At 38.8% G+C, this 144179-nt stretch overlaps 1 protein-coding gene across 1 annotated transcript; it reads right to left on the bottom strand.

Annotated features, from left to right (window-relative positions):
* Positions 1-55451: 55451 nt before the first annotated feature.
* On the bottom strand, positions 55452-142876 carry LOC124616452. Its single transcript, XM_047144760.1, has 6 exons — positions 142455-142876; positions 141191-141452; positions 89177-89342; positions 61846-62008; positions 55586-55707; positions 55452-55468 (listed from the first exon to the last, which is right to left on the bottom strand). Exons 1-6 carry the CDS (start codon positions 142874-142876, stop codon positions 55452-55454), a joined length of 1152 nt encoding a protein of 383 aa, XP_047000716.1.
* Between the last annotated feature and the right edge of the window lie 1303 nt (positions 142877-144179).

Below are 144179 nucleotides of genomic sequence, written 5' to 3'. Positions count from 1 at the left end.
GGAAGTAAAAAGACTGTGGGTGTGTTAGTGGAATAGAGTATCGTGCTGGAATGGGAACAGGGAAAGTTGAGACCAGGAGGGTTACAGGAACATGGTTCATATTGCTGACAGACTTCCCATCTGTGCGATTCAGAAAAGCTGGTGTTGTTGAGAAGGACTGTGAAGCCCTTTTTGGCCAGAAGCTTACTTGTTTGACAGTCTTTTTGGTGTGCCTATCCGTGACTCAGCATCTCCTTTTCATTAATATTGTCGTGGTTTCAGCTCAGATGTTTAACTCATCCCCTTCTCCTTGAGGAAGCTAACTGGTCCTGCATTCTTGATCATCAGACAGAACATTTTGGACCTGTTCTTGGAAGCTGTGGCATGGAATGTCCATCAGGAAATGTGGTTGTGGTTTCAGCATGGTGGTTCACTACCTTCATTCCTCGCATGCGGTTCAGAGACATCTCAACGGACAATGTGGTGAAAGATGGATAGGCTGAGGTAGTCCAACGGCATGGCTGCTGTGATTGCTGGTTTTAACTCCTATGGACTACTACTTGTGGGCTCATATGCAAAGTTTGAGTTACAAGACTTCTGTAGAGACAGAGGAAGATCTGTTGGCAAGGGTTCTGGCTGCTGCACTACAAACTGAACAGACACCAGATATGATGGAAAGTGTGTACGAGAACATGCTTCATAGGTACAATGTCTGTAACACCAGTGGTGGTTGCTGCATTGAGCCGTTGTTGTAATGCATCAGTACTGTTCTGTACATGCATTATGCTAGGTTCCTTTTTGTTCTGGAATAATGTAAACACGTAAAATTTAAGTGTTAATACAAACAAATGTACGTAAGTGTGAAATGGATGTTTCATTATGTTTCCTTTAGAACTGTTACTTAATAATTGTACTGTGTCATTCCTAATTCAGTTTTTCAAGCAGGAGTGAATGACTTAAACATCTGAATTGAAACCATCATACAACGGAAACGGCACATTTCGGGGCACGGATTCCTATTAAGAATATTATGTACTGACTTCTGTCTACAAGTTCTAGAAGATTGTAACAGGAATTTCCGAACACCCTGTATAAAGAATGTAGATGTGGTACTCCTACCTACTTCATATGGATCCTCTAAAATGTTTATCATTGGCATATCCTGGGATATAGTACACTTCATTCCAATTTCATATTTTTTGCATGCCTTTTTCATGGCACTGTAATTTTAACTTACACGTAAGTAATTGCAGGAGACACATACATGCTTAAAATATCTTGCACACATTTAATCGTATCTTTTTACTATAAATTCATTACTTACTTAATGAGATACTAGGAATTAATGGACAGCGTCTATGAAATTGGTGGTATACCACTTGATTTATTTTAGTGACAATGATTAAAAGTAACTGGCAAATGCATGTTAGGTAGCTCAAATGGAAAACCAGTCCTAAGCAAAGAAAGGAAAGCACAAAGGTTGAAGGAGTATATGGAGGAAGGAGTACATAGAGGGTCTATACAAGGGTGATGTACTGGAGGGCAATATTATGGAAATGGAAGAGGACGTAATGAATATGAAATGAGAGACACAAGATTGCGTGAAAATTTGACAGAGGACTGAAAGACCTAAGTAAAAAAAAGGCCCCGGGAGTAGACAACATTCCATCAGAGCTACTGATAGACTTGGGAGAGCCAGCCATGATAAAACTCTTCATTTAGTGAGCAAGATGTATGAGACACGTGAAATACCCTCAGACTTCAAGAACAATATAATAATTCCAATCCCAAAGAAAGTTTAATTAGTTTAATAAGTCATGGCTGCAAAATACTAACACAAATCTTTTACAGACAAATTGAAAAACTGGTAGAAGTTGACCTCAAGGAAGATCTGTTTGTATTCCTTAGAAATGCTGGAACATGTGAGGCAATATTGACCCTACGACTTACCTTAGAAGATAGATTAAGGAAAGGCAAACCAACATTTCTAGCATATGTAGACTTGGAGAAAGCTTTTGACAATATTGACTGGAATACTCTCTTTAAAATTCTGAAGGTGGCAGGGGTAAAATACAGGGAGCGAAAGGCTATTAACAATTTGTGTGGAGACCAGATGGCAGTTATGAGAGTAGAGGGGCATGAAAGGGAAGCAGTGGTTGAGAAGAGAGTGAGACAGGGTTGTAGCCTATCCCCAATGGTATTGAATCTATATATTGAGCAAGCAGTAAAGGAAACAAAACAAAACTTTGGAGTAGGAATGGAGAAGAATAAAAACTATGAGGTTTGCCAATGACATTGCAATTCTGTCAGAGACAGCAAAGGACCTGGAAGAGCAGTTGAACGGAATGGACAGCGTCTTGAAAGGAGGATATAAGATGGACATCAACAAAAGCAAAACAAGAATAATAGAATGTAGTCTAATTAAATCAGGTTATTCTGAGGAACTTAGGTTAGGAAGTGAGACACTTAAATTAGTAGGTAAGTTTTGCTATTTGGGGAGCAAAATAACTGATCATGGTCAAGGTAGAGATGATATAAAACATAAAATGGCTATGGCAAGGAAAGCGTTTCTGAGGAAGAGAAATTTGTTAACATAGAATATAGATTTAAGTGTCGGGAAGTCTTTTCTGGAAGTATTTGTGTAGAGTGTAGCCTCGTATATAAATGAAATATGGACGATAAATAGTTTAGACAAGAAAAGAATAGAAGCTTTTGAAATGTGGTGCTGAAGATTAGATGGGTAGATCACATAACTAATGTGGAGGTACTGGATAGAATTGGGAGGAGGCGAAATTGTGGCACAACCTGACTAAAAGAAGGGACCGGTGTGTAGGACACGTTCTGAGGCATTAAGGGCTCACCAATTTAGTATTGGAGGGAATCATGGAGGGTAAAAATCATAAAGGTAGACTAAGAGATGAATATACTAAGCAGATCCAGAAGGATGTAGGTTGCAATAGTTACTCGGAGATGTAGAAGCTTGTACAGGATAGAGTAGCACGGAGAGCTGCCTCAAACCAGTCTCTGGACTGAGGACCACAACAACAACATATTAGGTGAGCTTTGCTTAGGAATGGCTCTCATGAAATAAGATGCATCTATCATACACTGAACTATCACATAATTCAGGATAAATTTAACAGAATTTTCTGACACTACGACTCGTACATCTACACCTACACTAAGGCATCTGATCAAGAACAGGTCTGATATGACTTTCATTTCCCCCTTCTCCTATTTCATTCAAGACTATTGTATGGAATGAGTTACTGTTGATAAGCCCCTGTATGAGCTCTTATATCCATGATTGTCGCATGTACTCATTTTTCAGGATGTACCAGATGGTTATAATTAAAGTGCAGCTAACCACAGAGGTCCAATGTGGGCTATAATCATCATATGCAGTGGAACGTGGTAGATATGCTAATGTATTAATGTGACAAAAACTTATGCTGGAAAAAAATTAGTTCCAATTTTGGCCACCAGGTGCAAAACTGGTGCTGAGAATAATAAAAAAAATGTATTGAAATGTTTCTATACGTAATGGAGTAGGAACGGAATGGGACATGGACAGAAAAGGTTAAGCAAATGAGAAAGGCATAATGTTCATTTTATTATTAACTTTTATGGTTTGTCAAATGTAGCTTGGAAGTCAAACCATTATACAAACAGTACATAGTGCCAGATTTGCACATGGTGGCCAAAATTGGAACTAATCTTTTTCCACTGTAAATCATTAACACATTAGCATATTTACTAAGTTTTGGTGCCTTATGATGATTTCAGCCCACACTGGACCTCTATGAGTAGCTGAACTTTAATTCTAACCACCCAGTATTTGGGACCAAGTAATATGCTGCGTGACTCTTCTTGGAATGTCTGCTCATTGTATTTTAACAGCAAACCTCTTCATGTTACATTTTTTAGAGTTCATGTAAATGTAGTAAATAAATTTGTACATACCCATTGTCATGAAGCTTATAATAATAAATGGAGTGGAACAAGTCATCCTCAGAAGAACTGGAAATGCTGTGTTCCCTATAATTGTTCCGAGCTGACCAAACATGAGAGATAAACTTACAGCTGTATTCCTGTAAAATAAGAAACATTGTTTGAAACAAAAAGTAGTAGTGAAGTTGTATAATATTGTTTTTGTACATATTGACCTTTATGGGGTGACTACCTACTGAAAAAAATTATAATGTTTCCATCAGTGAGATAAAAGAAGACAGCTTATAACAGATATGAATAAATACTATTAAAATGAGTTCTTTATTTGCTTCCCCATTAAATTTTGTGCAGTTAGACCACATAGCAACAGCCTAAGATAGGTTATAAGCAGTTTCTGGTGAGCATATTTCTCAGAACTGAATCTTAGATATGTGCATTCAAGAACTGATTCATTGAAGACACATATTATTTAGCAACTACTGTAAAGAAATGTAACAATTTGGGGAAAATGCAGTAAACCGTGTTGTCAATGTTATTCCATTTACGATAGGTGAATTCATGGCAACAAAAGTGCTGTTGTCTCTTGTTTTTTAAAGTACAAAATCAAAAATGTGAATGAAATGCATAATAAAGAAAATAAATATTTTCAAATTTGAAGGGAAACTGAGTTTTTTGGCAAACGTTAACAACAGCATTGAAACAACTGGCAGTGTTTTCATGAATGAACCATCAGTCTTTCAAAGGTTAGATACGTGCAGATGTGTGTGATCAAGAGAGATTGGAGCTGAGCTGACCTCTTGTAAACAATTACCTGCTTGTACTTATTTGAAAACAGTGGGCTCTTTTGTATAACAGCTGTATATAAAATCACTGTTGTATCATTCACTTATTTGTAACATCATTGTTTGAAGTTAAAAGAACCCACACAAATGTCACAGATGACAGAATTGAGGTATAATAAGATGAGTTATAATATTCCATTTTTTAAAGCATATGGCACAGAAATAACTGCAGCAAGTGTGCACTGAAGATATAGTACCTCATACTACAGTGTTTATGACTTTAAACATGGATGACTCCATAAATCAAGGAAGGTGGGCATGATGTTTTGGCTTCTGTTGTTACAGAGATAATTGATTCAGTAACTTTGTTTATTTGTGGCAACCAGTGGGCAAAATTAAATTCAACAAAATATTCCAAATGTAATTTTATATTGCCTTTATGATTGTGAATGTTCACCTTCATATGGAGTATACATGTAGATTTAATTCCAGATAAGGTTCTAGACCATATGATTTGATTACTCACAGAGTTCAAGAAATGTGTAGCAATTCTAAATTATCCATCAGAGTACAAGTCAAGTGCCAGGATAATGGTAGCATTACTGTAAAATTTTCATAGATGTGAAGAGGAACTTCCGTCATAAAAGGTCGCATAAACATTCTAAGTGTGAGCTTGGCCTTTTTAAGTCTCTTCACACCTGAGAGCAGACAGGAGCACTTGGCAGATTTAATTTAGTATAACACCACCATATCAGATGGTGATCTATAGATGAACCATAGTTCTGTAATAGTACACATCAGTTTATACATTTCCAGAATTTTCACTCTGCAGCGGAGTGTGTTCTGATATGAAACTTCCGGGCAGATTAAAACTGTACGCCAGACTGAAACTCTAACTCCGAACCTTTGTGTTTTGCGAGCAAGTGCTCTACTGACTCAGCTATACCCAAGCATGACTCACAACCCGTCCTCACAGCTTTACTACCACCAGTACCTCGGGGGCCTACCTTCGAAACTTCACAGAAGCTCTCCTGCAAACCTCAAAGAATTAGCACTCCTACAAGAAAGGATATTGTGGAGACATATCTTAGCCACAGCCTGGGGGATGTTTCCGGAATGAGTTTGAGTCTTAGTCCGGCACACATTTTTAGTCTGCTTGGAAGTTTCAGTTTATATGTTACTTTTTAAATGTTTTATAATATTCGTATTTAGCAAGTAGTGATAATTAAATTAATACACACATAATTAGCAACAACAAATGTGTGATGGTATTTAGCATACTTTAGCTTTAAAGATCATGGGCTATTGTTATGAAATAATAAACAAAAAATAAAAAATTGGAAAGATCCAAAGGTGAAGTTGTCTGTATCTTATAAGTGTAGATCAACAACAACACTCTTGTGACAGATTGTGTTGTTATTTTACCATTATTTACACTGTACAGGGATAACACTATTGCAGATTGTCTGTCAATGTAAATGTTTGTGACAGTGTAAATTATTTTCTAACAAGGGATTACAATGAAAGAAAGGATCGAAAGTCCTCTCTTGTCCACAGCCCAAATGAAGAAGATAAGCCAGTTACCATGTAATAAGTCTCATGGAAATCATCATTATGTAGTTTTACCATTCTATAGTTTTTGAAACATGGAATATACAGTAGAACTTATTATGTCTCAATCTCCTTCAGTGTATTCAGTGATGAGTGTTCTCCACTGATCTTTCTTTGACACTGCATTTAGAACTGATTTGTCTTTATGTTGTTTCTCTTGTATTGTTTGGCGCAAAGAAAGATACTAAAATTCAAGACTAGTTGCTACAATAGCAAACAAATTAGCACCTTTCAAAACTGTTATTCATTAATCCTATTTATGCAAGAAAATTGCTTGACATTGGTAAAATGAAGAACTCATTAAAAGCAGATTAACACAACCAACAAAAACTGAAGTAACATGTGAATACATTTTAATCAAAATGAAATACTAGTGCTTGTTAACTCATTTCACATTAAAAGGTACCGGAAAGAGAAGAATGGTGTCGATGATTAAAAGCATGAATATCAGAAGATGCAAATTCAGACGAAGTGAAACTGTGAGAAATGAGGAAGTGATCAAATGTTTTTATTGTTTTATGTGCCAAATACAAGGGGCATTCAATAAGTAAAGCAATACATTTTTTTCTGAAAGCAGGTTGGTTTTATTTAGGATTCCAATACAGCATATTATTCCCCTAAACTTTTGCCTACAAAATCCTATTTTTCAACGTAAACTCCATTCAATGTGATGGCTTTACACCACCTTACTGGGAGGGCTTGTATGCTCACATGATACCACTCTATTAGCCGTCGTCAAAGCCAATGTCTTGCTCTATCAATAACATCACCATCATCTATGTACTACTCTCCACAGAGTGCATCCTTTATTGGGCCAAACAGATGGAAGTCAGAAGGTACGAGATCCCGGCTGTAAGATGGATGAAGAAGAATATTCCAATGAAGTTTTGTGAGTCCCTCTCAGATGCGCAGATTTGTATGAGGCCTTGCATTGTCACAGAGAAGGAGAAATTCATTTGGATTTTTGTGGTGCCAAACACACTGAAGTCATTTCTTCAATTTTTTGTGGGTATCACAATACACTTCCGAGTTGATTGTTGCACTGTGGGGGAGGACATCAGACAGAATAAGACAATTGCCATGACTTTACTGACTGAGAGTGTAGCTTGGAACTTTCTCTCCAGAAGAGAGCTGATGTGATGCTTCTCCATGGATTGCCATTTTGTTTGTGGTTCGAAGTGATGAACCCATGTTTGATAACCTGTGGTGATGTTCAAGAGAAAATTGTCACGATCAGCCTCAAAAAGCACCAGCAATTCTGCACAGGTGGTCTGTTGTTGCTCTTTATGGTCTTCTGTTAGGCAGCGAGGAACCCAGCATGTGCACACCTTTGAGTACCCCATAAGGTTGATGAGTATGTCAGCACTACCAACGGAGATGTCTGGCTGAGCAGCAAGGTGCTTGATTGTGATCCATAGATCACCTTGAATGAGAGCACCTGCATGTTCCAACATTGGGGGGGGGGGGGGATCAGATAGGTTTACACAACCTTGTTGCAATTATGACACACACTTTGCCCAACAATTCACTGTGCTTTGATTCTCTGCCATGTCTCCATAGACATTCTGTAATTGCCTATGAATGCCTATGATTTCCGCCAAAAGAAACTCAATGACAGCTCTCTACTTGGAATGCACATTCATTACAGACGTCATTTTGAATGCTACCTCTAGCACCACCACCTATTGGTACTTCATGAAGCTAAAGAGACTGAATGTGTCACAACAAAATCCAAATTTTTTTCAAGTGAAATTGGCTGAGGAAAAAAGTGTTGCGTTGCTTACTGGACACCCCTCATAAAAATTTTGCTATTGTAAACTATTTCATGATTTGACATTCTAATAGTAATTTTTATTTCTTTACCTGAGAGATGTGGGGAAGGCATCTATGACCACTGCCATGCTGACAGTATGACTAACAGCAAGTAATGCTATGTAAATGGCCGAAAATATGATTGTCATGTCAGAATTGTGAGACCACAACAAAGCTAATGCACTGCAGCCTCCAACAGCATAACCTGTAACTGAGGAACAAATTACCATAAAAACTAAACCACGTTTAGGTGATGTGGATGTGGGATGGAGGAAATAGGGTTAGTTGCCTGCAACTGAAATTACTTCCAGTCCTTGTCAGAATAAATTTATATACTTGTTAAACAATGGAAAATCCAGGATGGGATAATATATATACACTTGTTAAATATATTTCACGTGCACAAGCAGGTGCACTTGTTCTTTTGTCAGTTTCTTATCCAGCTTATGTAGTCAGTATTTGCAGCTATAGTGTTACATGGAGTATAAACAACAAAAATATTAATACACACAGTTGGACTGAAATGTCAGGACAGTGTAGTAGGCTGGACAACGTGGTCATATATATCTAAGGATGCTTTGTATTAGCTAACTCTGAAGAAGGACATTGTCTGAAACCTCAGCAAAATTTTCAATTTTGTTAGTGTCCTATCAACTGCCCTATGCTTCATTGTAGGATGAGGGCTCACTGAGTTCCGTTTTTCCCATGTACTCAAGACTTTGTTAAAAGTGAAAGATGTTATCATGGTAAAGTATAGCAGAAATTTAGGCCTGGGTAGAGGGCTACCAATAGTGTTTTCTTCCAACTTGCCTGTACACGACATGGAGTGGGTTGTTGAGGCTGGCAACTTGGATTATACATACCATCCATGAATGCAACTAAGGGAGGGGGGAGGGGGGATAAAATAATACTGATACAGTATTTATTCTCTACCACACAGCATATGGTGGCTTGTGAAGTACAGGTGTAAATTGAAATATAACAGACTGCAGTCCACATGTTGTACTTTACAGTACATCTGATTACTAAACATCACAATTCACTGTAATTTTGTTGCATAAACTTATACTTTTGATCATCTCTGAATTTTTTACATATGCTAATCATTGTATAACAACACTGGGAACCACATTTAATTTTAAAGAACAATGTAGATTAATAGAATTTTAGCAGTTAATGGAACTAAGTGATCATTATGTAAACGTATTTCACAATACTAGTCTTTAGTAAAAAGTGGAACACTGTTTTTTGTATAGAATGATTAAATTTTGCCATTGGAGTTATCTTTATTGTGAGGAGCTGAAATACTAATTTAATTTTCATGAAAATTGAGATATTTCAGTATTAATTGTTTAAGAGGCTCATTTTGTGAAGTTTAACATACAAAAGCTTTGCATTTCATGGAGTAGTTAATTGGATACTTGTTTTTATTTTCTGCTGACCTTGATATCAAATTGAAATTATCTATATTAATCTTGTTGACACCATAATTAACATGAAATAATAATTGTAATAAACTGAAGAGATGGTACATTGTCAAAATTCTACACAAGGGCCAGTGTTAGGCAAAAACAGTCAGTAGTTAGTGGTTACAAGATAGGGATTGTGAGCAAGGTTTACCAGAAGATAACTCTTATAAGTCTTGTAATTAAGGTATTGAAAGTGGAGAAACCATAAATAAGTCAAGAATGTGTGAGGTTTGATTGTGAGAAGATTATGTAGGAAAAATAAAACCCCTACTACCACCTAAGACTGGAGGAAATTCCAAAAAGTCATCCCAGAACATCTGAGGCAAACAAGAATGATTTACTAGTTTGATCAACATCATGGGCAGCCCCAGTCCAACAAGATAAGTATTTATATGTCAACAAATGTTTTTTTGCTCAAAAAAATATTATTTGCAAGTGACTTGATGTATTACAGAGTACACTGCAATGTGTGAGCTGAAATTTACAACTAATTTACATTATATTTGTGAGCAGGAACTTTGAAGATATGAAATGAAATGAAATGACCGTGTGGCACTGATGGCCGGGAGGCCCCATACCAGGAATTTTGGCCACAGGGTGCAAGTCTTATTTCAGGTGATGCCACATTGGGTGACTTGTGCGTCAGTGAGGATGAGATGATGATGATGACAACACAGCACCCAATCCATGAGCAGAGAAAATTTCCACCACAGCCGCATTATCAGTTCACAAGAAATTAGTTTATTTGTACTGTTATTAACTTTTTCCCCTCAGTAATCTAAAAGAATTGTGTTTGCTGTAATTAACATGTTCTGCTATAATCCCATATCATTTACTATGTGCTCTGTACGTACTTACATAATTTAAAAAAATATATTAGATATACCATTCAGTGATGCTTACTGCATCCACACTAATGAAGATGATGATAAATTAATTTTTAAAACTCTCCCGATACTACCAAGGATTTTACTTGGTAAGAAGGTTCTAGAGTGGGGTATTCTCAATTTTGGAAAGACAACAGTGGCACTGCCTGAAGAAGAAATAAGGTGTCTGAATGGGAGAGCAGACGTTGAAGGAGGGTTGGCAGTGTGCTAACCATATACTCCAGCATATCAGTCTTGTTAAAGGATCACATAGTGGTTGGCCAGCAGCTCATTTGTCCATGAAGCCTGATCTCAGAATTATCAAAACTACAGATATGATTTTAAGAGATTTTTTGTGTTTTTGATATTATTGATATGAAATATTCCTTGTACCATGTGACTAACTGGATAATTAACATTCAAGGATGTTTCTTTCTGTGTTGGTATCTGATAGTACAGGTTTTTGATTAAGTATTTATTGTTAACTGCTTTGATCAATTATGTTTTGTGAGAGATAGAGCTTATGTTTTGTGAAAGATGGAGCTTATCAGTTTTTGATGTTGCTGAGCAACAGTAATACAATAATTTTTAAATGAACACACCACCATTTGACTGTATTGTTGATTATTTAATTAAGACCCAGGTTTCAAACTTTTACGCTATTTTCGGGTGATTGCTAAAAGCAAAAATTGCATACAGTAAGACCACATAAAATTTCAAAACATGTAAAATTTCTTAAACAATGAATGTAAATTAGTGTATAATTACAAAATATGTATGTGTAGTTTATGTCATTAATATATTTAGCAGGACATCAAGCTCAAAATTGGCTATAAATTAAGACAAATATTCGCTCCCAACAAAATTCCAGATGTAAAAATCATCTTCTTGTAAAAGGATTAGTAAACAATAGTGGGAGCATGTCATGTGTAATAAAAACGGGTTTACTTCAGTATATAAAAGATAACACATGTCCTTGAGTCATAATGATAGTGAAATGAAAGAGTATGCATAATAGAACAACTGAATATTAAAATGACAGATGTCAAAGATATAAGACTATTAATGTTAAATATCTTCAGGCTATATATAATTATCTTTGGGGTGGCACTATGTACCATCATCTTTTCAATAAACGTTTATACAACAGAATAAGATTTTTGCTCTGCAGCAGAGTGTGTGCTGATACTAAACTTCCTGGCAGATTGAAACTGTATGCCAGACCAAGACTTGAACTCGAGACCTTTGCCTTTCACAGGCAAGTGCTCTACCAACTGAGCTATCCAAGCACGACTCACAATCCATTCTCACAGCTTCAATTCTGCCAGTACCTAGTCTCCTACCCTCCAAACTTCACAGAAGCTCTTCTGCAAACCTCGCAGAATTAGCACTCCTGGAAGAAAGGATACTGCGGAGACATGGCTTAGCCACTGCCAGGCGGATGTTTCCAGAGTGAGATTTTCACTCTGCAGCAGAATGTGCACAGTGAAGATGGGTTACGAGGTTCTGAGTTTGAGTTTCAGTCTGGCACACAGTTTTTATCTGCCAGGAAGTTTCACATTCAAAGACAATTAATCACAAAACAATATAGTAAGTGCCATTGATAATAAAAATATGAAAGTTAACAATAGGAGTAACACTGCTAGGGGAGTGGTCGTGGGGGAGGGGGGGGGGGGTCGGTGGCAGGTGAGGTGGGAAGGAATAAATTGATGCTGGAGAGGTGGGTATATGTTGGGGAAATGGATGGGGGCTGGATAAAGTGACACTAGGGATGAGAGTGTATATTTGATTAAATGTTAAAGCAGGAAAAATCAAAGTGAGTGTGTAGATGTAGGTTAAAGTTGGGGTGTTGGATGGGGCTGGGGGAAGAGAGGGTGCAAGAAACCTCAAGGGACCTACCAATAGGTGAGTGGTTGAAGCTCCAAAATGGGGGGACAGAGGTAACAAGAGATTGCGATACATACTGACAAACAAAGCATTAAGAAAGGGAAGGGGGATAGGGAAGAGTGGTAAACCATTAGATTAGGTTGGTATAGTAATGCTGGCAGAGTGGAGGGCTGGGATTAAGGGAAATGGGGAGAGACCATAAGATATGGGAGGGGAGGGGGGGGGGGGGGCAGCACAAAGCAATATTTATGAAATATAGTAAAAGTTAGAAAATATATAGCAATCACATTGTGCTTATAGAAATGTAAAAATGCATTGCTCTTGCATAAAATAGTTGCCCCTCAGTAGGAAAACCTCCAAATGAAAGCTTCTTTGGTGTTACATACCACATATAGAATCATGTATGTGCATAATCTATCTTAATCACAATAGATACAAATCTTATTTATTACAAGGATGTTAACTAAGGACAGTATGATGACAGAATTTCCAGGACATGTTGATAATCTTGACTTGACTTAGGGGTTATGTTTATAAAACTTGCAGCATGTTTAGGTTATGGGTGTAAGAGTAGTAGCAAACTGGAAGGGTAGGAAATGTAGTGTTAAAAGTAGGTGTTAGAGTTGGGGGTAGATTAAAAATGTGTGTAGAGTAGGAAAGGCATTGTGCAATTGGGAGGGGGGGGGGGGATAAATGGGAATAGAGAATAAGGTACAACTGCACCACAACAGTACAGCATCCATGCATGCATATGATACACGATACACAAATAAAATGTACACTGAAGAGCCAAAAAAGCTGATACACCTGCATGTGTGCTGCAGCCGATGTAGAATGCACTCGACTAATGTCTGAAGTAGTGCTGTAGGGAATTGACACCATGAATCCTGCAGGGCTGTCCATAAATCCGTAAGAGTATGAGGGGATGGAGATCTCTTCTGAACAGCACGTTGCAAGACATCCCAAATATGCTCAATAATGTTCATGTCTGGGGAGTTTGGTGGCCAGCAGAAGACTTTAAACTCAGAAGAGTATTCCTCGGGCCACTTTGTAGCAGTTCTGGACGTGTGGGGTGTCGCATTGTCCTGCTGGAAGTGCCCACATACATCCAGAATTCACAATGGACACGAATGCATGTTGGTGATCATACAGGATGCTGTCAGAGTCATATCTAGAGTATCAGGGGTCCAATATCACACCAGCTGCACATGCCACACACCATTACAGAGCCTCCACCAACTTGAACTGTCCCCTGCTGACATCCAACTGCGCAATACAATTTGAAACGAGACTTGTCCGACCAGGCAACAAGTTTCCAGTCATCAACAGTCCAGTGTCGGTGTTTGCAAGTCGAGGTGAGGCGTGAAGCTTTATGTCAAGCAGTCATCAAAGTTACTCAAGTGGGCCTTCAGCTCCAAAAGCCCATATCGATGATGTTTCGTTAAATGGTTCACACACTGATGGGCCAGCATTGAAGTCTGCAGCAATTTGCGGAAGGGTTGCACTTCTCTCATGTTGAACAATTCTCTTCAGTTGTCGTTGGTCCTGTTCTTGCAGAATCTTTTTCAGGCCACAGCGATGTTGGAGATTTGATGTTTTACCAGATTCCTGGTATTCACGGTACACTCGTGAAATGGTCATATGGGAAAAATCTTCACTTCATCATTACCTCGGAGATGCTGTGTCCCATCACTTGTGTGCCTACTATAGCACCACATTCAAACTCACTTAAATCTTGATAAACTGCCATTATAGCAGCAGTAACCAATCTAAAAACTGTGCCAGACACTTGCTGTCTTATATGGGTGTTGCTGACTGCAGCACTTTATTCTGCTTGTTTATGTATCTCTGTATTTGAATATGCATGCCTATACCAGTTTCTTTGGCACTTCAGTGTATAACAGCTGTGATATGCCCGCAGAAATGTAATAGTGCATTATAAATTCCATAGTCTGGAGTAGTTGGTCCTTAGTAGGGAAATAACTAAATACAACAAATCTGGTTTAACTAAGCAGTAATATATCAGTACACATGTACATCATATCTTATTAGCAAATGTTTATAAAACCATTAAACATTGTAGACGGGTATGACTCAAAGAATGTAACGTTCGTATTGCCAATGACAAAAGCACCAAAATAGATCCCTTTGCACACACAAGCCACAATAGAGCATCCAATGTATACAACAGTCATACAACTCATGTACATGGTTTCTTTAACAGTGTACATTAATTCATAATATCTTTGTCACACATACTGATATGGGCAAACTATGGGCAACATAGAAGTAAAATGCCTCATACTGTTTCTTATTGTAACAAATAGCAAGACAGTTAAATATTGTAGGTGTGATGCAAGTCTACATGCACAGTATATTAGAAAATATTACAACATTTGCTGTGGATAAAAGAAGTAAGTTTGACTATTACTGCTAGTAATTAAATTAATGCTGGTTTTGCCTACTTTTCCCCTTTTTTCGCCAAAGCCTTCAATTGAACATTCTACATGCAGCATACTGAGAATAAATCAAATATTGGAATTGTATATAACTACATCATATAATGGCCATTAATGTTGATTGTGCACAATAAAGGTTTTGGCATTTTCCATCAGCTAGCGTACTTCTTTAATTTACTCTTGTGCGCATCTGTTGTTGATAAGATATGATGAACATTATTCACCGGTGTATACAGTTGTGTTAAAATACAGTTCTTTTATTAGGAGTTTGTCAATAAGGCTCTATTATCACACATCATACAGTTATAATGCGTTTATATGTTTATTCATGAGTATCATAGTTACCATACATGCCCAATTTCTGCAGTGTATTTCAGGTGCCCACATGGTGACTACATTGCAACATATTGATGTGAATGTATGTGAAAAAAAAAGAAAAGAAAGAAATGGTCTTTAAAAAGCCCTCATCTCAAAAGTTAAAATCCAAATAACTCTTTTACTCACAGCCAATGTTGTAATGTAATATTTTCTAATATACTGTGCCTGTAGGCTTTCATCATACCCACAATATTTAACTGCCTTGCTATTTGTTACAATAACATGACGCATTTTATTTCTATGTTGCCGACAGCTTTCCCTTATCAGTAAGTATGACAAAGATATTATGAGCTAATGTGCACTGTTAAAAAAATCCAAGAACATGAGTTATATGAATATTGTATATATTGGATGCTGTATTGTGGATCGTGTGTGCAAATGCATCTGTTTTGGTGCTTCTGTCATTGGCAATATGAAAATTACATGTTCTTTGAGTCACACCATATCTACAATGCTTAATGGTTTTATATTCATTGCTAATAAGACATGATGACATGTGTACTGCTTAGTTAAACCAGATTTGTTTTATTTAGGTATTTTCCAGCTAAGGAGCAATTACTCCAGACTATGGAATTTACAATGCAGACATATCACAGCTGTTAAATATGTTATATGTGTCTATTGTTTATCATGTGCACTCATGGATGCTGCACTTTTGTGGTGCAGTTACAGTACCTTATTCTGTATTCCCATTTATCCCCCCTCCCCCAATGACCCTCCCCCGTTTACTGCCCACCTTTCCTACTCTCCGTGCATTTTTAACCTCCTCCCTCCTCACTCTCCATGCATTTTTAACCTCCTCCCTCCTCTAAGACCTACTTCTAACACAAGGTGCAGCGTGGGAACTTCCTTATTTGAAACACGCAGCACTCAGTGGCTGTTACTCATTGTTGTGTGGGCTTCAGTGCAATCAAAAGTACGAGACTTAACTTTTTTTAAAAAAAGGTTAGTTTAGTAGTGATCAGGCACTGGGCAAGAGAGAAATGTGCGTTCCCCGTTGTGGCCTACTTTTTGAATGGACATTTGGTCATCAGAACTCAATCAGAACACATCGTGCTTGCAGGTCGTGTTCCTGATGGGAAATCAATTGTTATGTGGATAGACACCTTAATGGTTACTGGAAGTGTGCAGAAGAAGAAAACAGTACCTTCAAGAACCACCAGAACACCTGGAAACATTGAGAAGGTGAGGACGTCAATTTTGTCTTCTCCCAAGCGATCTGCATGCAAACATACAGCTGCCCAATTTCTGAATGCAGAGTGAGACGTATTCCTCATGAAGAGTTGAAATTTCATCCGTATAGACTGTCAGTGGTGCACACACTTCATCCACATGATTTTGTTTCACAAAAAAATGCATGTGAAGCATTGATCAATGAGCTGCGTCATGACGCCTTAGTGTTCTTCAGCGACAAGGCACATTTTCATTTGTCTGGCTGTGTGAATAAACAAAATGTGTGGTATTGGAGTGGCACAAACACCTGAGAACTTCATGAGCAGTCCCTGCATACAACCCGTGTGACTGTTTGGTGTGCACTATCTAAAGTTGGCATTATAGGCCCATGGTTTTTCGAATATAATGATAAGGTAGTGACGGGTACTTCTGAGCATTATGTTCAGATGATTGAACAGTTTTTTCTTCCAGAGCTTGAAGAAATTGATGTAGGTGATGTCTGGTTCCAACAAGATGGCACCACAGCTCACACGGCATGAATATTGTTGACCGTATTGCACGAACACTTCCCCGATCGTCTCATCTCTTTGAGGGGCTATCTGCAGTGGCCAGCATGTACACCAGATTTAGCACCATGCGATTTTTTCTTATGGGGCTATCTCAAATCCTTGGTGTATATCAATTGTCCGCAAACCCTGGCTGAGCTATGGAACAATATTCGTGTTGCTATTGCCAACATTGACAAAGACATGTTGGAAAAAGTGCACCGAAACTTCAGATTTTGACTCTTCAAAATGGTTCAAATGGCTCTAAGTACTATGGGACTTAATATCTGAGGTCATCAGTCCCCAAATGCATTGAGCAGAATGGAGGCCACCTTCAAGATATATTTTGGAAAACTTAATGCACAATAATTTAGATGTTACTCTTTGTAAAGAAAAAAAAATTAAATTGAGGTTTCTAATACTTTCTGATTTATGATTTTTTTAAATGAGAAAGTTCCTGCACCACACCCAAAACTACATTTTCTATCCTTCCAATTCACTATTGTTCTTACTTCCACAACCCAAACATGCAGCAAGTTTTATATACATAGCCCCTATGTCAAGTCAAGATTATCTACATGTGCTGGAAATAATGTCATCATACTGTCCTTAGTTAACATCCTTGTAATAAATAAGATCTGTATCTATTGTGATTAAGATAGACTATAGACATACATGATTCTATATGTGGTATGTAACACCAAAGTAGCTTTCATTAGGAGTTTTTCCTAATAAAGGGCAACTACTCTATTTTATGCAAGAGTGATGCATTTTTACAATTCCATAAGCACAGTGTGATTACTATACATTTTCTTACTTTTACTGTATTTCATAAATATTGCACTGTGACTGCAGTCTCATGTTTTCTATCCACCTTGGACACCCCTATTCATGCATCCCCCCCCCCCCCCTGCCCCCCCTCCCGCCGCCCCCATATTCTGGTTTCTCTCCCTTTCCCCTATCCCCATATCTCCACTCTGCTATACCAACCTATTCTAATTGTTTAGCACTCTTTACTCTTCCCTACCCATCCTCCCCTCCCCCCCTCCCCCTTCGCCCGTTCCATAACACTTTGTTTGTCAGTGTATACCACAGTCCCTTGTTACCTCCCTCCCCCCCTTTTTTTGGAGCCTTCAACCACTCCCCTACTGATAGGTCCTTTGAAGTTTCTTGCCCCCACTCTCCCCAACCAACACCCTTAACTTTATCCCACATATACACTCTCATTTTGATTTTTCCTACTTTAACATTTAATCAAATATACACTCATATCCCTACTGTTGTTTTATCCAGACCCCCATCCATTTCCCCTACATATACCCACCTCTCCAGCATCCATTTAACCCTTCCCACCCTACCCGTCAACCCGCCATGGCCCCTCCCATCACAGTTTTACCCCTATTGTTAACTTTTGTATTTTTATTATCTATGGCATTTACTTTATTCTTTTGTGATTAATTGTCTTTCAATTTTATTTCATTTTGTTCATTTTAGACTTGGGTTACTCATGCAACTTAATGTGGGTTCACTTACAGCTGTTGACGATTAGTTGTATACATGTTTATTGCAAAATGATGGTACCCAGTGCCACCACTCCAAAGATAATTATATGTAGCCTGAAGATATTCATTCAAGGACTACCACCTTAACATTGGTGGGGAGGTTTGTGTGTCTCAGTGATCCACTGAGCTGTGCTGCCAGAAGCTATGCTCCTGGCAGTGTCGCCCATGCTAGACAGGTCAGTTGGTGAGATTCCAGACAAAGAGTAGTCCCCCAAGGGGCGCCCACCTTGGAAGTATGTGGATGGCAACCACACAGAACATTAGTTAAGTCTGACATTACTTCCACTTACTTGTGTCTTTTTCGACCCCAACAGTGTTAGGTTTCTCGGCCTGAGGGTGTCTTTCATTTTTCTTTTCCCTCTCCAACAAAGAGGGCAGGGAAGTCTCTAGGGGCATGGTCAAGCCAGCATTCCTAAAGAAGTAAACTCTGAAAAGAAATCTTGCCAGCTCAGGGCAGAACAGTGGCAGCCCCACTACTGGGATAACCCTGCGCATTGCCTGTAACACGGCCAGGCAACAAACATATAACTGACCCCTCCCCCCCCCCCCCCCCCCAAAAAAAAAAAAAAAACTCTGGAGATATTCATCATTAATAGTCATATATGTTTGACATTTGTTGTTTTAGTGTTCAGTTGTTCTGTTACCCATTCTCATTGATTTCACTATCATTATGACTCAAGGACGTGTTCATCTTTTATACACCAAAGTAAAACTGTTTTTACCATACTAAACATGATTTGCTCCCACTATTATTTGCTGATCTTTTTACAAGGTGATGATTTTACATCTGGCATTTTGTGGGGAGTGAATATTTTTCTTTATTAATGTCCTGCTAAATATGTTAATAACATAAACTGGACATACATATTTTGTAATTATACACTAATTTACATTCATTGTTTAAGACATTTTACATCTTTTGAAATTTCACATGGTCTTACTGTCTGCAATTATTGCTTTCAGCAGTCACTTGAAAATGGCATAAAAGGCCAAAACCTGGGTCGTAATTAAATAAACCGCACTACAGTCAAATGTTGGTGGATTCATTTAAAAATTTTATCCAAGTACTTGATAATTTCTAAAAGAATGAAAAAGTGATTTCACCTTAAAGAAGGACTTTGAAGCTAAGAACTTGCCAAATTTCAGCAAAAGTACTTTCCAAGCATTGGGTAATTTTCAGTTACATGTCTTATAATTTGGAAGGAAAGACTTCTCTTGCAGGCACTGGGAAACTTCCCTCACATATCATGGTGCAATCATTCATCAGAAAGAGGGAAAAAATTATATATGACTTTCGGATCTGCTGCAGGACCATACTGTACACGGATGATATAACACTAATAACCTCAGGTGACAATTTACAAATTGTGCTGGATAACAACAGAGAAACAATGCAAATGACTAGTCACTGGTGTCAAGCCTATCAACTGTGCATAAACAATACAAAAACAGAAGAAATAATTTTTAATCTAAAAGCTACAAAAAGTGAAAATAAAGCAGTGAAACTACTTGGATTGCACATAGACCAAAAACTCTCCTGGGAAGAACACACCAATCACCTGCGCAGCAAACTAGCCCATGTACTTTTTTTACTGGACAAATTGAGAAACAGTGTGAGCAAACAGCTGTTACTCCACTCATATTTTGCTTTCTTCCATTCCCATCTGGAGTATGGAATTATGCTCTGGGGTAATTCCTCAGGGGCTAAATGTATTTTCATATGGCAAAAGAAAGCCATCAGATGTATACTAGGATTAGCACCCAGAGATTCCTGCAGAAACCACTTTAAATATCTCAGTGTAATGACAGTACCTAGCATGTACAAATATAACTTTTCAATGTATGCTAAAGAAAATTTGGACAAATTCAGCACGAGATGTGATGTACACACACACAATACCAGAAATAGACGCTTGTTGGATTTTCCTTTCTCAAGGCTAGCTGTTGTCCATAATAACTATAAACATTTGGGCCTAAATTTTTTTAATAAGTTACCATATTCAGCTTGTACAGCCCCATTTAATAAATTCAAGAGTGTATTGCAAAATTGGTTAAAATGCAGTGAATTCTATACAATTGAAGAATTCCTAGGAAATACTCATTATAATATAAGCTTTTAGTAAGTGATAAAGAAATGTTTTCAATTCTTAAATAAGCTAAATAATTCTGTGTATGTGTTTATTGTGCTTAACTGTACTCCATTGTAAACTTTGACAAAGCCAATTGTGTGAAAAATACTGAAAAGTGAATAAAAATATTCCATTATATTAAAAAAATTCTATTCTGTATTCTATTCACTATTGTGGAAGGGTGTACCAAGTTTGTGCTGGTTGCAGTTTGATGCAAGGTGATGGTTGATCTGGAAGTAATGCGAAAGCTACGACAACTCAAGTGGGACACACTCGAGCACCATCACTGTAGCCATGATCTCTCCCCATGCAATTATCATGCCTTTCATCCTTTAAGAAACGCATTAAAGAGTCAACAATTTCAGCCAGGTGAGGATGTGCTGCATACTGTTACAGACTTCTTCATCTGAAAGAACATGGTGTTCTACCCATCTTCAACCTGGTGCATCGGTGGGATGATTCTTTAAATTCTCATGATGATTTTGTCTGATTGGCTGATCTGAAAACTTATTGATCAGCTCTTATTTAATGATAACCTACATAAATTAGTATGTAATTTGCTCCAAATAGACTAGCTATAGTTAATAGTATTTGTATTTATATTTGAATGCACTACTGAATATGAGACATCATGACAAAAGTTGATAAATGATTTAAATACTAGTTCCTTTTCACTCACTGTGGTCTATCACAACAGCCTTTATTAATTTAATGTTCCTTGCTACAAATATGTACCCATTTGAAAATGACTGTCTCTGTATTGGATATTCATGAACCCATGTCACTTCCGTGTCAAAATTTATAACACGGCGGTTGATCAGTATGAGTCACACATGCTTATACATTGTCAGAACTGACAGAAAAACAATAAAACATTCCCCCTCTCACATCCTCTAATATTGCAGTGGCCATGCTAATTACCTGTCTGCCCCTGATTTAAGCGGCCAACTTAGCTCATGGGTGAGTTAACCAATGTCAACTAAAATTAATCCTGTCTTGAAACATTACTGCCTCTATAAATATTTTTGTTTGTATCTAACCAGAAAAATATACTCTAAAGAAGCTCTTGATGATTGTTGATGTTCTTGAATTTGGCTTTTAATTACTAGACATCTATTAGTATAAAATACAGCTGAGAACTACGGGCCACCCAAAAATTTGATTCAAACCACATGTGGTGCACGGGCTGCAGTCTGATGATCACTGATCTGGTTTCTTGACAGGGACAACCTCTGATCCTCTCTCAGATGGCCCCATAAATACATCAGTTTGTGTCAAGCACACCAACCATCAACAGTACCGCCACTCAGCTGTCGCATGTTCCCTGTCAAAAAGTCTTCCTCGCCACTTGTGGAAACTGCATCTGCAGTGGAAAGCAGGAGTTGTCGAAATATACCAATAACCTTTCCAGAGCCTTTATTGATGGACAATATTCTATCCAGCTCATCCATAAACACGCCTCCCATGCCATTTCCTCCTCTGACACCCATAGACCTGTACAACAGTTGCCGATGAGCAGTCTTCCAATTACCTAGTACCACATTGGCCTTGAAAAGCTAAATCACATCCTTCACCAGGGCTTCGACTACCTCCCATCATGCCCTTAGATGAGGGATATGCTACACACATTCACCCAAAGCAGTGTTCTGCCACACACCCAACCTACACAATATCCTTGTTCATCCCTGTTCCAATCTTGTACCCCATGGGTTGTTTACCAGGGCTTTGAATACCTCTTGTTGTGTCCTGAGATGAGGGGTACCCTACCTACGTCACCCGAAGCAGTGTTCCATGGCCCTCCCAATCTACAGAATATCCTTGTCCATCCCTACTCCAGTCCTGCCCCCAATCCCTATAGGTCATCCTCTTGTGGCCAACCTAGGTGCAAGACCTGTCCCAAACATCTGCCCACCAGCTCTAGTACAGTCCAGTCACAGGCATCTCATACCCAATAAAATGCAGGGCCACATTTGAAAGCAGCTGTGTTATATATCAGTAATGCTGCAATTGCTTTACAGTATTCTGTATGGACCTGGCAAGTAGCCAACTGTCCTCTTGCATGAATGGCCACTGCTAAGCTGTGGCAAACTGCACACTTGACCACCCAGGTACCAAACATGCTGCACCTCACAGTAGTAATGACTTCAACAGCATTTGGATACTCCCTTCCAGCACAATACAGCACAGGTTTCTCTGAACTATGCAGATGGGAATTACCTCTCTCAGCTCTCTGACCTAAACCTCCATTAACTTATTTGCCACTGCCCCACCTTACCTTTTCGCTTCTCTCTCCACTGTCTGAATGTGTACTGCCATCTTTCTCTCACCACTCTTCCTCCCACCTCCAATCAATGTGGTCTCTCTCTCTCTCTCTCTCTCTCTCTCTCTCTCTCTCTCTCTCTTCCCCCCCCCCCCCCCTCCCTCCCCACTTATGTGCTATACCCTTAAAATCCTTTCGTCCGTCCTGCTGTACAATCTGGCGAAAAACCTCCCTCACAATACCCTGCTATCCCCCCTTCACCTTGTGCGGCCTTCCCTACCCACTCCTTGTCTCCAACTACCTAGTTGACTGCTTTCAATAGCTGATATTCAATAATCAGTCTCACCACTACCGTAAGCATATACATTTGGTGCCTGGCTGATTGAGTGTGTGTAAAAGTGTATTCTTACTCGAGGAAAGCAAGTGCTCGAAAGCTGGTGTTCACTATTTTCTATTAATTGTTTCTGTGTGCCGCACACTATTCCTCCATACGTAAATGGTTGACTTTTCCTTCCACACCTGCTTGACCCGTTCATGTAGTTCTGTAAGAGTTGTTGGTTGACAAGTTGTATGAGTCACTTCTTATCTGATAATATCCCACACAGGCTTGACTGGAGACAAGTCGAGAGATCATACTGGCCAGGGAAGTTGTTGCATGTCTTGCAGGGCACATTTAGTTTCATGGGCAGTGTGTGGATGAGCATTATCTTGTTGGAACAACATGTCACCTTCGTGTTGTAACAGTGGCAAAAGAATGGGTTTAACAACGTTATGCATGTATTGAGTGCTTGTTAGCATCCCCTTTAGAAACAGCAAAAGTGAATGAGAGTTATAGCTTATTGCACCCCAGACTATAAAGCCTGGGTTGGAGCCAATGTGTCTTGGGACATATCATTTCTAGAAGACATACACACCAAGTCTATATTGTAAGTGCACATGACCATCACTTGCCTGCAGGCAGAATCTGCTTTCATTGTTCAAGAGCATATTGTGCCATTCCATCTTCCTGATCCTCTCATGGCTTCAGTTGAGCAGTGCACGTTGATGCTGTGGTGTGAGTGGAAGACAGGTTAGAGATGTACATGCTCGTAGCCCCAATGCCAACAACTGGTTCACAACAGTTCATGTTAGCATGTCTGTGTTTACAAGCCTTCTTAAATGTGCTGTGGTAGCTGTACAATCTGCCACTGCTTCCCATACAATATGATGATCCTGGCAGGTGTCTGTGCTGCATGGACTCTGGAACCTTGTCTATGGGTGTGAGTATGTTAACTTGACCACTGATACCAGCATCATTGCACAACTGATACAGAATGTCCAGTTCGTATGGCAGTTCTCTGTAAGGACCATCCCACCTTTCAGAAGGCCACAATTTGATCCCTTTTAGAGTCCACAGTTGGCTGCAGAAAGCACAAGTGCATCTCTGTGGCATGGTTGCCTGCTTGCTTTATGCACTCTGGTAGCTATGCCACTATGCTATCTGTTGGTTGACAACATTCAAACCTTTTTGGTACATCTACTATCCCCCAGGCGGCCATCACCGGATCAAAATTGACATCATCTTTCTAGGTGTACTGTTTTCTTTTCTTTTTTCTGCAGTGTATTTTTCTATCCAGGAATTTCCATTGTTATTATACTTATGTCTCTTTGTTATTTTAATAATTGCATTAAACAGTGTTATATGGGTTTATACTTAAAAATATTCTGTAATTACTGTTGTAGTGGTACATGTTGCTATACCATATCAACATGTCTCACTCTCCTTTTTCTAGACTGATGAAATATGTGTTGGTGAAAAACATGACTTTAATTGGTAGCAGCAAAAAGTGCATCTACTGTGCCCAGATTTATTGGAATTTACATGCAGATATGAGAAAGAAATAGGCGAGCACAGCATAGAAAGAGATGACGGATGTGTAATTTGGACACTTGCACTTTGCAGTCATGCTGTGGGGGCACAAAGAAGAAAGGGGCCTGATTACAGTGAGTGATGCTATGTAGACTCTGTGCTGTGCTATCTTGAGTTGGGTACGAACTTATGGTTTTGGTCAAGCATTGAGCACCATGTATGTAAATGTTGTATGAAAAGCTTTGTTAATTATCAGTTGTTATGAGTTGAGAACTTGTTTGAATATCAAATAATTATGGCAACTGTCTTTTGTGATTTTGTAGTGAGTTTTTTAAATGTAGAAGTCCGTCTGCAATCAGAAAAGAACTCAATGGTTAAATGTGGCACTGCATAACAGGACCACAACATCAATAGAAAACAAGACAATGACCTGGAAATTGAGAAATGAAGTCAATTGTTATTACAGGGAACGAATAAAGATTTGGCATCTTTTAATATATCAGTCCCTTAAAATCAATCCACAACAAGAAGAATGCCTCACTATTTATTATCCAGAAATTAAAAATTTATTAAGTGATGTAAAGAGGCATGTATTTTGTATACGGCATAAGATGCCTGGGACTTTTCAGTTTTTAAGAGTAATAAATTTTAGAGATCAATGGAAAATTCATGTGATATTTAAGAAGGAAGTATTAGCTGACTGTTGTACTATGTATGAAAATAAACGAGATACTTGCCCATAATCATCTTTTTTCCAACAATACTGATGGAGCAAGCTGCAAATAAAAATGCAATTCCTTGTGCAATCCCCACCATCATACTGTTGACATAAACTGTATTGTCAGCTGTTTTCTGAAAAATAGAAGAAACCCATATTTATAAATGCCAGGTCCAGCCTCAGTCAAGTGTGGTATTAGTAATTGAGAATTTCTGTTTGTCTGTCTTTAATTTAACTGTTAATTTGGTAAAGATTAGTCTAATAATGCTGTCTTATGTTTTTCATGAATTCACCATGTGCTGGTAACAAGTAGTTACGTATGTACCACTAGAAGTGCAGTTTGTTATAGAAACGGCCTTGTCTTCTCCTATTTATGTTCTTGTCTTTGAATTTAGCAGACTGGCTGCCCAGAGGCTGCTGGCAGCTACAGCAGAGCCTCACGCCTGATGGCATGGCCTGGTCTGGCACTGAAACATCTATCGCTATGTGTGTGGCACTCAGTGAGTTAACCAAACATATAGCATGCAATAAATAAATAAATAAATAAAACACCCTTGAGGATTAGTGTTTCTTCCACTGACTCCTTCATTCCTGTTGTGTAGTATGCTGAAAAAAATAAATTACACGTATTCTCTAGAAAACAACACCAACTAGGAGATCAGTGTAGTTTTAAGACAGACATAATTTTTATTTTTTTGCAAACTGCTAATATCACTTTAAAAATTTAGTGAAGAGTTCCAGTATGTCTTGTTTTCTCCGCCCTTCTTTCAAGCCAGTGAAGTTGGTTTGGGGGGGGGGGGGGGGGGGGGGGTCACCTGAAGTAAAAGCTGGTAAAGTCATCATGCCACACACTCCTAAAGAATATCACTGAATTCAACAGCCATTTAAATATCAAGTGGGAGTCTCTTCATAAAATGTGGACAAAATGGCAATTTTTAATTCACATGTCCTATCACCATAACAAAACTGAAATTTTTATATGCATATTTTTCCATGTCTGTAACGGCTAATGAAAAATTTGGAAATTGTGCTCTAGTTTTTTGTAATTCTACAGTGTTCGTCCTTTCTTGGGAATGTGCTGTGACTCAAGATAATTTACTTGCATCTCCAAATTTAATAGTCATGGGTGACTGGAATTCGAGTGTAGGAAAAGGGAGAGAAGGAAACATAGTAGGTGAATATGGATTGGGGCTAAGAAATGAAAAAGGAAGCCGCCTGGTAGAATTTTGCACAGAGCACAACATAATCATAACTAACACTTGGTTTAAGAATCATGAAAGAAGGTTGTATACATGGAAGAATCCTGGAGATACTAAAAGGTATCAGATAGATTATATAATGGTAAGACAGAGATTTATGACCCAGGTTTTAAATTGTAAGACATTACCAGGGTCAGATGTGGACTCTGACCACAATCTATTGGTTATGAACTGTAGATTAAAACTGAAGAAACTGCACAAAGGTGGGAATTTTAGGAGATGGGACCTGAATAAACTGAAAGAACCAGAGGTTGTAGAGAGTTTCAGGGAGAGCATAAGGGTACAAATGACATAAATGGGGGAAAGAAATATAGTAGAAGCAGAATGGGTACCTTTGAGGGATGAAATAGTGAAGGCAGCAGAGGATCAAATAGGTAGAAAGACAAGGGCTGGTAGAAACCCTTGGGTAACAGAAGAAATATTGAATTTAATTGATGAAAGGAGAAAATATAAAAATGCAGTAAATGAAGCAGGCAAAAAGGAATACAAATGTCTCAAAAGTGAGACTGACAGGAAGTGCAAAATGGCTAAGCAGGGATGGCTAGAGGACAAATGTAAGGATGTAGAGGCTTATCTCACTAGGGGTAAGATAGATACTGCCTACAGGAAAATTAAAGAGACCTTTGGAGAAAGGAGAACCACTTGCATGAATATCAAGAACTTTGATGGAAACCCAGTTCTAAGCAAAGAAGGGAAAGCAGAAAGGTGGAAGGAGTATATAGAGGGTCTATACAAGGGTGATGTACTTGAGGACAATACTATGGAAATGGAAGAGGATGTAGATGAAGATGAAATGGGAGATATGATACTGCATGAAGAATTTGATAGAGCACTGAAAGACCTAAGTCGGAACAAGGCCCCGGGAGTAGACAACATTCCATTAGAACTACTGACAGCCTTAGGAGAGCCAGTCCTGACAAAACTTTACCATCTGGTGAGCAAAATGTATGAGACAGGCGAAATACCCTCAGACTTCAAGAAGAATATAATAATTCCAATCCCAAAGAAAGCAGGCGTTGACAGATGTGAAAATTACTGACTTATCAGTTCAATAAGTCACAGCTGCAAAATACTAACACAAATTCTTTACAGACGAATGGAAAAACTAGTAGAAGCCGACCTTGGGGAAGATCAGTTTGGATTCCGTAAAAATATGGGAACACGTGAGGCAATACTGACCCTACGACTTATCTTAGAAGCTAGATTAAGAAAAGGCAAACCTACGTTTCTAGCATTTGTAGACTTGGAGAAAACTTTTGACAATGTTGACTGGAATACTCTGTTTCAAATTCTGAAGGTGGCAGGGGTAAAATACAGGGAGCAAAAGGCTATTTACAATTTGTTCAGAAACCAGATGGCAGTTGTAAGAGTTGAGGGACACGAAAGGGTGGCCGTGGTTGGGAAGGGAGTGAGACAGGGTTGTAGCCTCTCCCCGGTGCTATTCAATCTGTATATTGAGCAAGCAATAAAGGAAACAAAAGAAAAATTTGGAGTAGGTATTAAAATCCATGGAGAAGAATTAAAAACTTTAAGGTTCGCCGATGACATTGTAATTCTGTCAGAGACAGCAAAGGACTTGGAAGGGCAGTTGAACGGAATGGACAGTGTCTTGAAGGGAGGATATAAGATGAACATCAACAAAGCAAAACGGGGATAATGGAATGTAGTCGAATTAAGTTGGGTGATGCTGAGGAAATTAGATTAGGAAATGAGACACAAGTAGTAAAGGAGTTTTGCTATTTGGGGAGCAAAATAACTGATGATGGTCGAAGTAGAGAGGATATAAAATGTAGACTGGCAATGGCAAGGATAGCGTTTCTGAAGAAGAGAAATTTGTTAACATCGAGTATAGATTTAAGTGTCAGGAAGTCATTTCTGAAAGTATTTGTATGGAGTGTAGCCATGTATGGAAGTGAAACATGGACGATAAATAGTTTAGACAAGAAGAGAATAGAAGCTTTTGAAATGTGGTGCTACAGAAGAATGCTGAAGATTAGATGGGTAGATCACGTAACTAATGAGGAAGTATTGAATAGGATTGGGGAGAAGAGGAGTTTGTGGCACAACTTGACAAGAAGAAGGGATCGGTTGGTAGGACATGTTCTGAGGCATCAAGGGATCACCAATTTAGTATTGGAGGGCAGCGTGGAGGGTAAAAATCATAGAGGGAGACCAAGAGATGAGTACACTAAACAGATTCAGAAGGATGTAGGCTGCAGTAAGTATTGGGAGATGAAGAAGCTTGCACAGGATAGAGTAACATGGAGAGCTGCATCAAACCCCTCTCAGGACTGAAGACCACAAAAACAACAACTCCATCCTTTTCTGTATGGAGAGTGTAGATATACATCACATGGTCAGCAAGCTCAGGTTTTCCATTCTTTTTGTCCACATGTTACACTGCCTTGTGCTGACTGTCTGAGACCAGGGCATTTAGGAAAATTGATTTCTACTGGACACTATTCATTCTAACATTTTAAAGAACGTAGTTCTTACTATAGGAAACAGCAATCTATAATTATTATAAATAAACAGGGAGCAGTCTTGATCACATAAATTTTTTGATGTGGTGATCTGTTTTGATTTTATTATAAGATCATCCTCAGACCATAGATGTCTGCCGGAGGCGGTGGTGCAGGGCAACCATCTTGCTTGTGGCTGGTGGTGTACTGCGGGTATCATACAGGAGTTTGCACTAGAGGTAAAATTACCACTGTACATTAAGGAAAGCATTTAAGAAGATTAGTATTCAATGTTCCGTTGGTAACTAGGTCATTACAGATGGAACAATAGCTTATACAGATAGTAGGATAAAGAAATAAATCAACCATGCTCTTTATCATTCTAGCCTTCACCTCTATCATTTAAGAAAACCATGTAAAACCTAATTCTGGATGATCAGATGGAGGTTTGGTCCCTATTCCACCTGAATGTGAGTCAAGTACCTTCACCACTGTACCACCTCACTCAGTCAGTGTACTTATTCTTGGAAAAGTGTTGTATTGTATGTTTATTGTTCCTCTATAATGTTGGAGCAGTCAATTTGTGAACAGGATGTTGCACTTTGACACATATGACCTGAGGAGATAGCATTTTACTGACTGATGAGATGTTAACATAAACATATATATCTCACATTGTACTCTGTGTAGGTAGAGCAGTTTCTGATAACTCACACAGGTGATAACATAGAGAACACCTTATGCATATACAACAATCAAGAAAGCAATCCAGATCACAAATGTAAATCAGTCAAAGTTAAAATTCTGCTGTTCAATGGGTCATAACTAAATGCTTCAGTGAGTAGTGAGAGCTTGGGTAGCAATAGATGAGCTGCAATATATAGCGATAAAACTTGCCAGAGGACAGTGCCACCTCATATGCTGCCACAGTGGCTGCACCTCCCTCATGTGCAAACTGCAGCTGTCACCTAGAGCCCATGTATTTCTTCCTAGCAATACTTGGACTAGGTGAGGAACCTGAATCGCCATTGGATACTAAAATATACTACTTCAAAACACACGAGGCATTTCCAGAAAATAAGTACCATTTTGCAAAAACTCTTAAAAACATTTTTTCATACCAAAATGTATTTTCACAAGAAAGAGCATTTCTTAAACTATTTTTCTGCATAATGTGTATATGTAGACTGAAGCGATGAATGAAAATTTCTACCAAGGCTAGGATTCGAACTTGGTTCTCCTGCTTACTAGGCAGATGCGCTAACCAATACACCAACCTGACATAGTGGCTTTCGCAAATGCATGGACTACCATTGCATGCCTCTCTCCTCTTTCCAAACTCCCATTCCTGCCTCAGCCCATTTGGTTACCCCTAAACTCAAACAGCATTTTTCTACAAAACTGCCACCATTGTTCAGACATTTGTCACGGTGGGGAACCTCTTCATACAAAGGTGCTGTGAGTGAAGACAGCCACTACAGAATACAATTTTTTGTCATCATTGCTCTCAAAGCACCTTCCTCCAGAATCACTCTTCAAGTTCGAGAACAAGTGGTTGTCAGAAGATGCAACATTGAGTTTGTATGGTAGACAATCGAACTACTCTCAACTGAATTGTTGAATAAGGTTTTGTGTGACATATGCAGAAGGGGGACATGCATTGTCATCAAGCAACAAAGTGCCATGACAGTGCATTTCACGTCTTTTGTTTTATCATTATTCACAGTGTTGTACCACACTGATGGTTTCACCTTTGGGAAGGAACTCAGTAAGCAGAATGCCCTGCTGTCCTAGGACAAAGTGCACATGATTTTTTGTGCTGACAACACTGTTTTGAATTTTTGTTTTTTGGGGGATTGTGAGTGTCTCCACACTGTCAACTGAAGTTTTGATTCTTGAGTAACATGACAAACCCTAGTTTCATCATCAGTCACAATTCTGTTTAAGAATTCATCTCCCTCATCATTGTATCAGGTAAGAAATGCCAATCACTGCCAAGTGGCTTCATTTTAAGGACATCTGTAAGCATTTTCAGAACCCAACGGGAACACAGTTTGTGAAAATTTTAGCAGTTGGTGACAATCTCACGCAAAACTATTTTTGAAATTTGTAGCAACTCATCACAAAGCATTGGTATTGTGAACCATCTATTTCCACAAATTTTCTCATTCCCTTCCTCAACCAAACCATCAAGACAACAATGGCCTCCCACTCCATGTTTCATCATGAACATTCATTCATCTATCATTGAGCTTGTCTCACCCAAATTCTCACCCGCCATCAGTCATTAAATTTTCACCGTAAATCTCTACAAGTTGACAGTGAATTTCAGCTGGCTTAACATTCTTTGTGTTCAAAAACTGTATTACAGAACACAATTCACAGTTGGCAGGCTCAGAGATTGTCTTAAACATTTTGAACAATCACTAACAAATGTAAACACAACACGATCCAGCTGTAATGGCATCAATGGAAAGACTTCGAATCAGAGAGAAGAATGCGAATGTGCAGAAGTGGGACAGTAGTGCTGCAGTGGCAGTACAATGGAACATATTTAATTTCTGGACATGACTCATATAATGTTTCACATGTAATGTGTGTAAAGCTAATTTAATACTATGTAAACAACATAAATATATAAAAATACTCTCTCATTTCATAACAAAGTTAGGACAGATAAATTTACAGCATGAAGTTTTCAACTTGGTGCTCAGTACTGCACTTTCAAATATAATGGAAGTCATAATATCTCCACTTATGTGCAATGAATAAGCAAACAATGTAGGAAAAGATAAATTGCTTCTTACCATGAAGAAGATACTTAAACTGCAGACAAGTGCAATTAAAAGGCACCTGTATAAAGCTTTTGGCCACAGCCTTCACCAGCAAAAGAGAAACACACACCATTCACACACACAAGCACGCATACATGACTGCCACCTCCAGCATCTTGGGCCAGAATGCAACAATTACAGGGGATGCAAGCAGCAATCTGGAGGGAGCAGGAAAGGGGAAGGGATAATAGTTCCTGCACACCCTGCCAGATAGCATTCGTCTCTCTCCCCATCCATACACTACCATCCCTGCCCCCTCCAGACTGGTGCTTGCATCTCACATGATTGTCCTAAGATGCTGGAGGTAGTGGTCATGTGTACATGAGGTGTGCTTGCTTGTATGTATGAATGGTGTGTGTTTCTCTTTTGCTGCTGAAGGCTGTCGCCAAAAGCCCTATGTAAGTGTCTTTTAATTGTGCCCATCTGCAGATTAACATGTCTTCTTTACAGTAGTAGCAATCTACCTTATCCTACATTGTTGATATTCCTACCTGGAGTTTCAATTGTTCAATGAGTAAAGTATGTTTTCTCCAAGGTAGTTACTTACTATGACTTCATGAACATATGGATACTGAAGCATAGAGTTAAAAAAACTTTCAATTTGGAAGGTTTTAACCTTTTGGAATGCCATTTTTTGTTCACCAATGAGATAATGTCATTGTTATTTATTAAAACTTAACATATATTTTGGAAGATACTTGTCTATGACTGCAATACCTTTTAGAAATATGAGACAGAGTTGCTGGCTAGTGCTTAATTTAACAGGAGGCAAAATATTTAATAATAAAGACATAATTACACACATATGTAAAAGTACACAGCACTATCCTAAGCCTCTGAAACTATTTGTTGCTTCCTAGGAGGGGAGAGAGGGATCACTTGGGAAAGGTTAAAAATGAAGGACAGATCACTCAGACTCCAGGAGTACAAAGACCTACCTGTTGTGAGGACAATCAAAGCCTTTGTAAAAAAGGGTTTGGAATGGTTTTCAGATGGCAAGTTTTCCATGGTCCTACCCATCGTTTGTGAAACTGTTTCTACTGTTTGGTGCATTGCACTAGAAGATAATACTGTAGCACAGTAATACTTGTGTATTTCACATATTTTCTTTAATTACAGAAATGTTAGTCAGGAAACTGACGATCATCTTATAACCACTTTTCCTATAGGTGATCATTGACTATTGTTTGCATGGACAGTAATCTCTCTAAGATAGTTGTTGTTGTTGTTGTTGTTGTTGTTGGCAGTGGCAGTGCTGTGGCCTGCTTGTGTGATTTGATACAGCTCTTCACACTAGTCTATTCTTATGAGTTTTTTAATCTATGCCCAGTTGAACCTGCTTACTGTTCAAGCCTTGGGCTCCCTCTATAATTTTTAACCCCCCCCCCCCCCTCCCCAAATGCACATCCTTCCATTGCCAAATTAACTATTTTTGGTGGCTCAGATTGTATGCTAGCAATGTATCCCCACATTATGACATTTTCAGTACGCCAGATGAGAATCCCAAAAGGTCGTCATATCAGAACTAGCCCTAACAACCATTTCTTAAATATAGGAGGTCTTTCATCAAGCATGGAACAGCTACTACACAAGATATCAGTCAAGTAAATGTGATGTACTCAGCTTTGCAGAAACTCAAGGAGTACCCAACACCAGTCTCCCAAAATACCAGGAGTGAAAGTGATATTGGGACAACAACTTGCATGCTATGGAAGTGCAATTTTCATAAAGCTGGACATTCAAGTGTGCTCAGTCAAGCACCAAGAATGAAATGATACTAAAATCACCACAAGAGAGCTGAGTACCTGTATCACAACATTTTTGTACAAAACTCTGAATAAATTTTGACTTCAGCACACAACAAAACCTCGGTAATAAAAAAGCATCCATTATTATAGGCGACTTCTACAGCCACAGTCAAGTGTGAACATATCACCAAGATGATACATATGCAAAAGCTGGGCTAAGATGGTATAAAGTGTACCACATGTCCCACCTCCATGATAGTAAACTTCTCCAATCCTTTACCAGTGGGGGATGACAGCACAGCTGTGATCTGAACTTGCTCTTTGTGAGTAAACACACAGCACTGCAGTGATATATGTTAGTATGTACACCAATGCCAAGTACATGGTCCATTCGATTGTGTGTCAAAGTTTTGCAGCCATTTTTCCCAAAAATATTAAGTATGGTGCAGATACAACTTCATGAAAGCTAATGGTCCAAAGTAAACTCAAATGCTAGTTGAGGAAGTTCAGTCTATAAACACAGTATTGAAAGTGTATGATGATGTGTTTATGAAAGTCATTAATCCTGTTCACATACTGCTACTCCCTGTGGGTCAGAGTAAATTACATACTAGGACTTACTCCCAAAGCAGCTATCCAGGAATACTATGATTTCTAATAAAAAGATCTCTTCAGCTGAAAAGCTACCACAAAAGTTCAATAATTATTTCTAGTATATCAAAGACAAGGAATGCACAATGAATAAAACTAAAGGATTAATTTACTTTGGGAAATAACAACAAAAATTTGTTGCTCCAAAAATGCCTTACCAATGCTCTATGGGAGCAACAGTATAAACAGATGTCAAAGCTGATCAAGTCACACAGTAACTGTTACAGAATGGCAAAACTGGGAAAAATAATAACCAACAGATAACTCAACCAAGAGACAAAAGATCTGTCAAAACCATCTAACACAGATGATTTCAACAAAGTTATAAATAAGTGCAACAGGCTTCAGTCAAATTGGGCAAATTGCCAAAAATCTGGACAAAAGCACAAATCATTGAAACTGGGTATGGATCAGGATTATCCTAAGAATTACACAGCCATTTCATTGCTCTGCTGTATGTATAAACTTTTCTAAAGAATGAGACTCCATAGATTAATGGGCACTACTGAGTGATATTTAATACCATAACAAACCAGGTTTAGAGAGCATAAGAGCTACAAGTCATAAGTTATGAATCTCTCTCACAGCATACTGAGAACTGTTTTGAAGAACAGAAAATTATGGGACAGTGTAAGAGATGAAGCACAGAATACTGTTTATAAAAGTTTGTGAAATAACTGGACTTTAATTTTACCTACATTATAGAAAACTTCTTTTTAGAACTGCAGCCATTTTGTACATTTTCAAGGATGCAGAAGATGATGTAGAACACAAAGAGGTGGGCTGCCTCAAGAAAGTGTCCTTGATCCTTGTCAAATGGGACAGAGAGCTTCATTTATGTCGATGATCATGCTATTACAACCAAGACAGAAAATTACAAAAGTGTTGAGAAAAAACTGTCTGAATCCTTAACAGAACTGAGAACATACTTCCAGAAAAATCTATTGAAGCTAAATCCTGCCAAAACCCATACTTGTGCTTTGCACGTAAGAAACAAACAAGCATCAAGGACTCTGTAAATTGAATGGGAGGAAACGCAATTAGAACACTGCCCCACACCAAAATACTTGGGAGTGACACTAGACACACAGGTGATGACATTATGTATTCACATATTAAACAATCTCCCTTTATACCTGTCAACATTATATATGATTGACGGACATATTTTACACAACTTGACGATGTTCAGAGTGCATAACTGGAATTGTTATGTGTCATGATGAAGTTGTTGTTGGATTAATCACATACGAAAATGGCAATCAATTGCTGAAAATGGTGATGTGAACACTGTAGTTATTGAGTGACCTTGACATAATGAAGTATTATGTAATCCTTCTACATACTTTTCCAGAAATTTTCACCATTCATTATGCATCATTTTATATACTGGTAACCAAAACTTACGACACTGGCAATTTTAATGAGTTCAAAGAAATATTGAAAAACCTAAACATGACAGATTTGAAACAATGTGGGAAAGAGTCATTCATGGCAAACATATGGATGAACAAGTAACTAAATGCCCTAGGTATGATGCTGCAGTCAGTTTGGAAACTAGCTTCAGAATAATTTATAGTGAAATTTTAGACAAAGTGATTGGGTAGTTACAAGATAATTATATTCAGTAACCTGGACTGTCTGTAATTTTTGGAACTTTTAGATGTATATAATTTTGATCAGTGCAAACAGTATTTCCTTGAATTTGCATTACAATCACTAGTGGGCAATTATTGACCATTTTTTAAATTTTTTCTACTTAAGATGACAGCTGGTGGTAATATACATTTCAGGAGAAATGTAATGTAAAAGTAGTGGCGATTTGTTGAGGTATAGGAAGTCAAATGGAATCCAAATAGCATTCTGTGAAATTGTATAAAACTCTGTGAAATTATTGTGTTTATTTCTGCATCCAGTGATCCAGTACCTCAATTGAAAGAAGCTTTTCAGTCCCAAAAAGGATAAAGAACTATATCAATAGTTTGCAAATTGCTCTTGAGTTTGTGAACTATATACATAGTTATCTGTGGAAACGGACCTCCTGTGGTAGCTGACCTCTTAACACGAGTTATACAAACTGTTGATATACTAATTCACTAGAAAGGCACAGTGTGCAGCATGTAAAACTGGCCCATAAAATCAGCCTGTAAAGTCCTCTTCTGTCAAGTTTGAATAAAACTCGTCCAGTATTCCCAATTACACATCACTGTTCACTGTTGTCTCAAAGAATATGGACCTCACAACACATGTGGCAGAAATGGCCCTCCAGACACTAATCTTTGTGTCAAGCAAGGGTACCTGGTGGATTTTGTATGGATTTTCTGTCAACCAATATTGGTTGTTTTGGGAATTTATGTACGCAGACAGGTGGAACCATCCTTGTCACTAATGATGAGCCTCAGTGGGTCCAAGACACCACTGGCAAAATTTCTCAATGGCTATGAACAGAACTGCACTATCTTCTGCAGGTCAGACTCCTTTAGTTCTTGCACAATACTATCAGGTACAGTTTTAATTTCAGTCCCACTAAAACACACCTGCAACTTCTCTCACTCACTTGAACCTGTTGACTCAGTCTCCTTGTCGTCTTACAAGGTCTTCTTGTCATTATCTCCTGCACCTGTTTCTTTAATTCAGATGTGCAGACATATGGTGGCCTGTTGCTGGGAGCATTTTGAACAGATCCTGTACACTTCCATTTTTCAATAAATTCCTGTATGGTACTTTTTGCTAGCACAGAGTGTGATGGAAATTTATCCTGAAAGAAATTCTTTGTTTTCACAAAACATCGAGTGTTGATGGACGCTTCAACAATGGCAACATGCTTGGGTAATGAATACGGCATTATCACACACTCACACTAACCTGACTTCATACAGTGAGGCCTTTTCCTGAACTGGTCTCGACAAGTTTTAAGGGTGGAGTGTTGGTACACTAGAGGGAATGGTTAGTTCATGCACAACTGTTTGGAAGGCAGTTCTTGCTTTCCACTACTATCGAAGCAAGGGAATGCACTGGAACAGTATCATTGCATATAACGAGCAGGTTTTATGTGCCGCATCTTGTAGATGCACATTAAATGGTATTTTCTACTTGTAACTGCTTACCTTAACAAAAAGTTCAGTGCACACCAATGGCTATTATATATTCGTTTGGTTTATTTTGGAATGATATTATAACAATACAGCCTCCCCCAAGATTAATATGAAGTGTCTGATACCACCTTTTCCTTTTTTTATATGCATCCGGGTAGTTATCGGACGATACTGTGCTTCCTATCTTTATAGGTATTGACCTATCTAATTTGCTAAAACATGGAATTTTTGTGAAAACATATAGAATATTCTGGAAGGATGCATATTGTCGTAATTGTCAATAGATTGTTGTCATTAACAAAATTATGTACAAATGATAAACCAAATATCTAATTGAGAAATTGAATAATAAATATATAGCAACAAATGTTAAGAGGCTGTGGAAATGCTGGCATAAATAACTAACACCTCTAATTACCATAACTCCATAACTGCACTTGATTAATGAGTTAACACAGAAAACATTATCTTGAGAAACAGCTTAAAAGTTATTACTAAGCAATGTATTTTCATTTGTTATCTATTTTTATGTCCTCCTCTGTAATTAATATTCTTTGTCATTACATTTATAATCATCCCTCCAATTGTTTACATCACACATCTTTTCGATTTCCGGAATTTTAGGCCTTATTTGTGCATTTTATGTATGTAATCAGATAAAGTATGAGTTCTGTACTGCCATTAAATGTTAGTAACCAAATCCAAACTGTCATTAATCATGTTACTAAAATAATACAAGAGACATTATTGTAATTGAATTTCAGATGGATTTTCTTATGGCAAACTACAGATATTACTACAAAAAATTACGTCATTTGGTATTGTATTTTGTACCTTATTCAGCTGTAACATCAGTTTCTTTACATTTTTTAAATTTTAATTGTAACATCAAAATTGTACAAAATTTATAATGGGTTATTTTGAAACGTATTGTTAAAATTCTACATAAAGTGATGCAGCGATGCTGCAAGGAGGTCAGTAGGTCAGTCAGTCAGTGTTTTGTTTACTTGTGGAGTGTGTAGTTCGATTGTCAATAAATTTTGTGAAGCTTGAAACCTTTTTTTTTCACTCATCAATGAATCCCAGGAACGAAATTTAATTTAAGTGTTAATGATCCGAGGAGAACATTACAATGTGAAGAGTGAAACAAGATGACAGAGTATCTAGAAATGCCAGCAATGGGTGAAATCAGAAAAGTAAGTAAAAATATAAAGTCATTAAATCTTTCCCTAAGTTCATTTTTGAAACAATTCCTGTTGACATAAAAAATGGTGATGTTTGAGAGAATTTTTTAACTTTACTTTTCAATCAACAGCTGAAAACTTGAAACTTAGAAGTTACTTACAGAAGATCCAAGAATACTCTGGATAAGCATGATTATTTGTCAGTGATCAAGAACTTTCTCAAAGAACAACCTTACAAAATTTTGTAGTGAGAGTTAGAATTCTTTTAAGTTCAGGAAAGAGACTATGCGGTGTGAAATCATCAAGCTTGTGCATGAGACAGGGCATTGTGCTGTTAAGAAAACTGAAGAGGAGGTAAAACAAATCAGTGTATACCAGATTTGACCAACAGTGTGAAAAGAGTGATCTCCAGTCGTCCAAAATTTTAAATTGTGAATGAGAAATCAAGAAAGAAGGATGGTTTTTTCCACCCCTTAATTAAAGAGAGTGGGCCATTATCTTCTTACCACAAAGAAAACAACTATATTCTAGGTATTATTGATACATTTACGAAGTTTACGTGGCTGTATCCTGTAGAGATTACAAAATCAGTAGAAGCAATTAGTAAGACTGAATTACAGAAAAGTAATTTCAGATAACCACTCCAAGGGGACTTGCTTTACTTCTCAAGAATTCGAGGCATGCTGGAAGCCAGAGGGTGTTGAACACATTTTATCAATGACAGGACTCCGTAGAGCCAACAAACAGATTGCGAGGATCAGTTCTACTTTGGCTACAATAATCTCTAAGTTTAGTACTGTTAACCCTTCGAATGGTACAAAGTGGTACCATTACCTAAAATGCAATGACTTCAACGTACCATAGAAGTATTGGGAAAAAACACTCTGAACTTTTGATAGGAGTTAAGATGCACTCACAGACTGATCCTCATGAAATCATTAGAAGAAGAAATTGTTGATTCATATGAATAAAGACACAATGAACTGAAGAAAGATTCTAAATTAGAAATTAATAAGGTGCAAGAAGAAAACCATCCTATCTTTGACCAACATAGGAAGAAAGCCTTCAAGTACAAAGTTGGTGATCTTGGGGTGGTAAAAGGAACACAAATTAGACCAATTTTGAAGCTGAAGGCCAAGAATCTTGGCCCATAACAAACTACAAAAGTTAAAATAAATGCTAGCTATGATATGTGCCAAGGAAGCGTTATCACAAGGGTCCCAGAACTACAGCAACAGGTGCTGAATTTACACAACCCTAGCGAAGTTGCTACTCATCATTTCAGTCGGATTACAGTCAGTATGGTCAAACCTGGAATTGAGATGGAGGTTTAAAGATTTATATCCCAGTGAGGCAAGTGGTGCACCAGAGAAGACAAATATTGCAGAGCAGTTTGTGTGTGCAGGGGGAAACTATGTCAACAGATAACATTTGAAATTCATGGGACTGCTAATTTATTCCTGTTTTTCATTGACAGACTTGTTTCTTTGTGTTCATTGTTGTTAAAGTTTGTAACAGTCTCTGAGTAATAAATGTTTTATGTGAAAGTTGGACCTGGTGTTTTTCCAACATTATTGACAAATAATCTTAAGATATGTGTTTACAGGTTCACAGAAATACCTTTGTCACAAAAAGCTTAATGCAGCAATATGGATATTGTTGAAGTGCCCATTGAAGACTAAATAACATGTTCCTTGCAGGCCTATGTACTGCTCTTGTTTACATGACTGATTTGTTGAACAAGTGTGCAAGGAGTCTAATTACAAGAACAAATGATGAGGGGCCAGCAGATCAATTGCAAGTCATGTGTGGGCCATGGTCTGTGCATCCCTCCTGTACAGCATGGCTCAAGGGAGCTGAGTGCCTATTGTACCACACAGGTCATTTGTACCCTCTCATCCAGCATTAGTAAAACTAAAGCTGCCATAAGCCAAAGGGCAGTTTGAACTCTATAGTGCTTTACTAGGCAAGTTCCTATTGGAGGTGGTATGCCATTGCCTCTCTCCAACCTTTGAACTGACATACAAAGCCAGTTATAGGGTGACCTGCAGTTTAATATCAACTCTGAACCAAAGTGCTGTTTGGTATTTTACACATTAACATGCTGTTTGACATTTTTCACATTAACAAGCATCATCACAGGTGAGAGAAGTGATAGATGAGAATCCTAGGACAGGTGAGAATCTTAGGATTGACAAGGCACTGAACACCGGACCTCTGAATCAGCAGCTTGGCACCTAACTACTGAAATACTCCGACATTGCTTTCTCTGCGTTCTGGAGATGGAAATTTACTCTCCATCACATCCCTCCATCCTCTTTTAATTAACTTCATTTAGTCCTCCATTCATTCTCCTAATATGCCCTTTGTTGGAAGTTTTTAAATATTATTCACATACTTATCCTTCTCCCTCTATCTTTTCCTTTTTATCACCTTTTTCTTATTCCTTAGATGCATTATATTTTCCACTTTTCATTTTCTCTTACTCTTCTTATTCAGTCATCCTTGATTTCTGTCCCTTCCAACATTTCTGAATTGATGCTGGCACTGTGCTTACTAATGTGCTATCCATGACACATGGGTCTTTCTTGTCATAGGTCAGAGAGACGTACTATGCCTCACTTGCCAACCTCCCCCTACTATTTCTTTTTTCTCCATGAAGAGAGAACGTGTTGTTCCAAAAGTGAACAGTGTTGTGTTCTATTTTAAGTGTGTTTACTGGCAACACTGGGGGTTAAACTTCCTGGAGGAACTTCTTGTTGTTGTCACATTTTATGGCAGTTATTCAGTCACTTAATCACTTGGACTGTGTTCAGGTGAATCATTACTTTGTGTTCAGTGTTTTGTAAACATCAGTCTTCATTGGCATTGCATTTCTTTTCCTAATGTGCAATAGATGTCTAATACATTATCCAGATGAATGGTACTTACAAAAACACAGTGGACCTCGGGTTCAGAGATATCCTCAGTTACATTTGTAGACATTGTTATTTGCAAAATTTCACATATGCTTTTTATTACTGGAGAACTGTGGGTCATTTCTTGCTGTGATAGGTGCTCCTGCACAGATGTGAGCATTTGTGGCAACCACAAACGTAATGTGTTAAAACTGAAAATAAAAAAGTGTATGGATGACATCTCTGTCATACAATGAGATTATGAAATGTGGTCCTTAAACATTATTAAATTAGCTTGAACCTCATTATAGTTTTTGAAAAACAATAAAACATTTATAAGATATCTACCTAGTTTTCTTACTACTTGAATTACTGTATAAATAGTTTATTTAGTTTATCTGCATTGCACCAGAAGATAATTCTGTAAGATATCAGAAAGTAAAAGCACAAAAAAAGAAATTAACATCCATGTCCTCCAGTCTGCACCATCAGACATACTCTTAAATTCAACTCATGGTACTGGATAGTCCTCACTGTCTTATAAGTAATTGAATTTTTAAAGGTAATAAAAACTGCATTGCTGAGGCATTGAGCAGTCAAGATGCAATAACCAAGAGTAAATATTGCTGAGTTACCAGTCCATCTTCATAATTAACTAATACAAAACATTCATACAAACAGTGGATAATCCAGGATGGAATAATGACAATATTACATCTACATCTACATCTACATGATTATTCTGCAATTCACATTTAAGTGTTTGGCAGAGGGTTCATTGAACCACAATCATACTATTTCTCTACCATTCCATTCCCGAACAGCGCACGGGAAAAACGAACACCTAAACCTTTTTGTTCAAGCTCTGATTTCTATTACTTTATTTTGATGATCATTCGTACCTATGTAGGTTGGGTTCAACAAAATATTTTCGCATTTGGAAGAGAAAGTTGGTGACTGAAATTTCGTAAATAGATCTCGCTGTGACGAAAAACGTCTTTGCCTTAATGACTTCCATCCCAACTCGCGTATCATATCTGCCACACTCTCTCCCCTATCACGTGATAATACAAAATGAGCTGCCCTTTTTTGCACCCTTTCGATGTCCTCTGTCAATCCCACCTGGTAAGGATCCCACACCACGCAGCAATATTCTAACAGAGGATGAACGAGTGTAGTGTAAGCTGTCTCTTTAGTGGACTTTTTGCATCTTCTAAGTGTCCTGCCAATGAAACGCTACCTTTGGCTCACCTTCCCCACAATATTATCTATGTGGTCTTTCCAACTGAAGTTGTTCGTAATTTTAACACCCAGCTACTTAGTTGAATTGACAGCCTTGAGAATTGTACTATGTATCGAGTAATCGAATTCCATTGGATTTCTTCTGGAACTCATGTGGATCACCTCACGCTTTTCATTATTTAGCGTCAACTGCCACCTGCCACGCCATACAGCAGTCTTTTCTAAATCACTTTGCAACTGATACTGGTCTTTGGATGACCTTACTAGATGGTAAATTACAGCATCATCTGCGAACAACCTAAGAGAACTGCTCAGATTGTCACCCAGGTCATTTAAATAGATCATGAACAGCAGAGGTCCCAGGACGCTTCCCTGGGGAATGCCTGATATCACTTCAGTTTTACTCAATGATTTGCCCTCTATTACTACGAACTGCAACCTTCCTGACAGGAAATCATGAATCCAGTCACACAACTGAGATGATACCCCATAGGCCCGCAGCTTGATTAGAAGTCACTTGTGAGGAACAGTGTCAAAAGCTTTCCAGAAATCTAGAAATATGGAATCAACTTGAGATCCCCTGTCGATAGCGGCCATTACTTCGTGCAAATAAAGAGCTAGCTGCGTTGCACAAGAACGATGTTTTCTGAAACCATGCTGATTATGTATCAATAGATCATTCCCTTCGAGGTGATTCATAATGTTTGAATACAGTATATGCTCCAAAACCCTACTGCAAACCGACGTCAATGATATAGGTCTGTAGTTTGATGGATTACTCCTACTACCCTTCTTAAACACTGGTGCGACCTGTGCAATTTTCCAATCTGTAGGTACAGATCTGAGCGAGCGATTGTATATGATTGCTAAGTATGGAGCTATTGTATCAGCATAATCTGAAAGGAACCTAATCGGTATACAATCTGGACCTGAAGACTTGCCCATATCATGTGATTTGAGTTGCTTTGCAACCCCTAAGGTATCTACTTCTAAGAAACTCATGCTAGCAGCTGTTCGTGTTTCAAATTCTGGAATATTCCATTCGTCTTCCCTGGTGAAGGAATTTCGGAAAACTGCGTTCAATAACTCCGCTTTAGTAGCACAGTCATCGGTAACAGTACCATTGGCACTGCGCAGCGAAGGTATTGACTGCGTCTTGCCGCTTGTGTACTTTACATATGACCAGAATTTCTTCGGATTTTCTACCAAATTTCGAGACAATATTTCATTGTGGAACCTATTAAAGGCATCTCGCATTGAAGTCCGTGCCAAATTTCGCGCGTCTGTAAATTTTAGCCAATCTTCGGGATTTCGCGTTCTTCTGAACTTCGCATGCTTTTTCCGTTGCCTCTGCAACAGCATTCAGACCTGTTTTGTGTACCATGGGGGATCAGTTCCATCTCTTACCAATTTATGAGGTATGAATCTCTCAATTTCTGTTGCTACTATATCTTTGAATTTGAGCCACATCTCGTCTACATTTGCATAGTCAGTTCGGAAGGAATGGAGATTGTCTCTTAGGAAGGCTTCTAGTGACACTTTATCTGCTTTTTTAAATAAAATTATTTTGCGTTTGTTTCTGATGGATTTGGAAGAAACGGTATTGAGCCTAGCTATAACGACCTTGTGATCACTAATCCCTGTATCAGTCATGATGCTCTCTATTAGCTCTGGATTGTTTGGAGAAGGGTAGATTGCTACTCACCATGTAGTGGAGATGTGAAGTCGCAGACAGGCACAGCAAAAAGACTGCTAAACAAGTAAGATTTCAGCCAAAAGGTCTCCTTCTAAAGTAGACAACACATACATATTCACACTGGCGCAACTCACACACACATGACCACCACTGTTTCTGCTCACTAAAGCCGGACTGCAAACAACAGCACAAGATTCCACAATCTGGGGGCGGGGGACAGTTAAGTGCTGCTTGTAGGAGAATACAGGGCAACATTGGGGACAGTGTAGGGCAGCTAGGTCAAGTTGGGAGGTTAGACACAGGGGCTGGGAGTGCGGTGTGAGGGTGGTGGGAAGGGAGTGGAAATAGAGAGAAGTAATGAGACTGTGGGTGTGTTGGTGCAGTAGAAGGCTGTGCAGAGCTAGAGTGGGAGCAGGAAAGAAGATTGGTTGGTGAAGGACAGTGACCAGTGAAGCTTGAGGCCAGGAGAGTTATAGGAATGTAGAATATACAGCCAGGTGAGTTCCCCCCTGTGCAACTCAGAAAAGCTGGTGTTGGCAGCAAGGGCCCAGATGGTGTAGGCTATGAAACATTCATTGAAGTTAAGAATATTGTGTTGGCAGTGTGCTCAACAACTGAGTGGTCCAGCTGTCTCTTGGCTACAATTTGTCATTGATAATTCATGTGGACAGACAGCTTGTTGGTCTTTATGCTCATGTGGAATGCAGTACCAAAGGTTGTGGCCTAGCACTGCCTTTGATGGGATAGGTGATGCTTGTTGTCAGACTGGAGTAGCTTGTGGTGGGAGGATGTATGAGGCATGTCTTGCGTCTAGGTCTATTCCAAGGATATGAGCAATGAGGCAAGGGGTTGGGAGTAGGGGTGGAGTAGGGATGGATGAGGATATTGTGTAGGTTCAGTGAGCAATGGAATACCACTGTGGGAGAGATGGGAAGGGTAGTGGGTAGGATATTTTTCATTTCAGGGCATGATGAGGGTTACTCAAAACCCTGGCAGAGAGTATGATACAGTTGCTCCAGTCCTGGGTGGTATTACGTCACAAAGGGAATGCTCCTTTGTGGCTGGATGGCAGTACTTTGGGAGGTGACAGTTGCCTGCAGAGATAAGGAATGGGAGATCTGTTACTGTACAAAGTTGGGAGGATAATTTTGATCTGCGAAGGCCACAGTGAGACCGCTGGTATATTTGGATAGGTACTGCTCATCACTACAGGTGTGACGGCCATGGGTGAGTAGGCTGTATGTAATAGACTTCTTGGTATGGAATGGGTGGCAGCTGTTGAATTGGAGGCAATACTGGCAGTTGGTAGGTTGTGTATGAATGGAGGCACTGATGTAGCCATCTATCGAGTGGATATCAACATCAAGAAGGGTGGCTTGGGTTGAGGAAGATCAGGTGAAGTGAATGGGGGAGAATGTGTTGAGATTCTAGAGGAAAAAATGTGGATGGAATGTCCTCACCTTCAATGCAGATCACAAAGCTATTTTCAATGACTCTAGTTGTTCAGGAAAGTTTCCACTAGATGGCCCATGAACAAGTTTGCATAGGACGGGGCCATGTGGGTGCCCATTGCTGTACCATGGACTTGTTTGTAGGTGATGCCTTCAAAGGTGAAGTTACTGTGAACGAGGATATAATTGATCATTGTGACCAGGAAGGACGTAGGTTTGGAATCTGTCAGGTATTGCGAAAGGTAGTGTTCAGTAGCAACAAGGGCATGGGCATTAGGGATGTAGGTGTAAAGAGAGGTGGCATCAGTAGTGATGAGCTGGGCACCATATGGTAAAGGAATAGGAACTGAGGAGGGGTTGGCAGAGGAAATGGTTGGTGTCTTTTATAGAGGAGGGTAGGTTGCGTGTAATGGACTGAAGATGTTGGTCTCTGAGAACAGAGATCCTTCCATTGGAAGTACAGTAACTGGGCACAATGGGACATTCTGGTCACCATGACCAGTTATATCCTCACTCACAATTACTTCACCTTTGAAGGCATCCTCTACAAACAAACTTGTGATATGGTAATAGGCACCATCCTATGACAACCTATTCATGGGACATCTATAAGAATCCTTCCTAACTACCCAGAATCCCAAACCCCTCACCAGTTCAAATTCACTGAGAACACTTTTGTAATCTGGATCGAAGTTGAGGACACCCTATCCACATTCCTCCAGAACCTCAACACCTTCTCCCGCATTTGCTTAATCTGGGCCTACTCAATGCAACAAGCTATCTTCCACAATGTTGACCTCCACCTCAAAGGTGGTTACATCAGAACGTCAGTCCACAACAAACCTACCAACCACCAGCAATACCTCCAGTTCGACAGCTGCCACCCATTCCTCTCATACAGCCTAGCCACCCAAGCCCATTGCACCTCTATAATGATGAGGAGCCCATCTCCAAATATACCATGGGCCTCACTGGGGCCTTCACAGACCAAAATTACCCTCCAAACAGAGCTTCTGTTTGCCTTATGCCTTATGCCTTATCTTTCTAGCCATCCAGTCACTTCTCAAGGTCCTGCCATCTGGCTATAAAGTGGCATTCACTTTGTGACTCCATGCCATCCAGGACTGGAGCAATTGAATCACATTGTGGGCCAAGTTTTGACTACCTCTCATCATGCTCTGAATGAGGAATACCCTACCTACTATCCTTCCCACCCCTCCTGCAGCAGTATTCCACCACCCACCAAACCTATACAATATCCATCCATTCCTTCTCCACTCCTGCTCCCAACCCCTTGCCTCATGGCTCATATCCCTGGAACAGACCTAGATGCGAGATCTGTCCCATACATTCTCTCACCACCACTTACTCCAGTCTGCTCATGAGCAGCACCTATCCCATCAAAGGCAGGGCAACTTGTGAAAGTAGTCAAGTGATTTAGAAGCTAAGCTGCAAGCATTGTGTTGGATTCTACTTGGCCATGACAGTCAACAAGCTGTCTGTCTGCCTGCATGAATGATCACCAATAAACTGAAGACAAGAGACAGCTGGACCACCCAGTTGCTGAGCATGCGTACTAATGCAAAATTCTTCACTTCAGTGTCTGCTTTGCAGCCTGCACCATCTGGATCCTTGCTACCAGCATTTCTGAAATTCCCAGGTGAGAACTCTACCTGCAATATATCCTATGTTGCTGTAACCTTCCTGGTCTCATCCTTTGCTGGTCACTGTCCTTCATCCACTATTCCCTTCCCTGCTCCCACTCTAGCTCTACACAGCCTTCTACTGCACCAACACACCCACAGTCTCTTTACTTCTCTCCTTTTCTGCTCCAACCCCCCCCCCCCCCCCCCCTCCATCTCCAACCCTGTGTCCCCCTCTAACCTGCAGATTGCACCTAGCTGTCCTACGCTGTCCCAACCATGTACCTGTATGTTCCCACAAGCAGCACTTTACCATTCTCCACCCCTACCCTGCTATCTCTCTCCCTCCTCACCCCAACCTCCTCCTTACCCCCACCACCCAGACTGCTTCTCTCATCATGTGCTGTTGCTCACAGTCTGGCCTCCTGAACATTGAGAGCAAGTTTGCCAATGTCTGCACCATTTTGAAACCTTATCAAGAACTGACTGAATAGAATGAGATTTTCACTCTGCAGCGGAGTGTGCACTGATATGAAACTTCCTGGCAGATTAAAACTGTGTACCGGACCGAGACTCAAACTCGAGAGTCGTGCTTGGGTAGCTCAGTTGGTAGAGCACTTGCCCATGAAAGGCAATGGTCCCAAGTTCGAGTCTCGGTCGGGCACACAGTTTTAATCTGCCAGGAAGTTTCAACTGATTGAATAGTTATGCAGCTTATTTTAGATAGTAATTCATTATACAAGACAGCTGCATCATCTGTAAAAAGGCTGATTTTACTACTGATATTGTCAGAAAGGTCATTAATATGCAACATGAACAGCAAGGGTCCAAACACACTTCCCCCAGGGTACACCTGAAGTTACTTCTACATTTAATGATGACTCACCATCCAAGATAACATGCTGCATCCTTCCTACCAAAATACCTCAGTCCATCACAAATTTCACTTGCTGCCCCATATGATTGTACTCTTGACAATAAGCATATGCGTGATAGTGAGTCAAGTGCATTTTGGAAATCAAGAAATACTGCATTGACCTTATTGCCTTGATCCAAAACTTTGAGTATGTAATGTGAAGAAAGTGCAAGTTGGGTTTCACATGATCGATGTTTTCAGAATCCATGCTGGTTTGCATTGAGGAGGTCATTCTGTTGAAGATACCTCATTATGTTTGAGCTCAGAATACGTTCTAAGATTCTACAACAAATTGATGTCAAGGATATTGGATGGTAATTTTGTGGATCATTTCTACTAACCTTCTTGTAGATTGGTGTGACCTGTGCTTTTCTCGAAGAACTTGGTGCAGTTTTTTGTTTGAGGGATCTATGACAGATTATAGTTAAAAGAGAGGCTAACTCAGCTGCAAATTCAGTGTAGAATCTGACAGAGATTCCATTGGGCCCTGGAGGTTTGTTCAATTTGTCAACACCACTGATACTAATACTTGTTTCATTCCTCTTTTCAGTGGTAGGAGGATTAAATTGGGGCAACTGTTTAAGTGCCTATTGACCATTCAGTGCCTCAACTATACTTTGTTACTTCCATTATAATGGATAAACATCTCCAACTGAGCATATTGGTTCATTTATCTATATGTTGACTCAATTTTATATATATATATATATATATATATATATATATATATATATATATATATATATATATATATATATATATATATATATATATATATATATATATATATATATATATATTCAGCTGAACTTCATAGAAGATTTTTAGACATACAATTTCACTTAGTGTATGATCATGAATGTCTTTGAAATTGCACAGTATGTGTATGTACAAGATTACTACAAGATTATGAGATATAATTGCTGCCTAGTGCTTAGCTTAGGAGGCAAACTTATTTGTCCTGCTGGTAGACACATAGGACTGTTAGTTCCTTTCCCGAGAGAGAGAGAGAGAGAGAGAGAGAGAGAGGTCCTGGGATGAAATGGAAGATTAGAATTTAATGTCCTGTTGACAATGAGGTCATTAGAAATGGACTACAAACTCGGGTTATGGAGGGATGGCGAAGGAAATTGCCTGATCCCTATTTCAAAGGAATCATACTGGCTTTATTCTTAAAGTGATTTAGGGAAATTATGGAAAACGTAAATCTGGATAGCTGACTGGGGATTTGAACTGTCATTCTCCCAGCTGTGAGTCAAGTGAGCTAACCACTGTGCCACCTCACTCAGTCATACCAAGATGAGAGGGAGCGATCTATTGTGGGGGTGAAGGGAGACAAAGTTGCAGGATGTGGGGAGTATCTAACAGGTCAAAGATATATTGCTGGTAAGCACTGTGCCAACTTCAGCCCTGTGATGATGAGAACAAAGTAAGAAAGAAAGAGTAACAGGAGAAGAACTGAAATGAATAGTACAATAAGAATTTTGAAGAAAAGGAAATGGGGAAACCTCATATAGAGGATTGAGAGAGGAGGAGGAGAACAAACATGAGGAATTAAAAACAATATGAAAATTAAATATAAACGCAAATAAGTGTGACCAGTTACTTCTGAAGTACTTGTTTATATCCATAAACTAGATTTTGAGTCTTTTGATGCTCTTCTACATAAGCATAATGTAGAAATTACATACAGATTTTCATAGTGTGAAGCTGGGTACTGGCTATGTGACAAAAAGATAGGAAACACATTAATGTATCACCATAACTGATTTCTATGAGGCAAGTTGTGTCAAAAGGCAGATTTTTTCATTTAAATTGACGATAGAGATGGAATTGTAGGTATCCACTTGGTAGTTGCAAATCATGCCACAAGATGATTTTCTTCACTTACTATGTCAGTGAGGGTGGTATTAAGTAAATATCCACTGGGCAACTGCCAGACAGATATTAACTACAATACTACTACAGTTAGTAAAGAAATTCATCTTCTGACACAACTTGCCATTTAACTACCTATTCTGTAAAACTTAAGGTTGAGCTAGATAAAGTAACAAATCATATTAACTACTCTGTGAAATAACATACTAAATACTCTGTGGAAATGAATGAAAGTGTGGGAGCATGTTTCCAGAGGTTGCCCATTCATGCACAGAAAGATGGATGTTACATGCCGTGAGGTCAGTGTGACTATAGCGCCAAACGGGGCTGGCCCTGCAACATGAAGCAGTTGGAGGAATGGGAAAAAACAATATGTGTCAATCACTGAGGAGTTGCACTTGCACAATGTTCTCCATTACAGTGTGGCACAGAGGCAACATTTGGGTGATTTCACACGGGGAAGCATCACTGAGAAACTGGAAGCAGAATACTGTGATAAGTGCAGCCCAGAGTTTTGGTATTGCTCACAGCATTGTTACATGCATATGGGGTGCATTCTGAACACCAAACACTGTTACCTGGAGGAGAGGATGTCGTTGACCTTCCTCAACTATAACAGCAGATAATGACTACATTGTGCAGGACACAATAAAGGATCCATGTGAAACAGTGGCTGCAATTGCAACCACATTTAACAGGACTGGAAGGCACACAATATCACACTCCACAGTGAGATGGTGACTGCATGGGGGTGTCTCTTTGCCCAATGACTAGTACATTGTGTTCTGTTGACACCAGCAATTTGTGGCACTGTTTGCAGTGGTGGCAAGAGTGTAGGGATGGGAACAATGGGGAGTGGGATCATGTGCTCTTCTCAGATAGGAGCAGATTAACTTTAAGTAGTGATTCTGGATACACCCTCATATGCTGAGGGCTGGGAGCAGGTAATGTGTCCAGGAATATTGTCAAATGTGTTCATTTTGGTGGTCCAGGTGTTATGTTTTGGGGAGGCATAATGGCACATGGACATTCTGATCTTCAAATCTTGAAGAACAGTATAGTCACTGGTAAATGTTGTAACACTGCACTCCTTCCCCTTGAGCATCTTTTCAGTGGTGCATTCAGCCCTGACTTGACTTTTATGGAAGATAACATGTGACTGTGTTGAAAAGTGCAGATAAAGGAGCTTTAGGAACAAAAAGATATCCAGATAAAAGACTGGCCTGCCTATTCCCCTGACTTAAATCTCATCAAGCAAGTTTGAAATGCATTGGGGAGATGTACTGCAGCATGTCTTACATTTGCCAATGGCCATCCAGCTGCTGTCAACTGCACTGGTGGAGGAATGGACTGTCCTACCACAAGAACTGCTTTCCAACCTTGTGGCCAGGATGGGAGCATATTGCAGAGCTTGCACTGCTGTCCATAGTGATCACACATATATTAAGAACCATAGCTCAGCTTTCATAATGTCTGAGAAATCATCATAAATTGTGGTGACTTCAGGGTAATTATAGTGTTTGAATAAAAGTATCACTTCATCTTATTGTATATCTATTCCAAGTACCTTCTATAGTATATTATAACAGTTCTTTCTATGTATGGTCCTAGTTTCATTGTACACTGACACACCAAGTGAAAGTTAAGGTACTTTCATTACGCCTATGAAGATGAGCCTGAAAAGGCTTGATAACTAATATATGGAAATAAACAAATATTTGAAAAGTTACTGGTCACAGTTATGTGTATTTATATTCAATTAATACACAGTCATGTGTCTGGAATAGTAGCAGTGATGGAGGCATTCAAAGACTGGGTGGTACTGGGTGACAAGTGGAGTGCTTCTGAGATTTTGGATGTTGTAGCTGTATCATGCGGATAATGAGAGGAGGATAACACCTGGGAGATTTGTTTACGAATAAGATCTGTGGGATAGTTACAGGACAGGCTGTTTGTGTAGATGTTGAGATTAAGACTTTAACTATTTGCTGTGTAAGAAAGCTACCAAGATAGAGCACATAGGAGTACAATATTATAACGATTATGCTTTAGGGCAGATAAAGGTGGCAGATTTGTAATATTTTTGACTGTATAATGAGATGTGTAGTACGTAACAACAATTATCTTTGTTCTTAAACTTTTAAACAATACAACTGTAAATGGTAATGGAAAGTCCTTGAAAATATCAGTTCTTTAAATGTGTTAATTCATGCATATTCGTATAATATAGTATACCTTCTTCATTTTATTTACTCACCAGTAAACCATCACTCTTGAGTGTTTAAAGATTTGAACTCCTGCATTTAAAAGAGCTTCAAACATCTGATTACAAATGAGTTAATTTGTTAAATATTTTATGTTAATCAGGAAAGTCATAAAAATTTAGAAAGGTTGGAAATGATGTTTAAACTTTGTAGGGAGTCGATAAGTGTTCTCCTTATTGAAGAGCTAAATGAGAATAGTCTGAGTAATTTTCCCTCCTTTTGAAGCAAAAGCTACATCTTAATGTTTATGACACCACATCTCCTGAACTGCAAGTCATACAATGATATAATTTTGCCCATACATTCTGTGGTATATGTGAATATGTATGTGATTTGTGTTGTAAATACAGTTAGTAGAAATGAAATAGTATATTAAAAAGTCATGCCTGATGCTGAAGTTTGACTGCGTGACCAGCAAAAATATAATACAATATTGCAGTGCCTGCATTGTAAACAAGAACAATGCAAAGACATGGATGCAAGGAACAGGCACTGTAGCTACTACAACCATTATGAAATACAGGAAATGTATTTACAGTCACAAATACAGACAATCATCTGCTGTATAAGACAATGAGGACAAAGAAAATTTGTGCTGGACTGGAACTGAACTTGGAAATCCTGCTTTACATGAGCAGTCATCTTAACCACTTCGGCTACCCATGCGTAACCCATGGCCAGACCAAAACTTCCATTTGTCACTGTTCATGCATCACAAACTGTACTCGTGAAGCCATTATGAAATAAAAGGAATGTATTTGCATTTGTAAATACAAGTAATCATCAGCTGTGTGAGGGATTGACGGCAAGGACACAAACTCGGATGTGCATGCATGTCCAAAGGACATGGGCATTGAAATATCATATTTATCTGCCAACTGCAGGCACCAACTTTCAAATAAAATGTCCATCCCTGTATGGGAATTACATAATGTCTTTATGAAAACAGGTTATGAAGCTGGAATGAAGACATATGGAAGTTTGAGTCTGACCATGAGATGTGCACGGATAGCCAAAGCGGCTGAGCCAACCACTCACTTAAAGCAAGAAATTTGGGTCTGAGTCCTGGTCTGCAACAAATTTTCATTGCTTTCATTCCCTTGTACAGCTGATAGTTGTACATATTCACAACTGCGAGTAAACTTCATGAAAATGTAATAAATATGTTAAATTCAGAGCCAAAGTGACATTAATTAAACAAGTTAAATTTATTTGTTATGTTCTGTTCATTATTTTGTAGTTACATAACCATTTGGGGTAAGCTGTATTTTATGTAATATAACTTATTTTTCCCTAGATGCGTAAGAAAGGACTTCTATATCTTAAGACATATTGACCTAGTTTTGATAAAATTTGTAATAATTACCCATATAAAGTTGTAAATTGCATCATAAATGTAACAGCTGTATTTTTGCTGTGAGGAGGAATGAACAGAGGCTTTGCTTGTTGCCAACAAATTTTCATGATGGATAACAGACTTTTCTTCAAGTTTATGCTGCTAGTTGGTGGCTGAGATGGATGTATTTGATTTGAAATGCTTCTGACCTGTAATTTAAATAATTTCTTTAAAACACTGGCACTTACTGTGTGAGAAATTTTTAGAAATAAAAATAAACACTTACTGCATACATGTCTGGGTTATTTCCTGTATTATGGCTATAAATTATTTTGAAAGTTTTGAGAGCCTCATCATTTTGGCCACTTGCCATAAGGAATCTGGGACTCTCCATGCATTTGTAGATCAAACAAGCTGTTGTAAAGCTTGGTAGTGAGCTCAATGCCATAAATAATCTCCAAGATGAGATTGGAATTTTTCTGTCAAAAACTGTTATCGACCATTCCAAAGGTAATATCAGCCATGCAATTCCTGTATTAGCAAACATTAGTTATAAAGAAAGTAAAAACTTACAGTCATCATTTTTGAAACATTATTTGCTAATGACCTAAATTTGATAGTGAAGTCTTTGCAATTTGAAACTTCTATGAATGGTATTTTGAAACTGAGGTTTAAATTAGGTTATCATTTAATGTGAAAGATTACATCAGTTGGAATATGTTACCTTTCATTTTTAAGAATCAACTGTATGAAGAAGGTTTTGATATGCTGCCTGTAACATATATGCAATAGTTCTGGAAGAGTGAGGAGTTATGAGGTCAAGGAATAGGAATGACAAACTCCAATCAAGTGTGCTGGTCACCGGCCGGGATTCGAACCGGGTAGCGATAACCACATCATCTTGAGGGTAACTGAAATTTGTTTAATATCCATTGCATTAATTGTGATGAGAGCAAATATCTAGGTTAAACAAAAAATCAATTTTCAATTTATTGCATTTTACACCTAATTTAGCAAATGTATATTATTACAAAATGCTATAAGTAATCTCCAAGATGGGAATGGATTTACCACTGAATATTTCTGATAGCAATTCTAAATGTAATATCAGCCATATAATTCCTATTTTAGTAACAATAGTAAAAACTTTTAACTTTTGATTGTTATTATTTTGTAACTACTGATATTTTTATTGAAGTCCTTGCAGATTTGAAACTACAGAAAATGGTATCGCAAAATAGGTTTATCTTGGAACATGACTTGATTCCAAAGCTTACATAGATTGGAAGATTTTTACCTTTACTAAAAAAAACAACAGTATGTAGAATGTTTCTATATGATGATTAACATGCATGCAATTGTTTTGGATGCATGAGGAGTTATTAGGTCAAGGAATAGGAAAGAAACTCCAATCAAGTATGTTGGTCACCGGCCGGGATTCGAACCGGTAGCGATAACCACATCATCACATCTCGAGGGTAACTGAAATTAATTTAATGTACATTGCATTAATTGTGATAAAAATGAATACTCAAGTTAAGCGACAGAAATGTAATTTTCCATATACTGTATCTTTCTTAGTTCAGTAAGTATAAGTACCTGGTATCACAATATTAGCAAGTGACATAAAAATACCAGCCAACATAATTTGTTTTCCTCTATATTTAACACTGTGGAACTCTGCTTCATATGTTCTTTGAATAGAAAGAGGTCCACACATTCTGGAATGAAAAGACATTTTTACATTAAAAGAAAATAATAGTTATTAACATGTTCTTTTCAATAATTCCTGATTTGACATCATTCACTGATCTTCAGGTGATAGTATAATCTAGTTGGCTATATTTCTGTCTGTACAATAATGGGTCACTGGTGAAGCAATTATCCAGTGTTGGCATAGAAAGACTTTTCTGCTTACTGAGACACATCAATTAGGCTGATGACTGATAATGAGTACTTTGTTCATCTCAAAATAATAATTTACTTGATTTGTGGCCTGGTGAGCCATTAGTACCACAGAAGCTGGTCACTCAAAGCATGAAGTGAGAGGTGCTGCTGAAAGTCCATAAGCTTTATTTCATGAGTACATCTTTATTCTTCATCAGTAGGATGATGTAAAGCATGACTTGCGAAGGCAACTCAACTCAAAAACTCAATGCCACTCATGGCTATTCATAGTAGCCACATCCCAGAGTACAGGTCAATAATTATGGTTACAATTGCTGTTTCTGAGCACTTTGACTGGTCCAACAATTATTTTTTCTTGTTTTGAGCTAGAACGGAAAACAACTGTAGGATATCTATATCAGCATATTACAGTATATTAAGTCCGAAACTGTTCCCTGAGTATGATATAACAGAAAATTAGAATTTGCTTAATGTGTTATGTACTATACTCCAATTTGTGTGACTGACAAATTGCTTTGGCAGAGGCAGTGTTGCCAACATGCAACCAGTCATGCTTCACAAGGTACTGCACATACTTCTAAACAGGCAACATGGTGAGTAAGTGGCAGCTGGCCCTACTATTTGAAACACTGAAACATCAGTCATAATGTAATTTTAATCAGAGTATATTTGACCAAGTAATTATTTTGACCCACATTTGCCGTAAAATCTTCGTTTCTGTCAGTGAATAGATAATTATCTTTTTATAGTACATAGTATGGACATTAGGTAAGCTGTGTTAGGCAAACAGTATAACTAGAAAGCAGCAGCTTTCCAATAATTCCATTGTTCACTTATAAATATTTTAATATATGAAGATAATAGAGGGAAACATTCCACATGGGAAAAATATATCTAAAAACAAAGAAGATGTGACTTACCAAACGAAAGCGCTGGCAGGTTCGTTTGGTAAGTCACATCTTCTTTGTTTTTAGATATATTTTTCCCACGTGGAATGTTTCCCTCTATTATATTCATATCATTAATTTGAACCCAACAATTACGTTTAATATATGAAGAGTATAGTTACTACTCTCATTAGAAACAATGACCACAGGGTAGAAATGCTAATTAATTGTTGATGTGGCAAACAGCATTTCTGCAAGGAGGAGGAACAAACTCAGTACCATGGGTACATCTAGATTCTCACAGCTATCACCACCAACTGTTATGTCTGGCCATGTTAATCTTCAAATTGTCTTTACCTCAGCTCTTTAGTGCCACTATTTCACCTTAAATGACAAACAAAAAGACAGTTTTGTATCTATATAAAGCGAAGTAACACATTTAATATATGAACAGGTAGATGTTTTTAAATCACTGGCATTTCTATGTATTGTTGAGGATACACTTGCAAAATAATTTTATATGTGACTTGGAGAAACAAGTTGCTTGGTTGTTACAGCAAAAGAAGAAATATCATGAATACGAGCCATTAGATAATGTTACGTACAGGAGCTATCCTTCATTCTGTGGTCCACAGAACTTACTGTATGTGTAAAAGTGATAATCTTTTGTCTTGTCATTAACTCACTTAATGGATTTGGCTTACACTGTGAGTGTCAGCTTTTCACACTATGCACAAATACAAATAGTGAAAAAAGTAAATGCCTGAACAAGCCACATTCATTTGCATTCCATTCAGAGGAGACAGAGTATAATGCAGCAATTTGAGATGAGTCAGAAGATTTTTGAGGCTGATAATATTAACTTTGTAATATTCTTTCATTATTAATTAAAATAAAATCAATAACTGAACTTGGTTAGTGTGGAGATAGTTATGAATGACTAAATGGTAAACTACCTGACAACTAATACACAGGTCATAAAATATAATGTTTAATTCACCCCTATCTTAAAATATAGATGTAGCTTTTTTATTCTAAATGAGGTGAACAAGGGGATTTTTTATCCAATTGCATAGACACAGCGACCATCTTTTGTCTCAAATGTTAGATAAAGAGACTCTATACGTACATGGGTGTATTACTTGGACAAAGTACAGTATCAAGAAATGTAGACAAGTTTTCTCCTCCAAGGAAAAATGATCTTGACTGAATATTTACTCTGAATATCAGATTACAAACAGGTGAGAATTGCATAAAAAAGAAAAAAAGAAAGAGCTATAGAGTGAAACAAAAATATATGACAAAACATGTGATTTTCTGAAGAATTTTATTGTTTAAGTTGCAAGGAGCATTCATGTTGAAATAGCAATGTTATTATTCCACCATTGTGTTATCTAGTTTATGAAATATGAAACAATTTCATCTAATTTTTCTCAATATTGTGAGGAGGTTTGAAATTCTGTGGCTATTATGATGAATTGTGGCTTGAGTAACATGTGGTTTATCACATCTGTGTTACTTACAAACGGCTTTTAATATGGAAAACTGTGGAGAGGCTTGGAATTTAACCTAGGACAGTGCTGCAAACTTCAGTGGTTATGAATTTTATCCACCATCTCTCCTTCCCCTGCCACCAAAACACATGTGATGAATGTTTTTATATCATCAGGAGTCACTTCAGCTACCAACAAGTCAAATACCAGTACATAAGCAAGCATCAGCAATCTCTGTTAAAAACATTGGTGGAGAACAGAGAGTGTGAAGTGTTAGAGGTCAAATGATGTTGAGGTAGTTGGTAATAAAAATCCTAAAATTATTGGCAAAAGGGCTATATTACATTACAGGAGCATGTACAAAGGAAATATGAACTATTAGATATCTATTGCTGGAGATGCTGATACCATTGTTTTAATAAAATTTTATAACACCGAAAGTATAGTAGCAAAGAGACAAGTTAATTCTACTTACTTATAATGAAAAACACTATTTCTATTACATGTCTTAGAGGGAGGCAACATAGAGAAGAAAGAGGGAGAAAGGGAGGGAGAAAGAATTCAGCAGAGGTAGAAGGAGAAAAAAAACCAATTCCCTGGTCTGGGTTAAAATGGGAGGAACTGGAAAATGAAAGGTCGAGGAAGAGAGACAGAAAAAATGGAGAGTATGCAGAGAAAAACTTATGGATGGGAGAGGGAAAAGGAAGTTTGGGAGTGGAATGGGAGGGTGATGTCTGGGGAAAAAGAGTAGAAAGAAAGTAAATGGGAGCCTTGGGTGAAGCTATAATAAAATGGAGTACGACAGATAACAAGCAGAAATTGGACAATGATCAAAACTTGGAGTTATGTTGTTTGCAAGTAGACTGCAGTGAACAACGTACCATCAAAATTGTACTCTATAATGGGAAGTTTGAACTCCAGTAACTGACTGAAACAGAAAAATAAAGTTAACTTATAGGGGATCCCAAATTTTATCTTTCAGTTTTATCTCTGTAAGTCATTCCTGCCTTGTTTGTCTTACCATTAGTATAGCATCCTGTTGACCCATTCAATGAGAGAGTGATCTTAGAAGAATTTAGTTTTAGAGAAAGGAATTATCTAACAAGGATCATGGTATTAGTAAAATATGAAAAAAAGTGTATGTTTAGTATTGTCAGTCAATGACATTGCATTTGTATAATACAGATTTTAGTATCCATTTCATATAAATGTTTTCGTTCCATTTTATATGAGGGTTGCCCAGAAAGTAATGCACCACTTATTTTTTTTTCTCAGCTGAAATTGATGCTAAAAATATGAAACATTATGTATGTATTACTTGAAGTCTCCTGAGTGAGCATGCCAAGTTTCACTTCCAACAGATAGGATAGCTGCAGGACAGTTTCAAAATGGTGTCTGTAATAGAGACGGGCAAAACTGTTCTTTTCAGAGATCGGATCAGAACTGTTCACTCCCTGAAATGAACTAGCTCTTTTTCATGACTCACCACTCATTCACAATAGAAAATAAATGGAAGGCACATTGCCCTTTGGTTTATTCCAGTACTATACCTGTATTTTGATCTTATTTGATCCTATTTTGAAGTAACACAGATAATGAGTAAGAATTTTGTATTGTTTATTGAAATTTCCATGATAAGACAAAGCTTTTGATTATTGATTTATTTTGCACTATCGTGGTTTTTTGGGTGATCGGAAAATGTTGTAACTTGAGATTTACATTAACAATATATTTGGCTATAATGTATTAAAATTTCATTAACCTCTTACAAATACATCGCAAGCCATGTATTTTTAATGTGAATGTTTCTTTCCGAAGACGCCTAAAATCGCAAAACCCGTACCAGAATAAGAAAAAAATATATATATAAATTTGACTGTAAGACTAAAGTGCTGCATATAGCCTTACACAGAATAAAACAAGGAAAATAGTGGTGTATCACATTTTGCAATACATTTATCAGTTCGCTCGTAATTAAAGCGTAAATTCGAGTGTCCATAATAAAAATCCTATAGTAAGAGGAGTCGTCAGGAACCTAATCTGATCAGTTTAAACAAATAAAAATAAAATAAAAGCAAATGATGTATACATAACATAATAATGTAATATACATAGCGGTATTACTACGAAGAACAATATCCAGTAGAGATGAACTCCGATGCAGAGGCGCTGAGACAAGCAGGTCGAGCCGCGAGCTGTATTACTGCATGAGCTAAGACCGCAGAGACCAGAGTGACACTTGAGTTGCTTTGCTCAACACTCTGGCTAGAGTCGAGAATGGTGGGATGAGCGTTGAGCGGGCGAGTTCCGAGGGTGGGGGGAGCGGTGAACGGCCACCAGTCACCCGCTCCGAGACAAATCGTCCGTTCTCTTGCGAGCAGGTTGTTGCAAGTAGTTCTTATGTTCTCCGCTAGGAGGCTCTCTGTCCTGTTGCTCGCATCAACTGCCCAGAGGGCAGGACGTGTGACTGCAACGATCGCCGACGGAGTGCGATGCTAAGTTAAGCTGCGCCAGACACTGCATGCGGCAGAGGAAGCACAGAGACGGCACGGCATATATGAAACACAAAATCCAATGGGGCACTGCACAATGCAGGCAGCCAAGGCAGAAGCAGGGCAGAGGCCGGCGCTGGCTGTGTTGTGTGGCGTGCAGTGTGCTCTGACCAGCAGAGGCCACACTGATCTGCTCAGACTCTCTCTCTCTCTCTCTCTCTCTGCTGTGGGAAACGTTTGGAGCTACCGTTCTTTTTTTCTGAATCACTGATTGTTCACTCCTTTGAAAGATTCAACTCTATGAATCAGTTCAGGAGCGGATCCCCCATCTCTAGGCTGTAAGTGATGTATGTTACAAGCAACGTGCTGTCATTGAATTCCTCACTGCAGAGAAAGAAACATTGGAGAATATTCACAAATGCTTGTGCAAAGTCTATGGAGCAACTGCTGTTGACAGAAGTACAGTTAGTTGCTGGGCATGGAGGGTGACGTCATCAAGGCAGTTTGGTGGACCTCCATGATTTGCAGCTCAGCTGTCAATGTTGCAGCAAGCTGATGTTGTCAATCATGAGGACAGATGCATTATGAATTGGCAGTTGGCAGTCATTTTGAGGATGATGAGGAGGTGATTCACACAGTGAAGCACTGGTTCCACCAGCAGGACAAGGATTGGTACCGTCAGGGCATACACATCCTTGTTTCACGCTGGAGGAAGGCCATAGAACAGGATGAAGATTATGTGGAAAAATAGTATGGGTAGATAAAACACCATTCTTATGTGTATGTAATTCTCATTATGTTCAAAAAAGAATTGTTGAAGAAAAAAAATGCAGTGCATTACTTTCTGGGCAACCCTCATACTTCCAAAAGATTGTTACAGTGGCCTTAGTGGAGCAGCTTGTTGTCAGATCTTTCATTAATCCAAATTTTCATTCTTTAGGTGCCACTGGAAGTCAATACTCAACATAATTCCAAGTTTTCCAGGTATCTCAAGAAACTAAAACAAGCCTTCTTGAATTGCTGTGGCACAATTAATGAATTATAACTAATTAAAAGTAGCCTTACATATTTTTACTTACATTACTCCATTCAGCAATTTAAATGCAAAAAGAAACCAATAACTCTGAGCAAAGCTTCCAGTCAAGTTACATACTCCATCAAATAAGTAACCAAATACTAGAAGCCTACGTCTGCCAACTGTGTCTGATAAAAATCCCCACACGTATGCACTCAGAATCATTCCTGAAAAATAAATTCAGGAATAGACTGAGCATGTATGTAGAATGCCAATTTAATACACAAATTAATTAATCCTTTTGTACCACAAATTAACACAAAAATTCATTTTCTGTATTTATTCATTCACCTTTGTAATTTCCTTATACCTCAAACAATGGAATATCCAGGATGGAATAATGGCAATATCATGCCCTCAGGGGCCAGAGACAGTGATCAAGTGTGTGTGGGTTGTTCTAGTGCCAATGTGTGTGTATTTTCTACCTTAGAAGAAGGCCTTTGGCTGAAAGTTCATATGGATAGCAGCCTTTTTGTTGTGCCTCTCTGCAACTCAACATCTCTATATGAAAAGCTATTTCTGTGTATCTCATCTAAAAGAGGAACCTGTAGGGATGTGGAATTAGGAAGTGGTATATGAGAAAATACTGACTTGTTTATCTGAACAGAGCTTGTTAGATCCCTCTGAGAGAAATGTTCATAAAGGATTCTCCACAGAGAAGTCATACAAGACCTCACAAATGAAGTACTGGCAGACCTAAATAATAAAAATTGTCTTACTTGTATTTTATGTGATCTTGCCAAAGCAACGAAATTTTACTTTGCAGACTAAAGTTTGAGGCAGTAAGGGCATCCCTCTTCCAAGGATGGAGCCATGTCTGCATAATAGGGAGCAGCAGAAGGTCACGTTGACAGTGTTATAGGAATTCCACTAAATTCAGAATTAGGGGACATACCACGGATTCCCACAAAGTTCAGTACACAACCAAATCCCATTCCTAATCTAAATAAATCATGTTCCAGTATCTCTGTTATGTAGTTAAAGACAATCTGATATTTTCTGATGCCACGGACACTAATCAAGGGTTCTAACTCACTGTTACAAGACACTGCCCAGACAATAGCTGCAAAGGCCTACCAGTAGTTCACAGTTAACTGTTAAGTTTTAATCCAAAAGGAACCTCATATTATGCCATTTCAAACAGGCAAAAAAGTCCTTTGGTACCAGAAGAAAATTGTCATACACTAATTGAAACATAGTATGTAAAATTCTTTGAGGCTTATCTGGATAATAAGCTGGCATGGAGTAAAGACATAAACTAATCAAGAAGCTCAGTTTACATGTTTTGCACTTAGAAGTATCTCTCATTATGTTCACACAAAGACAAGGATATTGGTTTATTGTTTATATTTTCACTCCCTGTTGCCTTACGGTATTATCATTTGGGGGCAGTGCATCCAAAGAAAATTAAATATTTACTCCACAGTCATGAACAGTAAGAATTGTGTAAAGCAGTCAACTGTCCATCTTGCAGAGGCCCCTTTTAGAATCTTGGAATTATTATTCTCACTTCCCTATTTTTTCCAGAACATAAAAACGAAGTTGAAAAACTGTATAAATTCAAAAGATCTCATTAACCACTTTATCTAGAAATTATCTGTTTATCTAAGATAAAAGATTTGAAAATTTATTTCATCTGCATGTCAAGCAACATTGTAAAGCTGCGTGACTTATAATAATGTGTTGTAAGCCGATCTCTGTTTAAGGTGTTGGTAATTTTTTCCCTTGGAAAAACGGAAAATATTAATGTAAATAACATTCTAGCAGTAAGAGACAAAAAGCAGCTATTTGATACAACTGAGGAAGCATATGCTTGCTTTGAAGCAGGAGTTTTACTGCCAATTTACTTAGCTGTCATTGTGCTTGTGGGGAGTGTATGTAAGGGTGCATCACCTCCATAACTTCAGTATAATTGGAAGTATTGGAAAGGAGGTGTGGCGTTTGCTGTGTTATTCAGTGGTTTGGTATTTAACTAATTTGTAACTGAAAATGATAATCTTATTTTATTACATTGAGTAATTACTAAATAATTTTTCTCCTGGCTAAAGATTTGTCAAGTTGCTAAAGAACTCCAAGTTAACATTGTGTTAAAGTGTTGTCTGTAAGTTGTGTAAGTGTCACTAAATAACAGTTCATACAACAGATTCTATACAACTATTGATTATGATGGAAACAGTTATCTTCAGCAAAATGATCATTAAAACCACTAAATATCAGCCGCGCCCAACACTGAAGTATGTTACCTGAAACAATATTCTTCGCAACTCGTGCGTAATTAATTTCGGCTCCATACATCAGCAAGAAAAGTTTGTTATATGGACCGTGCTATGTGCACTGTTTTTTAAAGAACCAATCTGATTCGAATTATTTTCATTAAAATGAGTTTGAGGCCACCGGTGCACATTTATTTTTACACATTCTTATTACCTTCGGCATTTATGTCTGCAGAGTTGCGTAATTTGAATTTGCTGCTGAGATAATGGTTAAGATGGCAGCAGACAATTGATAGAGACTTTCTATTCTTAGAGCAAATAGGATAAGTACTTGAAATGCTTATTAAACTTTACTTTCGTATTGTGCACTATTTAGACTAATTCTCATCAACCAAACCTTTGATTTTTCGTAAGGAAAACAGATAAAAACATGATACAAATCGCTATCATCAATGGCTGCGCTCCTTGCAGCGGAAAGAAATAATTAACACATATAATGCTTATTGAGAGATGAATTAAAGTTACAAATAATTATTCACTCATATTTATAATAATAATGCACTCTATTCTCAAGTAATAAATAACAAATAATTACAATTTCTTAACAGACCTCAGTTTGATATGCGTCTTGCGTCCGCAACTTACAAAAGCCAACCAACAAAAGGTAAAAACAAAAGAAGACAAACGCAGATCATCAAAGGAATTTACAATTTTCATTGTCTTTGTATGATACACATTGATATGTCCAATTACATCATTGTTGTTGTTGTGGTCTTCAGTCCTGAGACTGGTTTGATGCAGCTCTCCATGCTACTCTATCCTGTGCAAGCTTCTTCATCTCCCAGTACCTACTGCAGCCTACATCCTTCTGAATCTGCTTAGTGTATTCATCTCTTGGTCTCCCTCTACGATTTTTACCCTCCACGTGGCCCTCCAATAACAAATTGGTGAGCCCTCGATGTCTCAGAACATGTCCTACCAACCGATCCCTTCTTCTAGTCAAGTTGTGCCACAAGCTCCTCTTCTCCCCAATTCTATCCAATACCTCCTCATTAGTTATGTGATCTACCCATCTAATCTTCAGCATTCTTCTGTAGAACCACATTTCAAAAGCTTCTATTCTCTTCTTGTCTAAGCTATTTATCATCCGCGTTTCACTTCCATACATGGCTACACTCCATACAAATACTTTCAGAAATGACTTCCTGACATTTAAATCTATACTCGATGTTAACAAATTTTTCTTCTTCAGAAACGCTTTCCTTGCCATTGCCAGTCTACATTTTATATCCTCTCTACTTCGCCCATCATCAGTTATTTTGCTCCCCAAATAGCAAAACTCCTTTACTACTTTAATTGTCTCATTTCCTAATCTAATTCCCTCAGCATTACAAGACTTAATTCGACTACATTCCATTATCCTCGTTTTGCTTTTGTTGATGTTCATCTTATACCCTCCTTTCAAGCACTGTCCATTCTGTTCAGCTGCTCTTCCAAGTCCTTTGCTGTCTCTGACAGAATTACAATGTCATCGGTGAACCTCAAAGTTTTTAATTCTTCTCCATGGATTTTAATACCTACTCTGAACTTTTCTTTTGTTTCCTTTATTGCTTGCTCAATATACAGATTGAAGAACATCGGGGAGAGGCTACAACCCTGTCTCACTCCCTTCCCAACTACTGCTTCCCTTTCATACCCATCGACTCTTATAACTGCCATCTGCTTTCTGTACAAATTGTAAATAGCCTTTCGCTCCCTGTATTTTACCCCTGCCACCTTCAGAATTTGAAAGAGAGTATTCCAATCAACATTGTCAGAAGCTTTCTCTAAGTCTACAAATGCTAGAAACGTAGGTTTGCCTTTCCTTATTCTTTCTGCTAAGATAAGTCGTAGGGTCAGTATTGCCTCACGTGTTCCAACATTTCTACAGAATCCAAACTGATCTTCCTCGAGGTCAGCTTCTACCAGTTTTTCCATTCGTCTGTAAAGAATCTGCGTTAGTATTTTGCAGCTGTGACTTATTAAACTGATAGTTTGGTAATTTTCACATCTGTCAACACCTGCTTTCTTTGGGATTGGGATTATTATATTCTTCTTGAAGTCTGAGGGTGTTTCGCCTGTTTCATACATCTTACTCACCAGATGGTAGAGTTTTGTCAGGACTGGCTCTCCCAAGGCTGTCAGTAGTTCTAATGGAATGTTGTCTACTCCGGGGGCCTTGTTTCGACTCAGGTCTTTCAGTGCTCTGTCAAACTCTTCATGCAGTATCCTATCTCCCATTTCATCTTCATCTACATCCTCTTCCATTTCCATAATATTGTCCTCAAGTACATCACCCTTGTATAGACCCTCTATATACTCCTTCCACCTTTCTGCTTTCCCTTTGCTTAGAACAGGGTTTCCATCAAAGCTCTTGATATTTATGCTCGTGGTTCGCCTTTCACCAAAGGTCTCTTTAATTTTCCTGTAGGCAGTATCTACATTACCCCTAGTGAGATAAGCCTCTACATCCTTACATTTGTCCTCTAGCCATCCCTGCTTAGCCATTTTGCACTTCCTGTCGATATCATTTTGAGACGTTTGTATTCCTTTTTGCCTGTTTCATTTACTGCATTTTTATAATTTCTCCTTTCATGAATTAAATTCAATATTTCTTCTGTTACTAAAGGGTTTCTACTAGCCCTCGTCTTTTTACCTATATGATGCTCTGCTGTCTTCACTATTTCATCCCTCAAAGCTACCCATTCTTTTTCTACTGTATTTCTTTCACCCATTCCTGTCAAATGTTCCCTTATGCTCTCCCTGAAACTCTCTACAACCTCTGGTTCTTTCAGTTTATCCAGGTCCCATCTCCTTAAATACCCACCTTTTTGCAGTTTCTTCAGTTTTAATGTACAGTTCATAACCAATAGATTGTGGTCAGAGTCCACATCTGTCCCTGGAAATGTCTTACAATTTAAAACCTGGTTCCTAAATCTCTGTCTTATCATTATATAATCTATCTGATACCTTTTAGTATCTCCAGGGTTCTTCCATGTATACAACCTTCTTTCATGATTCTTAAACCAAGTGTTAGCTATGATTAAGTTATGCTCTGCACAAAATTCTACCAGGCGGCTTCCTCTTTCATTTCTTAGCCCCAATCCATATTCACCAACTATGTTTCCTTCTCTCCCTTTTCCTACTCTTGAATTCCAGTCACCCATTACTATTAAATTTTCGTCTCCCTTCACTACCTGAATAATTTCTTTTATCTCATCATACATTTCATCAATTTCTTCGTCATCTGCAGAGCTAGTTGGCATATAAACTTGTACTACTGTAGTAGGTGTGGGCTTCGTGTCTATCTTGGCCACAATAATGCGTTCACTATGCTGTTTGTAGTAGCTTACCCGTGCTCCTTTTTTTTTATTCATTGTTAAACCTACTCCTGCATTACCCCTATTTGATTTTGTATTTATAACCCCGTATTCACATGACCAAAAGTCTTGCTCCTCCTGCCAGCGAACTTCACTAATTCCCACTATACCTAACTTTAACCTATCCATTTCCCTTTTTAAATTTTCTAACCTACCCGCCCGATTAAGGCATCTGACATTCTACGCTCCGCTCCGTAGAACACCAGTTTTCTTTCTCCTGATAACAACGTCTTCTTGAGTAGTCCCCGCCCGGAGATCCAAATGGGGGACTATTTTACCTCCGGAATATTTTACCCAAGAGGACGCCATCATCGTTTAAACATACAGTAAAGCTGCATGGCCTCGGGAAAAAATTACGGCTGTAGTTTCCCCTTGCTTTCAGCTGTTTGCAGTACCAGAACAGCAAGGCCATTTTGGGTAGTGTTACAAGGCCAGATCAGTCAATCATCCATTCTGTTGCCCCTGCAACTTCTGAAAAGGCTGCTGCCCCTCTTCAGGAACCACACGTTTGTCTGGCCTCTCAACAGATACCCCTCCGTTGTGGTTGCACCTACGGTATGGCTATCTGTATCGTTGAGGCATGCAAGCCTCCCCACCAACAGCAAAGTCCTTGGTCCATGGGGGGGGAATTACATCATAAAATATTATATAAATAATTAACATTTATTTCACTGTTTTTTTATATGTTGGATAGATAATGTTTATAACTGTTAGAGGCATAATTTCCTCTCATCGCACTGTAGCTAAAATTTATCTCGTGGATGTTACAGAAGACTCCTGTTTCATCATTTTTCTGACCTGTGAGTAAATTTTTTTTTGTCAAATTTTTTCCCCCTTCTGGTGAACCGGTAGATTGAATTGAGGCACACTGAGAGCAGTTTTCAAAAGAGTGATTAACCATAGTTGCAAGCGTCATTTGTTGTTGATTTTTGGGATTGTGTGGAATCCATTTCATTTCTGATATTGCTGTGGAGCTAGCATAGTTAGGTATTGGGCCACCTGGCATACCTATGACAACTCACACCGCACCTATGCCAACTAACCCCTCCATTATTGTTCATTAAAAAAGAACTAGTTTCCGTAAAAATTGAATAACAACTCATCACCCCAAAGAAACTCACTCTTTCCTCACAGCTGAGCCATCACAGCAATACAACTATCACTGAAAAAGAAGGTTTACTGCTATTCTAACAGATAGTCCCATCAAAGATGGATCCATCAAAGATGCCGAAAGGGCCAATAAGAAGAAAGTGCCATGTACATACAACAAGGGTGACTTGGATAAGGTTGGCAAGTAGAAAAAGAAAAAACTTCCCAGAAACCATTGATTTGAGTCTTCTTCTACATATTATGATGACAACATGTCAGACATTAGCTGTGACAGAAGTGACAACAGCTTGGCCTTACTTAATGCTCCAGCAATCACGGTGGCATATAGAGTGTTCCAAATGTAGATTAAGTTTAATTTTTGCAATTTCAGATTCTTTTGTTGTGTCTGGGCAAGCAGTTGTTCCATCATTGTTTCTTTGGCTATTATGCTGATAGGTTGCATCTATTGTCCAATGCCCGTAGTGTACCTATGAAATGATTAATTGTTTGTGTGTCATGTTTGACGTACAAAACTCCCTGCATGTCTGGTTATGTATGTAAAATTTCTTCTGTTTTGTTGTCCTACATTCTCTATAGCTACTGTCTTGCATTCAGTTTTGTGTGCAAGTAGTCTATAAAGTATAAAAATGTGTTTCCTGTTGTGCTTGTATACATACATCATGACTGAAAAACATTATAGCTATTGAACACAAATTCTGATGCTGAAATAGAGTACTCAGATGGCCATGATGAAAGTTTTGATCAAGATGATAAAGCCATTGTTAGCTGCAAACAGGCAGAAGATGTGCTTGGTCAGTACTGCTCATTTTAGTGATAAACTCACACTGCAGTGTTCTTCTTTGGCACTCCTGTGCAGAAATTGGGAAAGAAACAGCTATTCAATTCACATGTTTATACGTATGTAAAAGTTCACTTTGAAATTTTCCTTTGTGTGAGACCACATGTACAACATCCATGTGCCGATTTGAAATTCCGGATTCGTATATTTTACTGTTCACATGGCTTCTGCATAATTTCTCATTGATTGTATCAATACCTTTGTGTACTGTGATAGACTGTGAAATTTTGAACATTTGTAAGTGCTGCAGCAACACATACTGTTATTGTCAATTGTAGGCTTAAGCATATTTGTGCTCTTTCAAAATGGTTGAGAACAGTAGACCTTTCCTCATTAAAAATAATCATTCTCTAATTTCATTGTATCATTACATGAGAAATAAATGACTTTTGAATATAAATGCTTACAGAACTCTACTTTTGTGAGTTACCAATATGAATGTTTTGGGCATGTGACTTATTTCATAGAAAATTGGCGTTTGTGGTTCACAGCTACTGCCAAAGAATTTCTCTGTATATCATCACAAATAAACATGCAGTTTTGAGAAATTTCAGAAGCTGTCATACTCCAGTGAGCAATCTAATTTTTAGTAAATCAGCATTTGTGATTTAATTACTATAGCAAAGAAGAGTATATATTATATACATTTATCATAAATTAAATCTATTTTGAGTTTGCTAATACCAGTAATTAACCTCTAAAAGTTTTAAGAACTTAGAAATTTTTACCACAGGTTTTTCTGTTGCCATAGTAGAAGTCTCATTCTGAGTATTCCCTATATGGAATTAGCAGCTTTGTAGCTCAAGAGATTAAAAGAAATACATTGCACCAGCTAAAATACAGCCCATCAGTGAATGCTGTTCTTGAACACAGAATGAGTTTTTTTATGTTTGTAAGCAACTGAAAATCACCCTGACTACTGTCAAATGATTGACAGCTGCTGTGAGTTTCTGTGTTGGAAGAGCTCCCGAGAAGCATGTACCTGTGGTGCTGGTACCATGGGTATCTCAAGTACTATCCACTCCAATGGATCCTGGCTCCTCTGCAAAAAGTATTGGATCTGTCATTACTTGTCCACTTGACTGTGAGTGACATTTCAGTGGAGGATGGGGACCAGGAAGGACTCAAGGTGTTGTACCAGACCCCTAACCAACAAGTCTGGAGTGATGTCTTCCGCTGAAACTGAAACTGTTTTGGGGAAACCTGTTTTGTCCAGTGGCAAGAGGAGGCAAATACAAAAGGTTGGGAGGCTGTTGATCATTAGCAGTTCAAAGGTATGGTGAATGATGGTGCCCCTTAGGGAAATAACAGAAAGGGTCAGGAAAGGACACGTGGTGCACTCAGTGCATATATCTGGAGGCCTCATTCAACATTTTGAAGAGACTGTTCTGGCAGCCATTGAAGGAATAGGGTGCAACCAACTGCAGGTTGTGATGCACATTGGAACAAATGATGCCTGATGTGTGAGCTTCAAGGTCATACTTGGATCATTCCAGCAACTGGCAGAGAAGGTTGAGAAGACCAGCGTTGTGCATGGAGTTTCAATGAAGCTCACAATTTTCAATATTGTTCCCAGAACTGATCATGGCCCTTTGGTCTAAGTCGAGTAGGTGGACTGAACCAGAGGCTTTGAATGTTTTGTTTCAAGTTACACTGCAACTTCCTGAACTTGCACCACAAGATTGAAAACTGAAAGGTCTTCCTAAATACATCAGATGTGTACTACACATCAGAGGCTGTAAATGAGGTAGCTGACAGTGTGTGGATGGCACAAAAGGGTTTTTTAGGTTAGATGACACTCCATCCAATTCAGATAATGATAATTGTAGGAGATCCAGCAGTATCAGTGTAAGCTCAGAAGAAATACCTCCAACAGGTGAGAGTATTAAAATCTTAGTGGTTAACTGCTGAAGCATCTGTAATAAAGTATCAGAGTTTGAAGCACTCCTGAAAGCAGTGAAGCTCACATAGTACTAGGTAAAGTAAGCTGGTCGAAACATGATATTACTAGCAGTGAAATTTTTAGAGAAAATTTAAGAGTACAATAAAATTATAGTCAAATGGGAAATGGAAATCGAAGCTGCATGTGAGATTGTTTGGACAAGACTCAGTATGAGGTGCAGGCATAAAATGATAATTGGATCCTTCTGATGCAGAACAGATAGGTTGGGATCCCACTCCCGATGGAAATATACTGCATCTAACAGCAACAAATAGATCTGACCTCTTTGAGGCTGTCCACATCGAAACTGGTATCAGTGACCATGAAGTGGTTGTGGCAATAATGATTACCAAAGTACAAAGGACAACTAAACCAAGGAGAAAGATACATGTGTTCAGTGAACTAGACAAAAAAATCAGTAGTGTCACATCTCAATGAAGAACTTGAAACTTTCAGCATAGGGCAGGAGCATGTAGAGAAACTATGGCTCAAGTTTAAAAGAATAATTGACCATGCACTGGATAGAGATTGACCATACTCAGAACAACAGTTCATAATGGGGGGGGGGAGCCTCCATGATACGCAGTCACTGAAAAGAAACTTCTAACGAAGCAGAGACTACTGCATAACAGGTGTAAAACAAAATGTAGGATTATAGACAGAGAAATGATGAATGAAATGTATTTGGCTTGCAAGAGAGTAATGTGTGAGGATATCAGTGACTCCTGTAGCAGAATAATGTCAAATGATCTTTCACAAAATGCAAAGAAATTCTGGTCATATGTAAAGGCTTTTAGTGGCACCTAAGTTAGTCTCTGATCCCTAGCAAATGTGGACAGGAACTGAAATTGATGATAGCAAAGCAAAATCTGAAATGCTTAACTCCATTTTCAAGTGTACCTCTTCTAAGGAAAACCCAGGAAAATTGCACCAATTTCATCCTCGTTCCTCTAAAAAGGTGTGCAAAATAAGTATTAGTGTCGGCAGTGTTGAAAAACAGCTGAAATCACTAAAAGTGTGCAAAGCTCCAGGGTCCAACGGAATTTCTATCAAATTCTATACTGAATATGCAGCTGAGTTACCTCCTTTTCTGACTATAATCTATCATAGATCCCTCTAATAAAATACTGTGTCCAGTTATTGGAACAGAGTACAGGTCACACCTGTCTACAAGGAGGGTAGTAGAACTGATTCACAAAACCAGCATCCAATATCTTTGACATAATTTTGTTGTAGACTTTTAGCACATATTCTGAGCTCAAACATAATGAGATATATTGAGCAGAATGACCTCCTCCTTACCAATTAACATGGATTTCGAAAACATCTATCACGTGAAATCCAACTCGTACTTTTCTCACATGACATACTGAAAGCTTTGGATCAAGGCAGTCAGGTAGATGTGGTTTTCTTGATTTCCAAAAAGCATTTGACTCAGTACCACACCTACATTTATTGTCAAAAGTTCAGTCATTTGAGATATCAAGTAAAATTTGTCATTGGACCGAGGACGTTTTGTTAGGGAGGATGCAGCAACTTATCTTGGATGAAGAGTCATCATCAGATGTAGAAGTAACTTCAGGTGTACCCCAGGGAAGTGTATTGGGACCCTTGCTGTTCACGTTGTACATTAATCACCTCGCAGAAAATATTAATAGTAATCTCAGACGTTTTGTGGATGATGCAGCTATCTGTAATGAAGTACTATCTGAAAGAAACTGCATAAATATTCAGTCATATCTTGATAAGTTTTTAAATTGGTGCTGAGATTGGCAACTTATTTTAAATGTTTAGAAATGTAAAATTGTGCACTTCACAAAATGAAAAAAATGTAGAATGCTATGATTATAATATCAATGAGTTACTGTTGGAACTGGCTAACTCATACAAATTATTGGGTGTAACACTTTGTAGGAATATGAAATGGGATGTTCACATAGGCTCAGTTGTGGATGAAGCAGGGGATAGACTTTAGGTTATTGGTAGATACTGGGGAAGTGCAATCAGTCTACAAAGGAAATTGCTTACAGATCACTCATGGAACTGGTTTTAAAATACTGCTCATGTGTGTGAGGCTTGTACCAAATGGGAGCAGGGGATATTGAACATATGCAGAGAAGGGCAGTATGAATGGTCACAGGTTTGTTTGATATATGGGAAAGTGTCACAGAGATACTGAAGAAACTGAACTGGCAGACTCTTGAAGATAGGCTTAAACTATCCCAAGAAACTCTACTAACAAAGTGGTGATTCTGGGAATATACTACAATCCCCTACAAATTGCTCACGTAGGGGTCATGAGGATAAGACTAGAATAATTACATCATGCACAGAGGCATTCAGACAGTCATTCTTCCTGTGCTCCATATGTGAATGGAATGGGAAGAAACCCTAATGAAAGGTACAGTGGGACCTACTCTCTGCCATGCACTTCATAGTGATTTGCAGAGTACAGATGTAATTGTAGATAGATGTGAGTATATAGTGAGCATGGTTCGCAAAGCAAGCGGGCATACAATACTGAAAATGATTGTAGTGAAGGTATAGTGAGCTTGTAAATGAGATTTATTTCATATGAGCAAATGTTAGAAAAACCTGAAATGTCAGTAAAAGCAAAACAAAACAAAAAAGATCACGAAAATGATTTTATTGTAATAAAGTTAGAAATTATGAGTATTAACAAAAGAAACCATCAAATTTAAATAATAAAACAAAAATGCTTTATGTCATAAAGTTAGCAGACTTTTATATGTTATGGACCCCTATACATAATTGTACAAGAATCATGCCATTTGTTGTAAAGAAATTGTCAACTGAATAACCAGAAATAATAATAAAAGAGGTATTCCATAAATACTGCTCCACACAAACAATGTATATGAGATAGGTTGGTATGGGGTACAAAGAATGCACTCACCGATACAAGGGTCAATGATAATTCAGAGGCCGAAGAAACTCTCTATGGCAAAGAGCTTTCATCCTCAGCCTGCTGCCTCGATGTCAAGGGTTCTAATTTGACAGTTCCAATAAGTCCTGGAGAACTTCAAAATGATGCCAACAGGACACATTGAACAAGACCGACAATGAATCCTCCCCAGTCTCAAAGGCCTCATGATCACCATGAATTTCACCACACTGGACTCAGATTTGGGTGGATGATGGTTCATATCCATGTGCTCCCATCCAGATTCACATTTTCTGTGATTTTCCTAAGTCACTCAGGCAAATGTTGGGACAGTTCATTTGAAAGGCCTTAAAACATACCGAGCTTGTGTTCAATCTGTAGTGACTTCCATGTCAATAGGATATGAAACCCTAATCTTCCTTCCTTTCACCTTACTGGGAAGACTTTTGAAACTAGTGGTAATGAGAGTGGAATGTCCACCATGGTCAGATTGCCAGACACGAATGATTCAGTTGGATATGACAAATGTAAAATTGTGCAGAAATTCTACCTATTGGAATAAGCAAGTGCCACGCTCCTACATTTGTAGTTGATTTGAAACATTAATAACTATAGGTAGCTATAATAATAACCACAGTTTATTCTTCTGAAGAATTTGAGGTTACAAAGCTCCAATTTTTTCATACGTACCACTCATTTTCTGTAGCAGAAGAAGCAAATGCTTCAGCAGAAGACATGCGGGCACACACTAGACATTATATGTGTAGTGAGCACTCTGGCAGCATAGACTCTCTCCCCAGCCACCCCTTTGCCATAGATGGGTTTTTCTGGGCTAAAAGTGTGGCCAAAAGCTCTTTCCCCATGGCTGGCGCTCTCCCCCATGGACACTGAGCAAGTGACTGTGGATGCCGCACACCCACTGAATGATATGTCATGTTTCATCACATGACTGAGAATTTAAAAGTTTGCCACACAGTGCTACCAGGTAGGTGTACAACCAACCAGAAGACTACATACCAGTAAGTTGACCTTTTGTGACTATGTGGTGTGGGCATTGCAGGCTACTTGTATTGCAGGCTACTTGTATAGTAAGTGAGAACCAGTGACCTACCCGCAGCCCCTCTTCCTAGACAAATATCCCAGGTGCAACTCCAGAAATCACTTCTTGAATGATGCCACTTGTAATGTCAACAAGGACAGCAGCTCCCTCCCTCCCCCCCCCCCCTCCACCCCCCTCCAAACCTACTAAACAGTGCAGTTTGCATGCTCACATGATTGTGTTTATTAGTCCTCACATACTTTCAACAAGTCACCTACACACTTGCTTGTGAAGCACCCCAGTGCGCCAATTCAAATGTGTAGCAGTGCCCGTGCTCTGACAGTTCTGTACTCAAGGCACTAATTAGGGATGCAATGGCACAGAGAAACACCAAGACCAACATACCAAACCCTTTGAGGAAGACTCTAGCTGATCACCAACTTCCCTCCAAGACACCTGATCTGCAAGCACAAAGGGCTTGGTTCCATGCTTTTATTGGACATAGTGTAGAGCTTGCAGAGAGCAGTGCTGCTTAGATGTGAGCCACCCCTCTGATACCCCAGACAGGCCAGGCCCCACTCACCTGCGACCATCCAAGGCCCATGAAGCACTATTGTGATTTTCTTCCACTGAAGCAATATTTGATGGTTCCTCCATTACCAGTGGCTCTGCAAGGGCTGAACTGATGGGTCCACCACTCAAGCCTGAAGTCACCACAGAGGTGGATGATATCATATCAAATACACTACAGTTCAAATGTTTTGGCATACTGAAAGGCCATTTGATATCGCAGTTAGTGTCATCTGAGATGCAGTGCATACATGCACTATGTTCAACCAAAGAATGCAATGACATGCAACCCTTGCAGCTTCTCCAACACATCCGTGACATTGCCAAGCCCAGTATAATGCCAATATAATTCCTGAACTGGCTCATGCACCTATCCACCACAATACACATGGCCCTGGCTGTGCATGATCACACAAACATTGATGCAGCAGCTGTTTTAGTGGATAGAATTTTCAACATGCTTGACCCCTCATTGACTACTGCTACCACCAGCCCTTAGCTTTGACACGCACCCATATTCACCAACTGTCACCAGTGCTGCAATAGTTATTCATAGGGTTGTCTGAACATAATCCAGCACTCCCAGCCCCCACACCTCATGACCTCCGTACAGAGATGGCTCAGTGAATGATAGACATGATCAGTGAGATGGTAAAACTCACTGCTGCACTGGAATGTGTGCACCCTTCCATCCCTGTGCTGGACTCAATTCAGCAATGTGACACCCCTGAATACTGTGTGCATGGTGCACATGACCTTTGTGAAATCTACACCCCTGACAGTCACCTGCTTGATAGCTGCCAGTGCTCATACTCACACAGGCGCAGCACCCCTGGCCAGTTGGTGACTACCAGGGGTCTCTGCTAGTATCACAAGTGCTTTGGCAGCAATACCACAAATTGTCAAGTATTTGCAATGATGAGCAGTAGGTACGCCTGCTTGCTCTGCAGTCTCACAGCACCTATTTATACAAGATTGTCACAACCTTTCACTCCCTGTGGCATACCTAGTTGATACCGAATCTGACCTATCCATTTTTCCCCACAAGCTGTTACCCTCTTCTGTCTGCCATCCACCTTCTTCCCTACTCCTCGCTGCAGCTAATGGTTCAATCATCACCACTTGCTGCTCGCACACCCCGTCCATTGACCTAGGCCTCGATTGAGATTTCCCATGGCTTTTCACCATTACCAACATCATGGATCCTATCCTTTGCACCAATTTCATTTCCCACTGTGGTCTGCTCCTTAACCTGGCAAATCACCGCATCATGTATGGTACATCCCACCTCCACATCCCCTGCCAGCTCTGCTTAGCCATCCACTTCGCAGTCGAGCAGCTATCCTACTCTGGCCCTTTTGTTGATTTTGCAGAATTTGCCCATCCTTCCAGCACCCCTGGGAGGTGAACCATGACACGGTGAACTAAATGGCGACAACAGCAGGCCCTCTGGTTTCCTACTGAGCCCGCAGCTTCCCACCAGGCAAACAAAGGGCCACTCAGGCTGAGACTGAGTCAGCGATCACCACCAGTGTGCTCTGGCCCTCCAAAAGCCTGTGGGCTACACCCATGCACGTGGTCCTCCAAAAAGAGGGGACTTGGCACTGTTTCAGCAACTGTCAGGTGCTAAACATGAAGACAATCCTTGACCATTATGCTGTGATCTTCGTGTGAAGCTACAGCAATGACCTCTCGAGCAAAATGGTCTTCAGCAAGGTGATTGCACAAAAACATTGAAACAAATCACAGTCACCTCAGACAACTTTGAGAAAACAGCAATTATCGTGCCTTTCAGCCTCTATGAGAGCGTTTTTATGCCATTCGGGCTCCACAGCACCACCCAAACCTGACAGCACTTTCTAGACAATGTTCTCAGTGGCACCTTGGGATACTTTGCATACCTGGAAGATATCTTTATCTACTTTTGCAACCTCACAGAGCACCACTGACACCTCCAGGAGTTATTCTTCCACCTCCAGAAGACAGGGGTTATAATTAACCTGGTGAAGTGCATTTTTTGGTGCTCTAGAGATTGAATTTCTGGGACACACTGTTTCTGCCACAGGCTCCCAACTGCTTGCCAAGAAGATCCAGACAATAACCAACTTCCCATACCCACAACCTTCAAGGAACGCCACTGGTTCTTTGGCGTGGGAAACTTTTTCAGGTACTACCTTAGAAACACCTACAGGAGTCCCTCACGGCTGCACTCCAAGGTGACTGCACAAAAAGAAAATGTTCATGCCTTGGTGTGTCCAAATGATGGACAGTTTTTAGGAGATGAAGCGTGACCTAGCCGATGCTGCCCTTCTGACCCATCCCCAGCCTACCACTCCACTTGCAGTTGTCACTGACACTGGCCAGTCTGCCTTAGGTGCCATCCCCCAGCAATGCATTGGGGATACCTGGCAGCCAATGGCCCTGTTTTATTTTCAGTGAAGTGGACCAAGCCACAGTGAAAATGAGCTGCATGGGATTGTGATATCCTTGTAGTTTACAAGTCAATCAAATACTTCTAGCCCTCAGTTGCAGGACACCCCATCAAGGTCTTCATTGACCACCAACTCTCAGGACAGGGTTTTGTCACAAGGAAGGCACCCAGACATCCCTCAGACAGTACTGTTAGCCTCAGCCACTCCTGCATCCTTACACTTGCTGAGTGATACGTAGTGTTTAATTACATGATGGAGAACTTAATAGCTTGTGGCACAGTGCTGCCAGATAGGTGTATGAACAACCAGAAGACTATGTACCATTAAGTCGACCTTGTGTGACTATACAGTGTGAGCATTACAGGCTTCTTGTACAATCAGTGAAAACCAATGATGCTACCCATCTTAAATATAGTCAGACATGTGCAACCTTACTTCCTAGATAGTTACCGCAGATGCAACTACAGGAATTGTTTCTCAAATACCACCACATTAACATTATTAAGGACAGGAATCCAACCCTCACAAGACCTACTAAGCAGTGTAGTTTGTGTGCTCATATGAGTGTGTTCAAGTCTTCACATACTTTCAAGTAACCTACCCACTTGCATGTGACCTATGTACATGTGAAATTACATCAATATTTTAACTCTTTCATGTGAACTTATAGTTAGACTCATTCACTATATAGTGTAGTTATGGTGGAACATTGTACCCTTTTCATTTGTATAAATATAAATTTACGTAGATGCTGGGAGTGAAATATTGTATGTAGTGGACTCAGCATGTAGATTCAAGTTATGGAAAAAAGTCTCATCTGATGCATCTTTCCTGTTATATGCCCTGCAAGAGCGAACTTATAACTTTACCTTCATTTGGGCTCATTAATGGTGTTTTGTTTTGTGCCAGGACATGGCAGCACGACCATTGTATATGTGTCCTCTTCTGCATTTTGTATAATCTCTTTCTGACACCAAGGGGGGTATGCCTGTATGTTAATTCATCATCTATCTCTTTTAGTAGATATATCTTGTTCGGTAAGTATGGTTTCCATGTCAATGCATTTATATTGGTTTCCTCCTTCCCTAGCACATGCTCACCTTTCAGTCAATGTGTTTGATGACATTTCTAGCCACACTAGTGAGTAGAAAAACAATTCCTACAAGTTCACTGTTTGTTCATACATTCAAGTACATATAGTTTATACATTTGAGCAAAATTTATTTCCTCTCGAGGAATTTATAGTTTGAACAGTTTATAGTTTGAATGGGAAGTAACTCCAAGGTTCGATAAAATAAAAAAAAAAAGGTTTTTCTTTGAAAATCACTATTTTCTGCCTAAGTATCCCTTTGTATATCAGCTTTTGCCAACTTGTACTTAGGGGTATGCCAGTTAATCTTGCATGTGGGGTTATTTGGAGCAGTTGCAAGCTTTTAGGGGAAGTATTTTTGGGTTTACCTAAACACATGTTTCACTAATGGTTTCTACATGTTTTTATAGTTAAAAAGTTAAACTATCTGCTGAATTTGCCTGAATCTGCCCAAGTATTGCACAAAAAAGGAGAAAAACTGAATACCCAAATCTATGCCATCTAGCACCAGTCTTCCCTACAGAATACTGATGAAGTTTCTGAGACTTCCTTCTCTTTTGTTACTGTATACCTTGACTCATTCCATGTCCTGAAAGTTCTGCCACTTGATGCAATCTATGAAACAGAATGAATTAATGCATTTACTTGTTTTGTAAACAGGAATGTCCTGTGCTTCTTCCTGGACATGCTTGACATGAGAGATTCTCTGTCAATATGAGCTAGGAAAGAGAGAAATTTCACAGCATTAAGAGATGCAGCAGGACCTGGTGCCTTATAACTTTGAGCTGTCTGGTTTTTTCTTTTCAAAACCAGATGTGTTTATTTCAATATCACTCATTTTTACTATGTGCAGCAATCAAACATAGTATTGTTCTCATGTGTAAATACTTTTTAAAATGCTGAATATAATATTTTGGCTTTTGTCTGATGTCATCAGTTTCAGCACCAGTACTAATCCATGGGAGACAGGAGAGAAGCTTTGGATCAGAGATTTCTAGAATTTTCTGATAGTCCTTTTGCTTTGATCCAAAGTGGAAATTATTGTAGGCTTCATGCATATGCCTTTTTATGGGTGCATGACTTTCCATTAAACTTTCTCAATCAGTTTCCTTACTTTATCTTTTTTAGCAACAGCAGTCCTCATTTTTCCAACATTCTCTGAATAGTGCCGTTAAACTGTAGTGGATTTCTGCTGTCTTTTATTATATTACTTGGGTACAAATTTATCTATAGTCACATTTAAGATGTGTTTGAGCTCGTCATTTTCATGATCCTCTCCTGTGAATCAAACAAACCTGTGAGCACTTGTGCTGCCCTTCTTTGTATATGGTCAGTAGCCCCTGTTACTTCTATTTGGTTTGGGTTCCAAGTACTTGAGTGTATTCTAAGATGAGATGCACAAGTGATATGTAAGTAGTCTCTTTTGTAGACTGACTGTTTTTTTCCTGTATCCTGCCAATGAACCAAAGTCTTGTCACCTGCTTCACCTACAACTGAACCTATGTGATTATTCAATTTCATATATTTACAAGTTGTTACACTTAGGTATTTGTATGATGTGACTGATTCTAATTGCAAATCATTGATATTGTAGTCACGGGATACTATGTTTTTCATTTTGTGCAATGAATAATTTTACATTTCTATACATTTACGGCATGTTACCAACCTTCATATTGCTTTGAAATATTACCTCATTGAATATTTCTGCAGTTTTTTCAGACAATTCTTCATCATAGATAACTGCATCATTCATGTAAAGTCTGAGTTTGCTATTAATATTGTCTGTGAATTCATTAATACAGTGCATGAATAATGAGGAACTGAATACATTTCTCTGGGACATGCCTGAAGTTAATTCTATTTTTGTTAATCACTCTCCATCCAAGATAACATGCTGCACTCTGCCTATCAAGGAACAATCAATCAACTCACAAATTTTGTTTGATGGTACCCCACACAAAATACACTCGTTAATAAACATTGGTATTGTACTGAGTCAACTGCTTTTAGGAAGTAAAGAAATACTAGATCTACCTGACAGCCTTAATCCTTGGCTTTCAGGATGCCACGTGATATAAGCACAAGTTGGGTTTCGAATAAACAGTGTTTTTAGAATCCATGCTGCTTGATGTGAAGGAGGTCATTCTGTTTGAAATACTTATTATATTTGAGCTTGGAGTATGTTCCAAGATTCTGCAACATATAGACATAAATGAGACTGGATGACAGTTTTGTGGGTTGCATCTGATATATTTCATGTAAACAGGTGTGACCTACACTTTTTTTTCAATTACTAGGCACAGTTTTCTGTCCAAGGGATCTTTGATATATTATGGTTTATATGGAAGCTAACTCAGCTGCAAATACTGTATAGCATCTGACAAGGATCCCATCAGGAGCTGGAGATTGCTTAATTATAGTGATTTTAGCTATTCTTGGTGCCACTAAACTTGCTACCTGTACCAGTCATCTTTGCAGTGTTGCAAGTAGTAAACTGGGGTAGTGCCATCATTGTCAGTTTCTGTGTCCCATGAGTGACTGGACAGTAACTTTGTCATCACTGACAGTCTTTTCATATGACCAGAATTACTTTGTGTTTTTTGAGAGATCTTTTGATAAAATTCTGCTAAATTAGTCAATGAAGACCTTGTGCACTGCCCTCTTGACATCCAAATGCATTTCATTCAGTATCTGTTTATCTATGGCCCTATTCTTTTTTTTATGCCTATTATGGAAGAGTTTCCATTTCTTTAGAAGTTTCTTTACAGCGAATATAGCGTTTACATTCTAGGAAAAGTCTTTTTGGAAAACAAATAAATCTTGACCTGTTTGCAACAAATGAGAAATGCACAAATATGACACACAACAAAGGAAAACACTCATCTGATGAGCCAAAGACTGAGCAGAATTACTTACAGTTTGCCGTGGTCTGCATTTCCTCTCATAAAGTGATAGTGTGACCTCCAAACCAGATGAGAGGAAACACAGATCACAGCGAACTGTAAGTAATTACTCATTTACATAAAAAATGTGACATGAACCATTTGATAATCTAAAAATAACAAAATTGTATCGTTATAGATTCCACTGAAGATGCCTTAGAGCAAGAAAAAGGCAAAACATATCTAGAAAAAATAAATTAAATTGCAGCAAGAAAAGGCAGTTTTATTTACAAAACAAGTAGCTCTTACATACTTGTGCACTGTATCAACAATAAATTGTCACTATTTTGCTTAATGCTATTTGAGATTATGCCAGCTAAATGAAACATAATGAGTTAAATGGAAGGATTCTACTTAAAAAGAAAAAAGTTGCTGCTTCCTGAGTTATATTAAATGTCTGCTACTTATCTGTTATTGGAATCTTAATGTTAACTTGATAAGTTTTGCATTTTTTGAAGAAGGTAGTTACTTACATCGGTAACAGCAGAGGCCAGTGCTACTAATTGTCATACAGTTTTACAATGAACAGTATTACTTGTCAGGAAGTTAACAGAAACTTTCAATCCTTGACTCTAGATAATTTGCAGAGGGAGTTAACACTGAGGTATTTTTCATTTTCTTTTTGAATTGGTAGGTGTTCCAAATTTCGATAGGAGCTTGTATACAGGGTGTCAATAAATGAAGTTGTAGTTTCAAAATGCTGTAGAAAGAGAAACACAGCTCACAAATATGTCAAATCTGCAGAGCATACTCTTGACACAGTGCAAAATTTCATGGATAATAATAATAATAATAATAATAATAATAACAATAACAAACATTTGACCAACAAGTGGCACTGTAAGCATCAGAATATTCACACCAACAGACAAGTGGCACATGGCTGTTCCTCAGTTTGCATCCGAAGCACCCAACATGACTATCTCTATGAGGGATCTTGCACTGCTGGTAAAGCTCTTTTACAAGAATGGTGACTGTTTGCCAGAAGCACTGCAGAAGCTCCAGACTCACAAGGGTATGAAAAAAGGCATTGGTCTGATGTCTGCTAGGAGCGCGGAGAAAATGATTATGAAAATTTGAAAAGACCTTTTAAAGTGGAATGTGACAGGAGGAGGAAAGCAGTGATCCTATGCCTGTTGAAGATATGGCCACAGAATTGTAGAAGGGGCTGAGAGGTGGTGTGCAAACATGCAGTGCATAGGGAATTGCTTGAATGTTGGACATGTTTGCAAGTATGATGCATAAAATTCTATGAAACATCCTTTGAGAAGAAAAGTTGCTACCCATCATATAGTGGGGATGCTGAGTCGCAGATAGGCACAACAAAAACACTCAGTCACATTAATGACAATCCCTAGCCATATCTACTAGCAAAAGCTGCATTTGAGTCAAGCTCCTGCAAAGACAAAAACAAGTAGAGAATTTAGAAGCACTAGATACAGTCAAAAATTAGCAGCTGGTAAATTCTAGACAGTTGCACATAAAAATTTAAGTAAACACAATTCAAAAATTTTATATTGTGACTGCTGCAAGTGATGCTATTGATAACTTGACTTTGTTTGTTGAGACCTGGTACCCTACTGATCTGACACATTCACATTATAATGAATGAACTGGAGTACTGTGTCACAAAAAATTCTTTGCTTTGGATGTTTTATTACCAGCTATTATTAATGAAGATTTGAAAGGAACCTGATCCTTCATTTTAATCAGTTTATAAATGGATGGCTCAGAAAACATGTCTGCACTTTTCTTGACATAAATTATCTGAAGGAGATCCCAAAGCTGCAATCACCAACAAAAATGTTAAGACATTGGCCAATACATAATTGAGTAATGCACAAGTGAAGGTGCATGAAACAGCTGAATAATAGACATATCAACCAAATTTGTACCATATATCTGAATGACCAAAGAATTAACTATGAGAGAGACTTGTACAAGATGGGTGCACCATTTGTTGAATGCTTACTGAAAACAAAAGTGGGAATAGATTAAACAGCATTATTTGGCCCATTTTAAAAAGAATCCTGCTGAATTTATACGTTTATTTTTCACTGTGGATGAGATATGGACACATCACTTTCACTCGACAAATGTAATAGCAATCAAAGCAATGTATAGATATCAACGGGCCTGCACCAAAAAGACAAAGTCCATTTCAGCTGTCAGACAGGATTCCTATGATACAGAATGGATTTTTCATTAGATAAAAGAACAACTTGCTGATGCTATAGACAAAACAAAAAAATGCAAGGAAATAGGCCTGGATTGTGAAAGGATAAAAAGAATCTCTTTCATGAAGACATGGTATAAGTTTGTCAGTGGGATAACTCTACTGATTGTTGGAGCACCTATCATATTCACTAGACATGATATTCTCTGCTTTCTGTCTGTTCTGAAATCCAACAAAATTTATGACTGGAATATTATGAGTACATGGAAGAGATAATCTGGCAAAAATACATCATTCTGTAGTTTTTGCCTTAAATACAATCACATCACATACATATAAGAATGCCATCAGAGCTTCTTACTTTCAATATTTCTAAGTGCTGTTGTTTTACAGCATTATATTTTGGAGTAATCAGCCCCTGAAAAGAAAAATTTCGGCACTTGGAAGAGAGTTATTGACATCTCAGTATGTCTTCTTCCTAATATGTACATTAATAAGAACCTCTCACTTTTCAAAACCAATAGTGCATATCACAGCCACAATACAAGATCAAAACAAGACTTACATAGTAACCAGACAAATTTATGCAGAAAATAGTAAATTCCACATGCAGGAAAATTTCCAATGCCCTACCTACAGACAACAAAAGTCTTGGTCTTCAAACATCAAAATTCAAGAGCAAATTGATACAATACCCATTGCAAATAATTTCATGCAATTAATGAATTTTGATATAATGGAGATGAAGAGCTGCAGACAGGAACAACAGAGACTCTCACAATTAAAGCTTTTGGCCATTAAGGCCTTCATCAACACTAGACACACACATGCACAGGCGCACGCATGCACGTGTGAGCACGCTCGCGCCACACACACACACACACACACACACACACACACACATACACACAAATGCAACTCACACACATGACTGCAGTCTCAGGCAACAGAAACCACATTGCAAGCAACAGCACCAGTGTGCATGATGATAGTGGTGACTGGGGGGAGGGAAAAGAGGAGGCTGGTGTAGGGAATGGGAAGTATAGTATGGTGGGAGTGGCAGACACTGAAGTGCTGCAGGTCAGGAGGAGGGCAGTGGAGACGTGGGGAGGGGAGGGGGGTAGTAGTGGAAAAGGAGAAAAATGAAAAGACTGGGTGTGGTTGGGGAATGACGGCTGTGCTGTGCTGGAATGGGAACAGGGAAGGGGCTGGATGGGTGAGAACAGTGCCTAATGAAGGTTGAGACCAGGAGGGTTACAGGAATGTAGGATGTAGTGCAGGAAAAGTTCCCACCTGCGCATTTCAGAAAAGCTGGTGTTGGTGGGAAGGATCCATATGGCACAGCCTATGATGCAGTCACTGAAATTAAGGATATCATGTTTGGCAGCTTGTTCAGCAGTAGGGGGGTCCATTTGTTTCTTGGCCACAGTTTGTCGGTGGCCATTCATGTAGACAGACAAATTGGTTGTCATGCCTAGATAGAATGCAGCACAATGGTTGCAGCTTAGCTTGTAGACCACATGATTGGTTTCACAGGAAGCCCTGCCTTTGATGGGATAGGTGATGTTAGTGAGCGGACTGGAGTAGGTGGTGGTGGGAGGATGTATGGGACAGGTCTTGCACGTATATCTATTACAGGGGTATGAGCCATGAAGTAAGGGATTTGGGAACAGGGGTTGTGTAAGGATGGACGAGTATATTGTGTGGGTTTGGTGGACAGTGAAATACCATTGTGGGAGGGGTGGGAAGGATAGTGGGCAGGACAGCTCTGATTTCAGGTCATGACGAGAGGCAATTGAAACACTGGTGTAGAATGTAATTCAGTTACTCCAGTACTGGGTGGTACATGCTCCTCTGTGGCCAGACGGTGGGACTTTGGGAGGTGGTGGGAGACTGGAAAGATAAGGCATGGGAGATTTCTTTCTGTACAAGGTTGGGAGGATAATTATGGTCAGTGAAGGCTTCAGTGAGACCCTCGGTATATTTGAGAGGGACTGCTCTTCACTGCAGATGTGACAACCATGGATGGCTAGGCTGTATGGAAGGGACTTCTTGGTATGGAACAGGTGGCAGCTGTCAAAGTGAAGGTGTTGCTAGTGGTTAGTAGGTTTGATATGGATGGAGGTACTGATGGCTTTGCGGTGGAGGCCAACATCTAGGAAGGTGGCTCGTTGGATTGAGCAGGACCAGGTGAAGCAAAATGGGAGAGAAGTTGTTGAGGTTCTGGAGGAATGTGGATAGGGTGTCCTCACCTTCAATCCAGATAGCATGTCATCAGTGAATCTGAACCAGGTGAGGGGTTTAGGATTCTGGGTTTTTAGGAAGGATTCCTCTAGATGGCCCATGAATAGGGTGGCATAGGATGGTACCATGCGGGTGCTCATAGCCATAGCCTGGATTGGTTTGTAGGTAATGCCTTCAAAGGAGAAGTAATTTTGTGTGAGGATATAATTGGTCATGGCAACTAGGAAGGGGGTCGTTGGTTTGGAATCCGTCGGGTGTTGGGAAAGGCAGTATTCAATAGCAATAAGGCCATGGGCATTAGGAATGTTAGTGTACAGGGAGTTGGCATCAATAGCGACGAGGAGGGCACTGTGTGGTAAAGGTACAGGAACTGTGGAGAGTCAGGGGAGGAAATGGTTGGTATCTTTTGTATAGGAGGGTAGGTTCCGGGTAATAGGTTGAAGGTGTTGGTCTATGAGAGCAGATATTCTCTCAGTGGGGCCACAGTAACTGGCCACAGTCAGGAGTACTGGACTGTAGGAAGCATGTAGAAGGCAGGAGTGCAGAGAGTGGTAAAGGTGAGTAGAGAGATGGACTCTGGGGAGAGGTTCTAGGATAGGCCTAAGGATTTGAGTAGTGACTGGAGATACTGCTGGATTACTGGAATGGGGTCACGGTGTTTGTAGGTGAAGTATCTGACAGCTGGGGAAGTCCTTCCACCTAGTAATCCTTGTGGTTCAAAACAACAGTGGTGGAGCCTTTGTCTGCAGGTAGGATTATAAGGTCAGGATCAGTTGCCTAAAGTTCTTACTGCAGATATAAGGTTAGTTTGCATGTTGAGGGATCTGGGGAATGCTGGTGAGGCAAGGTTTGAGGTTAAGAAATTCTGGTAAGTTAACAGGGGGTGGTTTGGGAGCAGTGGGGGTGGATCACAGTTAGATGAAGGAGTGAACTGAATTAGGCAATGTTCAGTATTGGTCTCTGGTTGAGTCTGATTGGTAGGATGAAACCAGTCATGTGGTCTACACGCTAAGCTGCAACCACTGTGCTGCATTCTATTTAGGCATGACAACTAACAAGCTATCTGTCTGCATGAATGGCCACCAACAAACTGTGGCCAAGAAACAAGTGGACCACCCTGCTGCTGAACAAGCTGCCAAACATGATATCCTTCATTTCAATGACTGCATCACAGCCTGTGTGATATGGATCCTTCCCACCAAAACCAGCTTTTCTGAATTGCACAGGTGGGAACTTTCCCTGCATTACATCCTATGTTCCCATAACCCTCCTGGCCTCAACCTTTGTTAGTCACTGTCCACACCCATCCAACCCCTTCCCTGTTCCCATTCCAGCACTACACAGCCATCATTCTACTACGAATCCCAGTACTTTTATTTCACTTCTTTTCCGCTACTCTCCCACCCCCATCTCCCCACCTCTCCCTTGCCTTCCATCTGACCTGCAGCACTTCAGTGTCTCCCACCCCCATCATCCTACCCCCCCCATCCCCACACCAGCCTCCTCCTTACCCCCACCCAGTTGCCACTCCCATCATGCACTGGTGCTGCTGCTAGAAGTGTGGTTTCAGTTGCCTGAGACTGCAGTCCTGTGTGTGAGTTGTGTTTGCATGAGTGTGTGTGTGTGTGTGTGTGTGTGTGTGTGTGTGTGTGTGTGTATGTGTGTCTAGTGTTGATGAAGGCCTCAATGGCTGAAAGCTTTAATTGTGAGAGTCTTTTTGTTTTGCCGATCTGCGACTCAGCATCTCCACTGTATGGTGAGTAGCAACTTTCCTTTTCATAATATTGTTACATTCTGTCCTGTATTTTCCATTCTTTGATTTAATTAGTGAATTTCTTACCATATGAGCAAGTGTGTGTATACTTTTATTGTATAACTGAAATGTCCTATTTAGTGCAAGCATAAATATAAATTATTTTTTGTCACAAAAGATATATTGATTTTCAAATATTAAGATATTACTAATATAAATGTCTCATAGTGTATGTGTAAATATTAATTCTGATCTCTTGTTGTCACATTAATTGATATCAGTATTATCCATGAGTCTACCATATTGTACTCCACTGTATCCATAATTGTAAATCTTATGAACAATTCATTATCATAAACATTGTAGGTTCACAGAACTCAGAATAACACAAAACAAAATAAATAAAAATCAAATGTAGATGATGTAGGAATTATTTCAGTTACCCTTTTAATTGTGTTGCAACTGCACCTTTCTGCTGAAGAATGGATCAAAGTTTTGTCAATATTGGAAGTGTGATATGTCAAGTGTAATTGTGCAATTGAGAAAAAAGGATAGAAAGCAAAATAAATAAATGAATTTGTCAATTGCATGCAAAAGTATTCATTTGTATAATTATTTATATCTACCATACTTCCATTTCTATAAAACAGTTCTCTTACCAATGTAACCTGTTGCATTGAGAGTCCCTTTGTCTTCAGGGGAAAGTTGAAGCTCACATTCTGCAGATGGTAGAATGTATGAAATTGCTGATATGCTTAACTGCTGAGCTAGTGATGCCATCAGCGACACAATAAGTATCAAATAATTGTATTTCCCGAAACCCGTAAAAGAACACAATTATACCACAGGGCAAATTCCAGAAACAACGTGAGAGAGGAGCTACGAAATATTAGGTTGGTGTATAAGTTCATAGCATTTGTGTTTTGCTTGTTGCTACAGGTTTGTTTATCAATTGTCAGTTTTTATTTGTAATTTTCTTTTGTTATTTGAGTTTACATTTTGTCATTTGTAGATAGTGAGTGGAGGTGTGGACACTAGAAAACATGGTGCCAAGTGGAGAAATCAGAACATTTCTCACATATTCTTCTCTTTGAGTTCAATACAGGGGTGACAGCAGGTAATGCAGCCAGAAGAACTGGGAGACAATGTCATTGGACAGATCATAGCACAAAAATGATTTTTCTCATTTCAAGGAGGAGTGCTTTGACATTAGTGGCACTCTTCATTCAGGAGAACCTTTGGGGTTTGATGAAGACCATTTATACACATTAATCCACAATGAACCACATCAGTGTTGTTGAGAACTGGCAAATATGATGAACTGTGATCATTCCACCACTGTGCAACATTTGCATGCAATGGGAAAGATTCAAAAATTGAGTGTATGGGTACTTAATGATCTAAGCCAAATCACAAAAATCTGGAGATGGTCATAAGTGCATCCCTGCCTGCCTGTCATTAGTTGACTTGTGAACAACACCAACCAGTCCTATCCTGTCTTTACTGATGATGAGAAATGGTGTCTTTATGCTTATGTAAGGAAAAAGAAGATATGGCTGAGCCCAAACAAAGCAGCAACTCCCCATACAAAGACCTGCATGCATCCACAAAACATAATGATATGTATCTGGTGGAACAGTGATAGTGTGGTGTACTAAGAATTGCTTCCCTAAGGTGTACCATCACTGCTGACATTTAACGAAAACAACAGAGGTGTCTTGCATACACAGTCCAAGGATAATGACCAGGAAGACTGCATGAAGTGATGCTACTCCATGATAATCCCTGCCTGAATTCTGCTAGGCTGACAAAAATCACTGTAAAGGTGTTGGGTGGGGAAGTCATTCTGCACCCACCTTATTCACCTGACCTTGCATCCTTCGATTTACACCTTTTCTGCTCTCTATCAATCAACCTTCAAGGATTTTCCTTTCTGGATGAAAATGTGATCTGAACATGGCTTGATGAATCCTTTGCCTCAAAATCAATGATTTCTACAGCTGTGGAATCAAAAAGTTACCCCAGCATTGGCAGACTGTTGTAAACAGTGAAGGAGAATATATTATTGATGTCTGAAGTCTCTGTTATGTGTACCTGTTGTGTTTATTAAAATGCTACAAATTTATGCACCAACCTAATAGAGTCAGAGAAAATATATTGATTAAAATTTCAGTTGCAAAAGACACAGTCACATCCTTCGAGAGATATGCTGCTTACAAGTATGTAGAAACATTTTAATAAGAGATGACACAGAACATAGCTTGAAATGCAAAGAAGTATGCAGTTATGCTTATCTAAATGGTAAAAAAATAGAAATAAATCATAAAATAACTATAAGATATGTACTAAAGTTGCAGCTGGAACATAAACTTATTTCCTCTGAAACACAGTTCTTTGTTTTACCACTTAAGGACGTATTTATATTTAATGGAGGCAGCCATACCATACAGAAACAAAAAATGCTATTACATGCCATTAGCAGAAATGAATCCCTCACAACCTCATGAATAACGACATTGTTAATATCATTATTGTTATTTTAGTGCAGGTTGGTACAGTGTTCATGCCAGCTTTTACAATATATAACTTACAGGAGGGGTGGTGTAATGTAAAATTATGCATGACAGCTTTATGGAAATGTCTGAACTTTTATAGGAAGGTTACAGAGAGATGTTCAATACTGAATCCATTGTTACAAATTTTACCAACATTTGAAATGTGGTCACAAATCAGCTGAAGGGGAATGTCACTACATCAGTGCAGACAGTGTACGTAACACTTTGGCTACAGAAACTAGTGATTAGGAAGTTCTTGGCATATATGTAGATAAAGATCTTTAGTGGATAAACTGTATTATTTTGTATGTGGAAAAAACAGTAATATCTTTAATATCTTGTATTTCCTTAGATAGCTATCAAAGATAAGCCATAGCTAAATGCTAAGAACTGTATTCTATTGGACCATTTTTCTTTTCTTAATTATGGAATTGAATTATGGGACTCCACAGCAGAAGTATACTTAAGCAAAATATTGTTGTTAGAGAAAAGGGCAAAAAGCCACACAGAATAAGCAATAAAGAATAATTGCATGAAGTGTTTGTGCAGCATCAATACATATCAGCATATTATTTTTAAATTTTGTGGCCCAGACAAAGAAAGCTAATAAGTGTAATGAAAATCATGATTACAATACTAGTATAAAATTTAACTACAAATATAAGAAAGACTGGCCAAAATTTGCTTGTCAATGGTTTTCTTTGGTTTGAAAAGCTACCAAACTCATTATGGACATGCAAGGGAAATTTCAGCACAAAATTAAAATAATTTTGATAACTAATAGTTTACATTCCTTCAAAGAATTTTAAGTGGGAATTCTAATTCTGATGACACACACAAACACACAGACACAGACACACACACACACACACACACACACACACACACACACACACACACACACACACAAACACAAGCAAGAAAAACCGGAAGAACTGTTCCAAACTTTTGGGAACAATTAATTCTTCACTCAGGAAGGAAAGAGAGATAGGTTGGGATAGATTTGAAAGTGGAAGCAGGTCACTCGGATCCAAAGATGAGAGGGAACCACCAGTTTTGATGATAAAGAGTTCAAATCTTCCCCTAACTGTGATCCACTACCCCTTGTACCTGACCATTTTCTGGCAAGCTTCCAGGAATTCTTCACCTCCAATGCAAATTCATTTTCCTTCCCTATACCCTTTCTCAACAAGTCAAATATCAAATCACATGACAGCTTAAGAAGTCTTTAGGACAATACAAGTGGCTGTGGAAGGTTGAAATACCTGTTATTAGAGCCATAGTAAATAAGTACCATTGAATAAAGGCTCCAGAGTGTGAGAAAAAAAAGAGAGATGAGCAAAATGATTTTGCCAGAAAGACTGCAGTCTGGAAAAAAGTGCTCACAAACTGGGTAAGTACAACAACCATTAAAGAGTATTTACAGCAGGCAAGAATAAAAGTTAAAAATCACTGTGGCACAGAATTAACATCTTGACCCTTATGATATGTTTATAAAGCTGTATGTCTAAAAATATCATCTCTAGCATTGTTAGCAACTCTACAACAAGTAGAATTTCAAATACACCACAAACAATGGAATGGAATGCAATGGAATGTGGTGTCTGATGATTCAGAAATAAAATTGAAAGATAAAGCTCCCTTCATTGGCGTAATGTTAGATCAGGATCTCTCTTGGGAGCATCATATCGATTTCTTACGCCAAAAACTAAGCAAATAAAATTTATGCAATGTGGACAATGTCACAATATCTTAAATACGAGCAAATGAGTATAATCTACTATGCTTTAGTGTATCTGTACCTCACTTATGGAATTGAAGTATGGGGATGTGCTGCTGCCAAGCATGAAAATAGGGTATTTATCCTTCAAAAAAAGACTGTTAGGATCATGTGTAAGCTTAGATATAATGAGTCCTGCAAAGCAATTTTCAAAATTAAGAAACTACTAACACTCCCATCACTATAAATTTATAAAACTGTTTAGCTGATGCTAAAATACAAGCAGTACAATCATCTAAATAGAGAAGTGCACATGTACAATACTAGGAGGAACGATGGTTACCACCTGGAAAGAAATAATACAAAAAGTGCAGACAAGAGCCCCTATTATATGGGGATAAAAAAAAAAAGCTAAGATGATGTGACTTACCAAACGAAAGCACTGGCAGGTTGATAGACACACAAGCATACACACAAAATTCAAGCTTTCGCAACCAACAGATGCTTCATCAGGAAAGATGGAAGGAGAGGGAAAGACGAAAGGAACAGTTGCTTCATCAAGGAGAGGGAAAGACGAAAGGATGTGGGTTTCAGAGGAGTAGAATACTTTTATTTGTATAAATATTATTACATGTACAAAAAAAAGACATAATTTTTTATTTGTTAGGCCTCTTGTATATAATTGTTTTCCACAATGTTATCAGGGGAAATGATCAATTTGTAAACTATCCAAAACAAATCCTTGTATTTGTTCATGGAGAATAAATAAAAAAAATAAATAAAAGATAGGAATTCGACAGGGAAATGGTGGCACACTCTTTGCAGGTGGCATTTGAGAGGACAACAGTGATGAATACAGGGAACATTAAAACAAAGTTAGGAAAGAATATGTTAATGATGATATGGTTTTCCACTTCCTAATGAGAAATTGAGCAAACAATCTTGACATTGAGAAAATGTAAATTAAATGGACCTGATGACATCCCTGCTAAAGTTTTATGTGTTCTTCATTTGCACTTAAGCCCATACTTGTGCCAACTTTATAATGCTTTTCTATTATAAAATGGAACACTAGAAGTTTGGGAAGAGACAAATGTAATTATCTTAAAAAATGTAACACAAAGGCTCTCTAACTCTGAAGTCCTGGAAACCACTTTTGCCTCCTTGACTTGTTAGGGTAAATGCTGGAGAACTGACATGCAACATTCTGCAGGACAAAAGACAGTTTCATGGAATCATTTCCCAACAAGGCATTAGAAGTGGACAGTCAACAGAAGATGCCATAAATGAGAGAATAAAGCTGGCTAGGAATGCTTCACATAAATTTACAGCCTAATTATGAATCTGATTGCATGTTTGACAACCTATGAAGGCCAAAATGTTTTGACCAGCTGAACAGATTGAATAATTGATGGGCAAATTAATCATCTGAAGTACATGTTCCAAAAGAATGGCTATGGTTCACATAGTATGAAGCCAGTGTTCTCCAAGAAACGGAAACATGAAAATGTTGAGCATTAACCTGAAGGGCCACCAATTACATCCTCCCTGTGGCACTACTTCCAGTAGAATAGGCAGACTGCTGCAAAGATAAGGTATAATACATGTTTTCTGTCTAACTAAGAATAAAGAAGATGCTACGCCCTATTAATGACAATCTCGTTCTCAGGATCCCTGGCATTTACAACATCCCTTGCAAGTGTGAAGCTTAATACATGTTTTCTGTCTAACTAAGAATAAAGAAGATGCTACACCCTATTAATGACAATCTCGATCTCAGGATCCCTGGCATTTACAACATCCCTTGCAAGTGTGAAGCTTACTGGTAAGTGGGAGCTCCAACGTCAGGCATGTAATGGGGCCCCTTAGGGATATGGCAGCAAGGGAGGGGAAGAAAACCCATGTGCACTTTGTGTTCATACCAGGGGAGTCATTCCAGTTGTGGAAAGGGTCCTTCCGGATGCCATGAAGGGTACAGGGTGCACCCATCTACAAGTGGTCGCTCATGTCGGCACCAGTGATGTGTGTTGCTATGGGTCAGAGGAAATCCTCTCTGGCTTCCGGCGGCTATCTGATTTGGTGAAGACTGCCAGTCTCACTAGCAGGATGAAAGCAGAGCTCACCACCTGCAGCATTGTCGACAGGACTTACTGTGGACCTTTGGTACAGAGACAAGTGGAGGGTCTGAATCAGAGGCTGAGACGGTTCTGCGACCGTGTGGACTGCAGATTCCTTGACTTGGACCATAGGGTGGTGGGGTTTCACGTTCCGCTGGATAGGTCAGAAGTCCACTACACACAGCACGTGGCTACATGGGTAGCAAGGGTTGTGTGGCATGGACTGGGCGGTTTTTTTGGTTAGATGGCCTCGGGAAAGTACAGAAATGGCAACAGGGCAAAGGGTATGGGGCAAAGTCAGGACATGCAGGGACCAAGCAGCAACCGGTATTGTAATTGTAAACTGTCAAAGCTGCGTTGGTAAAGTACCGGAACTTCAAGTGCTGATAGAAAGCACCGAAGCTGAAATTGTTGTAGGTATGGAAAGCTGGCTGAAGCCAGAGATAATTTCTGCCGAAATTTTTACAAAGGCACAGACGGTGTTTAGAAAGGATAGATTGCATGAAACCAGTGGTGGCGTGTTTGTCACAGTTAGTAGAAGTTTATCCTGTAGTGAAATAGAAGTGGATAGTTCCTGTGAATTATTATGGGTGGAGGTTTACTCAACAACCTAGCTAGGTTAATAATTGGCTTCTTTTACTGACCTCCTGGCTCAGCAGCATTAGTGGCAGAACAACTGAGAGAAAATCTGGAATACATTTCACATAAATTTCCTCAGCATGTTATAGTCTTAGAAGGAGATTTCAATTTACCAGATATAGACTGGGACACTCAGATGTTTAGGACGGGTGGTAGGGACAGAGCATCGAGTGACATTATACTGAGTGCACTATCTGAAAATTACCTCGAGCAATTAAACAGAGAACCGACTTGTGAAGATAACATCTTGGACCTACTGATAACAAACAGAGCCAAACTTTTTGACTCTGTAAGCACAGAACAGGGAATCAGTGATCATAAAGCCGTTGCAGCATCCCTGAATATGGAAGTAAATAGGAATATAAAAAAAGGGAGGAAGGTTTATCTGTTTAGCAAGAGTAATACAAGGCAGATTTCAGAATACCTAACAGATCAAAATGAAAATTTCTGTTCCGACACTGACAATGTTGATTGTTTATTGAAAAGTTCAAGGCAATCGTAAAATGCGTTTTAGACAGGTACATGCCAAGTAAAACTGTGAGGGATGGGAAAAACCCGCTGTGGTTCAACAACAAAGTTAAGAAACTACTGCGAAAGCAAAGAGAGCTTCACTGCAAATTGAAGTGCAGCCAAAACCTCTCAGACAAACAGAAGCTAAACGATGTCAAAGTTAGCATAAGGAGGGCTATGCATGAAGTGTTCAGTGAATTTGAAAGTAAAATTCTATGTACCGACTTGACAGAAAATGCTAGGAAGTTCTGATCTTACGTTAAATCAGTAAGTCAAGCAAAACAGCATATCCAGACACTCTGGGATGATAATGGCATTGAAACAGAGGATGACGCATGTAAAGCTGAAATACTAAACACCTTTTTTCAAAGCTGTTTCACAGAGGAAGACCGCACTGTAGTTCCTTCTCTAAATCCTTGCATGAATAAAAAAAGTGGCTGAAATTAAAATAAGTGTTCAATAAATAGAAAAGCAACTGAACTCACTCAACAGAGGAAAGTCCACTGGACCTGACGGGATACTAATTCGATTCTACACCGAGTACGCGAAAGAACTTGCCCCCTACTAACAGCCGTGTACCGCAAGTCTATAGAGGAACGGAAGGTTCCAAATGATTGGAAAAGAGCACAGGTAGTTCCAGTTTTCAAGAAGGGTCATCAAGCAGATGCACAAAACTATAGGCCTATATCTCTGACATCAATCTGTTGTAGAATTTTAGAACATGTTCTTTGCTCGCTTATCATGTCATTTCTGGAAACCCAGAGTCTACTCTGTAGGAATCAACATGGATTCCAGAAACAGCAATCATGTGAGACCCAACTTGCTTTATTTGTTCATGAGACTCAGAAAAAATTAGATACAGCCTCCCAGGTAGATGCCATTTTCCTTGACTTCCGGAAGGCATTCGAAACAGTTCCACACTGTCGCCTGATAAACAATGTAAGAGCCTATGGAATATCAGACCAGCTGTGTGGCTGGATTGAAGAGTTTTTAGCAAACAGAACACAGCATGTTGTTCTCAATGGAGAGACATCTACAGATGTTAAAGTAACCTCTGGCGTGCCACAGGGGAGTGTTATGGGACCATTGCTTTTCACAATATATATAAATGGCCTAGTAGATAGTGTCGGAAGTTCCATGTGGCTTTTTGCAGATGATGCTGTAGTATACAGAGAAATTGCAGCATTAGAAAATTGCAGTGAAATGCAGGAAGATCTGCAGTGGATAGGCCCTTGGTGCAGGGAGTGGCAACTGATTCTTAACATAGACAAATGTAATGAAGTGCGAATACATAAAAAGAAGGATCCTTTATTGTATGATTATATGATAGCGGAACAAACACTGGTAGCAGTTACTTCTGTAAAATATCTGGGAGTATGCACATGGAATGATTTGAAGTGGAATGATCATATAAAATTAGTTGTTGGTAAGGTGGGTGCCAGGTTGAGATTCATTGGGAGAGCCCTTAGAAAATGTAGTCCATCAACAAACGAGGTGGCTTACAAGACACTCGTTCGACCTATACTTGAGTATTGCTCATCAGTGGGGGATCTGTACCAGGTCAGGTTGACAGAGGAGATAGAGAAGATCCAAAGAAGAGCAGTGCATTTTGTCACAGGGTTATTTGGTAAGTGTTACGGAGATGTTTACCAAACTCAAGTGGCAGACTCTGCAAGAGAGGCGCTATGCATCGCGGTGTAGCTTGCTGTCCAGGTTTTGAGAGAGTGTGTTTCTGGATGAGGTATTGAATATACTGCTTCCCCCTACTTATACCTCCCGAGGAGATCACAAATGTAAAATTTGAGAGATTCGAGCACGCACGGAGGCTTTCCGGCAGTCGTTCTTCCCGCGAACCATACGCGACTGGAACAGGAAAGGGAGGTAATGACAGTGGCACCCAAAGTGCCCTCTGCCACACCCCGTTGGGTGGGTTGCAGAATATAAATGTAGATGTAGATGTAGAAGTGTGATCGTATGATTGCTGTCATATACTGATAACATGATGATTCTTAGGAAAGAAAACCTGAGAGGTATTATGGAAGCAAGCTGTTACACAGTCTTTGAGGAATTATGTCAGCCCATTTGTACCATTTCCAACCACTGTGCCAAAGCTCAATGGCATTTTAAAAACTGACAAGTGAAGAAATCTGCAGTTGCCAAGCACAGCCTCATGAACAAGCACAAAATACTGTTTGAAAAAAAAAAAAAAGAAAAATGCTTTTACATACTGGGAGTCTGTAGTTAAAGAGGCTGTAGAACTAAAAATATGTGACACGAACTGTGACTGCAGGTAATATCTTAGTGGTGCTTGGAAGCAAGCTCTTGATGCAGAGAAGAGTCCGAGATATTCGTCACAACATTTATGGTACTACAGGAGTCGTGGCAGCACCAATGCAGACATTGACACCATCCACGACATCATTATGTAATTACTGACCAATCACAAGCTGCCCATGGGCTACATAAGGCCACTCCAGCAGCAGTATAGACAGTCAGTTGCTCCTGATGATGATGATGGGGGTACTCAACGAAAGCTCAAGGTTTTACTCTGAACTGATTTGGAAATAAGTCTAAGAATGTTTTATATGATAGTTCCATTGCAAATCTGTTTACATGTTCAAAAAACATTTCCAAAATAGAGCAGCAACAATGTTGTGACCAGAGGAGAGCCTAAACACAGGAATTTTGAAAGGCTGCCCGGAAGGATTCACATGTGGCCTAGTGTTTAGAGGTCTGGTGCTGCAGGGCAATACATTAGTCGTACGATTGCTGTCATATGCTGATAACATGGTGATTCTTAGGAAAGAAAACCTGAGAGGTGTTATGGAAACAAGCTGTTACACAGTCTTGGAGGAATTATGTCACTGGTTCAAGGAACCGAAGTCTGCCAGAAAAGACCACCTAAGTCTGCCAGAAAAGACCACCTATGTATGTCTGTGTAAATGAAAGGAGCATTTTTAGCTACCCACACACTAAACGAAGCAACAGATGCATAATAATAAAGATCATCACTAAGGTGTCTCCTTCAATGGATGACAAAACTTCTGTGCATATATAGAGAAATGAATAAAATGGACAAAATTACTGCCTAGCCAGTTATCATTAAAAGCTAAATATAATGATTTATCATGATTCCATAACAATAGGAATTATGTGATATTTTGTGAGAATTTGAATGCACTGTTTATAGCAACAGCACAGACAGTTAACAGGGTGCAACACGTAATACTTCTTTCATTGATAAGGGCTTTGGCACTATGTCAATTTAGGCACTGCAGGTAATTCTTGGAATATCATGACTCAGTCTATGGATACAAAAGAAAGTGCTGATCTTTTGGTTGAAGAGAGATAAATACCAGGAACTGCAGAATACAGAAGTAGTGTGCACCACCACCAAACAGTAAATTTTGGATAATATCCTTCTCTTGTGACACAAATGGATCAAGCTTCAACAGCAAAAAGGATTTGCAGGTCCCTCCATGCCACAAAACAGAGACTGAGAATGAGGCACCTGAACTCTGGAGGGGACTGATGTACCTTTTGACAGGCCATATGCCACTCATTCACTCACTCCAATAGAAGAAGACGAACTGCTGAATGTGCCTGCAGTAGAGAAACTGTACTGGAACACATTAACTGGGAATGTTTATGGTTGACACTGACTGGCAGCAACTGAATTGGCATAGAAAATCTGATGCCATGGAGGTCCTGCAGTATGAGACATGGCACATTCTGGATAATATTGTTGATCAACACTTGTCTGATGTACTGCAGGAGGTTGTCACAGGGGTTCATGCAGCAACATGGCAGAGACTGTTGAGATCAACAGCTGCAGCAAAAAAGCTACTAAATGTGCAGGTTAACTGCATATAACTCTGTCTGAGTCAATGTCCCCACCATAGAACTAAATATTAACAATTTATTCATACAAAAAGCCCAAAATTAATAGTTTGTGTGAGGTTTGTATTTTTTGTTGCAGTTGCTAAGTAAGCACAGCATGTTTGGGTGTACATTATATTAAATCAATTACAACTCATCTTTAAAGAGATATTGATGGTCCTTAGTTGTGTAAATTGATAAATCACATGCTTCTCTTAAATAAATGTAGTTTATTACTCATGACCAAGATAACTGTTATAAAGACTGTGAGATCAAGGCAAAGACACAAAAGCAGGCCCAATAGCACAGTAAGTGGCCACTGAATGGCACAGTAAGTGGCCACTGTTACTCAACTACATATATATTAGCATATTAATTAGTCACAATTTTAAATTATTGCTGACTTCATTACAGTTAGTTTGTCTCCTTGCACAAAAATTTCTTGGTTCATTTGCCACATCAAATTCAGACAAAATTCCAAGTTTTCAATGATATCCACCATCATCTTCATCAGGGGCTAAAACAGACTTATGAATTGGTAAGGTTCCTTCTTTTGTACCCACAGAAAAGCATCTGATCGGCTGGATTATGACATGATGGCATGTAAACAGGAAATGCACCCTGCAGCCATAGATTTTGCTTGCACCCTATATCTAGCATTGCTTGCAGTGCCATCCATCGCATTAGGCAGCACACTGAAAAAAGTATTCCTCTGCATTTTTTCCTTTTCTAGTGCACACTTCCATGCATTGCTAAGTGCATAGCCAGTGTCTCTACTGAAGTTGTTTTCACAAAGTCTAATTTCAACAGCTTCTCTGCTCATAGAGTTCCAGTAGTTTGAGGTGTGAGCAAGTATTCTTGTTTGTTCAAACAAAAATCTTGTGCTTATTTAACAGGCTGTGCTCTGCCAGCACTGATTAATCCAAATGCCTGTATTTAAGGTGATGTTGATCCTCAATGCAATAATTGGCAACTGTCTGTATAGACGGGGCCACGTAACTCTTGCCACACTCAAAAGGAATGCTATAAATTCCTGGCACTCTCAGACCTACTTTATCTTTAACAAGTTGCAACACTTCTTTAACTTTTCTGAGTGAGCAGAAGACTAGTCTGACTCCTTGCTCCTTTATGAATCTACCTATTTTGCTAGAGTGGAAGCCATGCTATCTGTTGATCCTCTTGGCTTGTTTGAATAGTGTTGTGTCTTGATTTTTTCAACTGTGTTGATCTAATGTCACAGACAGTGTACGTGTCCATTCTGAACACATCTTCAGAAGCTTAATCTCGAAAGTGATGTGGTCCATATCCAACAATTTTCTCTAAAAATATAGAGGTATTTCAACCAAACAGTAATTATCATGAGCATAACACATGGAGGAAGAATGACAGAATGACAGAAATTTGAGCTTGGTGCAAAAGGGTGTCCACTACACTCAAACGAAACTCTTCAATGCTCTTGCTCCTGAAATAAAGACAGAGATTCATAACAAGGATAAGTTTAAAAAAGCACAAAAATATTTCTGCTAGAAAAAGCTTTCTACAGTCTAGATGAATTTTTAAGTAAATAAATTGTAAAACTTTAATAATGCGAGAAAGAAGGTTATTTAACTTGAGCTCTGTATCCATTTGTGCTTTGTTCTTTCTGAAGTGCTTTAATGATTCTAAGAAAATATGTATAGTTTTTTTTCTGTATTGCTGCTCAAAGAATTTATTGGATAAATTTTTATATAATTATGTACTCAAATGTCTGTAAATGCTTTAAGATTATCAAATTGAATTTATAAAAAACTGACGAGTTCCACATCCTTGTGAACCCAACACAGTTGGACTTATGGAACACAAAATAAAATCAGTCAGTCAAAACAGTTCTGGCTCTGTGTGCTAAGGTGTTCAGCACAGCTCTCTTCTGAGCTGGATTGTGAAAGCTATACCCATTGAGATACAGATCTGTATGCATCAGTTTTCTGTACACAGAGTGGCTGAACTGTCCATCTGATCTCCGTTTCATCAACGTATCTAAAAAAGATAACTTCCCCATCCATCTCTACCTCCACTGTGAACCTTATGTTGGGTAGTAAAATCAATCAATCAAAAATCCAGGATGGAATGTAACAATATTGAAATTCAATATTGTTATGTATCCATTCAAATGATCAGTGAACTGCTGCAGCACCTCACTGCCATGTGACCAGATGAAAAATGTATCATCAATGTATCTGAAGAAGTAAGATGGCTGAAAGGGAGCACTGTTCAACTCTTGTTCTTCAAAATCTTCCATGAAAAATCTTAGCTATGACTGTTGACAATGGTGAACCCATGGCTGTTCCATCAATCAGTTCATTATAATTTCCTCTGTGCAAGAAGTATATGGTCATCAAAGTGTGCCCAAATAATTTCAAAATTTCTGGGAAGAAATGAGTGGCCGGCAGTTTTAATGCATCCCTTCATGAACAGGGAGACTACATCAAGGTTAACCATGACATCATTTGTGCCTATCCTCATCTGCTTCATGATATCAACAAAAGTTTGTGAGTTTTTGTTTTCTTTACTTCTTCCACAGTGTTGGTAGTAATTAATGTTCTGGCGCAACCAGGGCAGTCACCATCTTCATCTTCTCAGTCCTCTTTGAAATGTTAATACCATCTGTAAACTCTTGTTTTCTCATAGTAGATTTTTTCAAAAGTCACAGACAACTTTCTGAATGTGGTGCTGCATTTCATTTGATTTTTCAAACAAAATTTAATGCAGAATCTTTCATCCATCTTTCCCAAAGTAAAAATTTGTTGAGCACATGAAAGCACATATAACCCTTTTACTATCAACAATAAACTAAATATTCAAAACACCTGAAAATGCAAACATACCTCACAAACATATCTACCAACAAGATAAAAAGATGTTTTGAAAATCATATATATAAAGTCCGTAAAATTAAAAAAAAAAAAAAAAAAATTCTGTTGCTTCTTGATCTTGTGTAAGTGGAAATCTAATTTTATGGTGGTGTGCAATTTTTTTTAAAGTTCAGTCAAATAAACAGCTACTGGTAATAACTGACTGGACAACAAAAGAAGAAGAAGAAGAAGAAGAAGAAGAAAACTGATAGAGCATTGAGAGAATAATAATAATAATAATAATAATTTAACTTATAAGGCAAAACCCATCAACAGTACAGGTAGTGAACTTACAAGATCACTCGTATTCACAAAATGGCTTTATAAACAGGAATGAAGTTAAAATATTTATAATGCTATACAGAAACAGGAATAACTGAACAGATATAGAGAACTACATTCTAATATTGCTAATATCTGTCTGTTGCAGGATGGTAGAGGATGTCTTAAGCTTGAATGATGTTCCCAGAGGAAAATAAGTTTCTCTCAAAGAAACAGCATGGATTCAGGAAAAACCATTCCTGTAAAAAACAGCTTGCCCCATACACACATGATCTTTTGCAAAGAGTAGACACTGGTAAACAGGCAGATCCTCTTTCCTCATATTTTCAAAAAGCATTTAGCACTGTAAAATGTTCTTGACCCTTATGGTCATAAGATCATATTGAGTATCCTCACAAATACATGATTATTTTGATGAGATTTTGATTAATAGAAACCAGTGTGTTATGCTGAATGGCAAATGGTCAATAGACATGAAAGTACCAATGAGTGTGCCCCAGGGAAGTGTAATAAGACCACTAATATTCTCAATATATACAAACTGCTTTTCAGACAGGGTCAACAGGACCATCAGATTGTACTCTGCCAATGCTGCTGTCTACTGTAAAATGTTTTTGTTGTTGGATGTTAATAAAGAAATAGATGTGAAACAAATACTAACAAAGAGATAGAGGGGCTGGCCAGTACTTACCTCAGCTCAGTACAGCCAATAGATACACATAAAACAGAACTGAAAATTTACATTCCTAGCTTTCGGAACAAATGTTCCTTCATCGGGGAGGAGGGAGGGGAAAGAAAGGGAAGAAGGGAAAGGAGATTCAGTTACTCACAACCCAGGTTATGAAGCAACAGGGAAAGGAAAATTGGAGGGTAGCAAGGATGGAGGCATGGTTGTCAGAGGGAAGCCAAAGATATTCTACTGTAAGTACTGTGCCAGCTTCAAACCAAAGAGGATGCATACAGAAGTAAAGAGGTATATAGTATAAAGATAAACACAACTATGTAGGATGAAAAGATGCGTGAATGGCTAAAGAGGAAAGGGAAAGAGGAGAAGACTGAAGAGTGAATGGGAGTGAGGTTGTTTAACGTAGGTTCAGTCCGGGGGGATGGCGGGATGAATGGATGTGTTGGAGTGCAAGTTACCATCTCCGCAGTTCAGAGGGACTGGTGTTGGGTGGGAGAAGCCAAATGGCACATACGGTGTAGCAGGTTCCTAGGTCCCTAGAATTATGCTGGAGGGCATGCTCCGCTACTGGGTATTGGGTATCTCCTAGGCGGACAGTTCGTCTGTGTCCGTTCATGCGCTCAGCCAGTTTAGTTGTTGTCATGCCGATGTAAAAGGCTGTACAGTGCAGGCATGTCAGTTGATAAATGACATGTGTAGTTTCACACGTAGCCCTGCCTTGAATTGTGTATGTTTTACCAGTAGCGGGGCTGGAGTAGGTGGTTGTGGGGGGATGCATGGGGCAGGTTTTGCAGTGGGGTCGGTCACAGGGGTAGGAACCGCTGGGTAGAGAAGGTAGCCTGGGAATATTGTAGGGTTTAACAAGGATGTTACGGAGGTTAGGGGGGCGACGAAGGCAACTCTGGGTGGTGTGGGGAGAATTTTGTCAAGGGATGATCTCATTTCGGGGGTTGACTTGAGAAAGTCATATCCCTGGCGGAGTAATTTGTTGATGTTTTCGAGGCCAGGATAATATTGAGTGACACGGGGGATGCTTCTGTGTGGTCTGGGGGTAGGAACATTGTTGTTGGACGGGGAGGAATGTATTGCTCGGGAAATCTGTTTGTGGACAAGGTCTGCAGGATAGTTGCGGGAGAGGAAAGCACTGGTCAGGTTATTGGTGTAATTGTTGAGGGATTCGTCACTGGAGCAGATACGTTTGCCACGAATACCTAGGCTGTAGGGAAGGGAGCGTTTGATGTGGAAAGGATGGCAGCTATCAAAGTGAAGGTACTGTTGTTTGTTTGTGGGTTTGATATGGACAGAGGTGTGGATGTGAGCTTCAACAAGATGAAGGTCAACATCCAGGAAGGTGGCTTGGGTTTTGGAGAAGGACCAGGTGAAATTCAGATTCGAAAAGGAGTTGAGGTTATGGAGGAAATTAAGGAGTGTTTCTTCACCATGAGTTCAGACCACAAAGATGTCATCTATAAACCTATACCAGGCCAGGGCAAGCAGCTGTTGGGTCTTCAGGAAAGCCTCCTCCATGCGGCCCATGAAGAGGTTGGCATAGGACAGAGCCATCCTGGTTCCCATGGCCGTTCCCCTGATTTGTTTGTAGGTCTGGCCTTCAAAAGTGAAGTAATTATGGGTGAGGATGAAGTTGGAAAGTGTGATAAGGAAAGAGGTTTTTGGAAGATCTTCGGGTGGGTGTTGGGAGAGGTAGTGCTCAAGGACAGAGAGACCATGGGTAGGTGGGATGTTTGTGTAAAGGGATGTAGCATCTATGGTGACAAGAAAGGTTTCAGGTGGGAGAGGAGTGGGAATGGATTTGAGGCATTCTAGGAAGTGGTTTGTGTCTTTGATGTACTCCAGCCCCGCTACTGGTAAAACATACACAATTCAAGGCAGGGCTACGTGTGAAACTACACATGTCATTTATCAACTGACATGCCTGCACTGCACAGCCTTTTACATCGGCATGACAACAACTAAACTGGCTGAGCGCATGAACGGACACAGACGAACTGTCCGCCTAGGAGATGCCCAATACCCAGTAGCGGAGCGTGCCCTCCAGCATAATTCTAGGGACCTAGGAACCTGCTACACCATATGTGCCATTTGGCTTCTCCCACCCAACACCAGTCCCTCTGAACTGCGGAGATGGGAACTTGCACTCCAACACATCCTTTCATCCTGCCATCCCCCTGGACTGAACCTACGTTAAACAACCTCACTCCCATTCACTCTTCAGTCTTCCCCTCTTTCCCTTTCCTCTTTAGCCATGCACGCATCTTTTCATCCTACATAGTTGTGTTTATCTTTATACTATATACCTCTTTACTTCTGTATGCATCCTCTTTGGTTTGAAGCTGGCACAGTACTTACAGTAGAATATCTTTGGCTTCCCTCTGACAACCATGCCTCCATCCTTGCTACCCTCCCATTTTCCTTTCCCTGTTGCTTTATAACCTGGGTTGTGAGTAACTGAATCTCCTTCCCTTTCTTTCCCCTCTCTCCTCCCTGATGAAGGAACATTTGTTCCGAAAGCTAGGAATGTAAATTTTCAGTTCTGTTTTATGTGTATCTATCGGCTGTACTGAGCTGAGGTAAGTACTGGCCAGCCCCTCTATCTCTTTGATAGTATTTGTTTCACATCTTTATATGAGATTTTCCATTAATCATTTTAATAAAGAAATAGAGAAAGACTTGCACATAGCTTCTACTTAGCGCAATGAAAAGCAGCTATCTTTAAATGTTGATAAATTTCCATTATGAAGAGGAAAAAGACACATTAAAAGATTAATTGTGTAAGTCTAGAGCATGTCACATTGTTTAAATATGTAGGGCTATTACTAGGAAACGATATGAAATGGGATAAACAAGTAAAATCAGCAGTAGGAAAGGCAAATGCAAAATGCTGATTTGTTAGTATGGTTCTGGGAAAGTGCAGAGCATCTGTAAAGGAGATTGCACGTAAGATGTTACTGCAACAAATTCTACAGTATGCTAGAGTGCTGAAGTTCATATCAAACAATCAAGACAACAGACATTAAAAAAGATTCAGAGATATTGTGTTAGGATCATAGCAAATCAATATTGCCCATATGAAAGTGTACCAGTGATGCTTGTGGAAGAAACATGATGATGTTCTCCCAAAACCCTCTTGGCTAAATTTAGAGAAGCATTATTTATGGATGACTATGTGACAGTTTTGCTGCCAGCATTGTATATCTCACACAGGGATCATGAGAACAATATGAAATAGGATCCACACACACACACACACACACACACACACACACACACACACACACACAAAAAATGACTATTGTTTTCAGGTACTGAGGCCTCACTGCAGTCAGTAGCAATGTGGGCTAGGATGGTTAGAGTGAAAGTATGTAGGAGTATTTAATCTTCATGGATCCCTTTTGGTAATACCTGTTATCCAACAACAGATCCCAGCAGCCACATACCAATGGTGAACATCAAGGCATAACCTATTCTTGCTGCCGGTACTGGTACATATTACTTTATAAGCAATATCATCTTGAACTACACAGTGCAGAGGTGCAGGATAGCTGTCACGTTTTAGATCAGTTGCACCTAAGGGGTGTCAGCAAGCAATGGTTGCAACTGTAGACATGCAAGGGGGCTTCACACTAAGAGTTGCGATGGCACAACTAACCACTGGCTACTAGTTCTCCTTGTGTAACATTATGCTGAGCTGATTTCTGATTGTGCTCTGTATGGAGGCCAACATTATGCCTCTGAATTATTCTCTTAACTGAGTCACTATTGATTAAGGACTTCTTGTACAGTAAGGGAGCCAGATGTAGAAAATCTGAAAATATTTTGTGAGCTCGCACTATTTTTAAGTGATCATTCTGCTCACTTGTGACAGGGACTTCCCCCCTCCACTGTAGTTCCTTTTATCATCATTACATCATCAATTGACTACCAGTGGTGAGAATCTTTTACCCTGTCCACATCTGCCACCTATTTTAACATCATAGGAGAGACACGGCTGCTGCCACCAGGTCTTGTAACACATCAGATACAGAACCTGGCAACTGTAAAGCACGTCTGCCACACATACGAACTGTGAGTGAGCTACAACAACACAAACATAGTAAGCAGTGACTCTGTGACTGCTTTCCCATCATAGCTAGAAGTATGACTTGGAAGTGTAAAGGTGTAGTCCCTCATGAAATTTACATAGTTGCATGTGTTCCTTTTAAGTATCAGTGTGAAGCTTTTATTTCATTCTGTAATTGTACCCTCAACATTTCTATAGTGCCAATAAACAAGCATTCACCCTACAGATATTAAGGGAACTGTGACAACATTGTGAATTTAATATATTAATGAGTACTGGACCATAGTACCTTTCCAGTAACTGTTGTTCTTGACTAGGAGTCGAGAGGACAGCAGTAGGCATGCCTGAGAAATGATGCAGCCATTATTGTCCTTGATTGAATGGGTCACTGTATGTAATTAAGTCAGTCATAGAGCTGAATGCAAATCATTATATTCTGCATAGCATCATCTGATTCGAGGTGCCTCCACAACTGATCTATACTTGGTAGGGTGCACGTCTTACCATGTTGTTCATCTTGAATCAATTGGTGTTATGCCATTAGATAATCTGATTTTTTTCCCTCTGTGGATTAAGTTAGCAGAATTAGACAAAATACAATATCACTTGGTAGAATCTGCGTCAGTGTGGTGCTTTCAGCAGAAATTGTTCTTGTGCTGATAGAAGCAGTGGAAATATTTCTTCATATTTATTGCCAGTATCTACAGCTATGTATATGTTGCACATAATCCAAACCCTGGAGTTCCACATTGTTCAGAAACTGAGAGACCCACAGCAGTGTCCTTGACATATTATCTTCTTTGAAATGTAAGCATGCTACTGAAAAGTCGTAGGAATCTTCTTTAAAAGCACTTCACCAGTTACATTAGCACTTCAAAATCCATTCTTTTAGCCACTTGCTTTATAGAAAGTCAATTTACTCCTCAAAAGCAGAACAATGAAAATTCACAACATTTTCATGAAAACTGTGCAGATCTGGTTAGACAGAAACACTTGTCTTATGAACACAATGCAGATAGTGGCCGAGATATAGCAGTATGGAACTTAAGTGAACTGTTCTCTGGATACCAAGTCACTGAGACATTAAAAAAAGTAGTTTACAGATCTCACTGCATAAGGAACAACTCTGAAGGGCTCTTGCTTAACCCTAATTTCAGTGCATCTGAAAACATCTCTAAACTTAAAGTAAGGACATATAACTGCAAAGAGATGAGTGCGAAGCAACCTGGTGACAAGCAGAGAGTCAACACTATAATCTGCAATCTATCTTCCCCCACTTTCCCTCCCCTGCTGAAAGATCATTTTTAATACAAGACATGCAACAAATGGCACATAACACCCGCACAAGGGCACCCGTACCCAGAGGCAAGGAGGAGCTGTGCCCCTCCCCCTCCTTCCCCACCACCTAGCTCTCAGGGAAAGGGAAAAATATAGTGCAGTCAGGTGTTTTTCTTTCAAAAAATGGTTGAAAAGTTGTTATTATGCAGGTATTTAACAGGCCGAGAACTGGACCTTTTTAATGGCTACTTGCAAGTCACCATTTCTCTTTCAAAATATAAAAAGTACTCCATGCCCCCAGCTATTTGTCCCATTCCCGCATCCCCACCCCTCCCCCCTCTCCCTACAAACTATCATATTGGTGATCTTGCACTCACTATTAAGCTTTGCTTCCCTTATGGCAATTTTCCCCATTACTCTCAACAGGCAGTCACAGCTAATGTGACCTCTTTTTCTATGCTACTTTATGATGGACAGTCTGCATGTATCTTTTTTATGTACTGTCATGTTTTGTGATACACTTTTTGTTGGTTACATGGAATTCCTTTTGAATTTCATAGCAAGATTTTAAAAATTCCACTGGTTACCTACCTTAGTTATACATTTATGAAAATTGTTTACTTATTAACCTTAACACACTTGATGATGGAAACTAGCTTTCTGAAGCATGTAATGTGGTGAATAAATTAATTTACAGAAGCAGAGGTTGATCATTTCTTTCATTGCTGCTTACTGTCTGTAGTTGTCTAGCTGGTTATGAACTAAATATAGATAATTAAAAAGTGTTGCCTTATTAATAAAAAGAATGGAGTCATAGTTTATCCTGTTTCAAAGTGTTGTTCTTATTTAGGATTGTACAGCAGCAATGGAGACGAGATAGTTCTAATATCATTGTGCCATGCTCTCAAGCCAAAACTTTTGGTTGCTGTATTACACATGGCAATATGCACTTACCAGTCAACTTTATGCAGGTCTCAAAATCAGAGCTGCTACCAGCAGCTGAAAAAAAGGGCAATCCTTAATAAACAAGTCAAACCTAGTAAAAGTGCATCATGTGCATGCATGAGTGCGCACACACACACACACACACACACACACACACACACACACAAACACACACACAGAGAGAGAGAGAGAGAGAGAGAGAGAGAGAGAGAGAGAGAGAGAGAGGGCATAAAAATCAAAGAAAATTTTTAAATTGGCTGCAAAAGTGTAGACCCATGCCTGTTTCATTGAGACTTTATTTTTTTATTTTGAGGAGTTCTGCCAATACTACAGTGCCAAATAATTAGTCTACAAAAATGTGTACTTTGTTTTTTCCTAAGGTGTAATTTTTCCTTTGATTAATTCATTTTGAATACCTTCATTTTGTATAGTATGAAATTGTTTTGGGTACCTTGCTTCTCTCCTGTTTTGTAGGCAGGTGTCACCACGGCATATATAATTTTTCAGAAAATATGTCTGACTTGTTGACTGATTACAAAGACTGCTTAAGGGCAATTCTTTCTAATCGCACATTATTTTAATATTTCAGTAGAAACATCATCATAGCCAGCAGGATTATTACTTTATAGTGACCAGACGAATTTTGTACTCTGGTTGTGGCTTGAATATTTGCAATTAATGTACACTGGTGCTGCATGCACTGATTGTCAAAGTAAATCTAACACATTTATATTTGTTATTTATTTGTGGATACTGTATTTGTCACCAATCTGAGGATATACTAATTGAGTACAATGACGACTGATTTCAAAATGTCTTCATTTCTGCCACAGCTATTTTCTGGGGGCTCATGTTATTCTTGAAGTGTTTAATTTTTTGAGCATAGTGGATGTGTATTGCTGTTTTAATAACAGATAGGAGGATTTTAGATAATGAGGTAATTGAGTTTCAACTCTTGATTACAGCTTGTCTTCTGGATTAGGCAGAGCCCTTTCTTCCTAGAACAAGGTACTTTAATCCCAGGACTTAACCATCCCTTGTCCTTGCTTATGTTGATTTTTATTCATGTTTGTTTTAGGAGAAAAATGAGAAAGAGTGCTGTAGGAATATATGTTTAAGAAAGTGTTAAATATTCCATTTACATTGTCTTCTTCCCACTGTTCTCTCTGTAATTCCTCTCTAAGCTCTGTAATTGAGTCATTGCTTGTGATTCAGTTTTTTCTGTGATCTGAACTTAACTTTTCACTACACTTTATTGTTAACATTTGACAGTCATAGCCTATAAACCATTGACTATGACTTTGACATCAAAATTGCAGAAAATAATTGGATCTGAAAACATGTTGCCAGAGGCTATTCCACTATCTACTTATTTTAATACAGCAAATTTTACTGTGGGAAATAATCCAAAACTAGACATCAGCAATCTGATGTCCTTAGACATACTTTATCAGTAATATCTGAGAGAAAACCAGTGTTAAAATCACCATAAATAAAGAGTATCCATTTAAATTTACATAACCTTACTGAAACTGCTTCAAGCTGCTTTAAGAAGTTGCAAATATTTCCTGCTGGTGGCCTGTAAAATGTCAATACTGTTAGCTTGTTTATTTCCTGAACCACTCTTATGGCACAACATTTAAAGGGCTTCTCAGCAAAATATTCGTTAACCTGAAGGGCCTCGGACTTAACTTTGTTTTTTATAAAAGGTAGCCAGTAACCCTCCCTCTTAACAGTTCTACATTAATATGTTATTAACCCGTATCTGTCAAAATGTACCTGTATAATTTCAGTGATTTCTACGTAATGTTCTGACAGGCACAACTTGTCTATTGACATTCCATTAGCCATTTCATATTCCTGCTTGGATGTTAAAGGTTCAGCCTTCGTACTCTTTAAGATTCATGTCTTTGTCCAATTGCAGCATTTAGTTTTGTTAGAAGCTGTTTCAAAAATAACTATCTTTATTCTGCACCTCTGCCTTTTGGATGAGTTAACCATAAAAATGGCCAAGGAAAAATGTAAATCACTGGAATGTAATGGGAACTGCTTTGATCAGATTGTTAGAATGTAATATTGGATGCTCCCTAAAATGTTGATTGTGATGACAGACTGATCTTCAATGTATGTGGGAAGGTGACTTTGGGTTGTGAGTTGGCAAAGTCAATGAATGTTGTAATAGACTGATCTATAGTGTAGCCTAATGTCTCCATTCACAACATATTGAATACACTTTGCCATGTTTGTACTTTGTCACAGAAAATAAAACTGCAGGGTTCATTCAGAAAACCTAAATTACATTATGAGCAAATCCCTGACAAGTAATCTGGTGTGTACTGTGTGCACAAATCACATATAAACTATGAAAAATGCAAGGGAGAGGACCATTATGTAACTTTTACCACTCAGATTCTATGCTTTTGGCAATTAGCCACACAAAAAGCCTCTTTATTAGAAGCATTCAGATGCAAACCACACCATGAGTGCAGCTTAGTGGGAAAGGATATAAGCCCCAATTTGTACTTTATTTTATAAGTTACAATTTTCCCAGTAAGATGACTTAGTTGTGTTGTCACTTACCTTCCAGTGTAGTGGGTGTCATTATCTTCCAGTAAAAATATCTGACTGGCAATTGGTACAACTCTGTCTCAGTCTCAGAGCAGGAATGAACAATTAGCTCAAGGAAACCTGTACTGTACACTGCAATGTGACATGAAAAATATATTGTCTATTTGCTAACATGTTCCAGGTTGAGATAAGAGGAAATTTATTATCAGGTAAAGAAGTGTTGACCTGACAACTGATAACAGCATGAGACAAAATAGCCTTTATGAAGGAACTTACTCCTGAAAAGCCAATGGTTGTGTATTTCTTTACCACTGATATACAAATCAAAATAAATTGTCATAAAGTGTAATAAATAAAACACACACACAGCTTTTGGGTATATCTGTAGCTTGCTAACACCAAATAGTTTTATTAAGGCAATTAATAATGCTGTATTGAATGATAGTGTGGTCTCCATATTTATCAGCAATTTTGTCTTCACTCACAAGATAACACACCATGCCAGGACACATTCCAACACATATGGTGGTGCCCTTAAATACCATGTGTGGACCCACATCAGCTATTCCACCTCTTCCACCTCATACTGTATCATCTACCAGGATTTTGAGGTCACCTGAGTGACCGAGAAGACCTGCTGTGCTATTAGAGTTGGATTCTACCATATAGCTACTTTGATTGCTACAGTTAATTACATACAGTCGCTTAGCTGTGAATTCCTGCACTTTTCTAGTTAAACTGTCTTTCCCTGTTTGAAGAGATTTTGGGATTGCAACTGGTCATTGTAAACTTCACTTCATGATATTTCAACTGGGCACCTGCCAGTCATCTTCAGATGAACTGATGAAGATGTCACCGCTCCTCCTTATATAGCGCACTGAGAGTATTGCTGGGCATGTGTCAGAGTCACAATGACAGAAGGACAACATTGCCCAGTGGCAGCGCCCTCACTGGTAGAAATCCAAAGATCACTTGTTTTCATCATTGCCACTCGCCGCAGACATCAGAGTATTCTGATGCTTTCGTCTTGAGCAAATCTTTGGAGATGACAAGATTCCATGCATTATCCAGCTGGTAGTCACTGTTATGTTTCATTAGATTTTACAAAATGCATATTTCAATGCAATCTATTATAATGGAGTCCCAAAAAGATGTTGCTGTGGCCAAAATTAATATTTTGTCTTAGTCAGTTGGATGTCCATTGGAGATACAATGTTCCGCGATTGCAGATTTGCTGGGTTGCAGACGGCAAGTGTAATGTTTATGTTCCATGCAGCATTCTTCCATTGTACATGTTATTTGTCCCATACAGGCCATTACAAACTGACAAGGTATTTTGTAAATTCCCATCTTCCACAATAATGAATTATCCTTCCATGAGTAGATGATAAGGTGTTGCATGTTCACACCACATCAACATAACGTGGAGATTGGTGGCTTGCCCATTCAGGAAGCAGGATAGGTGGTGATGATCAGACAACACAGTAGAGAACTAGTGCATGCACTTGAGTTTTGGGAACATGTCACCTGGTGAGATGAATGATATTTTTTGTTACACCAGGTCAATGGTCATGTCTGGATATGCCATCATCAAACAGCTGTTCAAAAAGACACGAAGCCACAGATGTAGGCTGGTGGGGTAGATTATTATGCTATGACAACATTCAAGTGGGACTTATGGTAGTAACTGAAGGCATCATGACAGCTGTGGACAGGTGAAAATTACTGCAGATGACCTGCATTCCTTCTTGCTTCCAGTCTTCCCTGATGACAACTTCCAGCAGGATAAGTGTGCATGTCACAAAGCCAGAATCATGCTATAGTGGTCTGAGAAGCATGATAAGTGAACTCATATTGATGTCTTGGTTGCTAAATTCACCTGACTTGATCCTGGTCTAACACATTGGTCACCAGTTCTACACACTCAAACCACTGGCCCATAATTTATGGGAATTGCATGCACTGTGCATAGATATCTGGTGCCACATACTTCTGGATTCCTACCATGGACGTATCGAATCCATGCCACACAGAGTTGCAGCTTAATGCATTCCACAGGAGAATCAGCTTGCTACTAAGCAGGTTGTCATAATATTTTGCTTCATCAGTATAGCTTAAGTGTTAATAAGTCTCTTTCAGATGTATTTGTGTGGAATGTAGCATTATATGGAAGAGAAATGTGGTGTTACAGAATAATGCTGAAACTTAGAAGTAGCCACTGCTATGCACAATACAGTAGTTTGTGGAATACACATGTAGATGTAGAAAGACTGAGTGACTAATAAAGAAATAAAGTACTGAATTTGTGAGAAAAGTCTTTTATTACACAACTTAACAAAAAGAATGGTTATGATGAGGTTTGCGCAGGATAGACTAGGACGGAAATATCCATAAAAGCAGTCTTCAATCTGAAGACTATTTGATTCGGTTTCATTAATGCAGGGATACAAAAACAACAATGGTCTCAGCCTACTGTTGCCTGCACCAAACCTGAGTTTACTGTGCTGTTTTGCTACCTCTGGTTCTAGTACAGCCAATCAGTAACCTTAAAAAGTAGTAGGTTACCCTTTGCTAATTACTTATTAGACATGAGTTATTCAGGCCACAATGAGCCATCTTTTGCCCCCCCCCCCCCCCCCTCCCGAGCTTCTCGTTGGAAGAGATGTGGAGTAGTTTCATTCTCTTCATTACACAGTCTACATTTAGGAGCTTCTTACTCTATACCACTGTGAGTAGGTGTTTCTTAAAGTTCCCATGGCCTTTTGTGAGCCCTACCATGAGTTTAATCTGCCTCCCATTCAAGTTCAGGGTTAGAGAACTTCTCTTCAACATCCAGAGTGGTAGCTGCCAGGTTATCCTGTTGCTGCACTTTGGTCATTGTGGACCACCATGTTACTGATCTCCACTCAGGGAGGGCACAGCCTTTCGATGTTAATCATGTTAGGGCCTACAGTTTGAATACCACTATTCTCTGTGCTGTATTCCACAGCCCAAGCCAAGCTGTCAGTCTGGATGTGGTTTCCATTCATTGCCCACAGCACTTGGTCCCTGTCAGCTACTACCATCCTGCTGACATCAGCAAGTTGCCTATGCTCACCTCTGCCCTGGAGATCCTGCCGATAGCAGGTCACTGAGCTTCTGTAACTCACTACATCATCCTGGGGCAAATGGTCTCCATTCCAGCAGTGAACACATCTCTGTACCTAACATGAATAAAAGCATAATTCATTTCGGGACATCTTACGAGTGGCCTGCCACTCAATTCCAGTCACACAATGGCTCTCAATCCATGATCAGATGTAGAATGCAGTGCTTCATCCTGAACTTCATTCACTCATAGAGAGGGCACTCTGGTTGTGTAGCCAGCTCCAGTTTGTGATTTCAGCAGTATGGGTTTGGTGAGTGGGCTATGACAATAGCGGATAAAATTGAGTTGCATAGAAATTTCCGTGTATGGTTTAAGAAATCAGAATGACCTGGTGACTTGCCATGTTTTAACATGGGCATGCCATTTTTCATAACACAAGCGGGCGCGTGGTACACTTTGTACACATGAAAAGAAAAGCTTTCCTTATGTTACTAAAGTAAGTCATGTATGATCAGAATCACAGTTAAATTTAGTTTGTTTAAACAAGGAGAAAATAAACTTACATAATATGAGCTAAACTACTGTTTATTAAACAATAATGAAATAAATTTTTGCTATAACTCTCTGTTGCCAAGGACAGGTGTTAAAGAGACAGTAATGATGCATTAGAAGCATTAAGCAGTGCACTTGCGTCAGATCTCGGCCAGAAGCTTATTCAATCACTAATTATCTCTTAGGCAACTGCCTCAGTGTGGGATTATGTTGCTAGTTCATAACTGGAGTCATTTTTTTGAACTGATCATAAATTTTTCCTCAACAAGCTCACTTTGTATTTTATATTACTGCTGCTCCCTTGGACGTATGATAACGCAATTTGTTGCTGTGTTACCTGAAACAATACTGAGGGAATAGGTATAGGTTTGCAGTTGTAAAACCAAAATGGAACTGCACAAAATCATTTTATTTTTGGTTGGCATACTTTATACATAGGTGCACCCACTTGAGGGTTAAAGGGCATTGTACAGAGTACTGTTTACAGCCAGTGAGGTGTCAACATTGTAATTTGACAGGTCGCAAATTGCCTTGTAAGCGTGCAGTACAAACTATGCATGGGAGTTGCTGACATTATGGACATGAGGCTCATCAGTGTTCAGAGTCTCAATGGGCTATGTTCCATCATAAGAATTAATGTCTTTTCCTTATACCTCTACCCAGGTGTTCATGGCTGTGGTATCATGTATCAATACCACCACACAATGTATCAAGGTTGGTAACGGACAGTGTTTCCATTAGATACCAATAGCAGTCACGTGGAATCTGGTGGACCCAATGGAACACACCCCCTGAGCCATGCCTCCAGCAGTTCTGGATAATGAGAGCCTTTGCTGCGGTGATATAGGATGACCAGCAGCAGCTGCTCAACCTGCTTGCACTCAAATCAACTAGTCATGGTTCCAACACCATAATTTGTGCTCAGTACAGTGAGACTCTTTCTCACTGACACTTGCTGCATCTGCTCCTATCCAGCTTTCCAATGACAACAGTTGTCACACCACTCCATAGCTTCACTGTTGTGTATGAAGTCATACACAACAGTCATAGCTGCTATTGCTTTGTTGTTGTGTGGTGTACTTCAAGTATATTGCATTTTTTTGATAGAAGTTGCACAAATGCCAAAAAACAGGCAATGGTGACACAGGAAGCAGATGTAAATTTGGTGAAACAGATGGCCAAAATATTGGAGAGGAATGCTGCATTACGAGAGCAGGCAGACACTTTAATAGCAGATGATGAGCAGAGACTGAGTGAACTAGCTGAGATGGTGGAGGCAAATGATTTGATCTACATCTGCATCTACATCTACACTCTACAAACCACCATGAAGTGCATGGCAGAGGGTACGTCCCATTGTACCAGTTATTAGGGTTTCTTCCCATTCCATTCAGATGTGGATAGAAGAAACTGATCCAATTCCTCTGTGCATGCTGTACTTATTCTGATCTTATCTTCACGATTCCTATGTGAGCAATATGTAAGGAGTTCAACTATATTCCTAGAGTCATCATTTTAAGTCAGTTCTTGAAACTCTGTTAGTAGATTTTCTTGGTATAGTTTATGTCTATCTTCAAGAGTCTGCCAGTTCAGTTTCTTCAACATGTCTGTGAAACTCTCCCTTGGGTCAAAAGACCTGTTACTATTTGTAGTGCACTTCTCTGTACACAGTCGATATCTCATTTTAGTCCAATTTGGTAAAGCTCTCACAAACTTTTGCAATATTCTAGAATGGGCTGCACAAGTGCTTTGTAAGCTGATTGCACTTCCCCAGTCTTCTACCAATAAATTTAAGCCTACCACTTGCTTAAGCCAAACACTGCCTATGTGATCATTCCAATTTATATCCGTACAAAGTGTTACACCAAGGTATTCATTTGAGTTAGCTGATTGTAACTGTGACTCCTTGATATTATAGTTATAGGACACTATGTTTCTTCATTTTGTGAAGTGCATAATTTTACGTTTCTAAACATTTAAAGTAAGTTGCCAATCTTGAAACCACTTTGAAATCTTGTCAAGATCTGACTCAATATTTATGCAGCTTTTTTTCAGATTTGACTTCATTGCACATAATTGAATCATCTGTAAAAAGTCTGAGGTTGTTATTAATATCGTCTGCATGTCATTAATCCACAACATGAACAGCAAGGATTCCAACACACATCCTTGGGGCACACCTGAAATTACTTCTACATCTGATGATGACTCTCCATCCAAAATAACATGTTGTGTCCTCCATACCAAAAAGCTCTCAATCCAGTCACATATTTCACATGATTTCCTATACAATTGTACTTTTGACAGTCAATGAGAGGGTGGTACTGAGTCAAATACTTTTCAGAAGTCAAAAAATACTGTGTCTACCTGACTACCTTGATCCAAAGCTTTGAGTATGTCATGCGAGAAAAGCGTGAGGTGGTTTTCACATGGTCAATGTTTTCTAAACCCATGCTGGTTGTCATGGAGGGGGTCATTCTGTTCAAGATACCTTGTTATGTTTGAGTTCAGAATGTGTTCTAAGATTCTGCAACAAATTGATGTCAAGGATATCGGACGGTAATTTCTTGGATCACTTCTACTACCCTTCTTGTAGACAGGTATGACATGTGCTTTTTTTCAGCAACTCGGCATGGATTTTTGTTCGTGGGATATACGATAGAGTATAGTTAGAAGAGGGGCTAATTCATCCACAAATTCAGTACAGAATCTGATAGGAATTCCAGGGGGTCTGGAGCTTTGTTCAGTGTTACTGATTTCAGCTGTTTCTCAACACTGCTCTCAGTAATACTTATTTCACTCACCTTTCTAGTGGTATGAGGATAAAATTGGAGGACTTCTCCTGGGTTTTCCTTTGTAGAGAAATACTTGAAACTGGAGCTAAGCATTTCAGTTTAAGCTTTGCTACCCTCAATTTCAGTTCCTGTCTCATTTGCTTGACAGTGAACCCTAACTTTGGTGTTACTAATAGCCTTTAAATATTACTAGAATTTCTTTGGATTTTGTGAAAGATCATTTGACAATATTCTGCTTCAATAGCAATTGCAGGCTTCACACGTGTCTCTCTTGACAGCCAAAAACATTTCATTCAGCAACACTCTATCTATAGCCCTATGCTTCATTACACACCTATTATGCAATAATCTCTGTTTCTTTAGATGTTTCTTAACAGTGACTGTATACCATTGAGGTCCCTCCTATTATGAACTGTTCTTCTGGGTACATATCTATCCAGTGAATATGTGATCATTCCAATTTATATCCCTACAAAGTACTACACCCTGGTATTTGTATGAGTTGGCTGATTCTAACTGTGACTCATTGATATTATAGTCATAGGATACCATGTTTCTTCATTTCATGAAGTGCACAATTTTACATTTCTAAACATTTAAAGCAAGTTGCCAATCTTGAAACTACTTTGAGTTAGTTAGTTGGTTGCGTGTTCCATTGATCAGTCACATGGTATGGTAGCTGTTATGATGTGGAACGTGTCAAGTGCACAAGAAATGCACATATGATTTAAAGATTAGTATTTCTATTATTTACCTCATTCCCTTAAATGGCACAAAATGCATATACTATATTTATAGATTTATTTATTCCTATTCAAGAATTCATCTGTGGTATAGAAGGAGTTGTCAAGGAGACACGATTTCAATTTATTTTTGAAGTTATTACTGCTGTCTGTCAGACATCTTATTTCATCTGGTAATTTGCTGAAAATTTTGTAGCAGCATGTCTTACCCCTTTCTGTGCCAAAGATAGGTTGAGCAAAGGATAGTGCAAGTCTTTCTTTTTTCTGTTATTATAATCATGAATATCACTGTTGTTTTTAAACTGGTCCATGTTGTTGAGAACAAATTTCATTAGTGAGTAGATGTATTGTGAGGCTGATGTAAGAATTCCCAATCTTTTAGAAAGATGCCTACAAGATATGCGACTATGAAACCCACACATTATTCTAACCACTTTCTTTTGAGCAGTGAATACTTTTTGTCTAAATGTTGAGTTACCCCAAAGTATTATTCTGTATGACATCAGAGAGTGAAAGTATGCAAAATATGTTAGCTTACTAATTTCTATATCCTCAAAATTGGCAATTATTCTGATCGCAAAAGTTGCTGAACCTAGTCACTTTAGGAGATCCAAAATATGAATTTTCCAATTAAAATTCTCATCTATATGTACCCCCAAAAACTTAGTATGCTCTACCCTGTCTACTGACTTCTGTTGATGTGTTATATTTATTGAAGGAACTGTACTTTTTGCAGCAGAAAATTGGATGTACTGTGTTTTTTCAAAGTTTAGAGCAAGCCCATTTGCAGAAACCCAATTAATGACTTTTCCAAAGACATTATTTTTTTCATTTTCAATTGGACTTTCTTTTACTGGATTAATAATTATGCTTGTATCATCAGCAAACAGTGTCAGTTCAGCTTCCTGTTTCAGATAGGAAAGGAGGTCATTCACATATATCAAGAACAGAAGAGGGCCCATGATTGAACATTGTGGAACCCCTAATGTAATTTCACCCCAGTTAGATGAAGTGGCAAACTTATTTAAATCACTTGACCCATATAAAGAAACTTTTTGCTCTCTGTTCGGTAGGTATGACTTAAACCACTCATATGCTATTCCATTTATACCATAGAATTGTAATTTCTGTAACATAATTTCATGGTTCACACAGTCAAATGCTTTGACAAGTCACAGGAAATTCCTATTGGTGACATTTTACTATTTAAAAACTCTGTTATGTGGACAGTGAAATTGTATATGGCTGTCTCAGTGGAGCAGCATTTTTGAAATCCGAACTGTGATGTACTAAATATCCCATTACTGTTGAGGTGGCTAACCACTCTTGAGTACATTAGTTTCCCGAAGACTTTTAAGAATGCTGCAAGCAAGGATACTGGCCAATAATTATTGACATCTGTGGTGTCCCCCTTTTTGTAGAGAGGCCTGACAATGGCGTATTTTAACCTGTCTGGGAAAATACCTTGAGTTAGTGATGCATTACATATGTGACTCAGAACATCAGCTGTAATTGCTCCACATTGTTTTAATATCTTATTAGAGATGTCATCTACTCCAACAGAACATTTATTTTTCAGAGATTTAATAATTTTACTTATTTCACAAGAGCTTGTTAGGTGAAACTTAATCTGACTAAATTTTTTCAAAACAGACTCTTCCCTGTACTGCCTAGCTTTTTCTTTCGAACTGTTCTCACCAATTTTTTCTCCTACACTTAAGAAATGATTGCTAAATACGTTAGCTACTTGTGTACTGTTGGTTAAGATGGTCTCATCTCTTTAACAGTAATACTACCTACCCCAGTGGTTACTTTTCCTGTCTCCCTTCTAACAACATTCCATATTAATTTTATTTTATTGCCGGAGTTGTTAATTTCTTCTCTACCATACATATTTCTTGATTTTCTAACAACTTTTCTCAGTATCTTACAGTAATTTTTATAGTGTAAAACTACTTCTGGATCTTTACTAGTTCTTGCTGTCTCATACAGTTCTCTTTTTCTTTCTGAAGACACTTTAATACCTGTAGTAATCCAAGGTTTCTTTGAAACTTAGTAATTTTCTTTGGAAAACAATTTTCAAAGAGGGATATAAATTTATCAAGAAATATTTTGCACTTACCATTAGCATTTGGCTCATTATATACATCTCCCAATTAACATTTCTTAAGCTTTCTCTGAAGTGCTGTATAGATACCAGGTTGAGTGACCTTAAACTTTTACTTCATGGTTTCTGAACTGTACACACTGTTAGGTTTTGTAAGTTAATCAGTTGTGCGTCATGGTTTGACAATCCATTTACCACAGGGAAAGCATGCGCTTGTTTTATATTCTTTTTCTGTACAAATACATTACCTATTAGGGTGCTACTGTCCTTAGCTATACGTGTAGGGAAACTGATCACTGATTCTAAGTTATATGTTGTTAATAACACTTCTAGTTCACTTTTCCTGTCAGAATTACTTAGAAAGTTTACATTGAAATCACCATAGATTAATAACTTCTTCTTTTTGTCTGACAGACAGCATAATAGGGAGTCAAACTTTTTTATGAACAGCTCCCAGTCTCCTAATGGGGACCTGTAGAGTGTTGCTAATATCAGTACTACATTATCTAGCTGAAGTTCACATGCACAAACCTTGATGTGCTGATCAACACAAAACTTGCTTACTTCTACAGTTTTGCATTTATACCCTTGTTTTATGAAAATGGCAACTCCTCCTTTATCCATCCTAGATCTACAAGAGTTGTTGTTGTTGTTGTTGTGGTCTTCAGTCCTGAGATTGTTTGATGCAGCTCTCCATGCTACTCTATCCTGTGCAAGCTTCTTCATCTCCCAGTACCTACTGCAGCCTACATCCTTCTGAATCTGCTTAGTGTATTCATCTCTTGGTCTCCCTCTATGATTCTTACCCTCCACGCAGCCCTCCAGTACTGACTGGTGATCCCCTGATGCCTCAGAACATGTCCTACCAACCGATCCCTTCTTCTAGTCAAGTTGTACCACAAACTCCTCTTCTCCCCAATTCTATTCAATACCTCCTCATTAGTTATGTGATCTACCCATCTAATCTTCAGCATTCTTCTGTAGCACCACATTTCGAAAGCTTCTATTCTCTTCTTGTCTAAACTATTTATTGTCCATGTTTCACTTCCATACATGACTACACTCCATACAAATACCTTCAGAAACGACTTCCTGACACTTAAATCAATACTTGATGTTAACAAATTTCTCTTCTTCAGAAACACTTTCCTTGCCATTGCCAGTCTACATTTTATATCCTCTCTACTTCGACGCGCAAGTTGCCGAAGTGGCGTCAAATCGAAACACTTGCACCAGGCGAACGGTCTACCCAATGGGAGGCCCTCGTCACACGACATTTCATCCTCTCTACTTCGACCATCATCAGTTATTTTGCTCCCCAAATAGCAAAACTCCTTTACTACTTTAAGTGTCTCATTTCCTGATCCAATTCCCTCAGCATCACCCGACTTAATTCGACTACATTCCATTATTCTTGTTTTGCTTTTATTGATGTTCATCTTATATCTTCCTTTCAAGACACTGTCCATTCCGTTCAACTGCTCTTCCAAGTCCTTTGCTGTCTCTGACAGAATTACAATGTCATCGGCGAACCTTAAAGTTTTTATTTCTTCTCCATGGATTTCAATACCTACTCTGAATTTTTCTTTGGTTTCCTTTACTGCTTGCTCAATATACAGATTGAATAGCATCAGGGAGAGGCTACAACCATGTCTCACTCCCTTCCCAACCACTGCTTCCCTTTCATGTCCCTCGACTCTTACAACTGCCATCTGGTTTCTGTACAAATTGTAAATAGCCTTTTGCTCCCTGTATTTTACCCCTGCCACCTTCAGAATTTGAAACAGAGTATTCCAGTCAACATTGTCAAAAGCTTTCTCTAAGTCTACAAATGCTACAAACGTAGGTTTGCCTTAATCTTTCTTCTAAGATAAGTCATAGGGTCAGTATTGCCTCACGTGTGCCAACATTTCTATGGAATCCAAACTGATCTTCCCCGAAGTCAGCTTCTACCAGTTTTTCCATTCGTCTGTAAAGAATTCGCATTAGTATTTTGCAGCTGTGACTTATTAAACTGATAGTTCGGTAATTTTCACATCTGTCAACACCTGCTTTTTTGGGATTGGAATTATTATATTCTTCTTGAAGTCTGAGGGAATTTCGCCTGTCTCATACATCTTGCTCACCAGATGGTAGAGTTTTGTCCGGACTAGCTCTCCCAAGGCTGTCAGTAGTTCTAATGGAATGTTGTCTACACCCGGGTCCTTGTTTCGACTTAGGTCTTTCAGTGCTCTGTCAAACTCTTCACGCAGTATGATATCTCCCATTTCATCTTCATCTACATCCTCTTCCATTTTCATAATATTGTCCTCAAGAACATCGCCCCTGTATAGACCCTCTATATACTCCTTCCACCTTTCTGCTTTCCCTTCTTTGCTTAGAACTGGGTTTCCAACTGAGCTCTTGATATTCATACACGTGGTTCTTTTTTCTCCAAAGGTCTCTTTAATTTTCCTGTAGGCAGTATCTATCTTAACCCTCGTGAGATAAGCCTCTACATTCTTACATTTGTCCTCTAGCCATGCCTGCTTAGCCATTTTGCACCTCCTGCCGATCTCATTTTTGAGACGTTTGTATTCCTTTTTGCCTGTATCTTTTTCTGCATTTTTATATTTTCTCCTTTCATGAATTAAATTCAGTATATCTTCTGTTACCCAAGGATTTCTACTAGCCCTCGTCTTTTTACCTACTTGATCCTCTGCTGCCTTCACTATTTCATCCCTCAGAGCTACCCATTCTTCTTCTACTGTATGTCTTTCCCCCATTCCTGTCAATTGTTCCCTTATGGTCTCCCTGAAACTCTGTACAACCTTTGGTTTAGTCAGTTTATCCAGGTCCCATCTCCTTAAATTCCCACTTATTTGCAGTTTCTTCCGTTTTAATCTACAGCTCATAACCAATAGATTGTGGTCAGAGTCCACATCTGCCCCTGGTAATGTCTTACAATTTAAAACCTGGTTCCTAAATCTCTGTCTTACCATTATATAATGTATCTGAAACCTGTCAGTATCTCCAGGCTTCTTCCATGTGTACAACCTTCTTTTATAATTCTTGAACCAAGTGTTAGCTATGATTAAGTTGTGCTCTGTGCAAAATTCTACCAGGCGGCTTCCTCTTTCATTTCTTCCCCCCAACCAATATTCACCTACTACATTTCCTTCACTTCCTTTTCCTACTGTTGAATTCCAGTCACCATGACTATTAAATTTTCGTCTCCCTTCACTATCTGAATAATTTCTTCGTCATCTGCAGAGCTAGTTGGCATATAAACTTTTACTACTGTAGTAGGCATGCGCTTCATGTCTATCTTGGCCACAATAATGCATTCACTATGCTGTTTATAGTAGCTTACCCGTACCCCTATTTTTTATTCATTATTAAACCTACTCCTGCATTACCCCTGTTTGATTTTGTATTTATAACCCAGTATTCGCCTGACCAAAAGTCTTGTTCCTCCTGCCACCTAACTTCACTAATTCCTCCTATATCCAACTTTAACCTATCCATTTCCCTTTTTAAATTTTCTAACCTATCTGCCCGATTAATGGATCTGACATTCCATGCTCCGATCCGTAGAACCCCAGTTTTCTTTCTCCTGATAACGACGTCCTCTTGAGTAGTCCCTGCCCGGAGTTCCAAATGGGGGACTATTTTACCTCCGGAATATTTTACCCAAGAGGATTCCATCATCATTTAATCATACAGTAAAGCTGCATGCCCTCAGGAAAAATTATGGCTGTAGTTTCCCCTTGCTTTCAGCCGTTCACAGTACCACAACAGCAAGGCCGTTTTGGTTAGTGTTACAAGGCCAGATCAGTCAATCATCCAGACTGTTGCCCCTGCGACTACTGAAAAGGCTGCTGCCCCTCTTCAGGAACCACACGTTTGTCCGGCCTCTCAACAGATACCCCTCTGTTGTGGTTGCACCTACAGTACGGTTATCTGTATCGTTGAGGCACACAAGCCTCCCCACCAACGGCAAGGTCCATGGTTCATCTACAAGTGTAAGATGCTAAATTATACCAACGTACACTGACACTATCCATGTCCACAGTTACATGGTGTTCAGACAGACAGATTATATCAATCTCATTCTTATTTTTGAGATCATCTAAACACACTGATAGTTCATCTATTTTATTTTTTATTCCTTCTGATATTTTGGTGAAGTATGTTGATACTGCCCTTAGCTTTACCCCAATTAACTGTACATGCAGTTTCTTTTATTCCATTTATCTTGATTGTCATCTGTCTGGACTTTTGCTTTAACCTAAGAAACCTGTCTGCCTGGACTCATTAACCACAGGGATCACCCCTTGTATGACTGTGGGCCCCCTTACAGTTTCTGCCAATAGAGAAACTAACTTACTTTTCCCCATCCTATTCAGGTGCAGGCCATATGTAGTGTATCCCCACCTACCAATAGCATTTACTGGAACAACACTTATATGTGAGATTTTGCCAGTGTCTGGAGCATCCTGTTCAGCTCAGTGTTAACATGCCTTACAGCAATGTTTACCCAGGGCTGATCACGGTGCTGAAGGACTTCCACAAACCCCACATTTGTGTGCTCAGTTTCTGCTCACATTTTATCCATGTCACTCCTAATACTGTATCTTGGACTCACAGCGAGGCTGTTTCCTGCCGCCCCCCCCCCCTCCCCCCCCCCCTCCCCCAACTATAATTACCTGATCTTCCTGCTCAAAGTCCCTGCATAGCTGACCTATGTTTTCTGTCAACTGGCTAAGGCTAGCACTTGGTTTCACAAAACTTGTGACTTGGTACCCTGCACCTAATTTCTCCCGAAGCTGCTGCCCCACACACCTCCCATGACTGATGCCTATAAGCAGAATTCTTCTTTTCCTATTCTGGTTTGATCCCAAGCTGTCTTTTTTTTCTTTAAGCTAATATTCTGCTTCAACCTACTTTCAACTACATCTGGATGAGGCCCTTCCTCCACTTCAGATAGCAAGCCAAACTGATTTACTAATTGAATTTCTGGAGTTTTTTCAGCTGGTTCCCTTTTTCGCCCTTTGCTTGCTACCTTTTCCCAGATCCTAGTCTCTTTTTCCTCTCTTAACCTACATAATTCCAAGTTCACATTTTCTAATTCAGCCTTAAGGTCACAGATTTTTGCCTCCTGTTCCGCGATTTTTCTGTCCTTTCTACATAACCTACACTGCCATTGAAGAGCCTCATTTTCTGCCCTCATTTCCTCACCACTGCATTCGCCCCAATGAAACCATAACTTACAGTCTACACAGAACACCCCCCTCTTTCAAAATTCTATGGCAACCACCACGTTTGCCACACATCTTGTCAAGATCTGACTCTCTTGTCAAGATCTGACTCAATATTTATGCTGCTTCTTTCAGATTTTACTTCATTACACATAACTGCATCATCTCCAAAAATTCTGAGGTTGCTATTAATACTGTGTGCAAGGTCATTAATGTATAATGTGAACAGCAAAGGTCCCAATACACTTCCCTGGGGTACACCTGAAGTTACTTCAACATCTGATGCTGACTGTTCATCCAAGGTAACTTGCTGCATCTTCCCTACCAAAAAATCCTCAATCCAATCACAAATTTCACTTGATATCCCATATGACTGTACGTTTGACAATAGTTGTTGGTATGGTACTGATTCAAATGCTATTCAGAAATCAAGAAAACTGCATCTACCTAATTGCCTTGATACAAAGATTTGAGTATGTCATGTAAGAAAATTGTGGGTTGGGTTTCACATAATCGATTTTTCAGAATCCATGCTGATTGGCATGTAGGAGGTCATTCTGTTCCATATACCTCATTATGTTTGAGCTCAGAGTATGTTCTAAAATTCCACAACAAAATTGTGTCAGAGATTTTGTACGATAGTTTTGTGGATCAGTTCTACTACCCTTATTGTAGACAGGTTGACCTGTGCTCTTTTCCTAGAACTGGGCACAGTTTTTTATTTGAGAGATCTATGATAGAGTATAGTTGGAAAAGGGGCTAACTCAGCTGCATATTCAGTACAGCATTTGATAGAAATTCTAATTAGCTACATATTCAGTATAGAATTTGATGGAAATTCCACTGGACCCTGGAGCTTTGCGCACTTTTAGTGATTTCAGCTGTTTTTCAACACCACTGATACTAATACTTATTTCACTCACCCTTTTACTGGTGCAAGGATGAAATTGGTGCAATTCTGTGGCGTTTTCCTTTGTAGAGGAACACTTGAAAATGGACTTAAGCATTTCAGATTTTTCTTTGCTATCCTCAATTTCAGTTCCTCTCAACATTTCCTAGGAACTAGATACTAACTGTACTTCTGAGTACATCTCTATCCGGTGCATGGTCAATTATTCTTTTGAACTTGAGCCACAGTTCCTCTACATTCTCCCGCCCTATGTTGAAAGTTTCAAATTCCTCATTGAGATATGACATTACAGATTTTTAATCTAGTTTACTGAACACTTATATATATCTTTCTGCTTGTTTTAGTTGTCCTTTGTACTTTGGTAATCATTGATGCCACGACCCCCTAATGCTCTCTGATACCAGTTTTGATGTGGATATCCTCTAAGAGATCAGGTTCATTTGTTGCCATTACATACAATGCACGAGGGGGTACTGTAATAAAACTGGTTATGGTGAGACAAATGTACTAACCGATCTTGTATCATATGAAATGACTGATACCATATGGAAAACATAGAACCAAATATCCATTGCTACATAAGTATGTGAAAATGTATAAATGTTAACTTTTATAATCCTGTACTCACCTGTTCCTCCTGCCACCGAACTTCAATAATTCCCACTATATCTAATTTTAACCTATACATTTCCCTTCTTAAATTTTCTAACCTACCTGCCCAATTAAGGAATCTGACATTCCACGCTCCAAGCCGTAGAATGCCAGTTTTCTTTCTCCTGATAATGACATCCTCTTGAGTAGTCCTCGCCTGGAGATCTGAATGGGAGACTATTTTACCTCGGAATGTTTTACCCAAGAGGACTCCATCATCATTTAGTCATACAGTAAAGTTGCATGCCCTCAGGAAAATTTACGGCTGTAGTTTCCCCTTGCTTTTAGCCGTTCACAGTACCATCACAGCAAGGTCGTTTTGGTTAGTGTTACAAGGCCAGATCAGTCAATCATCCAGACTGTTGCCCCTGCAACTACTGAAAAGGCTGCTGTCCCTCTTCAGGAACCACACGTTTGTCTGGCCCCTCAACAGATACCCCTCTGTTGTGGTTGCACCTACGGTACAGCTATCTGTATCGCTGAGGCACACAAGCCTCCCCACCAATGGTAAGGTCCATGGTTCATGGGGGGGTTAAATGTGGTAACTTATTATTTTTGGTTGATCTGTGTAGGTTGCTACATGTTGTAAATAACTAACAATTTATATTTTATTATGTTCTTTCATGAGAACTAATTAGTTTTTTTACAATGTTATTTATCAATGCTTAGAGTAATTGCAATCAATTGCTGAGCATTTATTCAGTTATAATACACTAAAGCACCAAAGAATCTGGTATAGATATGTGTATTCAAATACACAGATATGTAAACAGGCAGAATACGGCACTCTTGTGTGCAACATCTGCATAAGACAACAAGTGTCTGGTGCAGTTGTTAGATCAGTGACTGCTGCTACAATGGCATTTTATCAGTATTTAAGTGAATTTTAATGTGGTGTTATTGTCGGCGCATGAGCGATGGGACACAGCATCACTGCGGTAGTGACGAAGTTGCGACCATTTCACGAGTGTACTATGAATATCAGGAATCTGGTAAAACATCAAATCTCTGACATCGCTGTGGCTGGATAATCGTCCTGCAATAACAGGACCAACAATGACTGAAGAGAATCATTCAACATGACAGGAGCGCAACCCTTTCACAAATTGCTGCAGATTTCAGTGCTGGGCCATGAACAAGTGTCAGTGTCTGAACCATCAGCCTCCATACTGTAGTGTAGCATTTCCACATACTGCACAAGGGGCCCGGGTTTGATTCCTGGCATGAGATTGGGTGTAGTGTGTCCTTCATCATCATGTTCTTCATCATTGACCTGCAAGTCGCCGAAGTGGCTTCCACTAAAAAAGACTTGCAATACGGCAGCCGAACTCCCCCAAAAGGGGCCTCCCAGCCAACAATGCCATCCGATCATTTCAGTGTCTGAACCATTCAATGAAAGTGCAGCGATATGGGTCTTCAGAGTCAAACACCCACTTGTGTACCCTTGATGACTGCACGACACAAAGCTTTACATGCCTGGGCCCATCAACACTGACATTGGACTGTTGATGACTGGATACATGTTGCCTGGTCAGATGAGTCTCATTTCAAATTGTATCGAGTGGATGGACGTGTACAGGTATGGAGACAAAGTCATGAATCTATGGATCCTGCATGTCAGCAGGGGACTGTTCAAGTTGGTGGAGGTCCTGTAATGGTGTGGGGTGTGTGCAGTTATAGTGATTATGGATCCCCTGATACTCTAGATATGACTCTGACAAGTGACATGTATGTAAGCATCCCGTCTAGTCACCTTCATCCATTCTGTTCATTGTAAATTCTGATGGACTTGTGAAATTCCAGAGGGACAATGTAACATCCCACACATCTAGAATTGGTACAGAGTGGCTCCAGGAGCACTCTTCTGAGTTTAAACACTTCCGCTGGTCACCAAACTCTCCAGACATGAACATTATTGAGCATATCTGGGATGTCTTGCAATGTGCTGTTCAGCAGAGATCTCCACCACCTCATACTCTTACAGATTTATGGACAGCCCTGCAGGATTCATGGTGTCATTTCCCTCCAGCACTACTTCAGACATTAGTTGAGTCCATGCAATGTCGTGTTGCAGCACTTCTGCGTGCTCGCGGGGGCCCTATACGATATTAGGCAGGTGTATTAGTTTCTTTGGCTCTTCAATGTATAATTTTCTTTGTGGTATGACTATGGGATCTGAAAAATGACCAGACATTAGAGCAGTTCTTTTTGCTGTTGAGCATTATTTGTCATCCAGTGAAACTTTGACATTTCTTGTGTACTAGGTTTGGGAGGATGTGTGGATAGCATCATACCATTTCTCATAAAATAACTGCAATTTTTTGTGCTGTTTATAAGTTACTTGTGTTTACTATGATAGAAATTTGTTTGATGTTTAATATAATTTTGTATATGTTTTGAACTTTCATATGCCCCATTACATCAGTGCACTTTATGTAGATGTGAAAGAAACTTTTTTAAATATAACAGTGCCAAATAGTTAATGAACAGCACTTTATAGCAGATTTCAGTTTTGTTTGCATTTTTGGCATAATTTATGACTAATATTTTTTACATAAGTAACCAAATAACTCAGTTTTCAAGAAAACGTGTAAGAATGAACGACTTGTTTCATCTTGTAACATAATTTGAAAGACTTGAAAACCAGTTTTCCATATGCAATTGTATAATCTATTATGTGATATTAAAACTAATGAATGCAAAAGGTTTGTAATAATCAGAGACTAAAGGACAAAATGCGTGATAAAACTGATAATCTTGCACATGGAATAGGTAGAGGATCTGCTGACTTTGGTAGGTACACCAAGTGTGAAATGGAGTCTTCCCTGGTTGTGTGTATCCATACTTAATTTCTGGTGCACTCTATTCTGACTCTTTCCTATATGGGCTCTGTTCCCACAGTACTGTTGCTGTCACCACAACTTCTGTGGATGAGTGATATGACAGTTCTACACTTGAAGCACCTACCATTTCGGGCTTAAAAAATTCTTGCAAAATAGGGCAAGAAATAATTTTTGTTGTAGCATATTTTTGTATGCTGAGGGTAGAATGTCCTGTATGAAAGTTAAATTTGGGAGCAAGACATTGTAATATGTTGTTACAAGAAGCATTTCACTGGTGTTATGAGAAAAAGCAGTGAATTCCTAACTAAGTACATTAATTTTGTCCTTTGATCTAAAGTATTTTGCTACATTTTCTTTAAAGAAATAGTTAAAATAACTCTATGTGGACTAAGATGTTTTCTTTTGATCGTAGGGCAGTACCAATCAATTATATTTGACTTATTGAAGACAGATTTATAAATTTTGGTTTATAGAATTTTTCATAAAATACAAGTTCTACTGTCATGCCAATATGATAAAATCACTGTCATATGTACTACTTTTTTGCTTACACCATATATGTTGCATGATATCTGGTGATAATTTGAGAGCAACAGAGTAGGTAAAAGGTCAGACTTTGATTGAATGAAATTACGATTTTGATGAAATTACGATACTTTCTTTGAGAATAGTGTGCAGTATGGTACTTTTATATGACGTTTCAAAACTAAAAACTGACCCACAATCACCATCAGAGTCCCTTGCCATCTAGTGGGTTTACTTTCAGTCAATAGCCTCCACCACACTCTCATAGCAGAAGGGGTAAGCTTTGTGTTTCCACAAATAGTTTACAGCTGTGGGATTCACACACATGCTTCAGTGCTTAGCGGAGGAGGTCTGTGGCAAGTAGCCAGCCACCAGCATCACCTCCATAAGCAAGCCAATTGAATTTTCTGTCATGTTATGGTACTTCTATGTCTAAGAAACTGCCATTCAATTTTTAGCCAATACATGTTTGGTGTGAGCTAAATGTAGTTACTTGATGATCTGCAGCAGAAACGTCCACATTTCATGCAAGGACCTCAATCTAAATTAGTGTAAACTCACTCTCAAAGTGTGATCTTATGCTTGCTACCGTGAATATTGTACCAGCAGGCCGAAACATTTTTTTGAAAGCATTGAATATAGTACCAAAATCAAACAAAATTTACACTTACAGAAGCACAAACTCCCCCTCTCCAGATGCTTTTGTAATGAATATTGTAATGACAATAATGAATTCTCCACTAAAAATAGTAAATATAGTTCTGAAACCAAACACATTCAATACATATACATGTTTTGTGATTCGTTATGTATGCTTCAACTTCTTGGCGGGATGATTGAGTCTGACTGGTGAACACTGTCAAAATGTGTGTGGTACGTTTAACAATTTTTCAAGTTCATCTATGTCAAGGCTGAAAAACCATATCCACTACATGGGGATGACAATGCGATAGCAGGAGGAATACTGGGTAAAATCTGCAAGAAAGCATATGACACACTCATGAACAAGCCATATTAGTTGTGGTTGGCTAACATTAAAATTGTTGCTCTGATGGAACAGCTGTCTGGAATATCACAGTAGATGTCCATTCTTCTTTAATGTACAAGATCAACTGTAACTTTGTCTCACCCATTCTCAATCCAACCATCTCGCTCTTGAGCTTACATTTCAATAGGTTCTTCTACAAATTATTTTATGAAAATTCCTTTTTGTTATAGCCTAGCTTATTTTCTTAGAATTTCAAACATCTATTCACCACCTCATCTGAAATCTACCTTCCTGAATGCGTCACTGACTCTTCCCACTGCTGTAGGAATGTGATACGAAGACACTTAATAATGGTTTTACATTGGAAAAAACTGTACCAGAAAATATAATTCTTAGACATTTCAGGATAAAAATCTCATTTTGTGTAAAATATACTAAGTCTGTCGGACATAGCAACAGCAGCAACTTGACTGTAAAGTCTCTCTCTGACACTGCAAATGTATGAACTACTAAGGCTCTCTCTCTCTCTCCAACATCTGAACCACTAAGTCTCATGGGATATATTAATGATGGAATAAAACCCAATGTAACATATAAAAATATTAATTATTATGTACAACTTTTATAAATTATTAGTATACATTTTACTTTGTGAACAGTGGAAATTAAATAACCATAATTAAAAACACATTGTCATTCTCTTTTTTCTACTAAATGCCATTCATCACTCTGCAATAGTTCCTGGATAACTGTTTTATATGCTTCAATTTCAGCATGTATTTCATGCAAACCAATTGGAGCACCAATAGGCTTGGGAATACTGTCTGTAAATTTAACTTGTATGGAATATCTGTGTATTAGAGTAATATTAACAGACTTAGGTATAGCACACATGCACAAATCTATAGTTCAATTTCATTTAATTTTTTATTTGGCCCTATCAATTACACATTGCAGAACGGTCGTACTAGTAATATAGAACAAGTCGAGTGAAATAATACAAAATTATATGAGCATTTTAAATATCATACAAATACGTATTTTCTATAAATATCATACAAATACGTATTTTCTATGAACGACTGATTGCGGACAATATTACAACCAGCATTTTATTGGAATAAGTTCAAGTGAATACTTAAAATAGCAGAATGAATGGAAGTACACATTTTAACCCAGTGACACAATTAAATAGTGAAATTTACATTTTGTCGTTGTTGTTGTTGTTGTTGTTGTGGTCTTCAGTCCTGAGACTGGTTTGATGCAGCTCTCCATGCTACTCTATCCTGTGCAAGCTTCTTCATCTCCCAGTACCTACTGCAGCCTACATCCTTCTGAATCTGCTTAGTGTATTCATCTCTTGGTCTTCCTCTACGATTTTTACCCTCCACACTGCCCTCCAATACAAAATTGGTGATCCCTCGATGTCTCAGAACATGTCCTACCAACCGATCCCTTCTTCTAGTCAAGTTGTGCCACAAGCTCCTCTTCTCCCCAATTCTATTCAATACCTCCTCATTAGTTATGTGATCTACCCATCTAATCTTCAGCATTCTTCCGTAGCATCACATTTCGAAAGCTTCTATTCTCTTCTTGTCCAAGCTATTTATCGTCCACGTTTCACTTCCATACATGGCTACACTCCATACAAATACTTTCAGAAATGACTTCCTGACATTTAAATCTATACTTGATGTTAACAAATTTTTCTTCTTCAGAAATGCTATTCTTGCCATTGCCAGTCTACATTTTATATCCTCTCTACTTCAACCATCATCAGTTATTTTGCTCCTCAAATAGCAATACTCCTTTACTACTTTAAGAGGCTCATTTCCTAATCTAATCCCCTGAGCATCACGCGACTTAATTCGACTATATTCCATTAACCTCATTTTGCTTTTGTTGATGTTCATCTTATACCCTCCTTTCAAGACACTGTCCATTCCGTTCAACTGCTCTACCAAGTCCTTTGCTGTCTCTGACAGAATTACAATGTCATCGGCGAACCTTAAAGTTTTTGTTTTTTCTCCATGGATTTTAATACCTACTCCAAACTTTACTTTTGTTTCCTTTATTACTTGCTCAATATACAGATTGAATAACATCAGGGATAGGCTACAACCCTGTCTCACTCCCTTCCCAACAACTGCTTCCCTTTCATGTCCCTCAACTCTTATAACTGCCATCTGGTTTCTGTACACATTGTAAATAGCCTTTCGCTCTCTGTATTTTACCCCTGCCACCTTCAGAATTTGAAACAGAGTATTCCAATCAACAATGTCAAAATCTTTCTCTAAGTCTACAAATGCTAGAAATGTAGGTTTGCCTTAATCTTTCTTCTAAGATAAGTCATAGGGTCAGTATTGCCTCACGTGTTCCAACATTTCTATGGAATCCAAACTGATCTTCCCCAAGGTCGGCTTCTATCAGTTTTTCCATTCGTCTGTATAGAATTCGCGTTAGTATTTTGCAGCTGTGACTTATTAAACTGATAGTTCAGTAATTTTCACGTCTGTCAACACCTGCTTTCTTTGGGATTGGGATTATTATATTCTTCTTGAAGTCTGAGGGTATTTCACCTGTCTCATACATCTTGCTCACCAGATGGTAGAGTATTGTCAGGACTGGCTCTCCCAAGGCTGTCAGTAGCTCTAATGGAATTTTGTCTACTCTGGGGGCCTTGATTCTACTCAGGTCTTTCAGTGCTCTGTCAAACTCTCCACGCAATACCATATCTCCCATTTCATCTTCATCTACATCCTCTTCCATTTCCATAGTATTGTCCTCAAGTACATCACCCTTGTATAGACCCTCTATATACTCCTTCCACCTTTCTGCTTTCCCTTCTTTGCTTAGAACTGGGTTTCCATCAAAGTTCTTGATATTCATGCAAGTGGTTCTCCTTTCTCCAAAGGTCTCTTTAATTTTCCTGTAGGCAGTATCTATCTGACCCCTAGTGAGATAAGCCTCTACATCCTTACATTTGTCCTCTAGCCATCCCTGCTTAGCCATTTTGCACTTCCTGTCAGTCTCACTTTTGAGACATTTGTATTCCTTTTTGCCTGCTTCATTTACTGCATTTTTATATTTTCTCCTTTCATCAATTAAATTCAATATTTCTTCTGTTACCCAAGGGTTTCTACCAGCCCTTGTCTTTCTACCTATTTGATCCTCTGCTGCCTTCACTATTTCATCCCTCAAAGGTACCCATTCTGCTTCTACTGTATTTCTTTCCCCCATTTATGTCATTTGTACCCTTATGCTCTCCCTGAAACTCTCTACAACCTCTGGTTCTTTCAGTTTATCCAGGTCTTTTGTTCACCTTCTATGTTTCCTTCTCTCCCTTTTCCTACTGTTGAATTCCAGTCACCATGACTATTAAATTTTTGTCTCCCTTCATTACCTGAATAATTTCTTTTATCTCATCATACATTTCATCAATTTCTTCATCATCTGCAGAGCTAGTTGGCACATAAACTTGTACTACTGTAGTAGGCATGGGCATCGTGTCTATCTTGGCCACAATAGTGCATTCACTATGCTGTTCATAGTAGCTTACCCGTAACCCTATTTTTTTTATTCATTATTAAACCTACTCCTGCATTACCACTATTTGATTTTGTATTTAGAACCCTGTATTCGCCTGACCAAAAGTCTTGTTCCTCCTGCCAGGTAACTTCACTAGTTCCTCCTATATCTAACTTTAACCTATCCATTTCCCTTTTTAAATTTTCTAACCTACCTGCTCGATTAAGGGATCTGATATTCCACGCTCCGATCCGTAGAACGCCAGTTTTCTTTCTCCTGATAACGACGTCCTCCTGAGTAGTCCTCGCCCAGAGATCTGAATTGGGGACTATTTTACCTCCGGAATATTTTACCCAAGAGGACGCCATCATTGTTTAATCATACAGTAAAGCTGCATGCCCTCGGGAAAAATTACGGCTGTTGTTTCCCCTTGCTTTCAGCCGTTCGCAGTACCAGAACAGCAAGGCCATTTTGGTTAGTGTTGCAAGGCCAGATCAGTGAATCATCCAGACTGTTGCCCCTGCAACTACTGACAAGGCTGCTGCCCCTCTTCAGGAACTACACATTTGTCTGGCCTCTCAACAGATACCCCTCTGTTGTGGTTGCACTTACAGCACGGCTATCTGTATCGTTGAGGCACGCAAGCCTCCCCACCAACGTCAAGGTCCATGGTTCATGGGGGGGATCATTATGATTTAAATTAAAATGCAAAATTTTTATCTTCATCACATAAGTAAGTTCAAGTAAATACTTAATTGTGTAGAATAAATGGTAGTACATATTTTAACCTACGATATAAATAAATTTACATTTTATCACTATAATTTATGTTAAAAGTACACAATTTTGTCTTCATGAGATACGTAAAGATTTTCTTTCCTCTATTTTTACTCAAAAGGATGCCTTATTACTCTAGGAATAAATAAAAAGAAGACCATGAAACACACACACACACACACACACACACACACACACACACACACACACACACACACACACACAACAAATAATAAACACTGAGAGAGAGGAATGTTTTAATACTTATAATCAAGTGTGCAAGTAAATTTTTTTCTGCCTGGAGGTGGTAGATTTCTGATGACGCTTAATGACAGTGGTGATCAGCCTTTCAGTATGGAGAATAGTGCACGATGGCGGGTTTGCATGATAGCTAACAAGCCTGTGGCTGAGGATGAGTGGAGGTGCTAGATGACAGCAGGTCAGCCAACTTGGATTCTGATGTCATTGAAGATGTTGTGGATTCTAAACTTAGAACCATACAGGTTATTACCTGCAGTGTGATGTCATAGAAATGATGTTACCCTGTTGAGTGGTTTACTGTGCTGGAATGTCAGATGTGAATAACATGCTAGGAATTCACAGGGGAGACTTTATTCTTGATTGCTGAATGCTACAGGTGACTAGTGGACAGAAATTTGCTGGAAATCTTAGATGTCCTATGTACAATGTAAAACTCTACAACTGATGTGAGGAATGTTGTACAGCTGGCTGAGAATCGTACAGTTAGCTGGAAACCTACTGCAACCTGAATTCACTATGGAGCCTATTATTGGATCTACTACTACTACTTCTACTACAAATGCTAGTATGGTACTATGAGCCAAAGTGTCCCACATGACTGTTTGAACTACATACTTTCACATTTTCCAGTACAAACACCTTAACAACTGATCAGATAAGACAGGTGTATGTTGAAGACTTTGATGCCACTTCTGCTAAGTCTCAAATCTTATATTATTATATATACTATGTATGCTTTGCATATAACATATTGTGGAGACTATCTTATAGTGCTGCTAGTCGACCCCTCCAGCTATTCCATCTACATACAGAGCAATGGGAGAACAAATATGTGCCTCTGTCAAGTAACTTTAAACAGTTGAGGGTGTGAACTTGTGTGACTTGTACTCTGCAATATGGATCGCTATGGACAGACCACTTACAGCAGACATATCTTAACTTCTCTTTGATTATGTTGTCAGTTGTTTGTTGGAACAGAAAGTCAGTGTTCCTGACTTCTGGTCAGTGTTAAAATACAGGGAGTGCTGTAGTTAAGCATCTGGTGCTGGCGATTGTTATTTGTGTTGAAATGTCATGTATAAGAAAGGAACTGCCCACCATCAGGAAGATGAATGTGCATCTCCTGGTTTTATGTACATTGAGAGAAAGAGAGAGAGTGAGAGAGAGAGAGAGAGAGAGAAGCGGTTTGACTCCTTTTGCTGTTCCACCTGCATATGAAACAATGGGAAAACAAATGTGTGTCTCTGATAAGTAACTTTGGCGTTTAATTTGCTGAACTGGTGTTCTTGCACTCAGAAATATGGATTGCTATGGCGAGACTCTGTTCACATTGTGGAAAATGTCTTGCAACCCTGCTAGTTGATCTGTTTCGCTATTCCATCTACATATTGAACCATGGGAGAATAAATTTGTGCCTCTAACAAATGACTTTAGCATTTAATTGTGGTCAAACTGTGCAACTTTTACTGTGCAGTATAGGTCTCTATGGAGAGACTCTACACACATTGTGGAAAATATATCGCCGCTAGTCGATCTCTTTTTGCTATTCCACCCACATATTGAGCACTGGGAGATCGAATATTTGCCTATGACAAGTTCAATTCAATTCAGTTTATTAGCGTCCTTGTAGTACATCATCGAAATGATATAGGACTTGTCAATAAACATTACAATTTAAAATACATATACATGAAAATTTGTAATTTAATTTACTTGCCACTTAGACATTACAATTTTAATAGAACTTTTAGAACATTAACATAAAAATATACAAGTAGGATAACAACGTACAAAAAAAAAAAAGTTAGTGATTCTCACATCAAAGATTATTTACATTCTTACATTAACAGTTTCACACTTTCATAGAAACAGCAAGTATTTAAATGTGAGCAGTTACACATATTTATTATGTCAGGGAAATATTAACTGCGCTTTTATTGTCAATGATTCACAAACTCTTCAATACTGTAAAAACTATTGCTCAATAACATGTTTTTTAATTCTCTTTTAAATATGTACAGTTTTGGTATTATTTTTAGTTCTTTGGGGAGAGCACTGTAGAGGATTTTGGGTTGGTATAGTACACTTTTGAGATACATAGCTGGTTTATGAATTTCTCTGTGGAAATCATTCCTATTCCTTGTTTCATAGTTGTGAAATTCTCTGTTTAATGTAGAAAATTCCTCGTGTTCTTTTAAGAAACATATGCTTTCATATATGTATAAAGATGGTAGTGTCATGATTTTTAATTCTTTGAATGCTTGCCTAGAGTCTCTATATCCTATACCTTTTATTATTCTGACTGCCTTCTTTTGTAGTCTAAATGAGTGTTTTGTTAGACTGATGTTCCCCCAAAACTGTACGCCATATCTTAATAAACTGTGCATGAATGAGAAATAAACACATAACACTGTTTTAATATTACATGAGCTTTTAAGCATTCTAAGTATATAACATGTTTGACTTAATTTTTTGTTCAATGATATTACATGCTTTTCCCATCTTAAGTGTTCATCAAACCATACTCCCAAGAATTTAGTGTATGATGCTTGTTCAATCTTACACTTACCCAGTTCTACTGTAAGGTTAGTTTTTATTTTATTTGTAATATGTCTGAAGTTGATCCACGTTGTTTTTTTGGCATTCACAATGAGTCTGTTTTCATTAAACCATCTGCCTGCTTCGTCTGTTGCTAATGTGACTTTTTCCTGTAAGTCAGCTTCACTATTTGCTTTAACAAACAAACTTGTATCATCAGCAAACAGTACTGCCTCTGCTTCAGATAGTTGACTTGGTAGGTCATTGATAAATATTAAAAACAGTAATGGCCCTAATACAGATCCCTGGGGTACTCCATACAAAACTCTCTCGAATCTTGATGAATATGTCCTATCTGCCTGGCTTATCTCCACCTTCTGATACCTGTCTGACAGATATGATTCAAACCATTTGTGGGCAACTCCACGTATCCCATAGGCATATAACTTCCTAAGCAGTAACTTATGGTCGATGACATCAAAGGCCTTTGATAAGTCTAAAAACAATACACAATTTAATTCCTTTCTGTTTATGGAATTTAGAACAAGTTGCAAAAAATTGAAGATAGCTGTTTCAGTTGATTTATTTTTACGGAAACCATTTTGCGCATTAACCAATATTCTATTCTTAATAAGAAATTTGTATAGTCTCTGATACATTATCCTTTCTATTAATTTTGAGAAACCTGACAACATTGATAAAGGCCTAAAGTTACTAACATCATATTTATCACCATTCTTGTAAAGTGGCTTTATAGTAGACATTTTAAGTTTGGATGGAAACACCCCTGTCTTAAAAGATTCATTTATAATTTCAGTGAGATGCGAGGCTATGTATCTTGCACTTTGCTTAATGACTTTGTCAGGAATCCCATCACACCCACATGACATTTTATTTTTTAACTTATTTATAGCATTTAGTACCTCTGAATCAGTTACTGGATAAAGGAACATTGTCATGTCATTCATGGGGATTTTTACCTTGCTATTGGAATTGCATTTAGTTTTAATTAAATTTATGGCTATATTTGCGAAATGTTCATTAAATATGTTGGCAATCTGAAGTGGGTCCTTAACAGTTTTACCCCCACTTTTAATGACAAAGCTGTTATCTTTTCTTTTGTGTCTACCTATATTTTTATTTATTACCTCCCAAGTTGACTTCATTTTGTTGTGACCTTTCTCAATATAGGTATCATTATCAAGCTTCTTAGCTGCAATTATTACTTTCTTGTACAGGCTTCTATAACATTTCACATGTGCTTTCAGTACTACATTCTTCCTGGCTGATTTATTTAACTTTCTGAGAGTGTCTGATGACTTTCTAATCCCCTGTGTAACCCATGTTTTGGTTTTATGTTTAGTTTTGACTCTTTATAGGAAAGGCAACATCGAAGCAGTGTTTGTAGCTTTCAAGTAATGAGTCAAACTTTCTGTTGACATCACCACTTGATTCACTACCCCAGTTGTTATTTTCCAGAATGTAATTAAAAATTCTTATGCTGTCATCATTTATAAATCTCCTTTCTCTGTAATTGTTATTGATAACAGGGTCCTTGTAAGATGTGACATTTAAACTCAATTTGATACCCTTGTGATCCGAGAAACCAGTGTCAATTACTTCAGTGTTATATTCACACTTGTCCTTGTTTATAAATACTTGATCTATTATAGTTTCAGACATATTTCCGCATCTGGCAACTTCATTTACAGTTGCCATCATATTATGACACAAAAACAGATTGCACAGTTGCTGTTGTTTACTACAATCATTCTTAAAGTTAACATTAAAATCACCAAGAACAATTACATTATGTTTAAGTTCATTCAGCAGTCCCTCAAGGTTTTCCATAAAAATGGCAAAGTTGCCCAGTGGTGATCGGTACAAACACACAATAGTAATTTTTAATTTGGTTAGCTCACATACACTGTATTCAAAATCTTTTTCTATGCATTTTAGTTTACATTTAATTTCTTTTGATTCTACCCCTGTCCTAACATAAATACATGTCCCACCCCCTTTATGGTTGATTCTACAAAATTTGCTAATCATTTCAAAATTTGGAATAATTATGCTAGACGCTTGCATTTCTTTTACCCAGTGCTCACTTATGCATAGTATGTTAATGTCTTTTAGATAGTCAGTTAATAGAACTTCTATTTCAGCTAATTTACTTTCTAGTCCTTGCACATTTTGGTATACAACTGTTAAAGTTTCATGTAGTGGATTTGCTGCACTATTTACCTTTGTACTTTCTTGTTGCTGACACTGTAAAGATTCTGCCTTTTCTTCTTCTTCAAATTGCGAAGGTCCCATAAAAAATAGTCACTACGCACAGCAGTTCTTCTTATCCTGAGGCTCTTCCTTTGAGATGTCTGCAGAGCAGCTGATGAGTTTCTGGATCTAATTGAATGGTTCTTGGCTGTTGGTGTGGTTGCAGTCCTAGTTACAAGTGAGCATGAAGCATTGAGTGCGTCGAATGTGCTGACAGCTTCATCCTTGGAGGTTTCAGGTGCACATGAGTTTACACTAGGTTTGTAGGCTTTCTCATCTGAAGAAATTGTTTCCTCTTCAACTCTGCTGGATGTTCCTGACATTTCTGCTGGTACCCCATATTCTACCACTCCTTCAGATACTGGTACCGGTATGTTAGGTATCTCTCTCATCTTAGACGTTTCCTTGCAAATTTCCATTTGCTCAGTTACTGCTATGGTGAGGATACCAGGCAGTTCGTGTTGATCATTGATATTATTTATTGTTTTCATAATTTGAGCACAGACATACAGTTGTCCTGCTCTATTTAGGAGATCTCCACTGTTTATGAAATGTTGTTTTCTGAAATCTAGCTGGACAAATGTTGAATTTGGGTAGCACTTTGTTATTTTGTGAAGCAGTCTGTTAGTTTTTTTTATTTCTTCGTTAACACGAGATTTCTTAAAAAAATCGTATGGAATGCTGGTTACCATCACATGTACATTTTTGAGCTTTTCGAGCGTCTCTCTTAGCGCTCGTCTTGCTGATAATACATCATTGCAGCGGACGTCCACTCCGCCCCCTAGGATTAGAACACAATCATTTTTCTTTATCTTGATACTCAGATTTTCGCAGTTGTTGACGATCTCTTTCAGTGGAGCATCAGGTTTTATTACGCTAGTAACACTGCATCCTGAGTTATATAGGGTTTCTGCCAGTCTTTTTCCGAGACTGTTGGCAAGTATATGTACAGTAAAAGCATTATTTGTTGTGCTCAAGTCTTCCGAAGTTTTGCAGTCTATTATACGACCTTCTTTCTTTTCACAGTCTCTATGTATTATATTATTAACAGATTTTAACGTTTTGAGCACATTATGGGCTGAGTTGTTAAGTTTTCGCTCGAGGTTTCTGTTAACAGTTGCTTGTATATTAGGTGTAACGAACTTTTCGGAGGCTTGTTTACTTTCAGTTCTCACGACACTTACTGCTTCCACTCTCTCTCCGCAAGATTTTATTTCGTCACATATTTCCCGAGCATTGTATCTGTTTTGTACAGCGATCTTTTTAGTTGCTTTTAGTTCGTATTTTTTAAAATTTACACTCGTTTTTGGAAGAATAGATGTGCTGTAGATTTCGGAGTTTGTGTTAAGTGATGATACGCCATTTCCCTCACATACACATTTCGCAATCTGTCTCGTCTTGTTACACTCAACCTGCTCCTCTGGAACTTCATTTCACTAGCCTGTATTCTACTTTTGTCGCTTTTGTGCATTACCCATGTCTCACTTCCGTATGCCAATATGGGGACAAAGTAGGTTCGGTATATAATTCCCTTGGATTTCTGTGGCACCTCCTTGCTCCAAATAAGCCCCCTAATGCATTTGTAGAACTGCCCTGCTTTTCTGCACCTTTCATTTATTTCCATCGCGTTTCCCCCCTTACTTTCAATCATGCTTCCCAGGAACTTGAAGTTCTCTACCACTTGTAGTTTTTCCC

Source organism: Schistocerca americana, chromosome 5, assembly GCF_021461395.2.
Source record: "Schistocerca americana isolate TAMUIC-IGC-003095 chromosome 5, iqSchAmer2.1, whole genome shotgun sequence".
NCBI lineage: Eukaryota > Metazoa > Arthropoda > Insecta > Orthoptera > Acrididae > Schistocerca > Schistocerca americana.
The sequence above is the reverse complement of the archived record's forward strand: the minus strand, read 5'-3'. Positions and strand labels throughout refer to the sequence as shown.

What these genes read in the sequence shown, in the direction of transcription:
- LOC124616452 (XM_047144760.1), bottom strand. Translation starts at nt 142,876, where the DNA reads ATGAGAGAGATACCTAACATACCGGTACCAGTATCTGAAGGAGTGGTA. An exon ending in AATGCAATTCCAATAGCAAG is followed by an intron (nt 89,343 to 141,190) that starts GTAAAAATCCCC and finishes TTGTGTTCTTTT; the next exon opens with ACGGGTTTCGGGAAATACAA. An exon ending in CAATGCAACAGGTTACATTG is followed by an intron (nt 62,009 to 89,176) that starts GTAAGAGAACTG and finishes TTTATTTTTCAG; the next exon opens with GAATGATTCTGAGTGCATAC.